Source organism: Manihot esculenta, chromosome 17, assembly GCF_001659605.2.
Source record: "Manihot esculenta cultivar AM560-2 chromosome 17, M.esculenta_v8, whole genome shotgun sequence".
Classification (NCBI taxonomy): Eukaryota; Viridiplantae; Streptophyta; class Magnoliopsida; order Malpighiales; family Euphorbiaceae; genus Manihot; species Manihot esculenta.
In genome coordinates this window covers 1,750,861-1,868,566 of record NC_035177.2, presented here as the reverse complement: position 1 = coordinate 1,868,566, position 117,706 = coordinate 1,750,861, and the positions used below count along the sequence as shown (strand labels likewise).

General features: G+C 30.7%; 5 protein-coding genes across 7 annotated transcripts; 2 read left to right on the top strand and 3 right to left on the bottom strand.

Annotated features, from left to right (window-relative positions):
• Window positions 1–6,230: 6,230 nt before the first annotated feature.
• On the bottom strand, window positions 6,231–7,037 carry LOC110605414 (uncharacterized mitochondrial protein AtMg00810-like). Its single transcript, XM_021743996.1, has one exon. The coding sequence runs from the start codon at window positions 7,035–7,037 to the stop codon at window positions 6,231–6,233; it is 807 nt and encodes a 268-aa protein (XP_021599688.1).
• Window positions 7,038–16,371: 9,334 nt separating this feature from the next.
• Window positions 16,372–23,089, bottom strand: LOC110604451 (alkylated DNA repair protein ALKBH8 homolog). 2 transcript variants are annotated; one of them, XM_021742610.2, is made up of 8 exons: window positions 22,934–23,089; window positions 22,464–22,780; window positions 21,492–21,593; window positions 21,312–21,398; window positions 19,715–19,840; window positions 19,212–19,502; window positions 18,209–18,274; window positions 16,372–16,793 (listed from the first exon to the last, which is right to left on the bottom strand). In XM_021742610.2, exons 2-8 carry the CDS (start codon window positions 22,764–22,766, stop codon window positions 16,737–16,739), a joined length of 1,032 nt encoding a protein of 343 aa, XP_021598302.1. In that variant the 5' UTR covers window positions 22,767–22,780; window positions 22,934–23,089; the 3' UTR covers window positions 16,372–16,736. The 2 variants fall into 2 exon arrangements, with proteins under 2 accessions (XP_021598302.1, XP_021598303.1); XM_021742611.2 differs by having other exon boundaries at window positions 22,464–22,802; window positions 22,934–23,046.
• Window positions 23,090–53,576: 30,487 nt separating this feature from the next.
• LOC110604382 lies at window positions 53,577–55,968 on the bottom strand. The gene is made up of 2 exons (XM_021742523.2): window positions 54,785–55,968; window positions 53,577–54,305 (listed from the first exon to the last, which is right to left on the bottom strand). Exons 1-2 carry the CDS (start codon window positions 55,820–55,822, stop codon window positions 54,138–54,140), a joined length of 1,206 nt encoding a protein of 401 aa, XP_021598215.1. The 5' UTR covers window positions 55,823–55,968; the 3' UTR covers window positions 53,577–54,137.
• A 27,801-nt stretch (window positions 55,969–83,769) lies between these two features.
• LOC110604690 lies at window positions 83,770–89,192 on the top strand. Of its 2 annotated transcripts, XM_021742959.2 has the most exons (3): window positions 83,771–84,065; window positions 85,489–85,668; window positions 88,324–89,192. In XM_021742959.2, exons 1-3 carry the CDS (start codon window positions 83,844–83,846, stop codon window positions 88,954–88,956), a joined length of 1,035 nt encoding a protein of 344 aa, XP_021598651.1. In that variant the 5' UTR covers window positions 83,771–83,843; the 3' UTR covers window positions 88,957–89,192. The 2 variants fall into 2 exon arrangements, with proteins under 2 accessions (XP_021598652.1, XP_021598651.1); XM_021742960.2 differs by lacking the exon at window positions 85,489–85,668 and having other exon boundaries at window positions 83,770–84,065.
• A 1,004-nt stretch (window positions 89,193–90,196) lies between these two features.
• LOC110605176 (U3 small nucleolar RNA-associated protein 25) lies at window positions 90,197–116,092 on the top strand. The gene is made up of 23 exons (XM_021743543.2): window positions 90,197–90,751; window positions 91,385–91,491; window positions 93,871–94,045; window positions 94,557–94,701; window positions 95,434–95,557; window positions 96,738–96,838; window positions 96,949–97,080; window positions 101,791–101,871; window positions 103,375–103,568; window positions 104,618–104,690; window positions 106,559–106,618; window positions 106,733–106,771; window positions 106,875–106,963; window positions 107,653–107,717; window positions 108,075–108,121; window positions 109,591–109,650; window positions 113,419–113,490; window positions 114,662–114,691; window positions 114,771–114,865; window positions 115,008–115,113; window positions 115,288–115,350; window positions 115,474–115,545; window positions 115,665–116,092. The coding sequence occupies exons 1-23, from the start codon at window positions 90,618–90,620 to the stop codon at window positions 115,737–115,739; spliced, it is 2,139 nt and encodes a 712-aa protein (XP_021599235.1). The 5' UTR covers window positions 90,197–90,617; the 3' UTR covers window positions 115,740–116,092.
• The last annotated feature ends 1,614 nt before the right edge of the window (window positions 116,093–117,706 follow it).

Below are 117,706 nucleotides of genomic sequence, written 5' to 3'. Positions count from 1 at the left end.
AGACTCCACCTAAAAAGGAATGTATGCACAAGCATATCTTCCCCTTTGAAGATCAAAATTTGTGCATCCTTCCTATTCAGAAACAATCTGCGCGCTTTCCTCTTCTGAGAGCCATCTGCGCGCCACCTTCCTTTTCTGCAACAACTTGGGCAACAAGTTGAGCATGGGCAGCACTTTGGGCAGCCTCTACACTAATTAGGAAGCAAGGTCAGCATCTAAACTTATTTAGAAAGCACAATCTGCGCCTCCTTCCCTTTCGGAGACCAAACCGCGCGCACCAACTTCCTTCCGCAAAGCATTCGCGCGCAACCTTCCTTCTGAAACCGAAAAATGCGATTGTTTCCTTTTCAGACACAACTTGAGCAGAAAATACCTCTTGGGCAGTAAGTATGACCTAGGGCAACACTTTTCAACTATAAAAAGCTACATAAGGAGCCTCTACATGTCCTTTAAGCTCCCCTTGGGAGACACCTACGAAATTCACATCTCTTCTTCTACCTTTCTTCTTTTCTTTTATTTTTGGTTTTGTTTCAGCCATGAGAGGTTGAAATCTTTTATTCTAGTTGAAGATTAGGTGATACTTTGGTTGTTTTATGGATTGGGAGACTTGATCAAACATTGTTTAACTTTTGGTTGTTTAATATTTATGCAATTTCATGCTTGATTTCAATATTGCTTTGTTGTTTAGATCTACGTTGATTCTTGATTGCAAAGTAATAATATGTTAGTTTGGATGATTTAAGTCCGTAATTGCTTAGATTATTCTTACATGAGAACACTTGGGATAAAACCCAAGGAAATTGTATGATCTAGCGTTATCTCCATACGTTTGGGTAGCTAGGACTGGATCTCTCTATTTCTTAATGCAATTGACAATTGTTTTGATGCCTAAGGCCCAAGGACGTTCCTTGGCAATTTGTTAATTAGTAATTAATTAGAGGACGTTCCCTAATTGGTTTAATCATAAGGAGAGATAATGGTGGTGAGAGAGCTTTTTTTCAATTCATGTATAATAAAAAAAATATTTATTAAATCATGTAGAATCCGAAAATATTTTCGGATTCTGTGTGTCAAAGGCGCGTGTTCGGCAGTCATAGTGCCGAACACACTTGTTCGACACTATAGATGCCGAACAACGAAAAAAATCATGTTGTTCGACACTAATAGTGCCGAACAACATACACAAGCCATGCAAAATTATAAAGAGCCGTCCACCGCTCCAGCTGCAAGCCGTGGAGCATTGCTACAAGCCGTCCAGCACTCACAATACTTGGACAAAGGGCATGTTCGGCACTGTCAGTGCCGAACATGACCTTTACTGCTCAACATTTTTATATAAAAATAATATTTTATTAATTTTTTAATTTTTTTTAAATTTAAAAATTAATTAATAATTTTTTAAAAATTATAAAAATTAAATTAAAAATATTAAAAATATTAAAAATATTTTTTAATCTGAAATGTTTTTCATTTTTATTTATTAAAATTTAGTCTTTAAACAATTAAGTTTTTTAAAATTATAAAAATTAAATAAAACATATTTTAAAAATATTTTTAATTTGAAATGCCTTTCATTTTTATTTATTAAAATTTAGCTTTTAAACAATTAAATTTTAGAATAAAAAGTATTATACTTAAATTTTCAATATATATAATAATAAAAATTATAAATACATGCAAAATTATAATTTATAATTTTATTTTTATATATCAATTTAAAAACATATAATATATAATTTATAATTTTCAATATATATAAAAATAAAAATTATAAATTATAATTTTGCATGTATTTATAATTTTTATTATTATATATATTGAAAATTTAAGTATAATACTTTTTATTCTAAAATTTAATTGTTTAAAAGCTAAATTTTAATAAATAAAAATGAAAGGCATTTCAAATTAAAAATATTTTTAAAATATGTTTTATTTAATTTTTATAATTTTAAAAAACTTAATTGTTTAAAGACTAAATTTTAATAAATAAAAATGAAAAACATTTCAGATTAAAAAATATTTTTAATATTTTTAATTTAATTTTTATAATTTCAAAAAAATTATTAATTAATTTTTAAATTTAAAAAAAATTAAAAAATTAAAAAAATATTATTTTTATATAAAAATGTTGAGCAGTAAAGGGCATGTTCGGCACTGACAGTGCCGAACATGCCCTTGGACATGTAACATGCCCTTGGACATGGACGGCTTGTCCACGGCTTGCAGCTGGAGCGGTGGACGGCACTTTATAATTTTGCATGGCTTGTGCATGTTGTTCGACACTATTAGTGTCGAACAACATGATTTTTTTCGTTGTTCGGCACCTATAGTGTCAAACAAGCGTGTTCGGCACTATGACTGCCGAACACTCTCTTCATGCTTGATTTCAATATTGCTTTGTTGTTTAGATCTACGTTGATTCTTGATTGCAAAGTAATAATATGTTAGTTTGGATGATTTAAGTCCGTAATTGCTTAAATTATTCTTATATGAGAACACTTGGGATAAAACCCAAGGAAATTGTATGATCTAGCGTTATCTCCATACGTTTGGGTAGCTAGGACTGGATCTCTCTATTTCTTAATGCAATTGACAATTGTTTTGATGCCTAAGGCCCAAGGACGTTCCTTGGCAATTTGTTAATTAGTAATTAATTAGAGGACGTTCCCTAATTGGTTTAATCATAAGGAGAGATAATGGTGGTGAGAAGCGTCTTCCATCTCCATAACTAATCTATTGAATCAACCCAAAGGAAACTAAGTGTCAATGATCAATCCCAACAACTAAAGTGGATCAAACTCTTCAACTAGATCTTTCTCATTATTTATTTCTCTTTTATTTTGTTATTTGCTTATTTTAATTGCTTTCAGTAGTTTGTTAATCAAACCAATCTCAAACCCCCCATTTTACTTTTACTGCAATTTATTTTTATTCCGCTTTTAGTTTTATCTCATTTCAGTTTATCTCGTTTTCAGTTTTATCTCGTTTCAGTTTTATCTTATTTCAGTTTTATCTCGTTTCAGTTTTATCTCGTTTTCAGTTTTCTTCTTTTGCAGTTTATTTTTATTTCAGTTTATTTTATTGGTCTTGATAAGGAAAATAGGTAAGTCTTCAATTCCATGTGGATTCGATCCTTTCACCACTATTTGCAGTTGTAAATTGTTGATAACCAGAAAGGTTATTTTTGACCGGCTTCGACAACCGCACAGTCATATTTGGAATCCTTTGTATAAGTTATTATTACCTAACTATCACAATATATTGTCATTGGCTAAATAATACCCTTTGAAACTAAGTAACCTAAAAATCGCTTCAACTAAACAGCTTCTTGTATAATAACTGAAAATGCTACAAACTCATTGTTGACAATACTATATAAGATTGCTTTTTACTACTCCATGATATTGCACCATTATTCAATAAGAAAGCATAATCGAAGATAAATTTACACTCATCTAAATCTCTTTCCCTATCTGCATAGTAAGTCCATAATAAACCGACCTTAGGCTAGTAAAAAGGATATTAAGGTATTTTAAAGGCACATCAGATTTTTTATTATGTTATCAGGTCTCATACATATCATAGCATACATTAAACTCCCAATCGCATTGGCATATGTAATTTTTTTATTTAAACTCTTTCTTTTTGTGTCTTAGGACATAACCTTTAGCTTAAAGCTTTTATTTTAGAAATAGGAGTATATGGATTTACATTCTTACATTAATCGCACTAAAACTTTCATTATATATTGCTCTTGTAAAAGAGATAATAATTTTTTTGAATGATCCCTTAGAATCTTGACTTCAAGGATATATGTTGCTTCTCCCATGTCTTTTGTCTCAAAATTAGATGACAACCACTTCTTGATGGTTTTAATATACTCAATATTATTATTATTATTATTTATTCTTAGATCTTTTGGTACAGACACAATGATCATCGTTAATCATGGTGAAGTCATAAGCCGTAATTACACTATAAATCTAATATACCACTACCTTGAAAACTTTTTGAGGTCATATATTGACTTTAAGAATCTACAAATTTTATTTTCTTAGCTCTTTACAGTGAGACCTATTTGTTGTTCCATATAAATTTTTTCTTCTAATTCTCCATTGAGAAAAGTAGTTTTCACATTCATTTGATATAATTTAAGATTTAAGTTAGCAACTAATACAAAAATTAATCTTATCGAGAAGAACTTTATAATGACCAAAAAATTTCTTCATAATTAATTCTTTCATATTGTATGTACCTGTTAACTACTAAATAAGCTTTATATCTGTCGATATTATTATCAACATTACATTTAATTTTGAGAATCTATTTATTCTCAATTTTTTTACGTCTTTGTGATAACTTTATTAGTTTCTAAATATTATTTGATTTCATTGACTTTATTTTCTCTTTCATTGCTTTAATCTATTTTTCTTTAGCTAAAAACTTAAGAGCCATTTTACGTTTCTCGCCTCATCTTTATCAGGAGTAACACCCCCTTCAATCTCAAAATGATGATAAGAAATCCTAAGATGATTCATTCAACGTAGCAAAGTTATCTATTAACTCTTCAATGGACATGTTACTCCCACATAGAGTGGAAGAAGCTGATTCTATGGGTACTCAGTTAAGTACAAAAGTGGTCATTAATAATGTGCCACCCCAATAAGTGATGGATAAATTAGCTTGTGCCTTTATAAGCCTAATCATCTCTAATATAGTTTTATTTTTCCTTTCTGCTTCCCCATTTTTTTGTGGTGTACCTGACAGTGTATACCTCTTTCGTCACACAATTCATTTAACTATTGTGATAAATATTCTGTATCTTAATTAATTTTTAAAGCCTTTACTTTTCGATCTAATTAATTCACAACTAGGTTTAAAAACTTTAAAACCTTAGACTTATGAGATATCAAATAGATATAACCATATCAAATGTAATTGTCAATAAATAAGAACCACCATGCCTAGTCCTCACATTCATTAGACTGCATATATCAAAATGAACTAATTTTAATGAATATTCAGCCCTCCTTCCTTTTTCAAATGGTCTTTTAGATATTTTTTCTATTAGGCAATGTTCAAATATTGATATTTCTACTTTGTTAATATTACTAAATAAACCCTCTTTGGCTAAACGTTGCATGTGTTATTTATCTATATGGAAGTCTAGTATGCCATAAATTTACATCATTCAAAGACACATGAGAAGATATATAATAGAAAAACTATACATTAGAGAAAATGCTCATGATATCCATAAGTATAAAATTATCCATAATCAAAACCATAATAACTTATTCTTAAAAATAAATTCACACCTTATTTATGAAAATTAACACTAAAATCAAGTTTTATCAGTACTAAAACATAAATTAAATTACGATAGACTTGAAAGCAAAAAGAACATCATGTACGAGTAGGATTAGCCCACGCATGGCCACTTGCAGGTTTCTATTCCCTTTACCTCCACTTTTGAATTGTTTTCAACGTAAATCCACTTTGCCATTTGAGGAAGTCATCAAATTCCATAAAAGCTTCACAATCCTTCACTCCATGGTCTATGGCACTCAAATTTACAGTCTAAAGAGGATTAGATTCAATCAATAATGCAAAACTGAAAATATTAGTAACGCTCACAACAGTTAAAAGGTATTTTACCTTTTTAGGTTTGATGCAGTCATGAGTAAAATGTCCTTTATTGCCACAATTGAAACACTTGACTTTTGTAACATTTTTCTTCTTCTTGAAATGACCTTTGCCTTTCCTTCTTTTTTTTTTGGTTTCTTGATAGATTTTGGGTTTTGTTTAGCTTGCTAATTTCTACCTTGATGCTTGCGCTTAATTCCTTTTCCACCTTAAAACTAGAGCTTGCCATATACACTTTTGTATCTAATTTGCTGAAATGCAAACGTTCCTCTTCTAGCTCTAAATGACGCATACCATCTTCCATACTCTTAATTAGGTTGTGCACGAAGATAACAAAGTGACAAAGAGATGTTTTTTTAAGAATATAATCTTCGTTATATTCAACTTCACAGTACACACATGATTTAAATAAGAGAATTGATAACTAAAGTTGCCTATTGAATAGGAGAGAATAATGGAAAAATATCACCAGTAAGTGAACGAATCACCCTAAGAATCCTAATCACAAGACTCATTCAATTGTACAATATTTACAAAATTAACCCTTATCACTCCAATACTCAAGCCTTAGCACAACAGCCTTATTACTCCTGAGAGGTGGAACCATCCTTATGACTCCCTGAACTAATATCCCCCCTCAAACTGTGTCCAGGATGGAGACAGAGTTTGCGTCGAAATTGTGCTAGGCGAGTTTTTGTTATTGACTTGGTAAATATATCAGCAACTTGATATGCTGAGGGAATGTATCTCGTGATCAGAACTCCTTGAGCAACGCGTTTTCTGACATAGTGATAATCAAGGGCAACATGTTTACTTCGTGTGTGTAAAACTGGATTGACTGTCAAGTGTAATGCACTTAGATTATCGCCATATAAAATTGGCGGCTTGGTAGGATAAACTCGCAAGTCATCTAAGAGATAACCAAGCCAAGTGAGCTCTGCTGCTGTGTGAGCCATGGAACGATGCTCTGCCTCGGTGCTAGAGCGAGCAATAGTGTGTTGTTTCTTTGCACACCAGGAGATGATATTAGCGCCGAGAAACGTACAATAGCCGGTAGTGGACCGCCGTGTGGTTGGACAACCCGCCCAATCTGCATCTGAAAAAGCACTAAGAGCAAGTGATGTATCTGCCGTAAATGAAAGACCATAATGTATTGTTCCTTTTAAATATCGTAAAATACGACGACCATATTTCAAGTGAGACATTGTTGGATTGTGCATGAATTGTGAAACATAGTTGACACTATATGATAAATCGGGACAAGTAAGTGTTAAATATTGTAACGAGCCAACAAGGCCACGAAAGAATGTGGGATCACCAAGTGGTGTTGGATCAGAAGTAACATCCATTCGTTGTACAAGAGGAGTTGGCATTGGCTGGCAGTCCACCATTTGAGCTCGTTCCAAGATAGAGTGAGCATATCACGTCTGATTTAAATGTAAACCAGAATCCGTTGTCTGCACTTGGATCCCTAAAAAGTGATGCAGCGGACCTAGATCTTTCATGGAAAACTCCGAACTCAAAACCTGCAAGAAATTCTGAACTAGAGCCATAGAAAACCCTGTTAACAACATATCGTCCACATAGATTAGTAGAACCAAGATACCTGTCGATGTATGCATGACAAACAAGGAAGGATCAGCTAAACTACAAAAAAAATCATAATCTAATAAGAAAGTTGTAACGACCCGAAAACCGGACCGCTACCGGCGCTAGGATCCAGATCGGCTTAAGGCCGTCGGGACCCGTAGCAAGCCTAACATACATCCTGAGAACCTGTTTAATCCCATACATGATCGACAACATACATAAAAATTTTGAACTTTTCTTTTCATTCATCAACCAAACTCAACCTGTGCATGCACTAAACATAACCATAAACATTAACATGCATTAAGTTTGGTGAAACATAACATCAATAAAGGATCATGTACTCATAAAGGGATTACAACATACTATGGTCAAGTACTACTCTATCCTTAAGAACATCAATACATTACATATTTATACTGTACTATTACAATACATCATATTCATGTCCACATCTAGCTATTACAAGACATATGACTTTACTCTTGCTGACCTCCTGGTCTACCTTGTACCTGCAAGCCTGGGGGTTAAGGGAGAGGGGTGAGCTATAAAGCCCAGTGAGCAGAATAATAAGAACATTATATTAATACTTCATGCTTTCATGGAATGCATCACATCACAACAAATCACATCAAGGATGGTATTGTCACTAATAGTCCTCTACATAATCCAATAGTGCCAGGGGCATAGAATGGGCCTCGACCTGGACTTTCTCTTACCATAACATAACATAACATAACATTCCAATAATGCCAGGGGCGTAGAATGGGCATCGACCTGGTCTTTCTCTTACATAGTGTCAGGGGCATAGAATGGGCCTCGACCTGGACTTCCATACATACCATAACATCATCATATCATATCATACGAGGACTAAAAGATCATCCAATATCCATCCACATCATCAACATAAAATGCAATGCAACATATTCGTGAATTCTAATGCACACAACCTATAATATCTCATGGCATTCATGATGCATGAACATGCTCCAAAGATTTATTTATTTTCTTAAAAACATAGAAGTTATTCCACTCACCTCTGGCTAGCTCTGACAAGACTCTGGAGCAGCTGACTCACTACTGGGGTCCTCGGTTCCTCGGGTCCGAACCTACACAGGTGGACTCAAATGAGGGACCAAACATACATGAACATAATTCTAAACTACTCCCCAAAAACCCCCTAGAACATCATGAAACAGCCATGGAAAAACATGCAAATGAGGGCTGGACAGGGCACTTTCGGCGGCAGGTTCGGCGGCCGAAAGTCCCTCCAGAGCCCAAAGTCAGGCAGGTTCGGCGGCACCTTCGGCGGCCGAAACTCCAAACAGAGACGAAACTCATGCATGTTTGGCGGCACTTTCGGCGGCCGAAACTCCCAGACAGAGGCGAAAGTCCTCTTTCGAGGGTAGGCTTCGGCAGCCGAATGCTGCCTCCACAAGAGGGTTCGGCGGCCGAAAGTCCCTTCGGCGGCCGAACCTGAGCTTCTCCAAAGTGGCAGAAACTCAGCTCTTCTATGCACAAACGCCTCCTAAACCTCTAAACATGCATATACCTATTCTACAACATGCATACTCAAGCATACAAGCTCCTAGGGGTCTCAAACTACACTAAACCCCAACTACAACACATCAAACATACACAATCAACACACATTGTCCACAAATCACATAGAACCTAATCAAGCTCAACTATCCTAAACATGTATTTCTACCCCATGAATCTTCATAAAACTTACTTAAAACATAAAATGAGTTCAAGATCGGCCCTTACCTCTTGAAGATCGAGAGAGAGACGACCTAAACTCGGAGTTGGGAGAGATTTAACTTCCTTGGGTCTCCAAGTTCAAAACTTGTTCAAATACCTTCAAATCGACATAAACCTTGTTAAAACATGAACGATTGAAGGAAAATCACCAAAAACCGATCAAGGAAGAGCAAGAACTCACCGTGGTCGAAAATAGGGAGAAAACTCGCCCATTTCGGCCATGGAGCTCTTTTATAGAGCTGACCAGACCACTTTCGGAGGCCTAAAGTGCCTCCTAAACTCATGCAAGTTCGGCGGCCTAAAGTGCCTCCTAAACTCATGCAAGTTCGACGGCCGAACATTGAGGTTCGGCGGCCGAACCTGAGCCAACTTTCGGGAGCCTAACTTCCCTCCAAAACTCTCAAATGTTCGGCTGCCGAACTTTGAGTTTCGGCGGCCGAACCTGGGGAAGCCTCCATGGTCTTTTTCATTAAAAAACTCAATTTCCTTTTTATTTAAAATCATCAAACACATGAAAACGTTTTATGAAAACATGATTTTTCCCTTCTAGAGGTTTTCGACATCCAAATTCCACCGGACGGTAGGAATTCTGATATCAGAGTCTAGCCGGGTATTACAAAAGTACTCAACCGATTAAATCATGCTCTTGGAGCCTGTTTCAAACCATATAAAGCACACTGGAGTTTGCAAACATGATTGGGTTAATTGGGATTCTGATCGTTTGAATTCTCTGCGGGAGATGTGATAGCTGAAGTAGACAAATTCTGATTGGAGGTTCCAACAGCTGAGGTCAATAGTCCTTGGTCAGTATGAACTGCTGAGGGACTGATCGCCGAATCAACGGCAGCTGAAATTACTGGTGAGGAGTCACTGAAATTGGGAGTTGAAGATGGTGATTCAGAGTTCGCAATTTGATCAGTAAGAGAGGCTGCATCTGTTGGTGTATTGGCATCAGTATATGCTGCTGAATTTGATGGAATAGAAGTTAAAGATGTTGCTGGTTCTTGATCTGTCGTCATGGGTAGTTGCGGCAACAAGTCTGCGTAAAAATCATCATGTTGTGGAGCGTTATTTGCTGGTGGAATAGCAGGTGCGAAATCTGTTGTTGTGGCTTGAACAGGTTCATGTGGCAGTTCAGGTACGAGGATAACATCCTGCTGTTCTATGGATGTACTAGAGGCACTTCTCAGAACCATACTCTCATGCTCTGCTGTAATATTTTCTAGTAATGTAGAAGTACCTGCACCAGTAACAGAACTTATAGAAAAATTGTTATTCTTAAAGGGGGGTAACCATGAATCTATAAGCTGGACAGCAAACAGTTTATTAGAGGATGCAGACTTGTAAGGAAAACTTGTTTCATCAAAACTCACGTGTCTTAGATATTATTATCTTCTTAGTTTTAGGATTGTAACATTTGTACCCTTTGTGTTTTTCACTATATCCTATAAAGACACATAAGCACGATTTAGGGTCGAACTTATGATTTCTTGTGTCCCATATATACGGAAAACACTTAGATCCAAAAACTCGCAAAGAACTATAGTCAAAATGAGACCCATGCAATTTATAATATGGTGTGTCATGTCCTAACACAGAAGTGGACAATCTATTTATTAAAAAAACTGCAGTTTGAAAAGCCTCAACCCACATTGACAACGGCACATGACTATGGTACATCATAGTTAAGCCTAATTCACGGATGACACGGTGTCGTCGTTCAACAACACCGGTTTGCTCAGGTGTATAAGGACAAGACACTTGATGTTTAATTCCCTGTGCAAGAAAATGCGAAGATAAAGCAGTGTTTAAAAACTCACCTCCACCATCGGAGTGGAAAATTTTGATGTGCTTACCAAATTGGCGGAGCACATATTGTTCAAAAGCTTTATATGCAGCAAAAAACTCAGATTTTTTCCTCAGGGGTATTAGCCATGAATATTTAGAATAGTCATCAACCAAACAAGCATAATATTTAAATTTTGCAAAAGACAGAACAGGGGCTGGTCCCCATAAATCACAATAAATTTTTTCAAATACAGAGGAACTATTATTTGTGGACAAAGAAAATGGAAATTTACTCAACTTCCCTAACTGGCAACTATCACATAAAGATTTAGAATGCAAGGAACCTTTTACATCAATTAGGTTCTTATTAAATAAAACAAAAATTGTAGATGATTGAGGATGTCCTAATTGCTGGTGCCATATGGCAGTAGTACCAGTCTTAAACCGATTGGAAAAATACGCTTTGGGTGCACCAGTCAAAATATAAAGATTATGTTTCCGTGGCCCTCGTAGCAGTACCTGTCCCGTTTGTCGATCCTTAACAGAAATAGAAATATTAGAAAATTCACAATTGACAGGATAATCATCAGTTAATTGTCCAATAGACAACAAATTCTATTTTAGAGCAGGAACTGATAAAACATTTGAAATAGATAATTTATTTTTCTGTTCTATGGAAGCCTTCCCAATGCCATCGATAGATAGAAAAGTTCCATCTCCTATGGTTATGGAATCAGGTCCATAATAATCATGAAGCTTATGTAATAGCTTTTTGTTACCTGTCATATGGTTCGACGCACCGGAGTCTGCAACCCAGTCAGTGTCAATAACATCATTATCCAGTGTGAGGGCAGTAAGAGCTGGAGCAGGGCTGTTCGATTTATCTTGTGGAATCCACTAGCAAATTTTGGCAATATGTCCATCCCTGTTGCAGTATTGACAAACTTCGTTCTTGTACAATTCCCGTTCGGCTGGTGTCATTCTTCTACGCCCTGCGGGAGGAGGTCGCCGCTGAGAGAGGCTTGGTTCCTTGTTCTGTCTTTGTTCCTGTGTCTGCTGAGCTTGGAAGCCACGCCCTTGAGAGTTGAATCGAGGACATCGATTCGAAGAAGAATTTGAAGAAGTCTGTTGATTTCCATAGAAGGCCACGTGAGAAGCAATTTGGTCAAGACCTGTTTCAGTTTGTGTGGAAAACCACATACGTCGCTGATCGAGATTCTTAAGTTGGGAGACTAGCTCATTATACGTTGGTCGCGATGGCTTGAGCATCGTTGTGGTGAACGTGTCGTATTGGGGTCCCAGACTGGTAAGAAGACAAAATACTTTCTTTTCATCGGGTACTGTTTTTCCAATTGCTGCTAAATTGTCACAGATCTCTTTAAACAATCTTAGGTGTTCTGTGATGGACCGACTTTCTTCTTTGCGAAAGTAGGTCAATTGCTGTCGGAGGGTAAATACCCTTTCTTGTGAATCTTGGGCATACGCATCTTTTAAAGCGCTCCAAACAGTATGAACAGTGTCTAATCCGATGACAAGGCCGAGTGATTCCTCGCTTAATGTTCCATAGATCCATCCAAGAAGTAATCGGTCGGACTTTTGCCATGCTTTGAATGTGTCTGATTGTTGAGGTTGATAATTTTCGGGAATTGGGTTGGGAGGGTTATTGAATTTCTGATCCTCAGGAAAGCCACTAACAAGATGATCTGACAGCTCCTGACTTTCAGCTAAACTCAAAACTTGTTCTCTCCACAGAGGATAGTTTGTTTGTTTGAGTTTCAAAGTGACGAAATTGGCGACATTCAGATTTGACGAAGCCATGGTGAGAGATCGTCAAGGCTCTGATACCAAGATAACAAAGTGACAAAGAGATGTTTTTTTAAGAATATAATCTTCGTTATATTCAACTTCACAGTACACACATGATTTAAATAAGAGAATTGATAACTAAAGTTGCCTATTGAATAGGAGAGAATAATGGAAAAATATCACCAGTAAGTGAACGAATCACCCTAAGAATCCTAATCACAAGACTCATTCAATTGTACAATATTTACAAAATTAACCCTTATCACTCCAATACTCAAGCCTTAGCACAGCAGCCTTATTACTCCTGAGAGGTGGAACCATCCTTATGACTCCCTGAACTAATACACGATTCCTTGAGATCTCGAATTTAAGAATCGTACTGAACCAAACCAAAATCGAAAAAGAACTGATAGTATAGAAATCGAATCGAATTTATTTAGATATTTAGTTTTGATTTTGGTTCTTTATCAAGAATTATATCGGACCCATATCGGACCAAAACCGTACCAAATGATCAATATATATAATCATTAACTAGATTATATTATTAATAAAATATAATTTAATAAAATTAAAAATAAATTAAATTAAAATAATTATGACTATTTAAAAAAAAAACTATTAAGTTAAACTATATTATTTTAGATACTATGTAGTTTTAGACAAAACTATATAGTTTTGTTCTAAAAAAAAATAAAGGAAACTAAACAAATTTACAACATATCAAAAGAATGATAAAGGTCGCATAGTTGAAATTTATTTCTTGTAGAAATATTACAACAAAATTTTTAGAAATTCTATTGGGAGTTTTCTTTTGCTTTTTTTTTTTAAGAGTTTGAAAATTATAATAGGAAAATTATATTATGTTTAGTTATTTAGTTTCTTGATATATTTTAAATAGAAATATTATATAATATTGTGGTTGTTTGATATTGTTTTAAAGTTTGAATGTGAGACTTGTTAATTTGATATAAATAATATTAGTATTATGTTAGAAATATTTAATTATTTCGTTCAAATTTAAATTTTATTATAGAAACCGAGAACTACACCGAAATTGAAATCAAAATAAGAACTGATATAAAAACCGAACGGAATCGAAAATACATAGAACCGTACCGAAATTCGATTCTGATTTTGGTTCTAAAAAATTCAAAAATTCAAATTTTGATTCTGGTTCTTGCAAGGAACTGTCTCGAAACCAGAACCGCACACTCTTATTCTTAATACAGATGTTGTGGATTAGATGTATTTTCATGGTTCCTACATGTTGGGTAAAGAGCATATGACCGTTTGGATTTATTATTTAGTAAAAATATGACTAGTATTATTTAACTCATTCACTATATTACTCATGATCTTAAAGTGTTTCATCATATCATGATCGTGATTTTTCTTATAAGTGTCAAACTTAATGGTGAAAGCCTTAACTTGACAATCAATAGGCTCCCAAATGTCTCTCTTAGTGCAAGTCACATGTTCCTAGTTATGTTATCAATTCTAAACTCATGCATTATATCATCATTCATGCCACTCAACACGGTAGCATGAGCAATTAAATTCTTTTTCTCTAAGCTTTATAGACTTTACCGTCTCTCTTATGTTGAGCTGTGTTACTCTCTTGTGGTGTTTCTATTATTGTTTCTCTAACATATATTAGATTTTCATGCTCCAAATTTTTATTCAAAAAATTGTTGTTTTTAATAGAGTTTTTTACGAGCAAAAGAACTCTTGTATTTAATCTCAGTATCTATCTTTTTTTGTTTTGTTTTTCAAAGTTGTATATGGAGAGTGAAAAAATAAAAAATAAATATATATTTAAGCATCATGAATTGGTAGGTTAAGCATAATTCAGTTTAAAGTGAAAAAATCGATCGAACCGAATTAATTTGAAAATTCAATTCGATTTTTTATTCATTTTGATTCGGTTCGGTTTTTAATTTTAAAAATTTTAGTTATTTCGGTTTGATTCGGTTTTGATTAGAAAAAATTAAAAAAATCGAATCAAACCGATTTAATGTTAATAATATATTATTTTTAATAATATAGAGAAATTAAATCATATTAAAATTAAAATATTTTAATTAAATTTTAAAATATTAAAAATAAAGAGTAAAAAATAAAAAAATTTATTAAAAATCCAAATTGATCAAACCGAACTGAATCGAATCAAATTAGACCGATTTAATTTGATTTGATTTCTAATCAAAATCGATTCAGTTCAATTTTCATAAATATTAAAATTTTAATTTTCGATTTATTCAATTTGATTTAATTTTAAATCAAATCGACTGAATACTCACCCTATATATTGGTATGTCCTATCCGCCCACCCATTCATGATTATGCAATTGTATGACCGATTTATTTTTTTTAAAATAATTTAATTTTTTAATTTATTTAAAATAAATTAAAAAATTAAAACTGCACATTTATGAATTAAATGCTGAACTTTATTATATACTTTATTTTCGGCTCAATTTTAAATGGATAATTTCTTTCATATATTATATACAGTAAATTTTAACCTTCGCCAAGTTAATCCAACAAATGCAAAAATATTTAAAGTTGTGGTCCGTCCCCAACAAATTTCATGGATTAAGATTAAGGTTGAAAAAGAAAACATTCTAAAAATAAAAAGTTGTCTCCAATTATTGATTATAATTTTAGTTAATTTTTAAATTTAAAACTAAAAATAAATAATTTAATTATTAAATATACAGTACACATTTTTATCCGTGATAAATTTTATTTTATAGTAATAATTATAAATAATATACTATTATAAAATCTTCATAATTATTTATGTAAAATAAAATCTAGTGTTGAATATATCTTTAATAGTTAAATTATTATTATTTTTAAAATTAAATATATTATTTAATTATAATTAAATATAAATTAATATAATTTTTATATATAAAATTAATTTATATTTAAAAAATAATAAAATATTATATTTAACATTCTCTTACATTTTAATTTTGTAAAAAAATTAAATAAAATTACAATGACATTTAAATGTTAAACTAATTAATTTAAAATTTAAATATTTAGATTAAAATATTAAATAATATAAATATTGAAACATTTTTACTTATTTAGTAATTAGTTTATATAAATAATTATAATAATAATAATATATACTAGGTGTTATATAAATTATTAAATTTTAAAAATTTATAAAAAAAAAATATAAAGGTTAAGCCAATTAACTAAAATTAAAATTTTGGATTAAAATATAAATTCACGAAAAAATAGTATCTTTTTTAATCAATTAGTCTTTTGATAATTATAATTATAATTTTTTTAATAATTATGCTTACAGTTAACAGGTGATTAGTAGCCATTACTTTGGAAAATAATTATTAAAAAAATTAACTACAGTTATTAAATTAGTAATTTTAGAATTTTTGTCATAAATCTGTTTTAAAATCGTAGGTTCAATTTGCCAGCAAGTTTTTTACTTTTAAGAAATTTTGTTTAAGGTTTTTAAATTTCAAAATTCTCATTTTTTTAGGATATAATATCATTAATTTGAGAGGTTTTATTCATTATATTATATTACCTTACATTATTTTTTTTAAAAAAAAATCAACATTATATTTAAATATATTATTAAATGTTAATTTCACCTCTAATCTCTTAAGATATGTTCTATAATACTAATTATTTTAATAATGATTAACTGTTTTAACTTAATGAAAATTACATTTTGGATCTAAAATTTAAATTAATTTTATAAAAATAACTTAAATAAAAGTAACACTTTAATTGTAATAAAATTATTTTAAAGTTGGATTTTACTAAAAATTCCCAAAAAAACTAGTGTTTTTTAAAATAATTATTCTATAAAAAATCTAAAATAATAGTTAACAAGTTTTTTGACTTTCTAACCTCAACCCCAGCACCAACTCCAAACTAATAGCAAAATGGATCACCTTTTGCTCAAAAGGAAGATTCTGTCGTACAGACTTTGTGGATCAAGAAGCTGTTCATCTTTGTTCTTGAACTAATAACCATTCCTTCCAAGATGAACCACCTCATGACCACGAGACTTGAATGTATCATTGTGTTCTCTTACAGACAATCACCCAGTTTTCGAATGAATACTCGGTAGGCATGAGAGCTCGTTTCTCTTATCTTCGAGAATCACAATACTGGGGAAATTCACATTGGCAAGGACCTCTTCGTACCTGCAAGGGAAGATAACCATACAGAATATTAACATAACCATTTCTTAGATGAATTAACAACTGGGATTAATCAGAAACTTCAATATTCATGAATGGTGAAAACTAAATTGAAATCACATTTATGTTGCAGAGTTCCAAAATATGAAAACATTTAAAAAATATCCCACTTAATTTGTTTCAATCCCATTTCTTTGTAGAAATATATGTGGAAATTTGCTGTAACCAATAATAGAATTAAAGTGAAAACATCTGAAGAACTGTTCTCTAGCCACTGCATAAAGTAAAACTAAAATATATGAAGGGAACACCGAGTTTACCCGAAACAACCTTCTCTCATTCAATAAATTGATCTAAAGAATCATTCACGACCCCTATAAATACGAGTCATAGTTACCTCAGTTTCAAAGATCACTTGATCTTACATGCTAGTTTTGAACTATATCATCTATGCCAATATTGGTGTTTCACATGTCATTTGTGATCCTATTAATGTTTAGTGATCCTGCTCACACATGGATGCAAGGAATTTTGCATAAAACATTTTTTATTCATTCTGGCCATCCAACCTTGGACATAGCCATTTGGTTGAATGCATTGAATAGTCAACGGATTTTGTTTGGCCTAAATACAAACAAATGTTGAATTATTTAAAATTTTTTGTGATTCTATTAGGGAGTTTTAATTTTATCAATTCAGCATTTCAACTTTTTATTTTTTCCAATTCTATCTTGATTCCAGTGAATCTCGAGCTTGGAATGTTGAAGTGTTGCAGACATAGCACCAAATTCATTTTTCCATGGTGTTTTCTTTTTTTCCTTTATGTTGCTTTATTGTATTTTGTCTGGTGAGAAAAAATCACATTAAGGCCTAACCTACCAAGCAGTATTCAAGCATCATACCACTGGAATTAGGCCTGAAAAAGGTTCTGAATTGATAAAATTAAAAATCCCCAAAAGAATCACAAACAGCACCTAAGTTTAAGATTTTTGTTTGTATTTAGGCACCTAAATTTAAGATTTTTATTGTATTTAGGCTTTTTGTGCTCAGATACATTATATTAAGTCAACTGCTTAATGCAGCATATGTTTAAACCCTGCAAGTGAAAGCTCCAAAAGTAAAATGACCCAGATAAATAAACCAGAAAAGAGAAATGAGATGCAGGATCTATAACTTATGATATACATAACCTATTATAACATTTTGAGTAATCTAAAAACAATGCGATAAATTCAGCAATCAGCAGTTATAATCATACAATAGAAATCTAAATAACAAAAAAAAAATACCAGATTTGAAATCTGTGATCATGAAACATCTTGATATCTTGTACATCCAACAAAAAAGACCCAGAAACTCAGCCTCTTAAAACTCAACAAAGTCAAGATGGAATATACCAGGAAATCAAGTCTACCCACCTTACGAAACGTAAAAGATACTCTTCTTGAGCCCCTTCTGACCACATCATCATTTACCATGTCAATCTGTAACAAGCATTAACAAACCTTTGTATAAAAGGATGAGATATATGACCAATTGATTAAAGGGGAAAGAAATAAGAAATTAATATAAACAAAGAATCCTCCAGGTTTAGTTTGTTGTTAATAGTCCAGATCTGATTTGTACTTTTGTTTCTTGGCTGGCTAATTTTAAATGCTCATGGCCTGGCCAGCCTTTCAAAGTCTAAGGATAATGTTCTTTCCCCATCTGGTGGACCTTACTCATCTTAATAATAGTACTTTGCATTCTTCTTCCTAAAAATATGAGCAGAAACAAAAATTTTCAAGATGGTTGTCTTTATCTCCTTTTTGTTTCTTTTTTTTTTTCTTTTGCTTTGTTTAATATATATATTTTTATTGCTCATTGCATGTTTCTAAGAGAGAACAGCTAATTTATAACAAGTCCTTAGAGCACTTCACCAAGCCACTAGTTTCCTATTTACAACTCTCATACTGTCTTAATTGAGGATTACTGGTAGATCAGGATCACCTCATCTTTGATATTTCATACTACACAATAAAATTCCTGGTCTAGATATTCTTATGAAAGAACTTAAAGTCTATAACAGAATTCTGTTATGCAATTTCACCTGAAAATTTTTTGAGGCTTCCATCATAGGAGAGTCCTCAAGCCAACCAATGTTAGTCTACTAGTTCTAACCTATTTGCAAATTTCCGAAATGTTAAAAATCTTATTCTCAGAATCCTGGTGAATCCTGCCTAATTCTGAGCCTATTTTTTTCCACTCAACATTCTAAACATTAAAGCACTTTCTTTCGCTCATCATGAAATGATATTTTTCTTCAACAGTTGCTCATCAGTTTTATTTAAAAGAATTGTTCCCTATTTGACGGTAAATGGAAATGCTTGAACTTCATAAAGGAAAATAGCACCATATGGAACCAATGGAAAGCCAATGAACCTTATGGTGTGGGATATAATGAAGCCAAGCAAAGCGTGCTTCCCCAGATAATAAAAGCATAGAACGAGGAGGAAGGTAGATAGCCCTCCTTATTAAACTTGAACCATCATCAAGATTTTCAACTTTCGTATCATTCCTTGCTGTAGCTTTAGGAATCCACGAACCATCTAAATATCTCCGGAACTCCATTATGCAAGGCCCTGCTAATGAAAGGCTAAAAATTAATCCCTCAAATGCTGAATGGGTGTCAATGTGTGGGGACAAACCCACTCCTCTTGGGTACTCATTAACCTGTAACATAATCATGAATTTTCAGCCTTAAATGCAATACATAAACGATCATCATCTTTTCAACAATCAAAGTTTAGTTCCACACAGAGTATTCATTTATGTAACCTCTTCTATTTCACTACAGAAGAGGAATGGCATAAAAATGTCAAGAGAGTTGAATTACAAATAAACACTGCAGAAGTAAATGACGGACAGGAAAGGTTACTACATACAGTAAGTTGGTCCACGGCTAGACTTTCAGAATCTCCTAGGTCTGAAAGCGATGAAATCCTTTTAAGAATGGAAGAAACAAATGATGGAAGCTCACCCAACTGCTCTTTTGTATTGACATTTCTTGTCTGTACCAGAAATAAAGAAGTAATAAGCTTCAGAGATTCTTACAGTAAACCACAAATACCTACTATCTAGGAAGCAATCAGATTGTCTCCGCTATTGCTAAAGGATATAAAGCAGAATTCCGTCAATGAGATGCCAAAGATGAAAGTTACTGTCCACAATATCCATGATTAGAACCCAACAATAACACTGAATCAAAGAAATATGGAACCAAGTTGCAAATTCATCATCACTGAAACAGGACTAAATATAGAAGAGGGCTGCATGTCAATACAACAAGAAAAATTCAGCCTCAATCAAAATAGTAGCATTGGCTTTATTGTTCATTTTATAGCAGAACAACATTATATTTTGTTGCCAAGAAGTGCTTTTTATTGTTGGTACAGCACAATAACTCAAGAATGCTTACCACAACATATAAAGTCTCAAAGTCACTAGAGTTTCATATACAATTTATAGCTCTTTCTACTACGATTCTATTGTTAAATAATGCCTAAAATTTGAGATACAAGCACAACCTGCATATCATATTTCTTCAATATTTCAAAACTCCAAAGAATTGCGAGCAGCCAGATAATAATAATAAAAGAAAAAAAGCCTTACAGTGACAACCTCAGAAAACAAAAGAGAACTGATTTTGGAATTGAAGAAGTCAAGATAATGCCACATATTTAGAGAGATACTCTATGCTAAAAGCTCCAAGAGAAAGGGGTATTTGGGAATAGGGGTTCTGAAATTCCACTCTTAAGTTTGATTTGACCCATAATTAAACAGTTGGGCTTGTGAAGGGAGAAACCCTTCCAATACAATTCAGTTTTGTTAGCGTAGGTTGGTTCTACTTAGAAGAATATTTATGTAATTTTATGTTTCTCCTACACCTAATTTGAAAAGGAAAACTTCTCCAATATATAGACTCATGTAACATTCTCTTTCGTGGAGGTGATTTTCTGTGGATGTTGGCATATTGCCGGACCATGTAAAATTTCTTCATTTGTTTCTTTCTTGCTTTCTTTATTTTTTTTCCTCTGATTGTGAGTGAGACTGTGAGCTGCATGTGTTAGCTGTTAGGTGCAAGTAAAATTGTAAAATTTCATTGAGAGATTACTGAGTGGTAAGAACAAAGAAGTGTTTGAAAAAGAAAGATCAGACTCCTAGGAACTCAAATTGTAGGAAAAGCCAAAATAACTAAAGTTCTGCAACTAAATAAAGTTTCCTTCTATAACTGACAAGACAATTATATTTCCAGTTCAAGCATCAAATTTAATCCTCTCTACTTACACAACAGAAAATTTTCAAGCTATGAAATATGATTCTATTGTTTGAAACATGCCTAATGTTTTACATTTCTAGCTACAAAATATGGGCATGCGTTGTAAACATCCCCAAAAAAAGAGGAAGTAATATAGGTGGTAGATCATCCCAAACATATTAAAAAGTGGCAGGAGCTCCTTCCATAATCAATAGTATAATTACATCGTAACAAAATTCGTATCCATAATGCTGAACCCTTCTCTTAGAAAGCTTGTTCCAAGGCCGATCATCAACAGCTGCAAGCAATTCCTGAATAAAGAAAAATAATTTCTTTAAGAACCTCAATGTGACAAAATAGCAAACCAACTGAAAGGTATCACTATAAAATGTGGAGACCCTAACCCGTTCTTCTTTAGCATTAACAAAGTCATGCCACAAGTAAAGGCCTGGGATGTTTAAATCTGAAGCCACCAGCGACACTGGGATGGAATCATTTGCCTGACCCTAGTAGAAGTGCAAGCTATTAACAGGCAACCACCAAATAGATTGACCAAAGAAAGTGATGCATGTATCACAAACAATTAACATATCCATCGTATCATTGGCATATTTATTGTTCATATTACTGTTGGGAACTTAGGCGACAGTTAAGAGATAGGTATTCACACAAAGAGGGAAAAGAAAGCAGAGAAGGAAAATATACAATCAGAATAGCAATATTTTCTCTGATTGCACCATATAATTATTAGAATATTAGCAACTAAAAGAGCATTGACAGATTTAAGTAAGGTGATCCGCGCATGTGCAAAGAAGAATAATCCCAAGAGATTCAATAGGTCATTCTTCTTATACTACTCATCTTCACGGAACTGCATGAACAGACTATCATCACAAGCATCGTATTGAAAACAACAATGAAGGTGAAAAAAAAAAATACAAAAACATGGTTGCAATTCTTACTTAATTAACGCAGACATGCTTGATGCTATATATGGAATAAATTGAACAGACCACCAAAGCAAATTGAAAATTGAAATATGCAACTTAGCCGCCAGTAAAAAAATCTAAAACCATAAATATGACTCAAGGCTTTTATTTAAAAAAAAAAAAAAAGCTCGGTACACCACAACCGAAAGTTATGTAATTTAATGAATTTGTAGTCCATTTTTCTGTTGATTCTTTCTTCTTCTTCTTCTTCTTCTTTTTTTTTTTTTTTTTTTTTTTTTTTTTTTTTTTATCGATTACCTATTCATTATATTCAATTACACAATAGCAAATGTTCACTAAATTAGAACATGTCTTTTTTACTTTGACAATTGCAATGACCAAAAAGATGAAATCCCAAGAAAGCTTAGCTTAGAAAAGAGTGAATACCTCAGAAGTTGGTTGAAGAACAGAAAAACGAATATGCAAAGAGCGTCCTCCAAGATCAGGGCAAGGATGCCCATCTAAAGTTGTCAATGCAGCTTGTGCAGAATCCACCTCAAAATAAGAAACAATAACACGAACACCACTCTCATCAGCAGCATACACTCCTTTCACTTGTCCAAATTTACTAAACACCGATTCAATTATCTCATACGAAAGTCCAACAGATGGTCCACAATTGGCTACATAAAGGTTAGGGCTCAATTGCTCATTCACTCCCTTAGGCCGAGTAAATCTTGGCACACCCATTTTCGAATGCAAATCTGCATACAAAATAAATCAAAACTGCTCCTCGATGGCAATCACAGAAACCCAAATGAAAATTTTGAAATTTTGATTAATGACAATTGCAACTGGGTGTGAATGTGGTGCAATTTCTTTTACGAAAACAAAATAGTCGCAGAAGAGAATCTTACATGCTGTTCTTGGGCAGGTGACGGATTGATGCAGTTAATGCAAGGATTTGGAGACCCAAGTACACAACCAATGAAAGGATTTGGTATCTCCCGCTATAATTCTCTCAAAAACCAAAAAAAAAAAAAAAAAATTGCAAATTTCAATTGAATTTGCGAATCCTGTGGGCAATTTTCCCTTTTTAATTTTAAAAATTTTCTTTTGCTTTTTTAAATTTTATAATACAAGATTAATATTTGTCCATTTTTTTAAAACAAAATAAAAAAAACTCACTTTTATTTTAAAAGCAAAGGACTTATTTTAATATGAATGAATTAAAATTTTTAAATACAATCAAAATTAATAAACTTATTATTTTGCGATTCACCTTTAAGATTTTATTTTTAAATAATTATAAGATATAAAAATTAATTTAAAAAATTATAGAAACTTTTTTATAAATTTAATAGAACCTTAGATTAAGATATATACTAAAAAGTATTTTTGATTATTTTCATTAAAGTGGACGGTATATTAATTGAAAATTTAATAATAGAGATTAATTTGTAATTATTTTTAAATATTAAAATTATATTAGAAATTTTTAAAAATATAAAATTAAAATAGACATTTATTAAAAGCTAAAAGTTGAATGTGTATTTATATTTTAATTCAAAATTTTTAATTTTAATTTAATTAATTTAATTTTGTATTTTAATATTTCTCACACAGGAGTTATATTAACTAAATTCGGACGGCTCTTTATTAAAAATACAGGTCTCCTCAAAATTGTAAAATCATTAATTGATGAAAAGATTGAGCATTTATATTATTTTATATTTTAATTCAAATATTTAAATTTTAAATAAATTAACTCAATATTTATATTTAAATATAATTTTAATTACTTTTAAAAATTAAAATTAAAAATAAATAATTTAATTATTAAATATATAGTTCATATTTATAATAGTGATAAATTTTATTTTATTATTAATAATTATAAATATTTTATTATTAATATATTATTTAATTTAAAATAGCAGTGTATATAAAATAATTAAAAATAATATTTATTATAAAATTTTTATAATTATTGATGTAAAGCAAAATTTAGTTATTATTGAAATTATCGATAGTATATTAAACAGTTAAATTATTATTATTTTTAAAATTAAATATATCATTTAACTGTATTTAAATATAAATTAATATTATTTTTTTATGTTAAATTAAATTATATTTAAAAAATACTAAAATATTATATTTTGACATTCTATTTAAATTATTGCATTTTGATATTTGAAAATCAATTAAAATTTCATTCAAATATAAATTACCACATAAACTATTAAATTTAAAAATTTATAAATTAATTAAAATTACATCAAAATATAAAAAAATTAAATTATTTAAATCAAAATTAAAAAATTAAAATTAAAATTAAATACATATAAATATTAAGCCTTTTTTATGGGTTCACTTTTATTAAATCATAGGAACAACACTACAGTATATTTTTTTAAGCTGAGGTTAAATTTGTAAAATACTTTTTAAATTATATTATTTTAATAAAATTTATTAATAAAAAATTCAAATATTTTCCATTTTTTTCATTTATATTGTAATTTTAAAATATTAGATAATAAAATCAATTCTCTTACATTTACTTTAATTTTAACCATTTATTTTAATTAATTTTAATTAAAAAAAAATTATAATTCTAATATGTACCATTATTTATCAAAAAATTTATTGAATAAAAAATATTTATTTTAATTTATATTTATATTTTAAATTTTAAATTTTAAATAATAAAATTAATTTTTTTAATTTATTATAAATTTACCAACTTAATTATAAACAATTAAAATATATGAGAACAATTAATAATGTGTGATTCAAATTTTATAGCTAATTAATTTGTATATTTTTATTAAAAATTAAATAAGTTTTAACATAATAAAATATTATTTTTTTAATAAAATATTATTTTAATAATTTAATATTTTAATTAACATAAAAATAAAAAAACATAAAATAATAAATAATTTTTAAAATTATAAAAAATAAAATTTATTATATAAAAATAATATTTTATTATTAAAAAATAATACATCTCCCTCTTATAATTTTTATTTTCTTTAATTTTTTTACGTATATTAAAAAAACAATTATTTAATAAAATATAATTAAAAATTAAATTTATTAAATTATATTCTTATAAATTTTTAATAATTATCAATGACTAAAATATAGAATAATAATATATATATACACACATACTTATTAATAATAATTATAATTATATATATACATATCAATGTATATATATATTTTAATTCAAATATTTAAATTTTAAATAAATTAACTCAATATTTATATTTAAATATAATTTTAATTACTTTTAAAAATTAAAATTAAAAATAAATAATTTAATTATTAAATATATAGTTCATATTTATAATAGTGATAAATTTTATTTTATTATTAATAATTATAAATATTTTATTATTAATATATTATTTAATTTAAAATAGCAGTGTATATAAAATAATTAAAAATAATATTTATTATAAAATTTTTATAATTATTGATGTAAAGCAAAATTTAGTTATTATTGAAATTATCGATAGTATATTAAACAGTTAAATTATTATTATTTTTAAAATTAAATATATCATTTAACTGTATTTAAATATAAATTAATATTATTTTTTTATGTTAAATTAAATTATATTTAAAAAATACTAAAATATTATATTTTGACATTCTATTTAAATTATTGCATTTTGATATTTGAAAATCAATTAAAATTTCATTCAAATATAAATTACCACATAAACTATTAAATTTAAAAATTTATAAATTAATTAAAATTACATCAAAATATAAAAAAATTAAATTATTTAAATCAAAATTAAAAAATTAAAATTAAAATTTAATATTATTAATTTTAAATTTTATTGTAATAATAATTTATTGAATTTATATAAATTTTAATATTTTAAAAAATAATTAAATTTATAATGCAATATTTATATTTTTTTTATTTGTACATAAATAATAAAAAATAAAAATTTTTGAAAGAAGATTATTAATAAGTTTTAATTTTGAAATAAGTTGATTGTTAAAAAAATTTTATATTTCAATTATTTATATTATTTCAAAGTTTTGATAAAAAGATGAGATATAAAATTTTTTTGAATAATTATTTATAACAAATAATATTTTAAATATTTATTATGATAAATAACAATTATTTTTTGAATGTTAATTGATAATGATAATTTTAAATAATTGTTTATAAATGATAAATGTATCACCATAATTTTAAATAATTATTTTTTAAGAAAATGAGATTTTATAGTTTAAATTTAAAAATGTTTAAATATAAATTAAAATTTAACATGATAACAAATTATTATTATAATAAAATATTAAATTTAATAAAATAAAAATATAAAATATAAAAATAATATTAATAATTTATAGTAATTAATTTTAAATTTAAAATAATTAAATTACTTATTATATAGTAATAATTAATTTTAAATTTAAAATAAGTTATTTGAAACTAGTTTAACTAATGGACCAATATATTCTAATTGTTTTCCTAATTTTACAATATCATTAACTGATCCTCATATTATGAAAATATTAACCTTAGATATATTAACACATAATTATAATATGCTTAAAGGATCTCATATTTATGAAATATTTTATAGACTAAATTACAAAATTATGAACACTGGATTATGTCCAAATGCCATTGACCATAATAGACAAACAGAAGAGACAATTTTTTGGGAAATTGATCAAACTAAAGCAAATATAAATATACCAAAAACTATACGATGAAAGGATGTTAATTTACCAGAAACTTGGAAATACCCAGTTAAAACCATACCAAGTTTACCTGTAAAAGAAAATAAGGAAATCGATTATATTATACAAAATGATGATGGTTCTGTAGAATTAAAATTTAAAAGATCAAATTCTTTCAGACAACCCAATACTACTATATATCAACCTTCTAGACATTCATCAGGATACTCACAAAGAAGACCTCATATAGAAATAAATTCTGATACATCTGACCAGTCTACTATTCCTCCATACCAAGGCCCATTTGTAGGAGAACCCTCTGGCACTAAACCCCTAGAAGAAACATTACCACAGACCAGTGAGACAAATACCCACATACCAGAAGATATATACAGACAAGGTCAATTTAGTCAACCATATGAAGATAGTAATTTTACCATAAATACATTAACTCAAACCTTTACCATAGATAAAGATCAAGTTCAAACTGACTATATGTCAGATCAAAACCGAGGGAAAAGGGAACTATTTTTGAACACTTATTCCAGAAAAGAATAAAGTCTACTTAAAAAATAATTTTTTGCTTTTTGTGAACAAGTAGAAAAAACCATACCATTTTTTACATATTTAAAATATTTTCATGAAAATAAATTAAATGTATTAGAGAAGAAAATACATAAATGGCATAAAGTAAATAATGACGGTGAACCTAGTGATATATGCAATGAATGTGAAAAACCACCTATGGACAGAGTATGTTTTAAAAAGAACCAAATTGCTTATGGAATGCAACCAATTGTAAATACTAAAAATATACAGAGTAATAACATAAGAGATATTAATTTACAAAATAATTGGACAAATGTATCATTACATAACCATTCTAACTGAATATAATGAGACTTCTTCTACTTCAGATGATGAAACCATATATAATCCTTTAGAAATATCAGACTTGGACCAAGATATTACTGTTCCTATAAATACCATGGAAAGACACAATAATAGACCAGATGACTTAAAAATCCTAGATAGAAAACAAAAACAATATAATGCAAAAAATATTTATGAATGGAATATAGATGATCTCTCAGAAATAGAAATAATACAAATAACCAAAGAAATGGTCATTGTAGGCAATATTTATAAACAAAGAGTTGGTATTACTGAAAGAGATGCAGCTGAAAATATAATATTAGGATTCACAGGAGAATTAAGAACCTGGTGAGACAAATTACTAAGTAATGAAATAAAAACTAATATACTAACAGCAAGAAGAATTGATAGTACTACAGGAGAACCAGTTATTGACCCAACAACTGAACAACCACAATCATTCACTTTAGCATACCTAGTATACAATATTATATCACATTTTATAGGAGATTTAGATTTATACACAGAAAGAAATAGTGAAATATTACAAAATCTTAAATGTAGAAAATTAGAAAATTTTCGCTGGTACAAAGACAATTTTCTAAAAAGAGTTTATGCTTTAGCAGATCCTAATGCATACTATTGGAAACAAAAATTCTTAACAGGATTACCTAGATTATTTTCAACCAAAGTTAAAGAAACAATCGAACACAAATTTGGCCATATATCTTAATTTTGAAATAAGTTGATTGTTAAAAAATTTTTATATTTCAATTATTTATATTATTTCAAAGTTTTGATAAAAAGATGAGATATAAAATTTTTTTGAATAATTATTTATAACAAATAATATTTTAAATATTTATTATGATAAATAACAATTATTTTTTGAATGTTAATTGATAATGATAATTTTAAATAATTGTTTATAAATGATAAATGTATCACCATAATTTTAAATAATTATTTTTTAAGAAAATGAGATTTTATAGTTTAAATTTAAAAATGTTTAAATATAAATTAAAATTTAACATGATAAAAAATTATTATTATAATAAAATATTAAATTTAATAAAATAAAAATATAAAATATAAAAATAATATTAATAATTTATAGTAATTAATTTTAAATTTAAAATAATTAAATTACTTATTATATAATAATAATAAGTTATTGAATTTAATAAATTTTAACATTTAAAAATTTCAATTATAAATATATATAATATAATTTACATTTATCTAATTATTTACAAGTATATAACTAAATATAAATTTTAAAATAGATAATTATTTTATTTTTTAAATTAATTCAAAGTTCATAAAATTTCAGTTCTATATATTTAAATTTATAAGTGGATAATAATTTTAGATTGAATTTAAATTTTAAACCTATAATAATTTTATTATTTAAATTAATTAATTATTAATAAAAATTTAAATTTTGATTTACATATAAATACTAAAAAGATAAATTTATAGTTAAAATTATTGAAATAATACATTTAAATATTAAATATATTAAAAATTAAAAGATAATAATATATTATTATTATATATATATAGTAAAATTGCTATGATGTAATTTATGTAATAAAAAAGAAATAAATCTTTAATAAATTTAATTTAATTTTTTAATCAATTAAATTTTTATATTTTTATTAAAAATTAAATAAGTCTTGATCTAATGTAATATTATTTTTTCAATAATAAAACATTATTTGTATAATGAAATTCATTTTTGCAATTTTAAAAGTTATTTATCATATTTATGTATTTTTTAAAATTTTAATATTTTAAATTAAAAAATAATATTTTATTGTAAAAATAATGTATTAAATAAAAATATAAAAAATTAAATTATATTTGAGCATTGAATAAAAATAAAAAATTATTAAAATGGTAGTATAAATTTTTAAGACGAATAATAAAAGTGAAAACAATAGTCAGTCATATTTTTATACATATATTTTTAAATAATTTAAATGAGGAACATACAAAGATTGATTAATTAAGAATATTAATATTTATATTTATATTGAGTTAAATTAACTCAATATAAATATTGAGTTAATTTTTAATTAATTAATCAATTAAAATATAATAATAATACATGTCATAAAGTTATATTATTAAATTTAAAAATTTATAAATTAATTAAAATATAAAATTAATTCTTCTACAAAGGTAAAAATAGATTACAAAATACCCAGTGTACATATATGTAATAATGGAATTTGTTTTAAAACCACTTTTATGTTAATAAAAAATTTGAATACACAAATTATATTAGGAAACCCATTTTTACAAATGTTGTATCCATTTAAGATTACCCAATTAGGATTAGAAACAAATGTGTTAGGACAAGATATTCTTTTCCAATTTATAACACCCATTAGTTGTCATGATGTTAATCTAAAATAAATAATTTAGAAAACCAGATAAAATTTTTAAAAAGTGATTTACATTCTATAAAAATAGAAGAACAATTAGAAAAACCAAATATGAAACAACAAATTAAAGAAATTCAAGAAAAATTTGAAAAAGATTTATGTTCAGAGTTACCAACAGCTTTTTGGGATCGAAAACAACATATAGTAACTTTACCATATGAACCAGAATTTAGTGAACGAAATATCCCAACTAAAGCTAGACCCATACAAATGAACCAAGAAATGCTAGAATTCTGTAAAAAAGAAATACAGGACTTATTGATATTTTTTTATTTTGTTCGAATTGACCATTTCAATATTTGGATTCAATTTTTTCAATAAAAATAAAAAAAATTTTAATTCTCGATTTTTATTTGATTTTAATCTAAAATTTATTTTAAAATTTATAGTCCAGTCATATTAAGAGCATCATCCTCTCTTATTTGTGTGTAAATCCCTATTAAATATAAAAAATAATTAAATAATTCAATATTTATCATATTAATATTTTCTAATAAATAATAATTTAATACTCAATTATAAATTAATTAGTTATCGAATACTTTTTATTAAATAAAATATTACTAAATAAATATTTCCATAGGTTTAATTGTATTACTAACACTAATAAAATAATTTAACAAATTAAAATATAATATTTAAAATAATAATTTATAAAACTGCATTATGAAGGAAAATATATATTTCATGGTTACAATATAGCTTATTTTAATAATAAATATTTTAATTTTAGATTTAGTATTTCAAAATTTTTAATTTAAATATAATGATGGTCTCAATTTTAAATTATGATATCAAATTTAAATTTTATATTCCCAATTCAAAATTAAAAGATTAATTTTGATTTTAAATTGAAATTACGGATAGTTAATTTTTTTCTAATCAACAAAATAATTAGTTAAATTATTTATTAATTTTTTAATTTTTCAATTGGTTCAGTTTTAATATTTTAAATTTCAGAATACTCAATTAATTTAATTGAATTAGGTGTAAATTTGAATTTATTTAAATACTCGACTAACAAATTAAAATGTAAGAAAAATAGTGTATTAAATATAACAAAAAGTAAGAAAGATGGTGTATTAAATGAGTTATGATAAGAGAATACTTTAAAAAAGATTATATTTGAACTAATATAATCAAATATTATTTAATTATTTGATTTGGAAGAAACATATGTTTGGAAACATAAGATAGAATTTTAATTTTCCAAAATTTATGACAATAATGAAGTTTATTTTTTATAGGAAAAAAATCTTATTTTTATTTTAATTATATGTTTGTTCAAATAAGCTACAATCCAACAAAATATCAACTTAATTATAAATAATTATATAAATTATATAAATTTAAAAATTTAATTTTAACAATTTTAACTCAACTTAAAATATTTTCGATCAGCATATATAAAGAAATTTCAGCATTTTATTTTTAAAATTTTTATATTTTTTTATCACATTAAATATCTATATATAATTTTCTTTAATATATATTTATATAAATTTAAAGAACTAATTTATTATATTAGTAATATATATTCATATAAATTTAAAGAACTAATTTATTATATTAATTTATCACATTAAATATCTCTATATCGCTGTTACTTCATAATTAACTCATTTTTCTAAATATCAATTTATTTTTATTATTTTTTGCATCCCTATATAAAAACTACAAAATTTACGTAAAATCAATAGATATAAAATCTCATTTAATAATTTATCACTAAGAAAATTATTTTTTTTAAAAATATTTTTACTATACCAACCTAATTATTAACCATTAAAATATACAATAATAATTAATAATATGTGATATTTTTTTAATATTAAAATAAAAAATTATATAAACTTAAAAACTTAATTTTAATAATTTCAACCCGACTTAAAATATTTTCAATCAGCATATATAAAGAAATTTTAGTATTTTATTTTTAAAATTTTTATATTTTTTATCACATGAAATATCTCTCTATAACTTTTATTTAATATACCCTCATATAAATTTAAAACGCTAATTTATTAATTTTTTTATCTCTATAAATTATTTTATGTGGCAAAATATATAATATTCTTTTAAAAATATTTTTATAATATCAACCAAATTATAAATAATTAAAATATATAATAAAAATTAATAATATTTTATTTATATTTGAATTGTGATTTATTAATTTTTAATATTTTTTTATTTTTATAATTTGATTAATCTATGTCTTTAGTTTAACAATAAAAAGAGAAATTAGGTTTTGAAGTTAAAAAAGCAAAAAAAAAAGATAAAAAAATTAGATGAATTATAATTAAAAAATAAATTCATTTTTGGTTCAACTGAACATCACTTTTAAACTTTATACATATTCTTTTATAATTACTTGCTCTTGCTCTAATATTAGTAATTTATTTTATAAATAATAGAATTTTAATTTTTATATAATTTTATATAAAAATATAATAAAATTTAAATTTAAATATATAAATAATAGTTTTAAATTTAAATAAAAATCATTTTTCAAATAAATTGAATTTTTATTACTATGAGAACAAGTCTATTAATGATACTAAATAAAAATTGTCCACATCATCTCTCAGTTTAACTTATAAATTATTTTTTCATTCATTTCTTTCTTGACATTAATAATTTAACCTCTTTCATAGTTTTATTTGCATTTATTAAGGCTAGTGTATATTTTATAAGATATTAAAATTATAATATTATTTATAAATCAATTCAATATAAAATTAATTCAATCAATTTTTAATTTATTATTTAAAAATAATAAATTAATTTATAATAATAAAAATTTAAAAAATATAAATAAAATATAATTCACGTAAAAATAACAAAAAATGTAATATTATATATTACAATGATTTTAAAAAATAAAACAATTATTTTTCTTCTTGATTTGTAGTGATACATAATTTCGGTACATGACTCTTTTTTATATCTTAACATTTAGATGAATTTCTTATTATAATTTATCTTCTCGTTTAAAACACTTATATATAAGGATAAGGATAAAATTGATATGATATTAATATAAAATTAATTTAAGATATGATTATTTTAATTTATAAATTATAAATAATTAATTGCCTTACTTCCAATTTTAATTGTCTTATTTCAGATTGTAAATACTATAGGAAGAAATTATGATAAAAAACCAGATGATTTAAAAATATTAGATAGGAAACAAAAACAATATAATGCAAAAAACATTTATGAATGGAATATAGATGACTTATCAGAAACAGAAATAATACAAATAACAAAAGAAATGGTCATCGTAGGAAATATTTATAAACAACGAGTAGGCATTACAGAAAAAGATGCCGCTGAAAATATTATATTAGGCTTTACTGGTGAATTAAGAACTTGGTGGGATAAATTATTAAGTAATGAAATAAAAACAAATATACTAAATGCCAGAAGAATAGATAACATTACTGGCGAACCAGTTATTGACCCACTAACAGGACAACCGCAAGCTTTTGTCTTAGCTTATTTAGTCTATAATCTTATATCTCATTTTATAGGAGATTTAGATTTATACACTGAAAGAAATAGTGAAATACTACAAAATCTTAAATGTAGGAAGTTAGAAAATTTTAGATGGTATAAAGACAATTTTCTAAAACGAGTATATGCATTAGCTGATCCAAATGCATACCATTGGAAAGAAAAATTCCTTACAGGACTACCTAGACTCTTTGCAACTAAAGTAAAAGAAACAATTGAACAAAAATTTGGACACATTTCTTATGATGACTTAACATATGGAGACCTAATAACCTGTGTAAATTTAACAGGCATTAGATTATGTAGAGATATGAAACTACAACAAAAATTAAAAATGGAAAATAGACAATCGCGAAAAGAATTAGGAAATTGGTGTGAACAATTTGGATTTGGAACCATAAAGAAACAAAAACATAAAAGATATAAACCTTTTAAAAATAGAATTTATAAACAATATAAGTACCCTAGAAAGTCATATAATAGACATAATAAACAGATAACTAAAAAACCTTTTACAAAGCGACCTTTTAAAAGAAATAATTATAAGAAAAACAATTTTAAAAGATCTAATGATAAAACTAATATAACTTGTTATTTGTGTAACCAAAAAGGACATTATGCAAAAGAGTGTCCTGCAAGAAGAAAAATACATGAATTAGGTGTAGAATTGAAAATAGATAATATAGAACAATTGTTAGAAAAAATTGACCAAGAAAAGTTATCTTCCTCAGAATTAGATGATGAATATAGTAGTGATAATTCAGTAGAAACAATAAGTAGTTCAGATAGTAATCATAATTGTCAAGGAGAGATATGTCATTGTAATAATAAAGTAAATGTATTAACAGAATATCAACAAGTATTGGAACAAATAGAACAAGTACAAGATTCCAATTTGAAACGAAAAATGTTTAAAAAATTGACAAAATTAATTAATGAAGAAATAAAACAAGAAACGGCACCACCAACTAAATTTGAAGATATTGAACAACTATTTAAAAATAAAAAATCGGTAACAACAATTTCCTCTATGGATTTACAATCTGAAATAAGACAATTAAAATTGGAAGTAAGACAATTAAAATTACGATGTGATTATTTAGAACAAAACCAAAAATTAACGCAAAATGAAGAAATAGGACAAAGTTCAGGAAAAGATAAATTAAATATAGAACAAAAACCAACAGAAATAACGTCAGAAAGTGAAGGAGAAACAGCATTAAAATTTAATGACATTACAAGAATAAGATACCAAAAATGGTATGTAAAAATAAATTTGGTAATAAAAGACTTTACACTAGAAACTATTGCAATGTTAGACTCAGGTGCAGATATGAACTGTATAGACCAAGGTATCATACCTAGTAAATATTTTTATAAAACAAAACAGACCCTATCAGCAGCAAATTCTACAAAGGTAAAAATAGATTACAAAATACCCAGTGCACATATATGTAATAATGGAATTTGTTTTAAAACCACTTTTATGTTAATAAAAAATTTGAATACACAAATTATATTAGGAAACCCATTTTTACAAATGTTGTATCCATTTAAGGTTACCCAATTAGGATTAGAAACAAATGTGTTAGGACAAGATATTCTTTTCCAATTTATAACACCCATTAGTTGTCATGATGTTAATCTATTCCAACAAACAAATATAAGTAAAATAAATAATTTAGAAAACCAGATAAAATTTTTAAAAAGTGATTTACATTCTATAAAAATAGAAGAACAATTAGAAAAACCAAATATGAAACAACAAATTAAAGAAATTCAAGAAAAATTTGAAAAAGATTTATGTTCAGAGTTACCAACAGCTTTTTGGGATCGAAAACAACATATAGTAACTTTACCATATGAACCAGAATTTAGTGAACGAAATATCCCAACTAAAGCTAGACCCATACAAATGAACCAAGAAATGCTAGAATTCTGTAAAAAAGAAATACAGGACTTATTAACCAAAAACTTAATTAGACCGAGCAAGTCACCATGGTCGTGTGCTGCTTTTTATGTAAACAAAAATGCTGAATTAGAAAGAGGATCCCCTAGGTTGGTTATAAATTATAAACCATTAAATAAAGCTTTACAATGGATTAGATACCCTATACCAAATAAACAAGATTTATTAAATAGATTATACAAAGCACAAATATTTTCTAAATTTGACATGAAGTCAGGATTTTGGCAAATACAAATAGCTGAACAAGACAAATATAAAACTGCCTTTACAGTACCATTCGGACAGTATGAATGGAATATTATGCCCTTTGGACTTAAAAATGCACCAAGCGAATTTCAAAAAATAATGAATGATATCTTCAACCCATATGAATTCATAATTACGTATATTGATGATGTTTTAATCTTTAGTCAACATATAGATCAACATATAAAACATTTAAATATTTTTTACAAAGCAGTAAAAAGAAATGGGTTAGTCTTATCCAAACCAAAAATGAAATTGTTTCAAATCAAAGTAAGATTTTTAGGTCATGAAATTCATCAAAATACTATAATACCAATTCAAAGAAGTATAGATTTTGCTGATAAATTTCCAGATGTAATTAAAGATAAAAATCAATTACAAAGATTTTTAGGTTCGTTAAATTACATTGCTGATTTCTTACCAAATTTAAGGATTTTATGTAAACCTCTATATAATAGATTAAAAAAGAATCCTAAACCATGGACAGAAGAACATACAAAATTAATACAAGAAATCAAAAAACATGTAAAGACTTTACCATGTCTAAATATTTGTAATCCACATATTTCTAAAATTGTCGAAACAGATGCTTCCGACCAAGGTTATGGTGGAATATTAAAACAAAACATTAATAATAAAGAGTATATTATTAGATATCATTCAGGAGTTTGGAATTCTACCCAAGAAAAATATTCTACTATAAAAAAGGAAATCTTAGCAATTGTTCTATGTGTAACAAAATTCCAAAGTGATCTTTTAAACCAAAAGTTTATTATTAGAGTTGATTGTAAAGCAGCCAAAGATGTTTTGACTAAAGATGTAAAAAATTTAGCTGCAAAACATATTTTCGCAAGATGACAAGCGTTTCTATCCATATTCGAGTTTACTATTGAACATATAAAAGGAACTGATAATTCCATTGCTGATTTTCTAACAAGAGAATTCTTGCAGGGAAAATGACAGACAAAGGAAAGGAAGCAGAAAAGATCTCTTTGAGATCACAAAGTTCACAAACAAATTTGACAAAATTACAATTATTTACTCCAGGACATAGTTTTGTCCAAAATATCACGGGACAATTATCTGTACCCAGACCACTGTATACAAATACTACTAGTATAATAAATAGACCCATTGGTTATATATCAAGTGCTTTGATCACACAACCACATTATGCAAGACCAAGATCTCCCAGACCTCATTTTACTTCCTTCAACAAATTCAGCCCATTACAGACAGTACCAATAACTCCATCCACATTTAAACAGGCCGTCTCTAACACATCATCTCCAAGACACACAATACCTACAAGCCCATCTTCTTCAAGCCAAACTGATTTAGCCCAATATAAATATAAGCCCATTGAAGACCAGATTATTACCATAGAACCAGAATACTGGGCACAAAATCCTCATTTAAATGAATATCAACTTTGTGAAACCATTTTTTCCAAAACTCATTATTACATCCCTGACAATTTCCAAAAATCCCAAATCTATTATGAAGCCATTCTTACTCATACAAATTCTATCCTCATACAAAACAATTTTGATCCTCACAATCATACCAAACTCAGATATTGCAAAGTAAGACTACTCAAGGTATGGACTCTTACTGAGTGGGGACAAGAGCCCCATAAAACAAAAGAATTTACTTATACCAATGGACAATTGAGACAAAATGCAAAATATAACTATTATGATTATCAATTTGCTTGGGAAAGAACATTTTTCAAGCAAAATGAACAATTATCCATATCTTTCTTCTTTTATATTTCTGACAATTTTACCTATCCCATCCCATTTTGGTTTCACCAATGGTGGAACAAATTTGGTATCCATGATGATATTATCCCAGATCAAATTAAACCTGCTAAAACCCAATTTTTTGATAAACAGCAATTACCAGAAACCATTATTTGCTCTCCCCAGTGGCTTATTTATTCTCATTACTTTCATATACCTTGGATTTTCATGACCGAATACCATATTAAAGACCAAATTATTGACAATTTCCAAATTCCCATGTTAGTCAGAAAATACAAAACTAAATGGTGGACTAAAACTAATCTCCAAGGTTGCGACCAAATAGCAGTAGACCAGTTCTTTGTAAACAATCCACAATATTGCAAAACACCTAGCCCAGCCGCTATTACTAAACAAGAAACCTTTTTAGCAAGAAAACAACAAATTATGGCACATATGGCTGCCTGTACCTCCGAACAAGAATATGAAAAATTACTTGAAGAAATAAAAGAAACAAGGAGTACTGCAGCATCACCATCACCAATTGACCTATCTGATGACAATGATGACTTTTTTACACAAGCAGAGATATAAGATAAAAGCAAGTGGCAACAAAGCAAAAGCAGATACCCGACAAAGTGGCAGACAGAAGAAAGAGAAAAAGACAAAAGCATGATGATGTCACAACACATGCAGCGGACAATTGGCCGACAAGATAAAATAATGGCCGACAAAGTTAAAAGTAAAAGTAAAAAGAAAAAGAAGAAAAAACAAATGACTCAGCAGCATACAAAAGAAAGTGGCGCACTCAGCAGCAGATAAAAGGAAGTGACGCACTAACCGACATTCTTCACAAATGAAGGAAAGACAACTCAGCACGCACTATCATGGACCGCTCAACCAAATTCAATAAACATTTGACATCCGCGGCTATAAAAAGGAACTCTCCAGACCAACGAAAACACACCGAAAAATCTCAAGCATTCTCTCTCTGTTAAAAATGTATTCTCTTTCATATTTCTCATGTAAGGATACCGAAGTTTGCAACAACTCGGTAGTAGCAGTAGTATCAGTTATTGTATAAGTAGTACAAAGGTAGTACAAAGTTGTATTTTGTATTTAGTTTTAATACAATTCTATTTTACCAACTGCTACTGTATAAGTCCGTGTTGACGGCAAATAATTCTCTCTCTCTTCGATTACCAGTCTGAGTTACTTCTGGGATACCAGGATAACATTGCAGGAACCTTGACCAATATAAGTATGCTCTGTGCTTGCAGTTCACACTGATCTGGCACATCAGAAAGACCATGGAAATTGAAATAGGAATATTTTATTGTACTATTTGTAACAAATTTTATATTTTATATTACTGTTATGATTGTAAGGATTTTTATACAATAGATCTAGATGAATGTAATTGTAGTGGATGTACGAATTATTACAATCTTAATATAAATTAAATTGCGTTTGTAGCTTTGTTATTGCATTAACATTGCCTATTGCCTGAATAATCATGAGATTTATTAAATCCGCATTAGAAAATTTAAGTTTGATAGATTTAACAAATAAAAGAGAAGTAGAAACATTTAAAAGAAATATAATTGAACAAGGAAGATTTATTAGCGATTACCATACTGCCAACCATAATGAATATTGTGATTGTAGAGAAGTAGAACGGACATTAGAATTATTTAATTCTATGATTATGTATCTCGAAGTACTATTAAGTAATAATAATTTTTAAATGAATAATTTTATTTATTGGACATCAAGTTTTTATTCATATCTTTTTTATATATTCTCTCTAGTAATCATAATATTATACAGTTTAATAATTTATCTTTATAATGTTTATAAGGTGATATTTTCTTAAATATTAAAAATAATAATCATAGAAAAATTAAAAATAATCATAAAAAAATTAAAAATCATACCTGGGATCGTAAAAATGGTATCAGAGCCTTCGAAGGCTCTATGGATCTTAAACAATTCAAATTAAAGTTTTAGGGTTGGACCTGTGTCACGAAAACCGTAAGTCAGGCAGAGAGTGGTAAGACCTGCAGTGTGAGTAGAGAAGGAAGTGAATGAGAAAACCCTAGAAATTTAAGATGGATATGTTTAGGAGAAATAGATCTTCTAGGTCTAGGAGACCAGACGACGAACTCATAAATGATTTAAATATTAATATAGATCAGAATCAAACAATATTATCAAGAGAAAATATATGGAATGATCAACAATTAACAAATTGGAAACCTCCAAAGACACCAATAGAGACAATCTACAAAACAGGTATATTAGATTTCAAATCAATTAGAGCAATTAAAACGAAAGAAAAAGTTATACCCTTATATGCTGATAAACAATCGATGAGTTTATTAAGTCAAAAAACAATAATAAAATATTTAAACCAAGGCTATAAATTTATGCACATAGGACTAGTACAAATTGCTATAAAACCATTAACAGTTGAAGGATTAAACACTAGTATGCATGTAGCTCTACGCGACTGTAGGCATAGGAATTATAAAGATTCACTATTAGGATTATTTGAAACCAGTCTAACAAATGGACCAATTTATTCAAATTGTTTTCCCAATTTTACCATATCACTAACAGACCCTCATATAATGAAAATTTTAACCTTAGAAATTCTAACTCATAATTATAATATGTTAAAAGGATCTCACATATATGAGATATTTTATAGATTAAATTATAAAATAATGAATACAGGATTATGTCCTAATGCTATAAACCATAAAAGGACAGAAGGAGAAACAATATTTTGGGAAATTGATCAATCTAAAGCAAATATAACCATTCCCAGAACTATGCATTGGAAAGATGTAACTTTACCAGAAATCTGGAAATATCCAGTTAAGACAATCCCTAACAAACCTTTTAAGGAAAATAAAGAAATAGACTATATTATTCAAAATGATGATGGATCATTAGAATTAAAATATAAGAGATCAAATTCCTTTAGACAAGCAACTCCTAATATATACCAACCCTCTAGACAATCGTTAGATACATCTCGGAGAAGACATAGTATAGAGATACAACCAGATAATAGTATATCAGAAGATTCTACTATTCCTCTTCCTAATTATCAAGGACCTTTTGTAGGAGAAACCTCTGGGACTAAACCACTAGAAGAAACATTTGACCAACATACAAAACCACAACATACTACGCAAGGTATCAAAATACAAGAAGGTGTTTATAGACAAGGCCAATTTAGTCAACCATATGAAGATAGTGATTTTACTATCAATACCTTAACCCAACCTTTCACCCTTGATAAAGACCTCATTCAAGCTGACTATATGTCCGATCACAACCGGGGGAAAAGGGACCTATTTTTGCACACCTATTCCAGAAAAGAACAAAGTCTCATTAAAAAACAATTCTTTACATTTTGTGAACAAGTCGAAAAGACTATACCATTTTTTACATATTTAAAATATTTTCATGAGAAAAAATTAAATGTATTGGAAAAGAAAATACATAAATGGCACAAAGTAAATAATGAAGGAGGAGGTAGTGATCTCGCCCATGAATGTGAAAAACCACCACTTGACAGAGTATTTTTCAAAAAAAACCAAATATCCCATGGAATGCAACCTATTGTAAAAACTGACAATATTGAAAAAACCCACATAAGAGAAATCAGCCTACAAAACAATTGGACCAATGTATCATTACATATCATAGGCCAATAATTAGATAGGATAGAAGAAAAGATAGATAGAAATCACGAAGACATTACGAATATAGAACACATAGAAACACCCCAGGCACCATCTCCTTTGCTACCAAAACCAAACACTATATATTTATCCCAAAGATATAGTAATCCAAAACCATATGATCTAATAGATCCAGCTAAAAAACCCATTAAGCAACCTTTCACAAAAATGATACCTTCATCACAAAACCCCATAGAAATAGTAACCATAAGTCCAAAAACAGAATTACAAGATATGTCAAAATTCTTACAAAACATTATAAAAGAACAAGGTACTTCCCCAAAACCTATAGTAGGCATTAAAATAAAAGAACCTACACAAAGTAAGATATCAAGTGAGAGTACTAGCAAAGATAAAAATAAAATAACAATTTTAACTGAATATAATGAAACCTCTTTCATCAGAAGATGACATTATAGACAATCCCTTGGAAGCATCAGACTTTGACCAAGAAGACAATATCCCTGTAAATACTATAGGAAGAAATTATGATAAAAGACCAGATGATTTAAAAATATTAGATAGGAAACAAAAACAATATAATGCAAAAAACATTTATGAATGGAATATAGATGACTTATCAGAAACAGAAATAATACAAATAACAAAAGAAATGGTCATCGTAGGAAATATTTATAAACAACGAGTAGGCATTACAGAAAAAGATGCCGCTGAAAATATTATATTAGGCTTTACTGGTGAATTAAGAACTTGGTGGGATAAATTATTAAGTAATGAAATAAAAACAAATATACTAAATGCCAGAAGAATAGATAACATTACTGGCGAACCAGTTATTGACCCACTAACAGGACAACCGCAAGCTTTTGTCTTAGCTTATTTAGTCTATAATCTTATATCTCATTTTATAGGAGATTTAGATTTATACACTGAAAGAAATAGTGAAATACTACAAAATCTTAAATGTAGGAAGTTAGAAAATTTTAGATGGTATAAAGACAATTTTCTAAAACGAGTATATGCATTAGCTGATCCAAATGCATACCATTGGAAAGAAAAATTCCTTACAGGACTACCTAGACTCTTTGCAACTAAAGTAAAAGAAACAATTGAACAAAAATTTGGACACATTTCTTATGATGACTTAACATATGGAGACCTAATAACCTGTGTAAATTTAACAGGCATTAGATTATGTAGAGATATGAAACTACAACAAAAATTAAAAATGGAAAATAGACAATCGCGAAAAGAATTAGGAAATTGGTGTGAACAATTTGGATTTGGAACCATAAAGAAACAAAAACATAAAAGATATAAACCTTTTAAAAATAGAATTTATAAACAATATAAGTACCCTAGAAAGTCATATAATAGACATAATAAACAGATAACTAAAAAACCTTTTACAAAGCGACCTTTTAAAAGAAATAATTATAAGAAAAACAATTTTAAAAGATCTAATGATAAAACTAATATAACTTGTTATTTGTGTAACCAAAAAGGACATTATGCAAAAGAGTGTCCTGCAAGAAGAAAAATACATGAATTAGGTGTAGAATTGAAAATAGATAATATAGAACAATTGTTAGAAAAAATTGACCAAGAAAAGTTATCTTCCTCAGAATTAGATGATGAATATAGTAGTGATAATTCAGTAGAAACAATAAGTAGTTCAGATAGTAATCATAATTGTCAAGGAGAGATATGTCATTGTAATAATAAAGTAAATGTATTAACAGAATATCAACAAGTATTGGAACAAATAGAACAAGTACAAGATTCCAATTTGAAACGAAAAATGTTTAAAAAATTGACAAAATTAATTAATGAAGAAATAAAACAAGAAACGGCACCACCAACTAAATTTGAAGATATTGAACAACTATTTAAAAATAAAAAATCGGTAACAACAATTTCCTCTATGGATTTACAATCTGAAATAAGACAATTAAAATTGGAAGTAAGACAATTAAAATTACGATGTGATTATTTAGAACAAAACCAAAAATTAACGCAAAATGAAGAAATAGGACAAAGTTCAGGAAAAGATAAATTAAATATAGAACAAAAACCAACAGAAATAACGTCAGAAAGTGAAGGAGAAACAGCATTAAAATTTAATGACATTACAAGAATAAGATACCAAAAATGGTATGTAAAAATAAATTTGGTAATAAAAGACTTTACACTAGAAACTATTGCAATGTTAGACTCAGGTGCAGATATGAACTGTATAGACCAAGGTATCATACCTAGTAAATATTTTCATAAAACAAAACAGACCCTATCAGCAGCAAATTCTACAAAGGTAAAAATAGATTACAAAATACCCAGTGCACATATATGTAATAATGGAATTTGTTTTAAAACCACTTTTATGTTAATAAAAAATTTGAATACACAAATTATATTAGGAAACCCATTTTTACAAATGTTGTATCCATTTAAGGTTACCCAATTAGGATTAGAAACAAATGTGTTAGGACAAGATATTCTTTTCCAATTTATAACACCCATTAGTTGTCATGATGTTAATCTATTCCAACAAACAAATATAAGTAAAATAAATAATTTAGAAAACCAGATAAAATTTTTAAAAAGTGATTTACATTCTATAAAAATAGAAGAACAATTAGAAAAACCAAATATGAAACAACAAATTAAAGAAATTCAAGAAAAATTTGAAAAAGATTTATGTTCAGAGTTACCAACAGCTTTTTGGGATCGAAAACAACATATAGTAACTTTACCATATGAACCAGAATTTAGTGAACGAAATATCCCAACTAAAGCTAGACCCATACAAATGAACCAAGAAATGCTAGAATTCTGTAAAAAAGAAATACAGGACTTATTAACCAAAAACTTAATTAGACCGAGCAAGTCACCATGGTCGTGTGCTGCTTTTTATGTAAACAAAAATGCTGAATTAGAAAGAGGAGCCCCTAGGTTGGTTATAAATTATAAACCATTAAATAAAGCTTTACAATGGATTAGATACCCTATACCAAATAAACAAGATTTATTAAATAGATTATACAAAGCACAAATATTTTCTAAATTTGACATGAAGTCAGGATTTTGGCAAATACAAATAGCTGAACAAGACAAATATAAAACTGCCTTTACAGTACCATTCGGACAGTATGAATGGAATATTATGCCCTTTGGACTTAAAAATGCACCAAGCGAATTTCAAAAAATAATGAATGATATCTTCAACCCATATGAATTCATAATTACGTATATTGATGATGTTTTAATCTTTAGTCAACATATAGATCAACATATAAAACATTTAAATATTTTTTACAAAGCAGTAAAAAGAAATGGGTTAGTCTTATCCAAACCAAAAATGAAATTGTTTCAAATCAAAGTAAGATTTTTAGGTCATGAAATTCATCAAAATACTATAATACCAATTCAAAGAAGTATAGATTTTGCTGATAAATTTCCAGATGTAATTAAAGATAAAAATCAATTACAAAGATTTTTAGGTTCGTTAAATTACATTGCTGATTTCTTACCAAATTTAAGGATTTTATGTAAACCTCTATATAATAGATTAAAAAAGAATCCTAAACCATGGACAGAAGAACATACAAAATTAATACAAGAAATCAAAAAACATGTAAAGACTTTACCATGTCTAAATATTTGTAATCCACATATTTCTAAAATTGTCGAAACAGATGCTTCCGACCAAGGTTATGGTGGAATATTAAAACAAAACATTAATAATAAAGAGTATATTATTAGATATCATTCAGGAGTTTGGAATTCTACCCAAGAAAAATATTCTACTATAAAAAAGGAAATCTTAGCAATTGTTCTATGTGTAACAAAATTCCAAAGTGATCTTTTAAACCAAAAGTTTATTATTAGAGTTGATTGTAAAGCAGCCAAAGATGTTTTGACTAAAGATGTAAAAAATTTAGCTGCAAAACATATTTTCGCAAGATGACAAGCGTTTCTATCCATATTCGAGTTTACTATTGAACATATAAAAGGAACTGATAATTCCATTGCTGATTTTCTAACAAGAGAATTCTTGCAGGGAAAATGACAGACAAAGGAAAGGAAGCAGAAAAGATCTCTTTGAGATCACAAAGTTCACAAACAAATTTGACAAAATTACAATTATTTACTCCAGGACATAGTTCTGTCCAAAATATCACGGGACAGTTATCTGTACCCAGACCATTGTATACAAATACTACTAGTATAATAAATAGACCCATTGGTCATATATCAAGTGCTTTGATCACACAACCACATTATGCAAGACCAAGATCTCCCAGACCTCATTTTACTTCCTTCAACAAATTCAGCCCATTACAGACAGTACCAATAACTCCATCCACATTTAAACAGGCCGTCTCTAACACATCATCTCCAAGACACACAATACCTACAAGCCCATCTTCTTCAAGCCAAACTGATTTAGCCCAATATAAATATAAGCCCATTGAAGACCAGATTATTACCATAGAACCAGAATACTGGGCACAAAATCCTCATTTAAATGAATATCAATTTTGTGAAACCATTTTTTCCAAAACTCATTATTACATCCCTGACAATTTCCAAAAATCCCAAATCTATTATGAAGCCATTCTTACTCATACAAATTCTATCCTCATACAAAACAATTTTGATCCTCACAATCATACCAAACTCAGATATTGCAAAGTAAGACTACTCAAGGTATGGACTCTTACTGAGTGGGGACAAGAGCCCCATAAAACAAAAGAATTTACTTATACCAATGGACAATTGAGACAAAATGCAAAATATAACTATTATGATTATCAATTTGCTTGGGAAAAAACATTTTTCAAGCAAAATGAACAATTATCCATATCTTTCTTCTTTTATATTTCTGACAATTTTACCTATCCCATCCCATTTTGGTTTCACCAATGGTGGAACAAATTTGGTATCCATGATGATATTATCCCAGATCAAATTAAACCTGCTAAAACCCAATTTTTTGATAAACAGCAATTACCAGAAACCATTATTTGCTCTCCCCAATGGCTTATTTATTCTCATTACTTTCATATACCTTGGATTTTCATGACCGAATACCATATTAAAGACCAAATTATTGACAATTTCCAAATTCCCATGTTAGTCAGAAAATACAAAACTAAATGGTGGACTAAAACTAATCTCCAAGGTTGCGACCAAATAGCAGTAGACCAGTTCTTTGTAAACAATCCACAATATTGCAAAACACCTAGCCCAGCCGCTATTACTAAACAAGAAACCTTTTTAGCAAGAAAACAACAAATTATGGCACATATGGCTGCCTGTACCTCCGAACAAGAATATGAAAAATTACTTGAAGAAATAAAAGAAACAAGGAGTACTGCAGCATCACCATTACCAATTGACCTATCTGATGACAATGATGACTTTTTTACACAAGCAGAGATATAAGATAAAAGCAAGTGGCAACAAAGCAAAAGCAGATACCCGACAAAGTGGCAGACAGAAGAAAGAGAAAAAGACAAAAGCATGATGATGTCACAACACATGCAGCGGACAATTGGCCGACAAGATAAAATAATGGCCGACAAAGTTAAAAGTAAAAGTAAAAAGAAAAAGAAGAAAAAACAAATGACTCAGCAGCATACAAAAGAAAGTGGCGCACTCAGCAGCAGATAAAAGGAAGTGACGCACTAACCGACATTCTTCACAAATGAAGGAAAGACAACTCAGCACGCACTATCATGGACCGCTCAACCAAATTCAATAAACATTTGACATCCGCGGCTATAAAAAGGAACTCTCCAGACCAACGAAAACACACCGAAAAATCTCAAGCATTCTCTCTCTGTTAAAAATGTATTCTCTTTCATATTTCTCATGTAAGGATACCGAAGTTTGCAACAACTCGGTAGTAGCAGTAGTATCAGTTATTGTATAAGTAGTACAAAGGTAGTACAAAGTTGTATTTTGTATTTAGTTTTAATACAATTCTATTTTACCAACTGCTACTGTATAAGTCCGTGTTGACGGCAAATAATTCTCTCTCTCTTCGATTACCAGTCTGAGTTACTTCTGGGATACCAGGATAACATTGCAGGAACCTTGACCAATATAAGTATGCTCTGTGCTTGCAGTTCACACTGATCTGGCACATCAGAAAGACCATGGAAATTGAAATAGGAATATTTTATTGTACTATTTGTAACAAATTTTATATTTTATATTACTGTTATGATTGTAAGGATTTTTATACAATAGATCTAGATGAATGTAATTGTAGTGGATGTACGAATTATTACAATCTTAATATAAATTAAATTGCGTTTGTAGCTTTGTTATTGCATTAACATTGCCTATTGCCTGAATAATCATGAGATTTATTAAATCCGCATTAGAAAATTTAAGTTTGATAGATTTAACAAATAAAAGAGAAGTAGAAACATTTAAAAGAAATATAATTGAACAAGGAAGATTTATTAGCGATTACCATACTGCCAACCATAATGAATATTGTGATTGTAGAGAAGTAGAACGGACATTAGAATTATTTAATTCTATGATTATGTATCTCGAAGTACTATTAAGTAATAATAATTTTTAAATGAATAATTTTATTTATTGGACATCAAGTTTTTATTCATATCTTTTTTATATATTCTCTCTAGTAATCATAATATTATACAGTTTAATAATTTATCTTTATAATGTTTATAAGGTGATATTTTCTTAAATATTAAAAATAATAATCATAGAAAAATTAAAAATAATCATAAAAAAATTAAAAATCATACCTGGGATCGTAAAAATGGTATCAGAGCCATCGAAGGCTCTATGGATCTTAAACAATTCAAATTAAAGTTTTACAGAACGGAATTAAATGGTTAACAGAAACTATCACCCCTAAAATTTTGAATAAAAATCAAATTCAAATAAATTTTTCAATGAATCCTTAAATTTTACATTTAAACTTAATTAAGTTCTAATAAAATATCATTTATAATTTTAAAAAATATTTACTTCTATATATTTATCAACTTTTTATTAATTAAAATTTTAATATTTTAAATTATAAAAAATAATATTATATTAAATCATATTTTTTATATAAAATTTAAATATTTATTTAATCAAAAAAGATTGAATTATACTTATTTTGATCAGAAGTTTAAGGATAAATTTAAAATATTTTCTAATTTTTAATTATCTACCAACAATCTGGAATTTCAAACACTTGTCTATTTTTAGCTATGACAACTCCATATATCTCCTTTTCCTTATACAAAAAAGACACGTAAAAGTTCATTTGGATCGATCTAGCTTTTGTTGGTATGTCTTGTTCTTTAAAGTCTGGTTCATAAGGTAAAATGACTATGTGTTGTTTTCTATCCCAAAATACTGTTGGTAAATTTGAACATAAATCTTTTTCAAATTGTTCTTCAATTTCTTTTATTTGTTGTTTCACAATTGATTTTTCTAATTATTCTTCTATTTTTACAGAATGTAAACCTTCTTTTAAAAATTTAATTTATTTTTCTAAATTATTAATTTTACTTATGTTTTCTTGTTGGAATAAATTTACATCATGGTAATTAATTGGTGATATAAATTTAAAAATAATATCCTGTCCTAAAACATTAGTTTCTAAACCTAATTGTTTTACTTTGAAAGGGTACAACATTTGTAAAAAACGGTTTCCTAATATTATTTGAGTATTAAAATTTTTTATTAACATAAAACTCGTTTTAAAACATATACCATTGTTACAAATATGAGCGCTTGGTATTTTATAATATATTTTTGCTTTAGTTGAATTTGCTGCTGACAAGGTCTGATTAATTTTATGAAAATATTTACTTGGTATAATTCCTTGGTCTATGCAGTTCATATCTGCTCCTGAATCTAACATTGCTATGATTTTTAATTTAAAATCTTTTATTGTTAAAGTAATCTTGACATACCATTTTTAAAATTTTATTCTAGTAATGTCATTAAACTTTAACTCTTTATCGCTTTCATTTCCTGAAGTAATTTCTTCTTTTTGTTCTATAATTTTTTCTTTATTCTTTAAATTTTGATTTTGTTCTAACTGGTCACATCTATATTTAAGTTGTCTCACTTCTAATTTTAACTGTCTTATTTCTGATTGTAAATCCATAGAGGAAATTGTTTTTACTGGTTTCTTATGTCTAAAGATTTGTTCTATTTCTTCAAAATTTGTTGGTGCCTCTGTCTCTTGTTTTATTTCTTCATTAATTAATTTTGTTAATTTTTTGAAAAATTTTCTTTTAATGTTTGAATCCTGTACTTGTTCTATTTGTTCTAGTACTTGGTTATATTCTGTTAAAACATTTATTTTATTATTACAATTACAAATTTCTCCTTTGCAATTATGATTACTATCTGTACTATTTATTGTATCTGAAGAACTGTCACTACTATAATCTTCATCCAATTCTGAAGAAGATGGTTTAATTTGGTCAATTTTTTCTAATAATTGTTCTATATTATCTATTTTTAGTTCTAAACCTAATTCATGTATTTTTCTCCTTGCTTGGCATTCTTTTGCATAATGTCCTTTCTGGTTACATAAATAGCATGTTATATTATTTTTATTATTATTTGGTCTTTTGAAGTTATTTTTTCTATTATAATTATTCTTTTTAAATTGTTTTCTTTTAAAAGGTTTTTTATCTATTTGTTTATCATATTATGTCTATAACTGTATTTTCTATAAATTTTATCTATCTTATAAGGTTTATATTTTCTCTGTTTATGTTTCTTTATTGTTCCAAAATCAAATTGTTCACACCAATTGCCTAATTCTTTTCTAGATTGTCTATTTTCCATTTTTAATTTTTGTTGTAGTTTCATATCCCTACACAATCTTATTCCAATTAGATTTACACATGTTATTAAATCTCCATAGGTCAAATCATCATATGAAATGTGTCCAAATTTTTGTTCAATTGTTTCTTTAACTTTTGTGGAAAATAATCTAGGTAATCCTGTTAGAAATTTTTCTTTCCAATGGTAAGCGTTTGGGTCCGCTAATGCATATACTCTTTTTAAGAAATTATTTTTATACCATCTAAAATTTTCTAATTTTCTACATTTAAGGTTTTGTAATATTTCACTATTTCTTTCTGTATATAAATCTAAATCGCCTATGAAATGTGATATAATATTGTAAACTAAGTATGCTAAAGTAAAAGACTGTGGTTGTCCTGTAGATGGGTCAATGATTGGTTCTCCTGTAGTATTATCAATTCTTCGAACTGTTAATATATTAGTTTTTATTTCATTACTTAGTAATTTGTCCCACCAAGTCCTTAATTCTCCTGTAAATCCTAATATGATATTTTATGCTGCTTCTCTTTCCGTAACTCCAACTCTTTGTTTATATATATTTCCTACTATTATCATTTTCTTAGTTATTTGTATTATCTCGACTTCAGATAATTCATCTATATTTCACTCATATATATTTTTTGCATTGTATTGTTTTTGTTTTCTATCTAATATTTTTAAGTCATCTGGTTTATTATTATTTTGCCTTTCTATGGTATTTAAAGGAATATCATAGTCTTGGTCAGAGTCGTCTGATGCTTCTAATGGGTTATATATGGTTTCATCCTCTGAAGAAGAGGTTTCATTATATTTAGTTAGAATTGTAATTTTATTTTTGTCTTTGCTAGTACTTTCACTTTTTATATTACTTTGAGTTTGTAAAGGTTCTTCTATTTTAATACCTCCTGTGGTACTAATGCTCGGAGAACTATTTTGTTCACTTATAATTTTCTGTAATAATTTCGACATATCACTTAATTCTGTTTTGGGTTTTATTGTTACTGTATCTATAGGATTTTGTGATGGTGGTATCATTTTTGTAAAAGGTTTATTTAATTGTTTTTTAGCAGGGTCTATGTTATATGGTTTTGCAGTACTGTATCTTTGAGATAAATACTTCGTGTTTGGTCTTTCCATTATAGGAGAAGGTGTCTGTGGTATTTCTATATGGTCTATATCTTCTATAGCATTATAATTTTTTTCTATTTTTTCTTCCATTCTATCTAATTGGTTTCCTATTATATGTAAGGCTACATTGGTCCAATTATTTTGTAAATAAACATCTTTCATTTATTTATCTTGTATATTCTGTGTATGAACTATGGGTTGTATACCATGATATTCATGATCTTTTTTAAAAAATGCTCTATTCATGGGTGGTCTTTCAGATTCATAATATTGGTCACTTGGATCTCCCATATGATTAACTTTGTTCCACTTATGTATTTTCTTTTCTAATACATTTAAGTTATTTTGATGATAATATTTGAGATAAGTAAAGAATGGTATAGTTTTTTCTACTTGTTCACAGAATTCGAAAAATTATTTTTTAATTTTCTTTTGTTCTGTTAGTGAATACGTGTTGATAAATATGTCCATTTTCCCCCGATTTTGATCTGACATATAGTCAGCTTGAACTTGGTCTTTATCAATTTCAAAACTTTGAGTTAATGTATTAATAGTAAAATCATTGTCCTCATAAGGTTGGCTAAATTGTCCTTGTCTAAATACACCTTCCTGTATTTTTATTCCTTTGGTAGTATGTTGTGGCTTAGTGTGTTGGTCAAAAGTATCTTCTACAGGTTTAGTACCAGAAGTTTCTCTAATAAAAGGTCTTTGGTATGGAGGAATAGTAGATTCCTCAGATATACTTGTATCAGTATGTAATTCTATATTAGGTTTTCTTTGTGAAGATCCTAATGAATGTCTAGAGGGTTGGTATATACTAGAATTGGTTTGCCTAAAAGAATTTGATCTTTTAAATTTTAATTCTACTGAATCATCATTATTTTGTATAATATAATCTATCTCTTTATTTTCTTTTGCAGGTAAACTTAGTATTGTTTTAACTAGATATTTCCAACTATCTGGTAGACTTACATCTTTCCATTGTATGGTTTTTGGTACAGTTATATTTGCTTTGGTTTGGTCAATTTCCCAAAAGATTGTTTCTCCTGTTAACCTATTATGGTCAATAGCATTCGGACATAATCCTGTGTTCATTATTTTATAATTTAATCTGTAAAATACTTCATATATATGTGATCCTTTTAACATATTGTAATTATGAGTTAAAATATCTAATGTTAATATCTTCATTATATGTGGGTCAGTTAAAGATATTGTAAAATTAGGGAAACAGTTTGAATATATTGGTCCATTTGTTAAACTTGTTTCAAATAAACCTAATAATGAGTCTTTATAATTAATATGTCTACAATCTCTTAATGCAACATGCATGCTAGTATTTAATCCTTCTACAGTTAATAGTTTAATGGCAATTTATACTAATCCTATATGCATAAATCTATATCCTTAGTTAATATATTTTAATATTGTTTTCTTACTTAATAAACTCATTGATTGATTTTCAGAGTATAATGGTACTACTTTCTCTTTGGTTTTAATAGCTCTAGCTGATTTAAAGTCTATTATTCCTTTCTTATATATACTAGATATTGGGGTTTTAGGTGGTTTCCAATTGGTTAATTGTTGATTATTCCAAGTACCTTCTCTAGATAGTATAGTCTTAGTATTATCTGTATTAATATTTAAATCGTTTATGAGTTCTTCGTCTGGTTGTCTGGACCTAGAAGATCTAGTTCTCCTAAACATATTCATCTTAGAATCTTAGGGTTTTCACATACACTTCCTTCTCTACTCACACTGCAGGTCTTATACTCTTCTGCCTGACTTATGGTTTTCGTGATACAGTTACAACCCTAAAATTTTAATTTGAATAGTTTAAGATAGCTAGATTCTTCACTGGCTCTGATACCATTCTGGAACGCACCTACGATTTAAACTTCAAATACAAATAAAATACAGATAACAAGATAGATAACAAGAACGATAAATAATGAATTCACTAATATTCGATTTAATATGCAATTTATACACATACATTCACTATTCTTATATTGTTTGGTCATAATATTACTAAGTATGGGGATATCTAATCTGCATATAAGTACTAATACCATTCCATTCATGAATAATTGTTACAACAGTATAATATAGATTACAAGTATAACAATAATATTCAGTCATTTCTATATTCATTTTAATTACCAGTTTTAATATCAATTTTGTTAATCAAATGAGCAACACACTTTCTGATGTGGAAGATCAGCCTAAACTGCAACCACAGAGCATACTTATCATGAATGCAATATTTTAATTTTGATTAGGGTTCCTGCAATGTTAACCTGGATTCCCAGAGTCAACTCAGAATGGTATACGTAGAGAGAGAGAATAGATTGCCGTCAACACAAACTTACACAGTAACAGTTTGTATAAAATACAAATATATAAAAGACTGAATACAAAATACAAACTTACTTTTGTAAATACAAAATACTTTAAATAAAAATTGTTACGTCTTGGTTGTAGTAAACCAAAGACTCCTTACAAATTGTTGAAAATAAAACTAAACTAGCTATTGAATACATTTGAGAAAGATTTATTGTGAGAATTCTGTCTGGAATTCGGTGTGTTTTGTAATGAACCGAATGATCCTTTTTATAGCCGCGGACGCCAAAGTGTTATCCAATGCAGTTAAGCGGTCCGAATTTCAAAATGAAATTGAATTTGGTTGAGCGGTCCATAAGTGTTTTGTGGGTCCTGGGTCCCATTGTCTGCCACTTTGTTGGCCATTAGATGCTTGGTGGGTCATGCTGAGTCACTTCTTTTGTTTTTGTCTATCAATTGTCTGTGAGTGCTTTGTGACGTCATTGCTTTCGTCAATGCTGATGCTGAGTCACTTCTTTTGTTTTTGTCTGCTGTATTATTGATAATTTCTACATGTCCACTTGAGTAAAAAAGTCGTCATTGTCATCAGAGAGATCTACTGGTGAGGCCGTAGAATTTTTTGTCTCATTTAATTCTTTTATTAATTTTTCATACTCTGTCTCAGAAGTACATGCTGCTAGTTGGGATATGATTATTTGTCTTTTTGCCAGAAAGGTTAGGGGTGAGCAGAATCCGGTTTAAACCGAAAAAACCGACCGAACCGAACCGATTTGAAAATTTGGTTCGGTTTTTTATACATTTCGGTTCGGTTCGATTTTAAATTTCAGAAATTTTGGTTATTTCGGTTCGGTTCGGTTTTGATCAGAAAAAAACCGAAAAAACCAAACCGAACCGATTAGGGATAATAATATGTTTTTTCAATAATATAGAGAAATTAAATTATATTAAAATTAAAATATTTTAATTAAATTTTAAAATACTAAAAATAAAGTGTAAAAATTTTTAAAAATATTAAAAATCGAAACCGATCAAACCGAACCGAATCGAACCGAATCAGACCGGTTCGGTTCGATTCGGTTTCTGACCAAAATCAGTTCGGTTCGGTTTTCATAAAAACTAGAATTTCGGTTTTCGGTTTATTCGGTTCGGTTCGGTTTTGAACCGAACCGACCGAATGCTCACCCCTAAGAAAGGTCTCATGTTTGGATATATTGGCTGGGCTTGGGCTTTTGCACAGTTGTGGGTATTTAAGAAAAAATGGTTCTAAGGCATCTGGGCCACAAGCCTGCAAATCAGTCTTGGACCACCATTTGGTTTTATATTTCCGAATAAGAATTGGCACTTGAAAATTATCAATTGTTTGATCATTAATCTGGTATTCTATCATGAATATCCATGGTATGTGGAAATAATGGCTATAAATTAACCACTTTGGGGAGCAGTTAATGGTATCAGGTAGTTTAGTTCTATCAAAAAATTGTATTTGGGCTGTTTGTACTTGGTCTGGAATAATATCAGTTTGTATCCCAAATTTGTTCCACCATTGATGAAACCAATAAGGTATTGGATATTCAAAATTGTCAGCAATATAAAAGAAAAATGAAATAGACATATGGTCATTTTGCTTAAAGAACGTTCGTTCCCAAGCAGCTTGGTAATCATAATAATTGTATTTTGTACTTTGTCCATTGGTCAAAATAATTTCTTTTGTCTGGTGGGGCTCTTGTCCCCACTCCGCCAGGGTCCATACCTTCAAGAGACGAACTTTACAATATCTAATATTATTTGGACTTTGTGGATCGTAATTGTTCTGAATTAAAATGGAATTTGTCTGGATAAGAATAGTCTCATAGTAGTGTTGAGATTTACTAAAATTGTCTGGGATATAAAAATGTGTCTTAGAAAAAATGGAATCACAAATTTCGTAGTTATTGAGATTTGGGTTTTTTGCCCAATATTCTGGTTCAATTGTAATGATGTGATCTTCAATGGGCTTATATTTGTAATCTGAATGATTTAATTCTTGTGAAATGGTTGGACTTTGGCTAGAAGATGGGGTGTTTGTGACGATTTGCTTGAAAGTGGAAGGTGTGATTGATCTAATAGAACCCATAGGAGATTGTAATTGGCTGTATCTATTTAATGAAGTAAAATTTGGTCTTGGTGATCTTGGTCTGGGATAACTTGGTTGGATTATTAATGCACTTGACATTGGAGCTAATGGTCTATTCATAATACTAGTACTACTGGTATACAATGAAGTAATTTCTTCTTTTTGTTCTATAATTTTTTCTTTATTCTTTAAATTTTGATTTTGTTCTAACTGGTCACATCTATATTTAAGTTGTCTAACTTCTAATTTTAACTGTCTTATTTCTGATTGTACCCTTAATACATTAACTCAAACCTTTGAACTTGATAAAGACCAAATTCAAGCTGACTATATGTCAGATTCAAACCGGGGGAAAAGGGATATATTTCTGCAAACTTATTCCAGAAAAGAACAGAGTTTAATTAAACGACAATTTTTTACATTTTGTGAACAAATAGAAAAAATAATTCCATTTTTTACATATTTGAAATATTTTCAAGATCAGAAGCTAAATGTATTAGAAAAGAAAATACACAAATGGCATAAAGTAAATGACATAGGAGGACCTAGTGATGTAGCACATGAATGTGAAAGACCACCATTAGATAGAGTATTTTTCAAGAAGAACCAAATATCTCATGGAATGCAACCAATTGTAGACACTAAAAATATACAGAATAATGACATAAGAGATATTAATTTACAAAATAATTGGACTAATGTAACATTACATATAATAGGACAACAATTAGATAGGATGGAAGAAAAAATAGATAGAAATCATGAAGGAATTACAAATATAGAACATATAGAAACACCACAAGCACCATCACCTATATCACCTAAACCAAATACTATATATTTATCTCAAAGATATAGTAATCCAAAACCATATGATATAGATTCAGTTAAAAAACAAGTTAATAAACCCTTCACAAAAATGATACCACCATCACAAAATCCAATTGATACAGTTACAATAAACCCAAAAACAGATTAAATGATATGTCTAAATTATTACAGAAAATTATAAATGAACAAAAAACCTCACCAAAGATCAGCACATCTGGAGGTATTAATGGCTCATTGATTTTAATACCTCCAGATGTGCTGATCTTTGGTGAGGTTTTTTGTTCATTTATAATTTTCTGTAATAATTTAGACATATCATTTAATCTGTTTTTGGGTTTATTGTAACTGTATCAATTGGATTTTGTGATGGTGGTATCATTTTTGTGAAGGGTTTATTAACTTGTTTTTTAACTGAATCTATATCATATGGTTTTGGATTACTATATCTTTGAGATAAATATATAGTATTTGGTTTAGGTGATATAGGTGATGGTGCTTGTGGTGTTTCTATATGTTCTATATTTGTAATTCCTTCATGATTTCTATCTATTTTTTCTTCCATCCTATCTAATTGTTGTCCTATTATATGTAATGTTACATTAGTCCAATTATTTTATAAATTAATATCTCTTATGTCATTATTCTGTATATTTTTAGTGTCTACAATTGGTTGCATTCCATGAGATATTTGGTTCTTCTTGAAAAATACTCTATCTAATGGTGGTCTTTCACATTCATGTGCTACATCACTAGGTCCTCCTATGTCATTTACTTTATGCCATTTGTGTATTTTCTTTTCTAATACATTTAGCTTCTGATCTTGAAAATATTTCAAATATGTAAAAAATGAAATTGTTTTTTCTATTTGTTCACAAAATGTAAAAAATTGTCGTTTAATTAAACTCTGTTCTTTTCTGGAATAAGTTTGCAGAAATATATCCCTTTTCCCCCGGTTTAAATCTGACATATAGTCAGCTTGAATTTGGTCTTTATCAAGTTCAAAGGTTTGAGTTAATGTATTAAGGGTAAAAGCACTATCTTCATAAGGTTTTGCCCTTGTCTAAAAACTCCTTCTTGGATTTTGATTCCTTTTGTGGATTGTGGTATGGTGTGTTGATTAAAGGTTTCTTCTATTGGTTTAGTTCCTGACGTTTCTCCAAAATATGGTCCTTGATATTGAGGGATAGTAGATTCCTCAGAAATACTCGTATCGGGCTGTATATCAATATTATGTGATCGCCTAGAGGATTCTAAGGAATGTCTAGATGGTTGGTATATACTAGGAGTAGTTTGTCTAAAAGAATTGGATCTTTTAAATTTTAATTCTACTGTTCCACCATTATTTTGTATAATATAATCTATTTCTGTGTTTTCTTTGGCAGGTAAACTTGGCATGGTTTTAACGGGATATTTCCATGTTTCTGGTAGAGTGACATCTTTCCATTGTATAGATTTAGGAATATTTATATTAGCCTTGGTTGGATCAATTTCCCAAAAAATTGTTTCTCCTGTTTGTTTATTGTGATCAATAGCATTAGGACATAATCAAATATTCATAATTTTATAATTTAATCTATAAAATACTTCATAGATATGGGATCCTTTTAACATATTATAGTTATGTGTTAATATGTCTAATGTCAATATTTTCATTATATGAGGGTCAGTTAATGAAACTGTAAAATTAGGAAAACAGTTTGAATATATTGGTCCATTAGTTAAACTAGTTTCAAATAATCGTAATAAAGAGTCTTTATAGTTAATATGTCTACCATCTCTTAATGCTACATGCATACTAGTATTTAATCCTTCTACTGTTAATGGTTTTATGGCAATTTGTACTAATCCTATATGCATAAATCTGTATCCTTGATTAATGTATTTTAATATGGTCTTTTTACTTAATAAGCTCATAGATTGATTTTCAGAATATAAAGGTACTACTTTTTCTTTTGTTTTAATCGCTCTGGTTGATTTAAAATCTAATATACCTGTTTTATATATTGTATCTATTGGTGTATTGGGAGGTTTCCAATTTGTTAATTGTTGATTATTCTAAATGCTTGCTCTAGATAAGATTGTTTTACTAGTATCTGTACAAAATATTTAAATCAAATGAAATTATATTAAAAATAATTAATATTTATAAATTAAAATATTATGTTAATAATTATTGAAATAAAGAGCTGTATAGAAAATAATAAAAATAAAAAAACAAACTATTCTGATTATCTTAAAACTTAATTTAATACATTAAAAAAATTATATGGATATAAATTATTTTTTATGGCTTTTTTAAATATATAAAAAAATTAATTATAGAATTATTGTATTATTTTATTTTTTAAAAAAATAATATTTTTCAATTTAGGTTCAAAATTTACTTAAAAATTAAAATTAATTGAAATTTGATATAATTTTAATTAAATTTTTTATTATTTTAGTTTGGTATGATTTTTAATTTTTCAATTATAATATAATTTTAATTTTAATTTTAATTATTAGTATTTAAAATAAATTTATGTATTTTTTATAAAAAATTATATATAATGTCATTAAAGTAGTTGTTAATGTAAATTATATTATTTATATAATACATATTTAAATTATTTATAATTTATATAAAGTATATATGTAAAATAAATCATAAAAATAATAATATAAATATATTATTTAATAAATATTTTAATTACTTTTTTATTATATAATATTTAATTACATATAAAGATTTAATTGAAGAGTAAATTATATTTCAACTTTAACTGAACTATTATTTAATTGAAGGATTCATTTGTTAATGATTTAAAAAACCACTTATTAGAGGAGCAGGAGAATGCTGGATGAATACAGATAAAATTGATGTTAAAATATTAAAAAAAGTTAAAAATAAATAACTAGAAAGAAAATTCATAATTTTAATTCGATAATAAATATATTTAAATAAATTTAAGTGATTTCAAATTTTATTTATTTTATTTTTAATTTTTATTTTAAATAAATTAAATAAATAAATTTGATGATTTATTTTAAAAAGAAAGTTTCAAAGCATAGCAGGAAATATGTTGTTTTTTCAAAATCCTTAGTTTGACACATTAATTTAGAGAATGTAACAGTAAAGTATATAAATTTTATTATTTAAACAAAATTTATAATAATAATAGGTTGTAGGTTAGTTTACTTATCGTGATACTTAATAAATTTTAGAAGTAACGATAAAAACATACCTCTATTTTTTTCTTATTTTTAATTGTATCTTATTTCTTTATAATTTATTAATTAAATTTTACACTTTTATATTTATTTTAATTATATTTTATCATTAAATTTTATTAATTTCTTAATGAAAATGTCATGACGCATCATCATTACGTCACTATGCTACATTAAAAAAATTCAAGATATTACAATTTAAAATATTAAAGTTTAATTGATAAATTTTTAAAATTTAAGATACAATTGGAAATTTTTTTTTGAGGATTAGGATTTTTTTAATATTTCTTTTAAAATAAAAATTTATAATATTAAAAAAATATTTACATTATTATTATAAATTTTTAATTTTATTAATGATTTAGTATATTAATTTAATTTTAAATTAACCCACACTAATTATATTTAAAATTATAAATATTTTAAAATATTTAAACAGAATATCGGTATTGACAATACTGAAGACCATGGCATTTCGGATGGGAGCCAATCAAGTGATAAAGGAAGTGGAATCATATTTGAAGACCTGATGATGCATAAAGATGGCTGGGAAACTGAGGGAAAGAGTGAAGCAGAATTATTCAATTTCTGGAAAACTGCATGCAAAGCCAGAGGGTCAACACATTCACCGTTATATTTTCATTAATATAAAATTTTAAAAACTATATTATAATTTACTATTAATTTTTGTATTTAATTTAATACTCTTAATTATAATTGTAATAAATTAAAAAAAATAACTTTATTATTCAAATTTTAAAATTTTTAATATAAATATGAATTAATATAAATATTTAAAATTTTTTATTTAATAAATATTTTAAAAAATGATTCTATTGTATGATATATAAGCTCTAAATTTTTAAATCAAAATTAATTAAGACATATAAATTTTTGGATGATTAATTATTATTCAACATTTAAATTTTTTTCTATTACTAATAAACCTCAGAACCTATCTAAAAGGACGTTAATACATGCTTTGAATTCTTCGCGCCAGGTGTCAGCCATGGCAACATTCTTGTTGCCAGTTGTCACCTCCTCTTTCTCTCTCTCACTCTTTCCGTTTAAAACTCTAAAAATTCTATGGATTTTGCTCTCTCTGTTCTTCAAGTGGGATGAGTAAAGACGTTCCACAAGTAGTATTATGACAGTATGAAAGCAGTATGTATAGAATTTAAAAATTATTATTTCTAAGTAATTGATTTAAATAATTTAATAAAACATTAAACAAAGCCAAAGTTCGTTGATATTCTCGGCAGTCACAGTATTCATTAGGATTAACAGTATGATAGGTGAACAATTCGCTACCTTCAGCTATAATAGTATTTTTAAATTGTAAAACTTCATTTTGATTTGTTAAGTCTATAAAGAGCAAGTGTTCTATAGCTTTTGCAATATGAGAAGACATAAGATACTTACTTGATCGTCGGTGTCTGAGAATTCTTTTCCCCAACCGGTAGGTTTGATAGCAGAGAAAGGTGTTTCGGCCGATTCTGGTTTAGTGTACCAGACTAAGTAGTTGAATTTGCCAGTAGGTTCTCCGAGAGTATCTTGCACTCCTACTAGATCGTTGACAGGAAGATTGCGTTTTCTGCAAATTTTTGCAGTTTCAGAGTTTAAAGATAACTGAGACAATTTCTTTCCGATAGATCGAGACTCAAATTTAGAGAAACTGGATTTCATTCAAGTAAGAAGCTTTACATTCAAGAAGACTCACAAAAGCTTATTAATTCTAAAAACTTGCACACCTACTCATACTTTGCTTACTCTTTTATACTAAACCTAAGACGTTCGATCTTATCTTCAGCAATCTAGCTAGGCCACCCATCGCAAGACATGTGGCGTTTACAGATAAGTATTAAAGATTCCTATAGGATAAGATGTAGTGCGGGTGCACTGTGGGCCCCATCGTCCACTACCTTCTTTTCCTTTACAGCTGGAATAGTACAACAATAATTTCAAACAATAATTACAAGTAGACAAAAATAGTTTTACGTCATTGCGGACGTAAGACACTGCTTTATGGCCAGGTGGTCTCGTCTGGATCCTCGGGATTCTGACTATCTTGGAAAAGAGAGTCTGACAGCATGTCTTCATCTGATGAGTCACTGCTTTTAGCACGCTTGAATTTCGATCTAGAACACTCTCCCTTTTCTTTCGGCTTTCCACTAGAAGCTTCATTGTCACTTAGTTCCTCTAGTGCTGATGACAGTCGTTTCTTCAGTTCTTCTTTTGGCAGGGAGTGAAATAACTCCTTTAGTAAGTGAGTCAATTGAGACTTGTCAGAAGATTTTTCAGGTTGTTTAACCAGTTGAATGAGTCCTTTATAATAGTGTACAGATGAAGTTCCAAAAAAGTCAAATTTGTCCCACCATTTAGTCATTACTCTCCGAGTTAACCACTTCACATTCTTAATGGTAAATTCTTCGAATTTTTTGGATCGTTTGGTGGTCAGGATATAATCCCATTTAGCTATCCATGGAATCTTATAGTGAATTGTAAAGTCCAATCTAGGATTTTCAAGAGATTTATTAACCTCTGTAAACTGCTTATAAATAGTTCGTACCTTATCAGGTAACATTATCGGGAAAATTCCCCAGTTAAAAAACCATTCATGAAACCAGGGAGGAAATTCTTTAATTTCCTTTTCAAGTTGAAATTGGATGAACCAGCTAAACTTCTTTTGCCTATTCTCATATAAGAGAGCTCCTGTCCAAGCCTGGATATAGTCAAAATAACTATACCATTTTGGTCTTCCATATTGCAATTCTTTCTGTCGTAACAGAGAGTCACCCCATTGTTCACTTGTAATAATATTTTTTATAAGGAATTTACTAGAGGCCCACTGATAGCCAGTCCTTTCTGTGGGGATGATTTCTACTGACCTGGTTTCTGTTAGTATAGCTTGATAGTACTCAAAAGTTTTTGGGAGGAATGGTGCTCCCGAATGATGTTCTGTATAATACTCAGCTATTTCCCAAGGATTCAGACTTTCATACCTTTTTTCAATGGGATTCATATTGTAGTAGCTGATAGGAATGTATGGGTAATTTACCTCCTTTTCATTAACTGGTTTGATGCTTATTTTGTAGGCATCATCTCTGACCCGATCCGATTCTTTAATCGGTGTGGGTATCATGTCATCAAATGATCTTTTCATTGGAGCGTTTGAACTCATGTCCTGTAAGAAATTCTCTTGTTAGAAAATCAGGCAATGAATTAAATTCTCCTTTGATAAATTCAATTTCAAAATCAAAAACAGATAAAATAGCTTGCCATCTAGCAAAAATCTGTTTAGATAGTCCATCAATATTCCATTCTACTATCGAGGAGCCATCATACTGCATATAGTTGTAACTGGCATCTTCAAATTGTAGATTAATTGGTGAGGGTCTTGGATAGTAAGGCTTTACATCCATAGTTGCCCGTGTTTTAGGATACTTTATCCTATTAACTTCCGCTGGTTCAGATTCCTTCAACATGTTTTCGAGTTGTATTAACTCTTGATCAGTACTCAAATTTTCTTCTTCTAACTCCATTGTTAATGGAGCAATTGCCTTCATTTTGGGGTCCTCTTTTATTCCCAGTTTAGCTAGCCTCTTAGTTAGTTCTTCTAACATTTCTTCATTCTTGCTCAATTTGAGGCCAAGATTCTTGCTATCCATAGGCTTGAATAGCACCTTTTCTTCTACTTTGGTTCCTGAAGTTTCTGCAATTTCTTTTCGTGGAAGAATGTCCATTGCTTTTGGTTGGGCAGCTATTTTCGAGACTTGACTTTCTACTCTGTTTAATTGCTGTCCAATTGTGTGAAGGCTCAGGTTTGTATAATTTTGTTGTCTGGCTGCTGGATTGCTAGTTTGATCATGAGAAAAGGGAATGCACTCAACTTTAGTATTTTCAGTTGGTTGATAGGTCACATCGATCAAAGGTGGATGCATTTCTTTGAGAATTTTCTTTTGAGGAGTTATGAAGGTTTTATAATGGGTTTCAAGGGTGGCTAGAAAGAAAGGGTCATCGAAGTTAGGGTATGGTTTTTTGAGTATAGAGAAGCAATGGTGAATAAAGGCAGGAAAGTCTTTACTTCCTTGTTTCTGCACTTTGTAGAGCTCATACTTCTTGTGCCACATCCTTTGTTCTTTGCTGGGAATCTCCATGCCAAACCATTTGTCAAACGGTGTGTCTTCGACTTCGAGCACCATAATTTTAAATGATTTGGAGAGTATGCTTTCAGCGTCATAGCCCATGTCTGATGGAGTTGGACTTTGGGGTCTTGGAGCTGGGCTTTGCGACCCTGCATATACTGGAGTAGCAATTTGCTCTTCAGATCGCTGTACTCCAATAACAGAATTACTCCGCTGGATAGGAGTTGATATAGAAGACCTTGGAGGTAAAGGTTCTGAGAATAAAGAAACCCCTGAATAAGATCTCCTTTCTGCAACACTTCTGCTTCTTCCAAAAGAAATGGCTACTGATCCTTCGTTTGTCTGGACAATTGATTGAACAGTAGTTGATTCTTCCTTTTTCGGCGGTACAGCTTCTTCAAGGATCCAATTGTCAGGCAAATTAACCTGATCCCATTGGATTGGTTTTGGAACTATCAGGTTTCCCTTTGACATATTAGTCACAAACAAAGTAGTTGTTCCTTTTGGAGAGATTAACTTTGTTGCACTGTCCCTCAGATTAGGGACTACTGTGTTCATTGCTTTGTAATGAATTCTGTAGATCAAAATTAGATTTTCTGATCCTGGAGCCATGTCATATCCCATTGTTTTTATATCAAGCATCAAAGTTCTCATGATATGTGGATCTGTGAGGGACAAGGTAAGATTAGGAAAACACTGGAAAAAGATTGGCCCGTCACATAAAGAAGATTCCACCACTCCTAATAAGGAGTCATTGAACTTGTTGTGTCGTTTATCTCTGACACATAGCATGGCGGCTGTATTAAGCCCTAATCTGGTTGCCGGTTTTACCGCAACTTGAATCATTCCTATGTGTAGGAATAAGTATTTCTCTTGATGCCTTCGAATGAGTTCTTCAGATAATAAACTCATCGATTGTAGTTCTCCATGGACTGGAGTAGCCTGTTCTACAGTCTTTACTGCATAATCAGATCTTAATGCAAAAGGATTACTATATATGGCATTAGAAGATACGGGAGGCATTTTCCAGTTACTTAAACTAGTATCTAAGTCTGCTGCTAATAATATTTCTTTATTTTTTCCTTTTTTAGGTGTCGATGAACTAGTTCTCCTAGATCTACCAGAGAGAGAATTGAGTAACATTTCCATTTTACCCTTAGATCACTGTCAACGATTTATTCCAACACGCCTAACAACTGTGGTTTTCTGGCAACAGGAAACGCGACTTTGGTTTCACTAAGGCTTAAACAGGATTGGGTTCAACCAGGCTCTGATACCAATAGGGGAAGCAAGCGCAGGAGCGACAATGATCGACATCGGCATCATCGCCGCAACCGTTTCTTCGCAAACAAACGCCCATACAAGGAGAAGCATAGAAGGTTTCCAAAACCAGAAAGCAGTCGGAAGTCAAAAGAAAGAAAGAAGCCTAATCCAGGCAAAGCAGAGAAAACTATAGTCTGCTATAGATGTGGAAAAGTGAGACATTACGCTAATAAGTGTCGAGTTAAACAGCAGCTACAAGCCTTGACTATAGAAGAAGATTTGAAAGAAGCATTAGCAAAAATTTTGCTAAATGAGACAGACTCAGAGCAGGAAACAATGGAAATCAATGCAGTAGACTATACCACAGAAGAAGAAGAAAGTAGCACTGAAGAAGAAGAAGAACAGAAAGAAGACTGTGAAGGGAACTGCGATTATTATAAATCGCTGTGTGCAATGAATGGCCTTCTGGTACTGACAAAAGAGGATAATCTTATCCTTGACCTGATAGACAACATTGAGGATCCGGAAAAGAAAAGAGAAAAGTTAGAGACTTATATTGGCCTCTACAAAAACAAAGAAACAAACACTACAGCACAAGACCTAACAGACAAGAAGATAGAAAGCAGACAGCCTTCTTACGACCTTAAAGACATATTAGAAAGAGTCAAAATTTCAAAGAGGCAAAAGGAGCCAACGGTGGCAGAATTACGCTCAGAACTTAACTCAGTAAAAACTGAGATTAAAGAAATGAAAGAAAGGATAAACATCCTAGAGCTGTTAAATGAACAGCAGCAGCAATTAGCTATGGAAGAACCAGAAGAAGATCAAGGAGGTAAAGACCTCAATAACCTCCATTACATCAACATGGCTGATAGGGTAATTACCCATAAATGGCATACAAGGGTTACCATAGTAGTACATAAGAATTATGTGTTTGAGACAAATGCACTGATCGACTCGGGAGCTGATCTCAACTGTATCAATGAAGGACTAGTGCCTTCAAAATACTTCTAAAAAACGCTTGAAGAGTTGCATACAGCAGATGGGAGCAAAATGTCGGTAAAATACAAACTAAACAATACTGTTATCTGCAATCAAGGTACCTGTTTCGAAATCCCTTTTCTTATGGTAAAAGGATTATCTCATCCTGTTATCCTAGGAAATCCTTTCTTACATATGCTATACCCTATCCAAATAACCAAAGAAGGAATCAGTACTGAGATAAATGGTAAGGTCATTACCTTTTACTTTAGCTCTCAGCCTAGACTGAAAGAAATAGATGTGTTAAAAAACACAGTAGAAAATAAAACTAAATTTATAAATTCCTTGAAACAGGAAGTGATCTATAAATGTATAGATAATAGGTTAAAAGAACCTAAAATTCAACAAAGGATTAAAGTAATCCAAGAAGAATTACTAAGCAGCATTTGTGCTGAAAGCCCAGATGCCTTCTGGACCAGGAAAAGGCATGTGGTAACTTTGCCATATGATCCTGAGTTCTCGGAAAAAGCCATTCCAACAAAGGCTAGGCCCATAGCAATGGGACCAAGGCATCTAGAACTTTGTAAAAAAGAAATTGCTGAGTTAGAGGCTAAAGGGCTAATAAGAAAGAGTAGTAGCCCATGGAGTTGTCCGGCCTTTTATGTAGAAAATGCAGCAGAATTAGAAAGAGGAGTACCCAGACTAGTCATAAACTATAAGCCCTTAAATAAGGCGCTTAGATGGATTAGATATCCTCTGCCTAATAAAAGAGATTTATTAAACAGGCTTTATGAAGCCACTATTTTCTCTAAGTTTGATATGAAATCTGGATATTGGCAAATCCAGGTTGCAGAAGAGGACAAATACAAAACAGCTTTTACAGTTCCCTTTGGGCATTATGAATGGAATGTCATGCCCTTTGGCTTAAAAAACGCCCCTTCTGAATTTCAGAAAATTATGAACGAAATTTTTAACGTTTATTTAGCGTTTTCAATTGTTTATATTGATGATGTCCTAATCTTTTCCAGGACAATAGATCAGCATTTCAAGCATTTAAAAATGTTTGAGAAAATCGTTAAAATAAACGGTTTAGTTGTCTCTGCAAAGAAGATAAAAATCTTCCAAACAGAAGTAAGGTTTTTAGGTCATAATATCTCTAAAGGAACCATCATACCAATCAACCGAGCTATAGAATTTGCTAGTAAGTTTCCTGATGAGATAAGAGAAAAAACCCAACTTCAAAGATTCTTAGGAAGCCTGAATTATGTCTCTGATTTTTATAAAAATCTAGCTCAGGATGCTAAACCATTATTTCAAAGGCTTAGAAAGAATCCTCCTGAATGGACTGAAGAATGCACTCTAGCTGTAAAGAGAATTAAGGAAAGGGTAAAGACCCTACCTTGCCTAGCTATTCCTCACCCATAATCTTTTAAGATTGTAGAAACTGATGCTTCTGAGAAAGGTTATGGTGGAATCCTTAAACAAAGGATTAATGACAAAGAAACCTTAGTCAGATTTACTAGTGGTATTTGGGTTAGACCTAGAGTAAATTACTCTACGGTTAAGAAATAAATTTTGTCAATTGTTTTATGTGTTCAAAAATTTGAATCTGATTTATTGAATCAGAAATTCCTAAAAAGGATTGATTGTAAAAGTGCTAAGGAAATACTCCTTAAAGATGTTAAAAACATTGCCTCTAAACAGATATTTGCTAGATGGCAAGCTATTCTATCTGTTTTTGATTTTGAAATTGAATTTATCAAAGGAGAATTTAATTCATTACCTGATTTTCTAACAAGAGAATTTCTTACAGGAAATGAGTTCAAACACTCCAGCAAAAAGATCGTTTGAAGACATGATACCCACGCCGATTAAAGAATCGGATCGGGTCAGAGATGATGCCTACAAAATAAGCATCAAACCTGTTAATGAAAAGGAGGTAAATTACCCCTACATTCCTATCAGCTACTACAATATGCATCCCATAGAAAAAAGGTATGAAAGTCTGAATCCTTGGGAAATAGCTGAGTATTATACAGAACATCATTCTGGAGCACCATTCCTCCCAAAAACTTTTGAGTATTATCAAGCTATACTCTCGGAAACCAGGTCAGTAGAAATCATCCCCACCGAAAGGACTGGCCATCAGTGGGCCTATAGTAAATTTCTTATAAAAAATATTATTACAAGTGAGCAATGGGGTGACTCGCTGTTACGACAGAAAGAATTACAATATGGAAGACCAAAATGGTATAGTTACTTTGACTATATCCAGGCTTGGACAGGAGCTCTCTTATATGAGAACAGGCAAAAGAAATTTAGCTGGTTCATCCAATTTCAACTTGAAAAGGAAATTAAAGAATTTCCTCCCTGGTTTCATGAATGGTTTTTTAACTGGGGAATCTTCCCGATAATGTTACCTGATAAGGTACGAACTGTTTATAAGCAGTTTACAGAGGTTAATAAATCTCTTGAAAATCCTAGACTGGACTTTACGATTCACTATAAAGTTCCATGGATAGCTAAATGGGATTATATCCTAACCACCAAACGATCCAAAAAATTTGAAGAATTTACCATTAATAATGTAAAGTGGTTAACTCGGAGAGTAATGACTAAGTGGTGGGACAAATTTGATTTTTTTTGGACCTTCATCTGTCCACTATTATAAAGGACTCATTCAACTGGTTAAACAACCTGAAAAATCTTCTGACAAGTCTAAATTGACTCATTTACTAAAGGAGTTATTTCACTCCCTGCCAAAAGAAGAACTGAAGAGACGACTGTCATCGGCACTAGAGGAACTAAGTGACAATGAAGCTTCTAGTGGAAAGCCGAAAGAAAAAGGAGAGTGTTCTAGAGCAAAATTCAAGCGTGCAAAAAGCAGTGATTCATCAGATGAAGACATGCTATCAGACTCTCTTTTCCAAGATAGTCAGAATCCCGAAGATCCAGATGAGGCCACCTGGCCATAAAACAGTGTCTTACGTCCGCAATGACGTAAAACTATTTTGTTTGTATGTAATTATTGTTTGCAATTATTATTCCAGCTGTAAAGGAAAAGAAGGTAGTGGACGATGGGGCCCACAGCGCACCCGCACTACATCTTATCCTAAAGGAATCTTTAATACTTATCTGTAAACGCCACATGTCTTGCGAGGAGTGGCCTAGCTAGCTTGCTGAAGATAAGGTCGAACGTCTTAGTTTAGTATAAAAGAGTAAGTGAAGTAGAAGTGGGTGTGCAAGTTTTTAGAATTGCTAAGCTTTTGTGAGTCTTTTGAATGTAAAACTTCTTACTTGAATGAAATCCAGTTTCTCTAAATTCGAGTCTCGATCTATCGGAAAGAAATTGTCTCAGTTATCTTTAAACTCTAAAACTGTAAAAATTTGCAGAAAACGCAATCTTCCTGTCAACGATCTAGTAGGCGTGCAAGATACTCTCGGAGAACCTACTGGCAAATTCAACTACTTAGTCTGGTACACTAAACCAGAATCGGCCGAAACACCTTTCTCTGCTATCAAACCTACCGGTTGGGGAAAAGAATTCTCAGACACCGACGATCAAGTAAGTATCTTATGTCTTCTCATATTGCAAAAGCTATAGAACACTTGCTCTTCATAGACTTAACAAATCAAAATGAAGTTTTACAATTTAAAAATGCTATTATAACTGAAGGTAGCGAATTGTTCACCTATCATACTGTTAATCATAATGAACACTGTGATTGCCGCGAATATCAACGGACTTTGGCTTTGTTTAATGTTTTATTAAATTATTTAAATCAATTACTTAGAAATAATAATTTTTAGGTACATTGTACGTTTCAAAATCAAAAACAGATAAAATAGCTTGCCATCTAGCAAAAATCTGTTTAGATGCTATGTTTTTAACATCTTTAAGGAGTATTTCTTTAGCACTTTTACAGTCAATCCTAATTAGGAATTTCTGATTCAATAAATCAGATTCAAACTTTTGAACACATAAAACAATTGATAAAATTTCTTTCTTGACCGTAGAGTAATTTACTCTAGGACCAACCCAAATTCCACTAGTAAATCTGACTAAGGTTTCTTTGTCATTAATCCTTTGTTTAAGGATTCCACCATAACCTTTCTCAGAAGCATCAGTTTCTACAATCTTAAAAGATTCTGGGTGAGGAATAGCTAGGCAAGGTAGGGTCTTTACCCTTTCCTTAATTCTTTTTACAGCTAGAGTGCATTCTTCAGTCCATTCAGGAGGATTCTTTCTAAGCCTTTGAAATAATGGTTTAGCATCCTGAGCTAGATTTTTATAAAAATCAGAGACATAATTCAGGCTTCCTAAGAATCTTTGCAGTTGAGTTTTTTCTCTTATTTCATCAGGAAATTTACTAGCAAATTCGATAGCTCGGTTGATTGGTATAATGGTTCCTTTAGAAATATTATGACCTAAAAACCTTACTTCTGTTTGGAAGATTTTTATCTTCTTTGCAGAGACAACTAAACCGTTTATTTTAACGATTTTCTCAAACATTTTTAAATGCTTGAAATGTTGATCTATTGTCCTGGAAAAAATTAGGACATCATCAATATAAACAATTGAAAACGCTGAATAAACGTTAAAAATTTCATTCATAATTTTCTGAAATTCAGAAGGGGCGTTTTTTAAGCCAAAGGGCATGACATTCCATTCATAATGCCCAAAGGGCACAGTGAACGCTGTTTTATATTTATCTTCTTCAGCTATCTGGATTTGCCAGCATCCAGACTTCATATCAAATTTTGAGAAAACCGTGGCTTCATAAAGCCTGTTTAACAAATCTCTTTTATTAGGCAGAGGATATCTAATCCATCTAAGCGCCTTATTTAAGGGCTTATAGTTTATGACTAGTCTGGGTACTCCTCTTTCTAATTCTGCTGCATTTTCTACATAAAAGGCCGGACAACTCCATGGGCTACTACTTTTTCTTATTAGCCCTTTAGCCTCTAACTCAGCAATTTCTTTTTTACAGAGTTCTAGATGCCTTGGTCCCATTGCTATGGGCCTAGCCTTTGTTGGAATGGCCTTTTCCGAGAACTCAGGATCATATGGCAAAGTTACCACATGCCTTTTCCTGGTCCAGAAGGCATCTGGGCTTTCAGCACAAATGTTGTTTAGTAATTCTTCTTGGATTGCTTTAATCCTTTGTTGAATTTTAGGTTCTTTTAACCTATCATCTATACATTTATAGATCACTTCCTGTTTTAAGGAATTTACAAATTTAGTTTTATTTTCTACTGTGTTTTTTAACACATCTATTTCTTTCAGTCTAGGCTGAGAGTTAAAGTAAAAGGTAATGACCTTACCATTTATCTCAGTACTGATTCCTTCTTTGGTTATTTGGATAGGGTATAGCATATGTAAGAAAGGATTTCCTAGGATAACAGGATGAGATAATCCTTTTACCATAAGAAAAGGGATTTCGAAACAGGTACCTTGATTGCAGATAACAGTATTGTTTAGTTTGTATTTTACCGACATTTTGCTCCCATCTGCTGTATGCAACTCTTCAAGCGTTTTTTGGAAGTATTTTGAAGGCACTAGTCCTTCATTGATACAGTTGAGATCAGCTCCCGAGTCGATCAGTGCATTTGTCTCAAACACATAATTCTTATGTACTACTATGGTAACCCTTGTATGCCATTTATGGGTAATTACCCTATCAGCCATGTTGATGTAATGGAGGTTGTTGAGGTCTTTACCTCCTTGATCTTCTTCTGGTTCTTCCATAGCTAATTGCTGCTGCTGTTCATTTAACAGCTCTAGGATGTTTATCCTTTCTTTCATTTCTTTAATCTCAGTTTTTACTGAGTTAAGTTCTGAGCGTAATTCTGCCACCGTTGGCTCCTTTTGCCTCTTTGAATTTTTGACTCTTTCTAATATGTCTTTAAGGTCGTAAGAAGGCTGTCTGCTTTCTATCTTCTTGTCCGTCCACGAAATTTAAGGGGGGTAGGAGGAGAGAAGACGACAATGATCGGCATCATCGCCGCAAGCGTTTCTTCGCAAACAAACGCCCATAGAAGGAGAAGCATAGAAGGTTTTCAAAACCAGAAAGCAGTCGGAAGTCAAAAGAAAGAAAGAAGCCTAATCCAGGCAAAGCAGAGAAAACTATAGTCTGCTATAAATGTGGAAAAGTGGGACATTACGCCAATAAGTGTCGAGTTAAACAGCAGATACAAGCATTGACTATAGAAGAAGATTTGAAAGAAGCATTAGTAAAAATTTTGCTAAATGAGACAGACTCAGAGCAAGAAACAATGGAAATCAATGCAGTAGACTATACCACAGAAGAAGAAGAAAGTAGCACTGAAGAAGAAGAAGATCAGAAAGAGGACTGTGAAGGGAACTGCGATTATTATAAATCGCTGTGTGCAATGAATGGCCTTCTGGTACTGACAAAAGAGGATAATTTTATCCTTGACCTGATAGACAACATTGAGGATCCGGAAAAGAAAAGAGAAAAGTTAGAGACTTATATTGGCCTCTACAAAAACAAAGAAACAAACACTACAGCACAAGACCTAACAGACAAGAAGATAGAAAGAAGACAGCCTTCTTACGACCTTAAAGACATATTAGAAAGAGTCAAAAATTCAAAGAGGCAAAAGGAGCCAACAGTGGCAGAGTTACGCTCAGAACTTAACTCAGTAAAAACTGAGATTAAAGAAATGAAAGAAAGGATAAACATCCTAGAGCTGTTAAATGAACAGCAGCAGCAATTAGCTATGGAAGAACCAGAAGAAGATCAAGGAGGTAAAGACCTCAACAACCTCCATTACATCAACATGGCTGATAGGGTAATTACCCATAAATGGCATACAAGGGTTACCATAGTAGTACATAAGAATTATGTGTTTGAGACAAATGCACTGATCGACTCGGGAGCTGATCTCAACTGTATTAATGAAGGACTAGTGCCTTCAAAATACTTCTAAAAAATGCTTGAAGAGTTGCATACAGCAGATGGGAGCAAAATGTCGGTAAAATACAAACTAAACAATACTGTTATCTGCAATCAAGGTACCTGTTTCGAAATCCCTTTTCTTATGGTAAAAGGATTATCTCATCCTGTTATCCTAGGAAATCCTTTCTTACATATGCTATACCCTATCCAAATAACCAAAGAAGGAATTAGTACTGAGATAAACGGTAAGGTCATTACCTTTTACTTTAACTCTCAGCCTAGACTGAAAGAAATAGATGTGTTAAAAAACACTGTAGAAAATAAAACTAAATTTGTAAATTCCTTAAAACAGGAAGTGATCTATCAATGTATAGATAATAGGTTAAAAGAACCTAAAATTCAACAAAGGATTAAAGCAATCCAAGAAGAATTACTAAACAGCATTTGTGCTGAAAGCCCAGATGCCTTCTGGACCAGGAAAAGGCATGTGGTAACTTTGCCATATGATCCTGAGTTCTCGAAAAAGGCCATTCCAACAAAGGCTAGGCCCATAGCAATGGGACCAAGGCATCTAGAACTCTGTAAAAAAGAAATTGCTGAGTTAGAGGCTAAAGGGCTAATAAGAAAAAGTAGTAGCCCATGGAGTTGTCCGGCCTTTTATGTAGAAAATGCAGCAGAATTAGAAAGAGGAGTACCCAGACTAGTCATAAACTATAAGCCCTTAAATAAGGCGCTTAGATGGATTAGATATCCTCTGCCTAATAAAAGAGATTTGTTAAACAGGCTTTATGAAGCCACGGTTTTCTCAAAATTTGATATGAAGTCTGGATACTGGCAAATCCAGATAGCTGAAGAAGATAAATATAAAACAGCGTTCACTGTGCCCTTTGGGCATTATGAATGGAATGTCATGCCCTTTGGCTTAAAAAACGCCCCTTCTGAATTTCAGAAAATTATGAATGAAATTTTTAACGTTTATTCAGCGTTTTCAATTGTTTATATTGATGATGTCCTAATTTTTTCCAGGACAATAGATCAACATTTCAAGCATTTAAAAATGTTTGAGAAAATCGTTAAAATAAACGGTTTAGTTGTCTCTGCAAGGAAGATAAAAATCTTCCAAACAGAAGTAAGGTTTTTAGGTCATAATATTTCTAAAGGAACCATTATACCAATCAACCGAGCTATCGAATTTGCTAGTAAATTTCCTGATGAAATAAGAGAAAAAACCCAAGTGCAAAGATTCTTAGGAAGCCTGAATTATGTCTCTGATTTTTATAAATATCTAGCTCAGGATGCTAAACCATTATTTCAAAGGCTTAGAAAGAATCCTCCTGAATGGACTGAAGAATGCACTCTAGCTGTAAAAAGAATTAAGGAAAGGGTAAAGACCCTACCTTGCCTAGCTATTCCTCATCCAGAATCTTTTAAGATTGTAGAAACTGATGCTTCTGAGAAAGGTTATGGTGGAATCCTTAAACAAAGGATTAATGACAAAGAAACCTTAGTCAGATTTACTAGTGGAATTTGGGTTGGTCTTAGAGTAAATTACTCTACGGTCAAGAAAGAAATTTTATCAATTGTTTTATGTGTTCAAAAGTTTGAATCTGATTTATTGAATCAGAAATTCCTAATTAGGATTGACTGTAAAAGTGCTAAGGAAATACTCCTTAAAGATGTTAAAAACATAGCATCTAAACAGATTTTTACTAGATGGCAAGCTATTTTATCTGTTTTTGATTTTGAAATTGAATTTATCAAAGGAGAATTTAATTCATTGCCTGATTTTCTAACAAGAGATTTTCTTACAGGACATGAGTTCAAACGCTCCAATGAAAAGATCATTTGATGACATGATACCCACACCGATTAAAGAATCGGATCGGGTCAGAGATGATGCCTACAAAATAAGCATCAAACCAGTTAATGAAAAGGAGGTAAATTACCCATACATTCCTATCAGCTACTACAATATGAATCCCATTGAAAAAAGGTATGAAAGTCTGAATCCTTGGGAAATAGCTGAGTATTATACAGAACATCATTCGGGAGCACCATTCCTCCCAAAAACTTTTGAGTACTATCAAGCTATACTAACAGAAACCAGGTCAGTAGAAATCATCCCCACAGAAAGGACTGGCTATCAGTGGGCCTATAGTAAATTCCTTATAAAAAATATTATTACAAGTGAACAATGGGGTGACTCTCTGTTACGACAGAAAGAATTGCAATATGGAAGACCAAAATGGTATAGTTATTTTGACTATATCCAGGCTTGGACAAGAGCTCTCTTATATGAGAATAGGTAAAAGAAGTTTAGCTGGTTCATCCAATTTCAACTTGAAAAGGAAATTAAAGAATTTCCTCCCTGGTTTCATGAATGGTTTTTTAACTGGGGAATTTTCCCGATAATGTTACCTGATAAGGTACGAACTGTTTATAAGCAGTTTACAGAGGTTAATAAATCTCTTGAAAATCCTAGATTGGACTTTACAATTCACTATAAGATTCCATGGATAGCTAAATGGGATTATATCCTGACCACCAAACGATCCAAAAAATTCGAAGAATTTACCATTAAGAATGTGAAGTGGTTAACTCGGAGAGTAATGACTAAATGGTGGGACAAATTTGACTTTTTTGGAACTTCATCTGTACACTATTATAAAGGACTCATTCAACTGGTTAAACAACCTGAAAAATCTTCTGACAAGTCTCAATTGACTCACTTACTAAAGGAGTTATTTCACTCCCTGCCAAAAGAAGAACTGAAGAAACGACTGTCATCAGCACTAGAGGAACTAAGTGACAATGAAGCTTCTAGTGGAAAGCCGAAAGAAAAGGGAGAGTGTTCTAGATCGAAATTCAAGCGTGCTAAAAGCAGTGACTCATCAGATGAAGACATGCTGTCAGACTCTCTTTTCCAAGATAGTCAGAATCCCGAGGATCCAGACGAGGCCACCTGGCCATAAAGCAGTGTCTTACGTCCGCAATGACGTAAAACTATTTTTGTCTACTTGTAATTATTGTTTGAAATTATTGTTGTACTATTCCAGCTGTAAAGGAAAAGAAGGTAGTGGACGATGGGGCCCACAGCGCACCCGCACTACATCTTATCCTATAGGAATCTTTAATACTTATCTGTAAACGCCACATGTCTTGCGATGGGTGGCCTAGCTAGATTGCTGAAGATAAGATCGAACGTCTTAGGTTTAGTATAAAAGAGTAAGCAAAGTATGAGTAGGTGTGCAAGTTTTTAGAATTAATAAGCTTTTGTGAGTCTTCTTGAATGTAAAGCTTCTTACTTGAATGAAATCCAGTTTCTCTAAATTTGAGTCTCGATCTATCGGAAAGAAATTGTCTCAGTTATCTTTAAACTCTGAAACTGCAAAAATTTGCAGAAAACGCAATCTTCCTGTCAACGATCTAGTAGGAGTGCAAGATACTCTCGGAGAACCTACTGGCAAATTCAACTACTTAGTCTGGTACACTAAACCAGAATCTGCCGAAACACCTTTCTCTGCTATCAAACCTACCGGTTGGGGAAAAGAATTCTCAGACACCGACGATCAAGTAAGTATCTTATGTCTTCTCATATTGCAAAAGCTATAGAACACTTGCTCTTTATAGACTTAACAAATCAAAATGAAGTTTTACAATTTAAAAATACTATTATAGCTGAAGGTTGCGAATTGTTCACCTATCATACTGTTAATCCTAATGAACACTGCGACTGCCGAGAATATCAACGAACTTTGGCTTTGTTTAATGTTTTATTAAATTATTTAAATCAATTACTTAGAAATAATAATTTTTAAATTCTATACATACTGCTTTCATACTGTCATAATACTACTTGTGGAACACCTCTGGTTGTTTTGTTTTGTTTTCGTAATTTTCGTGCGCTTGCTTCCCCTATTGGTATCAGAGCCAGGTTGAACCCAATCCTGTTTAAGCCTTAGTGAAACCAAAGTCGTGTTTCCTGTTGCCAGAAAACCACAGTTGTTAGGCGTGTTGGAATAAATCGTTGACAGTGATCTAAGGGTAAAATGGAAAGGTTACTCAATTCTCTCTCTGGTAGATCTAGGCGAACTAGTTCATCGACACCTAAAAAAGGAAAAAATAAAGAAATATTACTAGCAGCAGACTTAGATACTAGTTTAAGTAACTGGAAAATGCCTCCCGTATCTTCTAATGCCATATATAGTAATCCTTTTGCATTAAGATCTGATTATGTAGTAAAGACTGTAGAACATGCTACTCCAGTCCATGGAGAACTACAATCAATGAGTTTATTATCTGAACAACTCATTCGAAGGCATCAAGAGAAATACTTATTCCTACACATAGGAATGATTCAAGTTGCGGTAAAACCGGCAACCAGGTTAGGGCTTAATACAGCCGCCATGCTATGTGTCAGAGATAAACGACACAACAAGTTCAATGACTCCTTATTAGGAGTGGTGGAATCTTCTTTATGTGACGGGCCAATCTTTTTCCAATGTTTTCCTAATCTTACCTTGTCCCTCACAGATCCACATATCATGAGAACTTTGGTTCTTGATATAAAAACAATGGGATATGACATGGCTCCAGGATCAGAAAATCTAATTTTGATCTACAGAATTCATTACAAAGCAATGAACACAGTAGTCCCTAATTTGAGGGACAATGCAACAAAGTTAATCTCTCCAAAAGGAACAACTACTTTGTTCGTGACTAATATGTCAAAGGGAAACCTGATAGTTCCAAAACCAATCCAATGGGATCAGGTTAATTTGCCTGACAATTGGATCCTTGAAGAAGCTGTACTGCCAAAAAAGGAAGAATCAACTACTGTTCAATCAATTGTCCAGACAAACGAAGGATCAGTAGCCATTTCTTTTGGAAGAAGCAGAAGTGTTGCAGAAAGGAGATCTTATTCAGGGGTTTCTTTATTCTCAGAACCTTTACCTCCAAGGTCTTCTATATCAACTCCTATCCAACGGAGTAATTCTGTTATTGGAGTACAGCGATCTGAAGAGCAAATTGCTACTCCAGTATATGCAGGGTCACAAAGCCCAGCTCCAAGACCCCAAAGTCCAACTCCATCAGACATGGGCTATGACGCTGAAAGCATACTATCCAAATCATTTAAAATTATGGTGCTCGAAGTCGAAGACACACCGTTTGACAAATGGTTTGGCATGGAGATTCCCAGCAAAGAACAAAGGATGTGGCACAAGAAGTATGAGCTCTACAAAGTACAAAAACAAGGAAGTAAAGACTTTCCTGCCTTTATTCACCATTGCTTCTCTATACTCAAAAGACCATACCCTAACTTCGATGACCCTTCCTTTCTAGCCACCCTTGAAACTCATTATAAAACCTTCATAACTCCTCAAAAGAAAATTCTCAAAGAAATGCATCCACCTTTGACCGATGTAACATACCAACCAACTGAAAATACAAAAGTTGAGTGCATGCCTTTTTCTCATGATCAGACTAGCAACCCAGCCTCAAGACAGCAAAATTATACAAACCTGAGCCTTCACACAATTGGACAGCAATTAACTAGAGTTGAAAATCAAGTCTCAAAAATGGCTGCCCAACCAAAAGCAATGGACATTCTTCCACGAAAAGAAGTTGCAGAAACTTCAGGAACCAAAGTAGAAGAAAAGGTGCTATTCAAGCCTATGGATAGCAAGAACCTTGGCCTCAAATTGAGCAAGAATGAAGAAATGTTAGAAGAACTAACTAAGAGGCTAGCTAAACTGGGAATAAAAGAGGACCCCAAAATGAAGGCAATTGCTCCATTAACAATGGAGTCAGAAGAAGAAAAAACTGATCAAGAGTTAATTCAACTCGAAACAATGTTGAAGGAATCTGAACCAGCAGAAGTTAATAGGATAAAGTATCCTAAAACACGGGTAACTATGGATGTAAAGCCTTACTATCCAAGACCGTCACCAATTAATCTACAATTTGAAGATGCCAGTTACAACTATATGCAGTATGACGGCTCCTCGATAGTAGAATGGAATATTGACGGACTATCTGATTATCAAATCAGGAATGTCCTCCAATACATGACTATGTATGCTACGGCTAGTAGAGCAAAGGGTAATGATGACCCTCACACTGCAAGAGCCCTAATAGCAGGGTTCAGTGGCCAACTAAAAGGTTGGTGGGACTTTTCAGTCTCAAATGATGGAAAAGCTCAAATATTCAACATGGTGAAACAAGAAGGAGCTCAACAAGTCCCAGATGTGGTTAACACCCTATTATATACTATAGGGCTGCACTTCATCGGATCAGTCAGCATGTTTACTGATAGAGCACAAGAGCAGTTAATCAATCTGCGCTGCCCAGACCTTTCTCATTTCAAGTGGTATAGAGATACCTTCTTTTCTCTGGTGTTTACTAGAGAAGATAGTCAGAATCATGTCTGGAAAGAGAAATTCTTGGCAGGACTCCCTGCACTCTTTGCTGAACGAGTACGAGATCAAATACGAAGTAAGCATAACGGTAATATACCGTATCATGACTACACGTATGGAGAACTCGCCTCTGAAGTGGTTACTACGGGCATTCATCTTTGCAATGAATTAAAAATTCATAAGCAAATGCAGAAGGAAAGGTTCTATGGCAAACAAATCCTTGGTAACTTCTGTGAACAGTATGGCTTACCACCTATTAAATTTCCGTCCATGAAATTTAAGGGGGGTAGGAGGAGAGAAGACGACAATGATCGGCATCATCGCCGCAAGCGTTTCTTCGCAAACAAACGCCCATACAAGGAGAAGCATATAAGGTTTTCAAAACCAGAAAGCAGTCGGAAGTCAAAAGAAAGAAAGAAGCCTAATCCAGGCAAAGCAGAGAAAACTATAGTCTGCTATAAATGTGGAAAAGTGGGACATTACGCCAATAAGTGTCGAGTTAAACAGCAGATACAAGCATTGACTATAGAAGAAGATTTGAAAGAAGCATTAGCAAAAATTTTGCTAAATGAGACAGACTCAGGGCAAGAAACAATGGAAATCAATGCAGTAGACTATACCACAGAAGAAGAAGAAAGTAGCACTGAAGAAGAAGAAGATCAGAAAGAGGACTGTGAAGGGAACTGCGATTATTATAAATCGCTGTGTGCAATGAATGGCCTTCTGGTACTGACAAAAGAGGATAATTTTATCCTTGACCTGATAGACAACATTGAGGATCCGGAAAAGAAAAGAGAAAAGTTAGAGACTTATATTGGCCTCTACAAAAACAAAGAAACAAACACTACAGCACAAGACCTAACAGACAAGAAGATAGAAAGAAGACAGCCTTCTTACGACCTTAAAGACATATTAGAAAGAGTCAAAAATTCAAAGAGGCAAAAGGAGCCAACAGTGGCAGAGTTACGCTCAGAACTTAACTCAGTAAAAACTGAGATTAAAGAAATGAAAGAAAGGATAAACATCCTAGAGCTGTTAAATGAACAGCAGCAGCAATTAGCTATGGAAGAACCAGAAGAAGATCAAGGAGGTAAAGACCTCAACAACCTCCATTACATCAACATGGCTGATAGGGTAATTACCCATAAATGGCATACAAGGGTTACCATAGTAGTACATAAGAATTATGTGTTTGAGACAAATGCACTGATCGACTCGGGAGCTGATCTCAACTGTATTAATGAAGGACTAGTGCCTTCAAAATACTTCTCAAAAACGCTTGAAGAGTTGCATACAGCAGATGGGAGCAAAATGTCGGTAAAATACAAACTAAACAATACTGTTATCTGCAATCAAGGTACCTGTTTCGAAATCCCTTTTCTTATGGTAAAAGGATTATCTCATCCTGTTATCCTAGGAAATCCTTTCTTACATATGCTATACCCTATCCAAATAACCAAAGAAGGAATTAGTACTAAGATAAACGGTAAGGTCATTACCTTTTACTTTAACTCTCAGCCTAGACTGAAAGAAATAGATGTGTTAAAAAACACAGTAGAAAATAAAACTAAATTTGTAAATTCCTTAAAACAGGAAGTGATCTATAAATGTATAGATGATAGGTTAAAAGAACCTAAAATTCAACAAAGGATTAAAGCAATCCAAGAAGAATTACTAAACAGCATTTGTGCTGAAAGCCCAGATGCCTTCTGGACCAGGAAAAGGCATGTGGTAACTTTGCCATATGATCCTGAGTTCTCGGAAAAGGCCATTCCAACAAAGGCTAGGCCCATAGCAATGGGACCAAGGCATCTAGAACTCTGTAAAAAAGAAATTGCTGAGTTAGAGGCTAAAGGGCTAATAAGAAAAAGTAGTAGCCCATGGAGTTGTCCGGCCTTTTATGTAGAAAATGCAGCAGAATTAGAAAGAGGAGTACCCAGACTAGTCATAAACTATAAGCCCTTAAATAAGGCGCTTAGATGGATTAGATATCCTCTGCCTAATAAAAGAGATTTGTTAAACAGGCTTTATGAAGCCACGATTTTCTCAAAATTTGATATGAAGTCTGGATACTGGCAAATCCAGATAGCTGAAGAAGATAAATATAAAACAGCGTTCACTGTGCCCTTTGGGCATTATGAATGGAATGTCATGCCATTTGGCTTAAAAAACGCCCCTTCTGAATTTCAGAAAATTATGAATGAAATTTTTAACGTTTATTCAGCGTTTTCAATTGTTTATATTGATGATGTCCTAATTTTTTCCAGGACAATAGATCAACATTTCAAGCATTTAAAAATGTTTGAGAAAATCGTTAAAATAAACGGTTTAGTTGTCTCTGCAAAGAAGATAAAAATCTTCCAAACAGAAGTAAGGGTTTTAGGTCATAATATTTCTAAAGGAACCATTATACCAATCAACCGAGCTATCGAATTTGCTAGTAAATTTCCTGATGAAATAAGAGAAAAAACCCAACTGCAAAGATTCTTAGGAAGCCTGAATTATGTCTCTGATTTTTATAAAAATCTAGCTCAGGATGCTAAACCATTATTTCAAAGGCTTAGAAAGAATCCTCCTGAATGGACTGAAGAATGCACTCTAGCTGTAAAAAGAATTAAGGAAAGGGTAAAGACCCTACCTTGCCTAGCTATTCCTCACCCAGAATCTTTTAAGATTGTAGAAACTGATGCTTCTGAGAAAGGTTATGGTGGAATCCTTAAACAAAGGATTAATGACAAAGAAACCTTAGTCAGATTTACTAGTGGAATTTGGGTTGGTCCTAGAGTAAATTACTCTACGGTCAAGAAAGAAATTTTATCAATTGTTTTATGTGTTCAAAAGTTTGAATCTGATTTATTGAATCAGAAATTCCTAATTAGGATTGACTGTAAAAGTGCTAAGGAAATACTTCTTAAAGATGTTAAAAACATAGCATCTAAACAGATTTTTGCTAGATGGCAAGCTATTTTATCTGTTTTTGATTTTGAAATTGAATTTATCAAAGGAGAATTTAATTCATTGCCTGATTTTCTAACAAGAGAATTTCTTACAGGACACGAGTTCAAACGCTCCAATGAAAAGATCATTTGATGACATGATACCCACACCGATTAAACCTCAGAACCTATCTAAAAGGACGTTAATACATGCTTTGAATTCTTCGCGCCAGGTGTCAGCCATGGCAACATTCTTGTTGCCAGTTGTCACCTCCTCTTTCTCTCTCTCACTCTTTCCGTTTAAAACTCTAAAGATTCTATGGATTTTGCTCTCTCTGTTCTTCAAGTGGGATGAGTAAAGACAGTAGATCTAATCACCTATTAATTTTTATTAATTTCTTAATGAAAATGTCATGACGCATCATCATTACGTCACTATGCTACATTAAAAAAATTCAAGATATTACAATTTAAAATATTAAAGTTTAATTGATAAATTTTTAAAATTTAAGATACAATTGGAAATTTTTTTTTGAGGATTAGGATTTTTTTAATATTTCTTTTAAAATAAAAATTTATAATATTAAAAAAATATTTACATTATTATTATAAATTTTTAATTTTATTAATGATTTAGTATATTAATTTAATTTTAAATTAACCCACACTAATTATATTTAAAATTATAAATATTTTAAAATATTTAAACAGAATATCGGTATTGACAATACTGAAGACCATGGCATTTCGGATGGGAGCCAATCAAGTGATAAAGGAAGTGGAATCATATTTGAAGACCTGATGATGCATAAAGATGGCTGGGAAACTGAGGGAAAGAGTGAAGCAGAATTATTCAATTTCTGGAAAACTGCATGCAAAGCCAGAGGGTCAACACATTCACCGTTATATTTTCATTAATATAAAATTTTAAAAACTATATTATAATTTACTATTAATTTTTGTATTTAATTTAATACTCTTAATTATAATTGTAATAAATTAAAAAAAATAACTTTATTATTCAAATTTTAAAATTTTTAATATAAATATGAATTAATATAAATATTTAAAATTTTTTATTTAATAAATATTTTAAAAAATGATTCTATTGTATGATATATAAGCTCTAACTTTTTAAATCAAAATTAATTAAGACATATAAATTTTTGGATGATTAATTATTATTCAACATTTAAATTTTTTTCTATTACTAATAAACCTCAGAACCTATCTAAAAGGACGTTAATACATGCTTTGAATTCTTCGCGCCAGGTGTCAGCCATGGCAACATTCTTGTTGCCAGTTGCCACCTCCTCTTGCTCTCTCTCACTCTTTCCGTTTAAAACTCTAAAGATTCTATGGATTTTGCTCTCTCTGTTCTTCAAGTGGGATGAGTAAAGACAGTAGATCTAATCGCCTACTTTCCTCAGCAAATGACTATCCTTATGATCTTCGTCAGTAGACCTTTCTCTCTCTGCAAATGGGTATTTACGTTTGCTCTGAAAACCTTGTCTATTGTGATTAACACTTGGGTGGAGTTGATTGTATCCTCTATCACTTTCCATCTGAATATGTTCCACAAGGCTATGATATGGATGATTGCTCTTATTTCTCTTCCTATGCAAGTTTTGACTGCCTTGCAGAGGGAACGCCTGGTTAGTTACTCAATCCTCTCTATCTCTCTCTCTCTTTCGCACTTACACACACAGTCATTAGCAATGTAAATTTGTGCCGCATATGTTCAATTCAAGATTGGTCTTGTACCCATTTAGCAGCGTCCTCTGAAAATTGCATCACAATGTTTATATGAAATAAAATTGCATCTTTTGGAAGAACTTTATAATTTCTAGCTTGTTTTGGCTTCAATACCACTGCTCCTATCAACATTTGAAGTTAAAAAATTAGCTGTGGAAGTTTCATGAGAGTTATAATTATTATTGTTGTTGTTATTATTTCTTACTGATTTCATATATAATAGTGTATGTATGTAGTAGAGTTTTCCAAATGCTCTTTTAAGTTTGATAGGAGCTAGACCAGGGTTTTAAATTGCTGTCGCAGCCACGTTCGTGGTTGCTGTCGCGGGTAACAGAAACAACAGCCTTATAAAAGTTGTAACGAAATGGTAACGGCTGGAGATGTGCAAATTTTTTTAAAAAATTTTGCAAAGTTTATGAAAATAAGTAAATATTGATAGATATATGTAAGATTAAGATATATAACTATATAATAGGTATGCACACATCAAATAAAGACTACTAATTCTGACACGGAGCAACTAGTCTCGGCAGACTTAGATCCGGCCTAACTTTTGCTGCGGACGTTCGAGAGGGCCACATGCCCGCCCGTCACAAAGTTAAATATGAAAATTCTATTATTTAGGGGATTAATTTTGCATTTTAATTATTTTTTGGATATTTTTATAATTTTGCATATAAGATTTTTCGGTTTCTACCTTATATTTTCTCTTATATCGTCTCAATAGTCATTTATCAAATTCATTCTTAAACATCATCAAATTTTCCCTAATGTATAGCTAAGATAATTGCGTTGGTAGCAAAAAAGCTAAAAACTAAAAGCAATAAGTAACGAAAGCAGAGGGTTTAAGTATAACTTTAACAACAAAACTAACATCAACGAGAGCTTTAATCAATAAATATTTAAAAAAGGACTAAAACTATGAGTAATGAAAAGCAAAAAACAGAAAAGTTAACTCATCTTTTAGAAAAACTAGCTAGATATTGTTTGATGATTCTTAGCTTAATAGGAGAGAGAAGAAATTTGAGTGATAAATTGAGAGATTGTGAAGGAAAAAACACCCTGTTGCTATCTAAAGCTTGCTGGAAAGAAGAAAATGGCAGATTGCAGTGTTGCATGTGATTGTATGAAGGCCTTTGCCTTTAAGTAACAGTTGGTAACGACAGTAAAAATCCCGTTACATGACCTAACGGCCATTATTTAATTCCATGAGCTAGACTGTCTTAGGTTCAGTCTTAGAATCATATTATTTCAAGGTAAGTGGTAAAGGTTTTTGTATTTTATGAACTGTTCCTTCTGTGGATTTGTTGCTGTATTTTTTAGCTGCAAGAGCATTTGCATGAGATGCGGATTGAGTTGGAGAGTCTTGTGTGGGATAGGAAGGTATTGCAAGACCAACTCCATACAGCAATTAAAGAATGTAGAATTTTGGAAGCAATGCTGGCAGAAGTTGAAGAGGAAAATGACACTGTTATTTCCAGAATTGACTTGCTAGAGCGTGAGGTTGTGATTTTATCTTTCTTCAAGCTTGTTTTTTGTTTTTTTTGAACAGAGGAGAACTTATGTTTATATTCCCATGCTTTCTGGAGTAATGTTGGCTGTTGAGATTTAAATTTTATTCATAATATTACCCATTTATAAGATTATTTTTTGCAACTTGCTTTAAACCTTTTGAAGAGGTAAAACTAGAGTTTGTTTTCTTCAAAGCATGCATTAAGGAGAAGTAGCTTCATCATTGTGAAAGATCAGATAGAAGTTAAGTTCTAAAATGAAGTTTTACATAGAAAATGCCTTGATGGGATATTGCTACTCTACAGTCAGATGAGTCAAGTGCTTTTAATAGAACTCCCTTTGTAAGGATATTGCTACTCTAACTGCTACCTTAGGTTCTTGATCCTTAATAATCTTAATCATCAAAAGTGAGTTATACCTACATCTTTGTATAAAGAAAAGATTCATAATGTTTTAAAAGATACTTTATGAATAAAAACTAAAAGATCACATACATTCTTTTTCCCAAGATGCTAGCATCTTCTGAATAGGTCCTCACCAATCACCAAGTGAAAGGATTGGGCTGCAATTAGAGTTCAGGCTCCCCTATAGGGAGGGAGATACAATCAATCATTCTTCCTCTCTTACTGAAATCTGAACAGTTCAAAGTTGATTTTTGAGAGAGAAATTGACTTAGAAGTGATGCAACAGCTAGGTAAAATGGCAGGAAGAATAGTGGAGATTACATGTGCATGGCCCCATCCTTCATCTTCATTGAATATTGAGAATTCAATGGGTTCAACTATATGATCCTTATGAGGTTAGTCAGAAACACCTTTCATCTATGCTGTAATATGGACTTTAGTTATGTGTTCCTTTTTAAGATAATGCCTGCTATTATGTGCTTTCTATCCACAATTTTACGCCTAAATGGCATCTTCTTTTAATCAATTGTCTATAGAAGTTTGGAAAACCTGGTCGGCAGGCTATACAGTTTGTCTAATGCTAGGCATTGTTGTAGTATCTTGTCTAACTTCATTGTGTCACTTAACGTATGGAAGAAACTTTATCGTCTTTAACTTCAATTAGTATACTATAATCAAGTCTCTACAAATACTCTATAGTCTATTTCCACCTGAAAATTGCATTGAAAAATTACCTTGTGGAATTATAGGCATGTCCATCTTTTATACACTGGAGAGAGTTTACAATTTGGAATATAACTCCTTTTCTTCATCAGTTGTCTTAGGAATGAAGTATTGGAATTGGCTTGTGCAAAATTCTACTATTGTCGGTAAATCCATTCAAGCAATGAGTAAACCATACTTTCCGTCGATTCTTCATATTGTGAAGATTATATATTTTTTTTAAAGGAAACTCCATTGAGCTAATTATCAGAATCTTTAGATAATTCTTTTCTAGCTGAATTTTGGATTGATTTTAGCTCCATAGTCTTAAGAAGGTCTTTTGACATATTTACTATGATAATCAAATCAGAAATTCAGACCATTGATCAATACTTGAGAACCTTACTGCTCTTGTCTCTTTTTTTTAACCCCCTCTAGTACTCTTTCTTTCTCATAAGCAGAATATTTCTTCCCCCTCCTTTTCCTCTGTTTCGTACCTTACCTGAGTTGCAATGTCATTTTTAAGAATTTGATGTCTCAACTAACCAGCAACAACAGAATTAAGGCACCCTTTCTTAAAATAAGTTTATCAACCAAGAATAAGTTGTGGCAATGCAACAAGCCCAAGTCAATGTATAGTTGAACATTATATGCAGAAAGTTCTGGCAACCCCAGTTAGAAAATTTGGCACCAAAAGTGACAAGTGACATAAGTGAGGAATTATAGCTTTCAATTGCAGTCCAGTTATCATGACATACCCGGTATACAATGATAGCCATGTAGCTGAGAGATGAAGATGAAATTTGGCAAAGATCATGAGAGAGCAGCTGTGAGAAAATATAAAAAGTTGATTCAGGGATGTCAGTAGGTTGTGGAAATGGAGATTGGGAGAAAAAACTCTATGTAAACTAGAAGTCTGAGGAGCTTCTTCAGTTAGTATTAGTTGAGTGCAACTTCACATGAGATCCCTTGTTTTTGAGCTATAATTGCAACAACTTATCAAGAATAAACCATATCATTCTCTCAAGAGTTAGCTTGAATATGTGGGAATCGATTTGGTCTTGTTTCCTGACTACCTTGATTTTCTTTATGACTCTGTGTAATGGCAGGCAGTACTAAGATTTTAGCTCTGATGCATACTTGATTTAAAATAAAACCCCATCCGTCCTAGAAAACAAATGTGCAAATTTACATATTAAACTTTTTGTTCCTATGATGTTAAAAGAAGAATAAGACAAGTGAATAGGACCCTTCTGACCAAGTTTGAGCCACAATCCATTTCTTTTTCTATGAGGAGGTGAGTACACAGCATGAAATGCACTATTATCTTATTACATTTTTGCCTTTCTTTCTTTACATCATTTGTCCAGTTCAAAGAATCCTGAAGCTTTTGATTTTGGGTTCTTGTTTATTAGTATCCATAAATTTTTTCCTTAATAATGTTTCATTCAGTTGGCCATTGACCTCTGATGAAGCTAGTCCTTAGCCCATGCATGTCTTCTGTGCTTTACTAATTAAATGATTTTATGCTTTTCAATAGTTACAGGATCTGAAAGCTGAAAATCTTCAGCTGAAAGAAATTCTGGACAAAGATCATCGGAGCCTTAGAGGACATAAACAGAATATGGGTATTGACAATACTGAAGACCATGGCATTTCGGATGGGAGCCAATCAAGTGATAAAGGAAGTGGAATCATATTTGAAGACCTGATGATGCATAAAGATGGCTGGGAAACTGAGGGAAAGAGTGAAGCAGAATTATTCAATTTCTGGAAAACTGCATGCAAAGCCAGAGGGTCAACACATTCACCGTCACATTGTATTATCACAAGGAACTTGGACATGAATGAGGGTGTTGGCCAGAGAAGGGAAGTTGCAATTTCACAGTCTTTATTTAGTGCAGTATTATCACTTTTGGTAGGAATCATCATCTGGGAAGCTGAAGATCCTTGCATGCCACTTGTTGTAGCTCTCTTTGCTGTTGTTGGGATGTCATTGAAAAGTGTGGTTCAGTTTTTCTCTACCATAAGGAACAAACCTGCTTCTGATGCAATTGCTCTCTTAAGCTTCAACTGGTTCATACTCGGCACGCTTACTTACCCAACATTGCCAAGAGTAGCCCGTGTTTTCGCTCCATTAACAGTAAGTTTCTTGGAGCATGGAGGGAGCTAGGTTGATGCCTAACCCATTAGCTCATTAATCATCAGCTTGTCTTCAGGAAGGCACCCTGTACATTCTTGTTTTTGTCTGGCTGTAGTGATGCTTGTTTGGCTTCTAGTATTATTAGGTTGAGTAATCATGGATTTTTGGCCTTCTAAATTTTGTTTCTCTTTTGAATCTTCTAGTATTATGCATCAAATATGGTTTGTTTTGAATCAAAATTTGACAATGTCTAAGCCATGATAGAACTGAGGAGTTTCTGATGAAAAAGAAAAAGAAAACAGATCAGGTAATCAAGTCCTTATATAATCAATAAATTAAGAATATAAATATGACTCAAGAGATTAATAAAATTAAATTTTTGTAAATTCTTAATTTCAAAAGAAGGGTATATAGAATTTAATTGTTCTTTTGTTCAGTAGGTTTGATTTAAATTGAATTGAATAAATGAAAAATTGAATTAAAAACTGAATAAATTAAAAATTAAAAATTGATTTAAATTAAAAATTGAGAATCGAATAAATTAAAAATTAGAAATTGACTTAAATTGAATCGAATTGAATAAATTAAAAATAATTGAAAATAATTGAATAAATTGAAAACACAATTTAAATAATTAAATTAAATTGAAAACTGAAATTTGAATAAATCAAAATTGAATGGAAAACTGAAATTTAAATAATCGATGGGAATATTTTATAATATTTGATATTATTATAAAATTATAATGTGAAATTTATTAATTTAATATAAATAATATTAATATTATATAAAATTATTTAATTATTTCATTTAAATTTAAATTTTATTATAAAAATAATAAATTATATCAAAATTAAAATAAAAACATATAAAATTGTACTAAAAATATACCAAAATTTAATTATGGTTTTCATTTTAAAAAATTTAAAAAATTAAATTTTGACTCTATTTCTGCAAGAAACCATTATAAAACTAAAGATGTATACTTTTATATTATTTATAATATATAAATCGAGTATTATAATTTTATTAAATTTTATTTATATTTTTAAAAAATTTAAAATATTTTTATTAAAATTTTAAAATATTTTTTGTTATTTAATAAAATTTAATATATTTAAGTTAATAAAAAGTTATATTTATTAATAAATGTAAAAAATATAAAGTGAATAAATGTAACAGTTTCTAATTTTTAAAAAAATAAAAAGCTAATAAAAATTATGAAATGGACTGTTTCTAATTTAAAAAATATAAAACATGAGAGTCCCCAGCTCACTCTAACCTCACCTCCCTGATTGAAAACCAGCACAGCCGCGCCCCTTCTCTCGGTGTCTCTACAGTCGACCATCCTCTGTTCGTGTCTCTGCTCCAGCCGTGCCTCACATCTAGACCTCGCCTGTGGTTTCTCTTCTCCCTGCCGTCCTCGCATCCGTGCTTCTACTGCCCTTGGCCGTGCTCGCCTCAAGCCTTGTCTCATATCCAGACCTCGCCTCCAGCGGTTTCTCTTCTCCAACATAATAATTTAGGAGGATTACCCACCCCCAACTTAATTTTATTTGCTTCTCCGTGCGGGGGGTGGTAATAGCTTCGGCGTCCCTTCACCAAGCGCCCTTCCCGGAGTCCTGTCCTCAAGTTTCCACAGCGAAAACGAACCCTCTCTCCTAACCCTCAGTCTCAGCACAACATACAGAATGCGAGCACCTGAAGATAATTCTACAGGTGTTGCTCCAGTAGAACTAATTGAAAAAGAGTCATCAATGTATGACAGTTTATTGATGACACTACGATCATGCAACAAATCTCTTTTAGAAGCTTGCAAGAAGAGGTAAATGGCTTATTTATTTTAATTTATTTAGTTTTCAATTTTCACCACAAAAGTAATATTTAAAAAATAATGGGTAGCTTAAATTTAAGTTTTCAATTAGTTCAGGCTTCAATCCAATTAAATATAAGAAAAAAAAATCATCTTAAAAAATTAATTGTATAAACTTGTTGGGCCACATACAAACTTATTGGGCCACATCTTAAAATTAAAAAATTAATTTTAATCTTCACCATGAGTTCTTATTTCATAGTTGTATTGTTTAGTTTCAACTGCTAATTTTGTAATTGCACTTATAGTTTTGTAACAGAAACAAAATATAGTACTCCACTTTGCTTTTATTTAATGTTCTGAAGTATACTTCTTTCATGATCTCATATCATCCTGAATGTTTCAGTGGGTGATGGATTACTTGTCAGATTATGTATCCTTGCATCAGTTTCTCTGTTAATGTGAATAGTGTATATAGGCAATTATAAAGTTGAAACTTGACTGCTTTTATTATATCAATTTATTATGGTTTGCTAACTATTAGTTAAACTGTGCATGGTTTGTTTTTCTCATAAAGCTGTAGGTAAATTCAAGGTATTTGGGACATTTGTGATTAATACTTGAGTGTATTTTTATTTAACATAGAAAAAGAGAAGAAGAAGAAGGTGTAAGTGACTCAGAAGAAGAAGAAGAAGAAGACAATGACTCTGGAGCTCTTAGTGTTTCCAATGAGAAAGATAGTGATGAAGAAGGTAAATAATTTTTAGTTTGTTGTATCCTTTGAAAATTTGTTTAGCTTATATTGTATTAGCATCTTGATATTGTTGTGATTTTTGCTATAGTTGTCATTTCTATCTGTTCAGATTGTATTTCTTGATGCATCTCATTTTCTGTTGATATGCATACTTGCATTTTTTTTAAAAGAAATTGTTATTTGATGTTATTGCAAAGAGAATCAAAGGGGAAATTATCTAAAATTATGTAGAATTTTTATTCACTTGCCAAATTAAATAAATGACATGAGATTTCAAGTTTGTTTGAGCTTTGTATCAAAGAGCCTATTAGCTTCACATTTAAGGTTAGAATTGTATCAAATAATCTATAAGATTCGTAAAAGTTTAAAAATTCTATAATGTTATTTGCATCTAGTTAAAGATTTACTTGCTTGCTGATAGATTAGCATAATGCTAATATTTTTAAGAACTTGTACTTTAAATAGCCTGGAGAGCAGAGCTTGAGCAGTTGCTTATGTAGGACAGTTGCAGAAAATTAATGTCTAAGTCTCTTTTTATGGGTTTTTGTATGGTAGAAGATTTAGAAAATTGTGTGCAAACTTAGGGTCAAAATTGATTTAATCTACTGAAAGGTAAACACTAATGGAGCAGAATATAACCAATTGAATTCAAGTTAAATAAAGGTCATTGACTAAATTGATTCGATATGACTACCATGATATTTGATGTAAGATACTTTATCTAGAATCCATATTGGAGCTACCCTCTCTAGCAATCTCAACCAGACACTGTGTTTTGCTCATATAGTCTGGCTGGTAAAGGTCTTCATTTGCACTAACTAATTCATAAGTGATTTTGTTCGCATTATATTTCTTTGGATGTAGACATGCATAATGAGAGAGAACACTGGTAGGTTGGCTTGACAACCTTTCTGATGCTTAAGTCAATGTGAGTACTGAATAAATGATAGAATTAACTAGTGAGAGAATAAGCATACCTGATTATGGAAGCTGGGAGCTCCTTATATAGTATATTGGATAGAGTTTGAAATTTGGAATAGTATTAGAAGTGTATAGGATGCTAGAATTATATCCAATCTAGGATATGGGATCCTATATGGGATAGGATATGAGATCCTATACAGATAAGGATAATATTCCGATATATATAATGACCTATTGTAGTTAGGTTTCTACCACTTTATTAGGAAAATTATAGGGTATCTTAATAATTGAGTGGTTCAAGTTATTTAGACCTAGATTTAATATATTTTGATACTGATCTACATCAATAAGTTAAAAAAAGAAGTTGCTACTAATGACACTCCTTACACTTGGAATTCTAGTCAGTTGAAGGTCTTCATCTGCACTAACTAATTCATAATTAATAACATTTCCAATATTTGTCATTCTGTGGTAAAGCTATATCACTAAAAAGCTTGTTGAACCTTTATTTGAGATTCAGGTGTATAAGCATATCAATAAACAAGTATATCTATCAAATCTATCCTGTACATAATATATGCAGTATGTCCTATCTATGCCAATCAATGCTTTGCTAAATAGTGAGGCTGCAGTTTGCATGGAAGGTGTTTAAGAGCATTACTCAAGTCTTAACAGCATGAAGTGACTGGAAGATAGGCATGGATCAGAAAGACAATTGTGCTTTTATGAGTGGATTTATATCAAGGTTAGCTGTGTAGGACCAGCTTAGATCACAGCCACAGTCTATTAACAAATGGTTTCGTATGGTGTAGATTTGATGTCTGAGTCATGATAAATTGATAATGTAGAATACAATCTTGATTCTTTGGCAAATTTAGCATCAATAGTCCTACTTTTCATTTCTCCCATTGAAGACAAACATCAATTCTCACCATCAGATTGGTCCTTCATTAGCCACTAGTCATCTTGTTTCTCTCCTATTTCTATCTTAGAATAATGCTTAAAGGGAGAAATGATGAACTACTTATTTTTGGTGCAATGGTTCTACTACTCTCCAAAAGTTAATGTATTGGGAATTTGGAATGCAAAATCATATTCCATGAGTATGCTCAATTTGACGAATCTGTTTGAACATATTTTATGGACCGTATGGCTCATGGCACTATCATGCTTAAAAGATGCATTTTTTTCTACTCCATTGGAGTTCATTACAAGTAGTTTATGGTGGACAATATCTTGTTAATGTCTTGGTTGTTAATAATTTATGCATTCTTCTAAACTTTGCTGTTCATTTATTGAATTTGTTCTATTATATGGATACTAATTTATGCTGTGTAGATGGCATGGATATTTTCAGGTTGCTGATTTCCTATATAAGTTGAATTGATCCTATTTCCTATTTGCTTTTCATTCTGAAAGTTTTTCCTTTGGGATTATTCATGTTGGCTTGTAGGAACTGATAATGAAAGAAGTCATGTTTTAGATAGTAAACTGCAAGAACCTAGCACAATTAGCATTAAGAATGAAGATGCTGAATCAGAAGATGATGAAGAGGCATCTGACTTGGATCAGGAGAACAGCTTGGGTGTCAATTCCAAAACTGTTGTCAAGGCATCAGTGCCTACAAGGTATCCTTTGATGGTTTAAACTTTATGTGGATTCTATAATTTAATATTATTAAACTCAAGATTTGATACTGATACTATCAATACTTTAAAAGTTCTTTTCATGGAGGAGCCAAACTAAGCCAACAGTTTGTGAGTTCATTAACTAACTGGTTTTTCCCCCCAATTCTTCACTTCCTTGCCAAAGGTTGTTACCCTGTACTAACCATCTCTCTCTCTCTCTCTCTCTCTCTCTCTCTCTCTCTCCCTGTCTGTTTGTCTATGTATATATAGATATATGTGAACGGCAAAAAACCCTTAACTCTATATATATTATTTATAATTTAAAATTTTAATGCTAAAAAAGTAATAACTGTTATAAGATTATATTAACTCATAAATATCTGTTTGGAATTAAATTTAATTTTTATTGTATATCTTGATCCAATTTTGGCTTTGCATTATAACTTACATTTGGCATGTAGTTTTCTTGTATACCTTAAAGTTCAATCTTCAACATGAATTCTTTATGTAGTTCTTTCCTCGAGCACTTGGGCCAAAAGGTATCAGAAGGAGAGATTGACAATCTATCAAACAAAAAATGGGAATATAAATGGGAGGTGCCCGCATTTGAAATGCCAAATTGCAAGTGGGTAGGGACAGGAAAGTGTTTTCTAAAGGTATTTTCCATATTATATGTCCAACTGATCTTGTTTTATCTTCTTGCTTTATTGCTTAGCTTTATGTGGATTATCAGATCCCACTGTCATAATTTGAACTTTTAAATTATTCCTTTGCAAATATTTATTACATTATGACCATGAAATAATAAGTGAATAAAAGGAGGTATGAATGAAGAAATGTTGCTAGTTAATAATAGTGGTATGCAATTTGTTGTTTTGTTTCCAAACCCACCCAATTTGGAAATAAAAAAATTGACATCAAAATTATAGAGAACTTGATCAAATCATAGTAAAGGGACTAACAAAATCAATCAAAATATTTAAGAACTTATAACCGAAACCAAAAATTGAACCAAAATAAGTGAGTAGGTTCAATTAAGTATTTTGGTTATAACTGAAAACTGCTCACCCTTGTTAATAGTGTATTTATAGGTATACGTAGTTGTATAAGTAGACAATTTACATGCATCATCTTGTTTTGATTATTTAATCCACTCCCTTTCACTGTTTGGTTTGGCTCTATTAAATGAAGTTCATATGATTAGTTCGGAATTAGGAATCCTCCAAGGAATCTAATGTTATGAGCTTCTGTGAAAACCTCTTGCATTGTTTTGGAGCTGGATTTATATCTGCTGCATTTTGATAATTTAGAAGCATTCTGTTAATTTAGAAATATTCATTTATGTCATTATTTTTTTTTAAGGTTTCTTTTTATCTCTTTTTATGCAGGATGTTAACATAGATTCTAATTATGGTCTAAAGCAAAGATTATTTAAGCACTGGTTGGATGCTTACAAAACATGTGGAGGCAGTAATTTTCATTCCTCTAAGCAGAGATTCTTCTTCTCCCTTTGTAAGCCTCTAATTCTGATGGAGCATAATTTATTTAGTTATTCTTTTTTCATCTTGTCTCACTTTCTTCTTGTTTTCTTTCTTTCTTTCTCCTATTCATGGAATGTACTTGTTTAAATATAGTTGTCATACATGGTACATAAAGGGTAATGGGCATATTGATCTTCAAAAACACATGGAGTAGGAGTACAGAAGATTGGTGTGCCTTTCTTGCTGCTATGCTAACCGATCATATGTCCGCCTCCTGAGTGACCCTAGAGGGAGTTGAATGAAACTCCAAGATTAATTGACAGACCCAAGAGGAACTTGCTGTATTTACCAATTATCCTCTATAAGACAATATATATTGTATCAATGAGAAGTAACCATGTGAATTAGGGCTGACTTTCAAATATGAAATAATTGTTTGAAATTGGTTTCAATCAGAGCTGAATTGCAAAGAATTCATTTAACCGATCTCAACTTGTTTGAGATTAGGACTTAGTTGTTGTTGTTCATTACCAAGTTATTGTAGTGTGTTCTTAAAATTTATTTTGTATGTATTAGTCAATTTTGAACACTGTTGCTGCTACAGCCAAATGACCAAAAAAAAATTCAAGTCTTTATTGCTCATTTTTAATTTTAGTTAAAACTTTTAAATTTATCAGCTGATCTCCAAGGCTATTTCGACATCAATTTCAATTTCACAATCGGGTCATTTTTACGGAAAATAACTTAAGTTGAATTGAGTCTTTAATTCATAATATTAGAGAACCTGTTAATAAAAATATATACATATATTAATTTTTCATTTTTATTTTTTGCAAGTTATTAGGCATAACTTCCACTATCTCACTCTTGGCATTAAATTTAGTTTTTTTTTCAATTACTTGTTGCTTTAGGTATCAGGAACATTATTATATTAAATATTTATTTAAATTATTGACAAACCATAGCTTTGAGCTCTTATTTTTTTTTATTTATAAAATGATGGTAGTGCAAATGTATATGATTTGTTATGGACCTTGTTGTTCATTTTGTGGCATCATGTCTAGGAACAGTAACATTGTGAAATGGAAAACGCTCTGTAGCTATTTTCCTATTTTAGTTTATTGGCACATCCTTGTGACATCACAATTATGACCATAGCAAGTATCTTTCTGTTTTGTGGTTATGTGAGTAATTTCGTTTGTGTTTACTAGGTAACAGTTACAGGGATATATTGCACTGCAACAAGAAACCCTTTTATCTCAAAGGTCTGGAAGAAGACTCGAGTACCATGGACGCTTACGTTATGCATTCTGTGTGTGCTAATGCCCTTGTCCTTCACAGATTTGATTTGCTATCATTTGTTAAGTTTTTAATATGTTATTCTCTTAAGTCTTATACTGAATTCAATGAAAAATGATGCAGCTGAATCATGTATTCAGAAGTAGAGATCTTATAAGAAAGAATGATTCAAAAATGGCCAAGCATCAAGAGAGTGCTGAGGATGAATTACTTGCTGTTGATGGTTTCCTTGATCATGGGTTTACTCGTCCAAAGGTACTGTTAACTGTTTCATGCAACTGATTGTGTAACTAACTGTAATTTGACATAGTATTAAAGCCAAAAACATTTCAGTATTAGGATTGTCATTGTTGGCTCCCATTGGTTTTGGCAATGCATGTCTACATGCATTATGTTTACCTACATATGAGTTTTCTGTGTAATTATTTAGTTTAATTTTTTTTGTATATATCTTTGTACTCAAATGTTCTCAATGTAATTGACGGACATTGTTGTAGAACTTTAATTTCACATTTTCTTTTTATTTATTGATGATAAGCAAATGAAATGATAGTTTTATATGGCACAAGGAAGAAAATATTTTTGCATAGAAATTTTAAAGAAGTCTAAAGCTGCCTATACCCACAAGTATTGGTGGTAATATTTGTATTATGTTGTTTCTTTAGCTGTCCTTTGTGATTGGCTTGTCCACAAAATAACAGAATTATAGATAAAACCTATGTTGCTTGGACTCAGATACGGGTATAAGAAATGGGTGCGTATATTGCTATGTCTGACTTGTCAATTTTATAAATAGAAATATGGGGATATGGATCTAATTTTAAACATGAGTATTTGGACACGTTATGTTATAGTCCCGGGTATTGGGTCGCATCAAAGGATGACGATAGAAAAAGAGCTTATTAGAGGGAGCTCTTAATATCTCATGCACGTTGATGAGAGAGTCTTTGTTTGTAATTTTTCTGCTTGTTTTATTCAATAAAAATAAGCCCCTTATATAGTGGAGGTTCATACAATCGTAGTACTTCTAATTGTAGTAGAAGTTTAATATAAACAATTATCAGATAAGATGATAGAAATCTAATAACAAACTAATAAGATAAGATAAGACAATAGAGATAAGAAAGTAGTAGATGAAATATAATTTGTTTGTTATAGATTTGGCCTATCGGAAAATGAGTTTGTCCTTAAGGTCAAATGTAGGATATGCAGTCTGAAAATAATTGATAGATTCCCATTAGCATCAGATTCAGGATAGTGCTGTTAGCTAACTGATAGTTCCCAAACCCAAGTGCCTGGATCAGACGCAACATCTCGGTGTCCCTTATCATCATACTATTTCATGTGATCATATTTGAATTTCACTTAGGATCAGAGCACGTTCTTTTAAAGCATGATCTACTATCTCCACTGTTATAGATTTTTTAAAGTAGGATAATAATGGATCATCTATGCCATCACACGAGGGAAAGTCAAGTTTGGCATAGTCTGGAACCATTGTTGCTGCAGGTCTGGTATTTGTCTTTTCATCTGTTCGAGTTAAAGAATTCTGCTGGTGACTACTTCCTCTTTCAACTTCGCTTTCTAGATTTCATTTTTCTTCTGCCTTTTTTGCAAGGTTACATGCTTAGCGATGGCTTTAAGCAAAGCTCGCATCTACCATTCCTCAGATAATTGGATATAAAAATTCAATTTCTATTATAAACTGGATTGACCTCCTTTGATGCCTTGCTCTGATACTAAGTTGTTATGATTCCGAATAACAGATTGTGTCACGAGATGATTGATAGAAAAGGAGCTTATTAGAGGGAGCTTATTAGAGAGAGCTCTTAACACCTCAAGAGTCTTAAATCTCAATTATGTTTGTAATTTTTCTGCTTGTTTTATTCAATAAAAATAAATCCCTTGTATAGTGGAGGTTCATACAATTATGATACTTTTGATTAGAGTAGAAGTCTAAGTCTAGTACAAGCAATTATCAAATAATGAACTCCTAAGATAAGATAATAGAAATAAGATAAAAAATAATAAAAATAAGAAACTAGTAGATAAAATATAATTTGTTTGTTATAGATTTGATCTATCGTTATTCATAACACGTTATGCTATATAAAATAAATTATAATAAAAAAATAAAATTACCTAGTAATAATTATAGTTTAAATAGATGAGTAAATACAACCAAATACATCATCCAAAATACGATTGGATAACTATTTTTATTTGAATACATGCTCTTTATCTTGAGAGAAATGCTTTATTCAGTGTATATGAATGTGCCACTCAAGTGTCCGAGTGCACGAATATGTGTTGAACACATATTCGATGTCTTATCTTATGAAGTGCTGTATCAACATGGGTATGGCATGGCAAAACGAAGAGTCAGAGTATCAGAGGATAAAACATGTGAAAGTCAGCTGGTTGAGCCTAGAAGTAGAACTACCTTGATGTAGAAGAAGAAGAGAAAAGGGTGAGAAACAAATTCCCAACGTTTCTTAATACTCAATATCAATTATAACGTAATAAACTCTTTACCAAAATGCCTAGAGGATATAGGTATTATGGTATTAGATTTGGAAATCTAAATTTTGAAGAATGAAGGGAATTACAATCCGAAACCAACTTAGCTTCCTAAATAGAATAAAATACTACTTTCTAAATACTAAGAAAACAAAAATGATATATTCCTAATCAATAGAAACCTAGAATTCCAAACTTTACAATAAAAAATTAAATCAACATAATTTCTAATTGAATCTTCCTAGACTGTATCATTCTCTCCTGATTAGAGAAAACTCAACCTCGAGTTTTGTAGTGCCAAGAATAAAAAAATGTATTTGGAGGATAAACAACTCGATCTCCTTGGTTGGTAGCAATAAGCTTGAAAAGAAGAATTCCATTCTTTTCTGCGCATCCCTTGAGACATCTAAATATAGAAAATAAGTCGCTATAAAAGTGGAAAGGCCCTTCAATCCACTGGAAAAAGAAGAATTAGCTAAATCATTAATTTCCATTGTCAAATCAACGGTTCGTTTTTCTTATTTCCTTAGGATTGAATCCTCAATTCTTCTTGCTCATTCTCATCAGCTTTGTTCACTAAAATAGGTTGTTGAGAATTTTTCAACTAAATATTATCATTTTGGATGTCAACATGTGGACACTTAATAGTCAAAGTTTCGATATCTTCAACCTTGGATTTTCAATTTCATTTTTAAGTTTCTCTTCTTGTTGTTGTTCATACTCAGATCATTCTTCATTTTCATCATCTTTAAGTTGTTGTGTTGCTTTTATATCTTCAATGCTCTTAATTTCTTTTACAATTATGATTTACTTGAAACACATATTCCTTCTTCTGTGCTTAAAGTTGTCTTTCCCTAACTCATAGTTGAAATATATTTTTCTTCGTTCATGGTACCCTAACTTGTGAAATCCTCTTGATATCTCGATGTCTCTTATATACTTCATAATATAAGTTAGGAGTACAGTATTTAGCACCTTGACATGAATTGGTCCAATAATGTATCTCATCTATCTTTGTACCTTGTACTCATTAATTTCGGTTTGTAATATTTGAATTTTAGCTTGTAGTCTTTCAATTTCAGTCCACTACATCAGTTTTCACTAAACACACAATTTAAAGATTACCAGCCTTAAAATTGTCAAGATCAATGTCAAAATTGGTGGGGCAGAATTCTGTCAAAATGCTGATGTGCAAGTTGCAAGTGATGCAGAATTGAGGTGGCAAGTGACTGGTGCATGATCCGGCAGGATGCAATGCAACATTGTTGCGTAAGTTTTGTTCTAGGCAAGTTTGAACTTGTTGGGATTGGGTTTTAGGGTGTCAGATGGATGTTCCAACAGTGGGAATGAGTTGCGGGGGAAATTTAAACATCAGAGACTGTCGAGTTCCTTGGGTTTTGATTGGGTTAGAGACCAACTTGATTGGATCCCTGCTTTTGGGCCATTTTAGGAAGCAGGATTTGCTCCAGGAGTGTCCCTGATGTCGCTTGTGAACTGACAGTGGAGGCATGGTTTCAATCACTGGGTGATGGAGTTTGTTATGGGTAGTGGCAAAACTCTGCTTTGTGATGATTGAGGAGTTTTCTTTTGTTTTTTGTGAGGAAGAAACCGGCAGGTGAGGGGCTTGGAAACTGTGAGTGGGTGAAAGGTTAGGCACAAGAAGGAAATGATAGGCAGTGAGGCTGCTGTCATCATGGGGCTTTATATGGCAGTGGGGAGTTTGTTTGTTTAATAGTAAATTAAGGACAGAACATTTCAAAGCCAAAGCACAGGTTGGATTTGCAGGCTCATTATACAAATTGATGTAGAACAAGAAGAGCACAGAGGGTATAGAAACAAATTGTTTAGAGGAAGAAATTGGCACCACTTTATTAGTTCTCAATGTCAATCATAATTGTAATGAACTCTTTCTCATAATATCCAGAGGACGCATGTTTTTTTAAATGTATTTGCAATCCTATATTCCTACTAGTACCTGAATTTGGAAAACGAAACAAGAAATATGCAAATTCAAATTAGAGATCTAAAACCAACTGGACTTCCAAAATTAAACAAAATTCTACTCCCTAAATAATAATACAAATTTGTAATATCATAAACTTCTTAAATTATTATTAACCTATAATTTCTAACTTTAAAATGAAAAAAAAAATCATTTAATTCCTAAATTGAATCATCCTTGACTGCATTTACTCTTGGACCAGCCATTTATACTTTTGTTGTCAACCCATGGCATCCATTTCAGACTTCCAGACCTTTATGGAGTTACTATTTGAGAAGCTTCCTTGAGATATTTTTATTTGCATAGTTCTGTGATAAGAAATGTATCATCTATCATAATATAACAAGTGTTGAATTTTGTCCTTTTTTCTTGTTAGTTGCTACTCTTCTTTGTTTGTGTTGTTTGCAAGCACACTCAATAATATTCTGATGCTGTGGTTACAGGTTTTGATCTTATTGCCTTTTAGAAATATAGCACTTCGGGTTGTTAGGAGGCTAATACAACTGACACCTCAAGCTTACAAGGTATTCTCTCTTTTTGTACTTGTGATGCATTTTTTGAAACCAGTGCCACCAGCCCTCATATTGTAGTTTCAAACACTTGATTTAACCCCTTAGCTCGCTCAGTTGCATCTTATCTAATTCGTATCTATTTGCTTAACAAGTTTTCGAATCGTCTGTTTCAGGGGAATATTCAGGTTTTCCTTCATATGGAATCATTGTGAATCTTATAATTTTGTTTTATTTTTTGGCTGTTTCACCCGAAGAAGTTTCCTCATCTTTTTGTTTATTATGAGTGAACTACTAATAATATAGATAAACTATTTCCATATGTTGCGCTTTTTGTTGAAGTGTCTGAAACCCTCATCCCTCTTTTGCATTTGCTCAAATTTACTGCACATCAAATGGTTCAGTAAAGACAGCACTATGCTGAATTTCTTGAATAATTTATTATAGTTTTTGTTCTACTTTGAAATTATATTTTTTTTAAAAGGTATTCAGGTAAGGTTACCTATTAAAACAATAGGTTTTCATCAGCCAATGACTTTTCAAAGGGTTTCTTTAAGTTATAAACACAAAGCTGAAGGCGGTGTTGAAGGTTCAATGACTTTTCAAAGGGGTTGTTTAAGTTGTAAATGCAAAGCTGAAGGGTCGTTGAAGGTTAACTACATATTGTTTATGTGGTATCCAAGCTTGATGCTATAACTGTCTAATGGAGTTAGAGAATGTAATAGCGTATCATAATTGCAGAAGATATCTCAAATAATATCTTTAAGATACTAATCAGGTTATATTTGTATTTTTCTCAGTGGATATTACAAGAAAAAAGAGGGCCATATGTTCTAATATATGTATATTTTATTACCCTGTTTAGTGTTTTCTTCATATTTATACCAACTTTGCATAGTATATAACTATGCTATCAGCACTAAACATAATTCTTTGCAGCCCAACCTGTGCAGGGGCTTCATTCTTAAAAGTGTTCTTTAATAATGATATAGTTTGATACTTGTAATAAAATTTTCACTGCCACACTCTGGGTGATAATTCTTTACTGTAAAGTCATGCCTTTGAAAGTCTGAATTCCTGACATCTATGAAATTTGTACAAGGACTCAAAATGTTGGTTTTCTGATATTTATTTTTTATGAAATTATGATTGGATGGTTTGCCATCTGTTTGCATGGGATGCTATGATTGATATAGCTCGGTTTCTTATTTTTTGTAACAAGATTACCCATTATGTGATCGCAACAAAAGCTGATCGCACAATGAATACTGATATTAAAGTTTTGCGATCATCACTTCAAATTCAAACTGTGTTTTGTATTGGAGAGTTCTTGTACCCCTTTCTATTTGTATCATCTGATTTTTCCTCATCTGTATTTGTGCACAATTCTCATTTGATTCACACATGATGGCAGAGTGTTGAAGGGCGTTCCTCTCTCCCCCCCCCCCTCTCTTTCCTGCCTCCCCTCTTTCTTAAGCAGGAGTTTTCTATATTTTTACACTTCTACCAATTTCACAGGTCAATGTAGAGCATGCTGATCGTTTCTATAATGATTTTGGAACACGGGATGATGAAGACAGTGTAGATGGTGATGAATTAGCACGAGAAGTTGGAAATTCAAAACCGTTGAGGTCTTCCAAACCATCTGATTATCAAGCACTTTTTAGTGGAAATTATGATGATGACTTCATGATAGGCATTAAGTTTACAAGGTAAATTCTTGCTCTTATATTTGTGAGCTGTTTCAGATTCCTGTTATAATGTGATGAAATTGTTGAATGAATTTCAGTGTTCTGATTTCTTAAAATGCTTCATTCTTTTGAGATCTGAATTCAATTAGGGTAGTCTTTGATGCAAACAATAAGGTAACTCCTTTCAGGATTAAGAAACTCCTTATTTTGCTACAGGATTCAACAGGGTATTTCTGCAATTTTCATCAAAACTCCTTTTTTTTATTATAGTTATCAATAATCCTAGTCAACATAGGATGGTAGTCAAGTGAAGGAATCCAAGCCCAAATTTCTTATAGAACAGAAGTCCTGGTAAATTTTTGGGACTATATATACCCATGCTAGCAACGTATTATTTCTGTTCTCCACAATAAAGTTCCAGCAACTTACAATTTTATTTTCTGAGTGTTGTTGCAATTCTTAACCCTACAAAGTATGATGTTTTCTTGATGGACTAGGAGTGAGTCCTAGTCTCCTAGATCCTGCCACTTTGAGGCGATTCATTTATTTTGTTTAAATTTTTCCCTTTTTTTCTTAAGATAACTAGATCTCTCAGGGCAATTGCCCTTAATTCTCAAGTTCTACAAACAAATCCTGATCTTTCAGAAAAATAAAGTTATCCCTAAGCCATTCTACACCAGTTTTGCTTGTTGCATTAATATTATGAATTTAAATGGGAACCATTACTGAAGATGGTAATCTAATATGTCACATTCACAGGGAAAATCTGTGTTTAGCTAGTGTTACTACAATATGCAAGATGCAAATTACAAATTTGCAGCTATTCGAATTGTTTTTTCCTGTGGCTATTTCTTTTAATTTTTCCAGATCCTTTACTATTACAAACTTTTGTTGATGTTTTATTCAGTAAATTATGTTTAAGCATGTTTCAGTGTTTAAAGCTCTTTAATATGACGAAAACGATGGAAATAACCCATTAACCTTGTTAACTTTTCTCCACTGTACTTATTTAATAAAGCAGAAACAGATAAAGCATCAATTTGCTTTTTTCTCCTTTTGTTCTCTTGTAGGAGGAGCATAAAGTTATACAGTGATTTCTATACCTCTGACATGATCATTGCTTCTCCTCTCAACTTGCATGCTGTAAGTTTGTACCCTATCCTTGAGCTATTCTTCATCTTTTTGCCGTGGTTCATATATTAAGCTTGTGACTTGTTCAATATAGTTAATTTATCACATGCATTATTCTTATTGGAATGCCTTGTATTTTCGTAGTCTGACTAATTGGTAGGGGGGATCAACAATAAGTGGTATTTGTGGTAGCCATTTTTTAGTGTTCCCAATTTCTAATTTGGTGGAGTCAAAACCTATATTATTTTGACTAAATAGGTGCCCCCTCTAGAGAAGTATAGTTGATTAAAGGGGCTTTTCAAGAGAAGAAGGTTAGAAATTTGGTTTTGGAATGAATGGGTTAAAGCATTTTGAGCTTGATGATTTCTTGGTTACTTACTAAAATTGTTGAGATAATGTTAAGGATTATTTACTCACAAATCTTTCATTAAGTTGTGTTCAAGTTAGCTTTCACTTTTGTACTCTTTTTCCTAAGGAATATAGGTCTTTTATGGCTAAGGATTTTGTACCTAGAAGCTTGGTTGCTAGTGTCTATAAGATTCTTATTGAGGATTGAGATCCTTCATTTTGTTTCTGGAACAACATGGAATAGTGTGGGGAAGAGAATAATTTATCCCATGTTGAATGTCTATTCCAAAATTTGGTTCAAATTTTATGTGTGGATTGTAGAATTGTTATTCCTTTAGAATATCTATTCTATGATTTTCAACTTTTGGTTGGAAAGTTAGATACAGAATAATTATTTCACAGGATAAGGAAAACTATTCTATGACCTTGGATTTTTGTTTCATTCCTACTTTGTTGTCAAGTCAAGGGTTGAATCTTAATATTGTGAACCAAGAGTTGAATCAAAAGTTTTGCTACCAATTTTCAATGAAATATATACAAGGAAGGTGCTTGTGCATAACCGTGATCATTTCTTCTATATATGAATAAGTAAATATTAAGCTTTGGCCAATTTTGCAACTTTTACCAATTCTTTTGATTTTGTCATTTATATATACAACCCTTGGAATTGGTCTCAATTGAACGCAAGTATGGAAGGGCATATGCCAAAACTCTTAAATTGGTAGCAAACATATATTTATTAAGAAATATTTTCATATTAACTTTTGGTACTGTATATTTTCATATTTTAATTTATTATCACCCAACACTTAACAAAGTTTAGAAAAAAGATAGAGATGATAATTTCAGCATTCTCACTTCTTACTATCTACTTCTTGCTCCCTCTCGTCAAATTTGTTTATGTGAATCTTTTTTTATCAATAGATTATGTAATGCAACGCAATTTGGGAATGGTGGCATGTGCTGTCAAATTTGGCTATAATGCACACCAACTTGAAGTAGCGTATGTAGTTGGCAAAATTAAAAGGACTGGTTATAAACCACAAAATGAAGTGAAGGTTTGCAAAATTAAGTTTATTATGAAGATTTAGTTTAATTCTGTTAGAGTGTTTAATGCATAATCAGCACATGCAATGTGAGCTTAAATATCTTTTGCTAGAAGTGACAATAAATAACAAAGGATATCCCTGGTATTGACTGGCAATACCTCAGCTCTTGAAGGGTCAATGTAATGATCCAGGGGATTTCTTCTGCAGCCTTTTGTTCTTTATGTTCTTTTTTATTATTTCTTTTAAGCTCAATGGCAGAGGTAGATAATTTTTAGTTTGAATGGAGAAAAGAAAATGTCAAAGATTATTATGAAGATAAATTAAACAATTTAAGCAGTGCACTTTACTGATATGAAGTTGCTAAGGGATGGTATACTGTGCAGTGGCTATTTTTCATACTATCATTCTTACTTCAATGCTGGTGATTAACAAATGTACGTAATTTTCTTAAGCATACTATTAACAGCATTTTGTCATTTTTAGAGAATTGAGAGGGCTATACTTGATAAGGAAACAGATGTTGATTATCTTTCCTCCATAGAGGTAATAATACATTTAATTATTTGTTGGTTTTAAGACACTGCCTTTAGATTTTGTGAGCTTGTTGCTTCTGCTCACTTTGCTAATGGGTACATTATGTTTAATTGATCTGAGCAGGTTCTAGTTATTGATCATGCAGATGTAATAACAATGCAGGTAGGTCAAGAAATTTATTGGTTTAATTATATTGATTTATGGGTGATAGTGGTGATTTCCTTTTCTTTCTCTCCCCCCCCCCCCCCCTGCAAATAATATCCAGAATTGGAGCTTTCTCACTAAAGTTCTTGGACAATTGAACCGTATACCTTCTAAGCAACATGGGACTGATATTATGCGAATTAGAAAGTGGTATGTTTACTGTTTCTATTGATCTCTTTTAAAGTTTCTTCTTTAGGTTTGATGTTATCAATAATGTAAGGGCAAACAATAAAAGGAAATTTGAATATTTTTAATCCATTTTCAATCTTTTTTTTTATGGCTATGTAATTACCAATGGCAACAACCCGTTCCCTAGCATGGGTTTAAGGGTGTATGCTTTTTGTAATGATTTTTGGACAACTCATGTCAACTAGGACCTTGATTGACTACTAATCCCCACTTCGACCGAATGAATGCATTTTTCATTATAATAGAGTTTTATCATAGATATTGAAAACAAAGATAAGTGAAAGAAAACAATTTTTTTGATCCGTCAAATTAGCACTTGGTAGTCAGTCTGAATCCTATTCAACATGTTGTACTGGCGCCAACTCAGAGAATAAACAAGTCATGACCTTACACCCACATTACAGCTCTTTTTAATTGTTTCTAACGTCAGCACATAACCAAAATTTTTAAATTTTAAAGAATTGACAAAAATTGATAATGCATATTAATTGTAGCATATTGTTGATCATACGGCCGTTAACATAATGGGTGCTTGCACAAGTTTTTGGATGTTGTGTGTTGGAACAATGAAAGACTTTTAACCTCATTAATTGTATTTATTTATCATATCTACTTGAGATGTGTTGATTCATCATATTTTTCATGTTTAGGTATTTGGATGGAAATGCAAGATTTTATAGGCAAACAATTATTTTAGGTCATTATGTAAATCCAGGTAATTTTGTTTCCTCTTTGTTTCTCTTACTATATGCAGGCTTTTGATAGTGATTTCTAGTTAATCATCAGTGATGGTACTGTTGGTTCCTCAATTATGCAATTCAAGCCTTCAAGGAGCTTAAGGAACAGAATTTGCTTTGGTTTAATTGATGATGCATCTGTGAATGCTTTCTTGTTGATTCATCATGCTTTTTAAGTAGGCTACAATCTCATGCTAAGAATTTATGATTGTGCATTTTCATGTTAATTATGATTTCAGTGTTTATGCATGCTAAGATGCAGAGTGTGTTGCACAGTATCTCTCCCCAGATTGATTACATTAATGAATCTTTATAACTGTGCTTTCTTGTTCCAGACATTAATGCTTCATTCAGTAACCAATGTGTTAACTACCAAGGAAAGGTGCGTTTGTTACTTCTCTTTTTGTTTCTTGTGGTCTTCCCACGTGTCTTAGGAGTCAGTTTCAGGTCTTTGGGCCATACAGCTCAAGGGCCATACAGCTCCTGCTGTTAAGTTTGTAACTCTTGTTAAGTTCATTTTGTTTTTAATTTTTGGGTAGTAATTATTGAATGCAAAAGTCCAAATTCAAGACTTCACTGTTCAATAGAATATGTGTGCACATGGGTAAATGCAAAAAACAAATGGTACTATCCTAAGCACAGTTCAGCAATAGTACCTGTTATGCGCACTGTGCTAAGAAAGTAGACCGCTTTTAAGCATAATTCAATATAAAGACACAAGATCATAAGGCGAAACATAAATCCACTGTTCAAGTTGTTGCTAGAAAAACTAATATTGATCTGGTTCATTATCAGGTATATATTTCCTTCCATTCATTGCAGTTAAACCGCTGTCTTCTTTCTCCAATTAGTTCTGCTCAGTCATAACTTATTTGTAATTTCAATAAAGTAATTTGTCAAGGATCAACCTTAACAGATAATAAACTCGAAGGAGGGGGGAGATTATGAGAGAAGAGAGAGAAAGAGAGAGAGACTTTAGAGGAGAATAGAGAAGAGAAGTATAGAAGAGGGAAGAGAGAATTGATTATGCTCATGAATCTTCTTGATAACAACCGAGTCTCTTTACAGGCATTTATACACACTGAGCTAATAGGTTTCAACAGAACAGTTATTGGTAGTTATAACAGAAGAACTTCTTTTCCCACCTTTTCCAGCTAAGAGATTACTTCTTTCCAGAACCCTTTTCTCTTCTTCCGGAAGTATGTGACATAATTTTTTTCGGGTCTAGAGCAATATGTGGGCTCTTTTATTCCAGTAGTTCTAACAAGATCTCAAATCAAAGAATCTTGCAAACTCATTAGAATCTGCATCTGTTCTTCTATCCAAATTACTCATTACTTTTATTTGTGTCCCTCAAAGGACATGATTGATTCTATCATCCTTACTGTATGAACGCCTTAGTGAAAAATACTAATTAACTCTGAATCATTTAATTGCTATGGTAGGCCCTCTTTTCTTTTATTGTGAAGCTGCAAGAAGTATAAACATGACAAATAAATTATATTGTGCTGAAATTTGAAGCTTTTGATAGCTAATTAAATATGTGTGATCACTTAAATGATCAAAACCAATATACAACCAGCAGCACTCCTTAGTAGACTAAGAATTCTCATAACAAGGGTTTGCAACTGTGTAGAGGAACATATGTATGAATTACTGTAAGAAATTGAAAAGTTATGCCTATTTTTGTTGTCATGTAATCTCTTGTTCTTTGCTTTTGCATTTGAAACAGATATGCATCATCCATACATTTTATATGTCCAACTAATTTTGCTTCCCCCCACCTTTTTTTGGTCCCCTCTATTATCTTTAAATGCTTAGCAAAAGTCACCTGCTTGGTGGTGTTTACAGGTAAAGTTAGTTTGCGAGTACAAAGGTGTTCTTTCAAAAGTCTTACTCCAAGTACGACAGGTATGGTTGCTTGTCTTGTTTGTTTCAATTTTTAAATACTTTTCATGAGATAAATTAATCAATTTGATATTACAATGCTGAAATTTTTCTATGTATGCATATGTTGTTAGTTTCAGTTTATGCCAACAATGATAGGGAATCAGTAAAAATAAATCTTTCCTGAAGGTTCATTTATCATTATTGTTTTGTTTCCCCTTTTCAACAATGTGCTATACCTCTGGTCATTAGTCTCTGCTTAATAAAAGGTTCAAGAGCAAGGCATATTTACCTAATACGCTACCCCCTGATAGTACCACAGTGACACGTCTTAGATCACAGTACTGCTGTTTAGATTTAAGTGGCACACATTTTGGATAGCCAAAAATGGAGATCCTATTTCTTTTCATTTATTTATTTATTTTTTCTGATTGAATTCATAGAAAGAGTGTCACACCCGGTTCCTAACATATAGAAAGGATGTTGCAGGACACACTGACAGAGTTTTCCATGAAAAGATGCTAATTAACACGATAACCTATTGAATTTTTATAAGACATAGATATATATGGAAAATGGCTCCATGTAAAACATTCATGATTTTGTCATAAATACATTCCCATCCTCTCTGCGTGAGGATGAAAAATAATATGTATTTACTGTTCAAAAAATAATACTAGTAGACTAGTAGTCTAGGAAAGTATAGATACTTATACATTCATTTCAAAATAATTAAATTTTACAAAATGAATTCTTATTGATCCAATCTCTATTAGACTATGCAGTTGGTGAAGTGGATACAAGGGCAAACTAAAAAATAAAACTGTTAGACTGAAACACCAAAAAAAATATGAAATATTAAAATATGAGGGGTCAGTACAACTACTCAACAAACAGATAAATAAATAAGAAAGAAGGAATAGACAAGGTTTTGGTACTTCACATAATATGCTAAAATAAGTCAGTTGGATAAATATAATTATTTTAAATAATATTGTTAAGCTGGAATAAATTCTGCTGAAAATATTTATCCACCAACATAAAAATTCATAAAATTCATAAATGATCCAATACACTCGTAACATGCCTTTTATAGATAATGCTAGTACCTTGCAATAAATAAAAATGCTGACAGCATGAAAGCAATGCTGACATTTTATACTCTATGACGATAATATTGGCTCAAGAGCAAATAAAATTATGCTAGTCATATATACGTGTAGTGTTAGTCCAAAGGGCAATCACTCAATGTACGCCCAAAGGCTATATGTATATCAAGTGTTGTCCCAAAAAACGTATAAATATAAGTTGAACTAAGAAAGAATTACTTGTCATCAATGTGCTATCTAATCGATGCATATACAGAGTGTAGTCAGCTATTTATTCAGCTACAATATAAACTTCTTTCTATTTATTTGAAGAATATAAATTTGCCATTATCCATTTCTATCTTTCTATAATAAAATATAACATGTAGATATACATTTAATAAAATTCCAGCTTTATAAATTTAAATTCTAGACAGCGGGAGCACTCCTAGGATCTAGAACAAGAGTTAGATCCTCACCTAGAATTATAAATATAATACATCAAAAATAGAAATTTAAATTTTAGAATACAAATGTGAATGTGAAATGTGTGACTAATTTCTAAAAATTCTAACAAAAAATTCAGCAACATTTCGACATAAACTAGACTTTTTCCCAAATTTTCACGTGCTCGTGCTCAACCAACTCAACAACGCTCAAAATTCATCACAAATAATTCAAAATGCCCATTTGGGACCTTCAACTACATATTTATATAAATTTCACCATTCTCCATGTATCTTACTCTTCCATTCTAACCATATATTTCATTTCCTTTAATATGCTCACTTAACTTCTTTCCAACATTAAATTTCAACTTTTCCGACACTTAACTTCTTTCCAATATTAAATTTCAACTTTTCCAATATTAGTATACAATCCAATAATTATCATAGATTCAAAATTACTCAATACATAATTTTTAGTTCTAAAACACAATAACTATTTAAGAAAATAAATCTCAAATCCCTAATACATGGTGTGAAATTTTCCTTTTAGGAATCTATTATAACAAAAATAACTTATTGAACAGAACTATTAAACAAAAAGTAATCAATTCATAAATCAACATTTGACTTTCCATAACCTTAAATCATAAAAATCAAGGAAATTCATAAAACTTAAAGAAATTTATAAAGAAAATGAGAGAAATTTACCTATTAAAACTTGATGTCCAAGAGAGGAAAATGGTTTTAGGTTAAGGTTTTTAATTGAGAGAAACTAAAATTAAAAAAAAAAAGATTTGGGGTTCTGGTTTAGATTAAAAGATTAAGATGAAAGATGTAGAGGAGTTGAAGGATTAAGAAAAGAAATTAAATTTTTTTTTTTATAATCAGCAAATGGGGAGGGGAGAAGAGCTGTTGCTCTCGTTTTGGGACTCCTCTCCCAAAACTAGAGCAAGAAAGAGGATCTTTCCTTTTTTTTTTATTATATTACTGTCGGCCTCACTTTTTTTTTTGTCTTATCCATAAAGGTTTTACAAAGAGAGTGAGAACAGGGGTGGGATAAAGATTCCGAAAATGGCTGGAGAGAGAGAGAGAGAGAAAGGAAAGAACAATAAGAAGAAAAAGAATTACCGACTGTTCTTTGACCTTCTTAGTGCTTGGTTACTGACTCTCCTTTTTGTGTAGGCTTTTTTGATGTTAGGATTTCAGGAGGTGTTCTGGGGTTATGTAGACCGATTTTTAAATTGTTTTAAAGAAAGCTTTTATTTCAATAGCTATTCATTGATATATATAAAATAGTTATAATTTCCATATTACCAGGCCTATTATGGTTGAAAAGAAACTATCAAATTAAATTTGAACTTATCAAATGCTTCTAGGTATAACATTCAAGTAGTAAAAAAGCCTAGTGACCTATATAATATGGTTTATTCGCTCCCAACTAAGCCTGCCCCTATGTACTATATGTTAAGTTGGTGTATCTCATCCCCACATCTTCCTCAACCTGAGATGTACCTTGTTTTAGGTATTTACGCACATTCTCATGCAAACACTTTTAGTTTTGGATACATCCACATGGGACTGGCCACAGTCTACTTCCAGGCTGTAACTGTACCGATGATTTTGGTTCAAAGCCACCACCCAACCACAGTCCCAATTTTAGTTCCAGTCTGGTTTGGCTGAACTTGGTTTGGTTTTATTAATCGAAAGGTCAATTTATTTTTCCTTTTCCATTTTAAGGGAAAATTTTGATTTCGGCTTGAAACTGGACTGGTCCCATTCCTGTCTGATTTAAGTTGGGTTTGGTCAATCCAGGTTTGATTGGTTTTGGCCCAGTGTGGGTTCCAGGTTGGAGAACTGGACCATGTCACCCTACCTACATGCACATATGTATAGATACACTTGCTTGTGACCACATGTATGCACAGTTGCACAAAAACACAGAACGCATACATGCAACGTAAAAAAAGGCATACACGCTTGAACACAAACCCACATGTACATTACAGCTTGAGCACATGAACACGTGCAATTCATACTCAAGCATGTGATGTGCTGATTAAATTGTGCATCTTCAAGGGAATTTCTATTTCTTTCCAAATTGTATTGTGATTCTGTTGTTTATTTAGATATGTTACTAGTTTGATTTATACTTGCTTGGAAAGATAATGGGCTTTATGCTGATAAGTGGAGTTTGTTTAAGCTACTGAAATTATAAAGAAATTATTTTTATTTATACTAATGCCTTGCCATAACAGGTTTATGAGCGATTTGATGTAAACTCAATAGCAAATGCTGATGATGCTCGTCTTGAATATTTCATTAAAAAGGTCTGTTTCTCAAGTAGGTCTTTTAGTTATGTTGATATAAACTTATGTGGATCAACTCTGTAAGATAGTATCTTTTCTTTTGGCCAATGCATCAATTTGTCAATTTTATTCACTTTAGAATGTAGAAAGGCCTTACAAATTTCCTCAAGTTCAGCAGCATATTGATTATCTTTTGATTTGGTTCACTTAAGGCTATTGAAAGGGCTTATAATTTTTCTTTTTAATTTTCTTGATGTTTGCCAGCAGGTTGATATTAATTTTCTCTGAAATCAAATTCCTTTGATTGATGGTCTATAATGGATAGCATGCATTTTCACAGCATTGGCAATAATGTGGCTCCTTAGCTAGAAGGCTGCTTGAGGACCAAAGCATTGTGACTTTAATTGAACTTAATAACCAAATTCAGTTGGATTTTAGTGGCTTCCTTATGCCCAACAAGAGGCAATTAAGGGATATTTTCCATGAATGAGTTTTGGAAACCTGTATGCATGCAAGCTGCTTGCTTTTGATTTGAAAAGAAAGTATGTTTTGAAGTTTGACAACTAAATAGTGAAAGGATGGATTCCTCTTGGTATTCTAAAAGGACAAGTATATATAATTAAGGTTTAAACTAATTGAAATTTGTTCTATAATGCTGACAAAATTGAAACTGATGTTTGATACACAATCAGTGAATTTTATTTGTAATCTTATCATTTTTTGCCAAGAAGTCTACTGTATGCGCATCAAAGTTTCTTTTCTTAGTTAATTATAAGCTTGATAATAATTATAAGCAGAAAGTCATTGTATAGAAAGAAACACCTATACCCTTTGTTTGACATGATTCATTTTGCAAGAAAAGAATTTAAATGAATTGTTTTCAATTTTAAACTGAGATTTGTTTAAGTTAAAAGAATTGCTTTCATTCTAAATAAGGGAATTGTTAAAAAGGAAATCAATTGAATTGATTTCTTGATTCCAAACGGAAGGATAAAGTTATGATACTTGAGTTTGCTTTTTGCTTTTCTTTTTTCTTTTTAGCTGAATGGTGTAAGGAAGTTGAGTGAAAGAAAAAAGAATTAAAAAAGGTAGCAAATAGGGTTAAACGACTTTCTGCGATTGGATGAAATAAACTTGGATTCTCATTTGCCATAGTCAAACATTGAGGTGGATTGATGGTTTCTTGATGCAGGTGTTCCCAAAGATCAAAGATTCTATTCAGGTATTTTTTTTTATACCAAACAGAAATACGGGATTTTTGTATAGCTATGGTTGAGCATCCATCCATGGAATTTGTGCAGGGAGGAGTTATGCTATTTATTAGTTCTTACTTCGAATATGTTAGACTGCGCAACTATTTGAAGTCACAGAACGCATCTTTCTGTGTAATTGCAGAGTAAGAAGTCTTTCCATCTTTTATCCAGTTTTTCTTCCTCTAATAAATAAAAGGGCATCTTTCCCAGAAAAATAAAAATATTGATGTGAAACAAAAATTCCACTGTTGACTGCGATCCTAATATGTTAACTTTGTTCTTTAGCTACACTGAACCTAGTGATGTATCTCGTGCCCGAGTTCAGTTTTTTGAAGGAAGAAAGAAGGTCATGCTTTATACCGAGAGGGTTCATTTCTTCCACAGATATAAGGTTATCTAGGCCTGTTTCTTTTATTAAATAGCATATTATGTTTGCTACATCTCTAAAAACTTGTTCAGATAGTCCTTTATCTCATGAGGACGTTGTTGACTGTTGACAGAGATTACAATCAATCATTTGTTATCACATAACAGTAACCCTTATATTTATTTTCTCGGTGAGCAGATTCGTGGTATTAAAAATTTGATTATCTATTCTCTTCCGGAGAGAAAGGAGTTCTACCCTGAGGTGAGCACTGTATAGCTCTCAAAACCTGATTAGTTAGCCCATCATTGGCCTGCTTAGTAGTTTTTTTCCTTTGACTTTTTGGACTTTTTTTTTTTCCATTTTTGTAATCTTTCCTACTTGTAGGTGGTTAACATGCTTGAAGAGGCCAATAACATGACATGCACTGTGCTTTTTTCTCAATTTGATCAACTCCGGGTAAAAACACTTTATCTTTTTCTTCCATTTCTTTTATTATTATTATTATTATTATCATTTATTTTATAACTCGTTTCTGCTTAATATATCATATTTGTTGTATTTCCTGCACGCTTTAGCTGGAGAGAATCGTCGGAACTGCCTCTGCAAGAAGGATGGTCAAATCGGAGAAGAATGTATTTTTATTCTGTTAGAACAACTCTCTCTCTCTTCTCTAACTACAAAATGGAAAATCAGGAAGCTAGATGGATAAACCAGAACCATTTGGTTGCTAACAACTTTTGTGTGGTGGGAGAATTGATATAGTTAGCTTAGACTAACAAAATGATGATGACAAAAGAGACTTTTTGGGATTGGGGTGTGAGAAAATGGTTGTCTCAGAGGGTCTTTGGAAATGGTTGCTGCTGTGGAAGACTGCTTTATATACTTTGATAAACTATTTTTATTGGATGTAGTTAGATGTTCACCTCTTTGAGGATGCATTTTTGGGGGATTATATTATTAACAACACTAGTATAATTCAATATATTGAAGAATTCTTTTATTAGAGAATGTTTTATTTTCGGCATTATTTATTTTATAAGAAAAGAATTTAATTGAATTTTAATAAAATTATGTATCATTTCAACTTTATTTAAAATGAAACTTTTCTAAGTTTAAAAGATTTGATTTCTTTCCTCTAAATAAGAAAATTGCTAGAAAAAATCAATTCAATAAATTTTTGTGAAATTTTTTAATTTTAAACGGATTTGTATATCCGAGAGGGAAAGGGGGGATGGAACGGATTTATCATTTTCTCAAATTATGATATATTGTTGTTTTTTTTGGAAATTTATGAAATTCATAGTAGGTGGGAGATAATTATATCAAATAAAATATATAATAATCGAGTGAAATTTTAAAACAACGGCAATAATAATAATAATATTATAATATTAAAAAAATAAAAACAACTTAGTAATTTTTTTTTACCAACAAAAAATTTGCGGCTACAGATACAATAAATAATTTACAATATATTATTAAAAGAAGATAAATTATATAAGATCTAATTCGGTGGTAACATTCTCATAAACATAGTTTTGTCATATTATTCTCTTAAATTTTAAACTTTTCATTATATATATTAATGTCATATTATTCTCTTAAATTTTAAACTTTTCGTGATATATATTGATAAGAGAGTTGTTGTAAATGTGAATCAACTATTAAAATAGTTGCTATAGTTGCTCTAATATCCCATGATAAAGCATCTTGAGGATTTTAAGAACATTGTATAAAATTTGAGACTCAATTTCACATACTATATGTGAGAGCCGAAGGGAAATTACCAATTTGAGTCTCTCTAACAGTGTTCTTTCCTTGAAAAGATTAACAAACACCAAATATAATATTATGAATCATATTTTCTTGAAAATCAATAATGATCACAGTAATATCAGCGAGTGAAAATTGATCTTTTCAAGAAATATTGTAGTGAATCGTAAAGGAGTTCGAAGGCCATGAATGCCCTACATCATCTTTGCAATACTGAATATGGAAAGAGGAAGAAGAAACAATAAAAGCAATTTCGAAAAATCAAATGAAATATAAGATGAAGCAAGCAGAGGATTAAGTAATATTTTACCAAAGACACAATAATTTCGTTTTTTCCAAATATGTCATAAAGTAAGCATTGCAATAGTCAAAATCACATAACCCTCGGTCCTACTTAGAGAGCTCCACCAGAGCCTCCCACTCTAAAAATGAAATTAGGAAAACTATTAGATTGGGGTTTATATGCATAAGGACTAGCAAACCATATTAATTATGCATAGGAACAATGAAAGGACATATGTTCTAAAGTCTTAGATTCAGACTGACAAACTGGATACATAGAATTCTACAAATAACCTCTTGTAACAGCCCGGAAACCGGTACCCTGCCGTAACGGCTCCAAACTGTTCGGCGCTAGGATCCAAATCGGCTTAAGGCCGCCGGGACCCGTAGCAAGCCAAACATACCTCCTATCACCTGGTTAAATCCCATACATGATCACACTTTTCTTGAAAATTAAACTTGTGTTTCAGAAAAAAACCTTTAATCTTGCTTTCATTACCTCAGCTTGACCTATGCATGAAAACATAGAACCTCATACTAGATGGGTCATCAAGCTTGCTTT

Bases quoted from the DNA above. Each gene is read 5' to 3' on its own strand.
- LOC110605414 (XM_021743996.1), bottom strand. From the start codon at position 7,037: ATGGTGGACTGCCAGCCAATGCCAACTCCTCTTGTACAACGAATGGAT.
- LOC110604451 (XM_021742610.2), bottom strand. From the start codon at position 22,766: ATGGGTGTGCCAAGATTTACTCGGCCTAAGGGAGTGAATGAGCAATTG. The intron at 21,399-21,491 runs GTTAGGGTCTCC...TTCTTTATTCAG, and splicing joins TTAATGCTAAAGAAGAACGG to GAATTGCTTGCAGCTGTTGA. The intron at 16,794-18,208 runs GTGGGTAGACTT...CTTCCCTTGCAG, and splicing joins TATCTTTTACGTTTCGTAAG to GTACGAAGAGGTCCTTGCCA.
- LOC110604382 (XM_021742523.2), bottom strand. From the start codon at position 55,822: ATGAATAGACCATTAGCTCCAATGTCAAGTGCATTAATAATCCAACCA. The intron at 54,306-54,784 runs ACCTTTCTTAGG...TGCTCACCCCTA, and splicing joins CCAATATATCCAAACATGAG to ACCTTTCTGGCAAAAAGACA.
- LOC110604690 (XM_021742959.2), top strand. From the start codon at position 83,844: ATGACTATCCTTATGATCTTCGTCAGTAGACCTTTCTCTCTCTGCAAA. The intron at 84,066-85,488 runs GTTAGTTACTCA...TGTATTTTTTAG, and splicing joins CCTTGCAGAGGGAACGCCTG to CTGCAAGAGCATTTGCATGA. The intron at 85,669-88,323 runs GTTGTGATTTTA...GCTTTTCAATAG, and splicing joins TTGACTTGCTAGAGCGTGAG to TTACAGGATCTGAAAGCTGA.
- LOC110605176 (XM_021743543.2), top strand. From the start codon at position 90,618: ATGCGAGCACCTGAAGATAATTCTACAGGTGTTGCTCCAGTAGAACTA. The intron at 106,772-106,874 runs GTAGGTCAAGAA...AATAATATCCAG, and splicing joins CAGATGTAATAACAATGCAG to AATTGGAGCTTTCTCACTAA. The intron at 108,122-109,590 runs GTGCGTTTGTTA...TGGTGTTTACAG, and splicing joins GTGTTAACTACCAAGGAAAG to GTAAAGTTAGTTTGCGAGTA.